The 120,394-nt window shown below is 40.5% G+C and overlaps 3 protein-coding genes across 4 annotated transcripts; 1 reads left to right on the forward strand and 2 right to left on the reverse strand.

Moving 5' to 3' along the window:
* Nucleotides 1-8,560: 8,560 nt before the first annotated feature.
* LOC116516300 (interleukin-36 receptor antagonist protein-like) lies at nucleotides 8,561-17,071 on the reverse strand. Its single transcript, XM_032228719.1, has 5 exons — nucleotides 16,827-17,071; nucleotides 16,681-16,724; nucleotides 14,405-14,566; nucleotides 11,174-11,304; nucleotides 8,561-8,960 (listed from the first exon to the last, which is right to left on the reverse strand). The coding sequence occupies exons 1-5, from the start codon at nucleotides 16,865-16,867 to the stop codon at nucleotides 8,706-8,708; spliced, it is 633 nt and encodes a 210-aa protein (XP_032084610.1). The 5' UTR covers nucleotides 16,868-17,071; the 3' UTR covers nucleotides 8,561-8,705.
* A 4,166-nt stretch (nucleotides 17,072-21,237) lies between these two features.
* On the reverse strand, nucleotides 21,238-33,150 carry LOC116516301 (interleukin-36 receptor antagonist protein-like). The gene is made up of 4 exons (XM_032228720.1): nucleotides 33,060-33,150; nucleotides 30,012-30,153; nucleotides 28,090-28,223; nucleotides 21,238-22,184 (listed from the first exon to the last, which is right to left on the reverse strand). Exons 2-4 carry the CDS (start codon nucleotides 30,070-30,072, stop codon nucleotides 21,960-21,962), a joined length of 420 nt encoding a protein of 139 aa, XP_032084611.1. The 5' UTR covers nucleotides 30,073-30,153; nucleotides 33,060-33,150; the 3' UTR covers nucleotides 21,238-21,959.
* A 4,799-nt stretch (nucleotides 33,151-37,949) lies between these two features.
* On the forward strand, nucleotides 37,950-83,025 carry OGDH (oxoglutarate dehydrogenase). Of its 2 annotated transcripts, XM_032229635.1 has the most exons (24): nucleotides 37,950-38,042; nucleotides 43,317-43,568; nucleotides 50,736-50,918; nucleotides 54,276-54,378; nucleotides 58,749-58,793; nucleotides 61,646-61,761; nucleotides 63,903-64,057; nucleotides 65,107-65,253; nucleotides 65,585-65,675; nucleotides 66,539-66,718; nucleotides 66,885-67,013; nucleotides 68,854-69,033; nucleotides 70,728-70,880; nucleotides 71,818-71,920; nucleotides 72,556-72,684; nucleotides 73,292-73,442; nucleotides 74,717-74,844; nucleotides 74,965-75,143; nucleotides 75,751-75,822; nucleotides 76,358-76,480; nucleotides 79,301-79,373; nucleotides 80,055-80,218; nucleotides 80,892-81,046; nucleotides 81,762-83,025. In XM_032229635.1, exons 2-24 carry the CDS (start codon nucleotides 43,344-43,346, stop codon nucleotides 81,880-81,882), a joined length of 3,105 nt encoding a protein of 1,034 aa, XP_032085526.1. In that variant the 5' UTR covers nucleotides 37,950-38,042; nucleotides 43,317-43,343; the 3' UTR covers nucleotides 81,883-83,025. The 2 variants fall into 2 exon arrangements, with proteins under 2 accessions (XP_032085526.1, XP_032085527.1); XM_032229636.1 differs by lacking the exon at nucleotides 58,749-58,793.
* Nucleotides 83,026-120,394: the final 37,369 nt, after the last annotated feature.

Consider the following 120,394-nt stretch of genomic DNA (forward strand, 5'->3'; position numbering starts at 1 on the left):
CTGCTCTGGCAGCACAGCTCGCGTCTATGGTGGACATAAACGCAAGATGCCTCTGTCGGGGACAGAGGCGGGGATGCTGCTTCTCGCCGCCACCGCGCTCTTGCCTCACCAACCATAAACCTCACCACACGTCATTGCAAGTGCCTTAGGAAGAGACAGTGTGGAGAGTTATGATTGAAAGAGACCTGGATAGTACTAGCTATACAGTAGAAACAGACTCTAAAATATGGTTAGCAAGCAATCATAGGACTGTTTGTAGTTATTGCATAGCCTATAGTCACCATCAGTTGAATCTGTTCTATCTTCATCCTTTTTTCTATGTTTCTTCCACATTGTCCTCCCCCCCCCTTTCTTTCTCTCTCCTTCCCTCATTCCCATTTTATCTTCACCTTGCTGATATTCAGTCAATCAATCAGCCAATGAAATCTGTACCGTAAATCATAAACCAACATAACTTTGCAATTCAGTTTTGAAATAAGAAAGGTCTTTTTTTTTAGAGAGGGCTTTAAAAATGTGTGCCGTAATAGGACTTTTAAGAAGAACATCATCAATGGAAGCTTTAAAAAATCTAATTGCTATACAGGGATTTTTTTTTTAAAAAAAAAAGGTGTGGGTGTGGGTGTGGGTGTACGAGAGAGGGTGGAGGAAGGTGATTAGAACCCAAATTTGACCACAGTACAGGTAATCCTCGAGTTACGAGCACAATTGAGCCTAAAATTTATGTTACTAAATAAAGCATTTGTTAAGTGAGTTTGCCCCATTTTATTACTTTCCTTGCCACCGTTCTTAAATAAATCATTGCATTTGTTAAGTTAGTAACATGGTTGTTAAGTGAATCTAGATTCCCCATGAACTTTCCTTGTCCAAAGGTCCCAAAAGAGGATCACATGACCCCCAGACACTGCAACCACCATAAAGTATGACGCAATGGCCGGAGTATCCCAATTTTGATCACGTGATCATAGGGATGCTTTAGTGGTTGTGTGGAAAAAATGTTCATAAGTCACTTTATTCAGTGCTGTTATAACTTTGAAGAGTCACTAAATGAACTGTCATAAGTTGAGGGCTATCTGTACTTGATATACTTACACAGTAACTAATGAATAAAGTGAACATTTTCTGTATTCATATGTACACAATATATAGCATTTGTTCAGGTATAGGGAAGCTTCCTCCTGAGGGTAGCACTCAGTGGTAGGTTTCAAATCCCGTTCCAATCGATACGGGTAAGGGTTAGGGTTAAGGTTAGGGTTAAGGTTAGGGTTAGGGTTGGGGTGGGGGTTGGGGTTGGGGATTGGGGTTGGGGTTGGGGTTGGGGTTGGGGTTGGGGTTAGGGTTAGGGTTAGGGTTAGGGTTAGGGTTAGGGTTAGGGTTAGGGTTGTGGTGTGTCTCGCAGCACGGCAGCTTTAAAACACAGGTAGGAACCTCGGGCGGATGGGCCCTCCGGAGCACCGTACTGGAACGGTATCTGATGCTCCGGGCTGGCTCAAGTATGTCCGTACCGGGACGTACTTCCTGCAACCCACCACTGGAAGTACTGTAGTAATAATTTTTTTACTGTAAAAAAAACTGAAGATTGTATTTGTGTAGGATTGAACAAATGAAGCTCATTTTTACAATGGTCAAATAATTAGGGATATATGCATGACTGGGCAATGTTTCCAAAGCAGCAAATGAACAGAACTACATTTTTCTCACCTCCTGCAGGAGTACGAAATAAACCTGCCATTTCTTCATCCCAAGTCTTCTTATGAGTCTTACTTGCCATCTCCCCAACCTTTCTACTTTTTCAGGTTTCTCTACGTTCTTCAGAAGAAGGGAATATTTTAAGTTAAAATTCCTTGCAAACAAAAGATGAAGGATATCAAACAATGTTGGTTGATTGATTTTCTCAAATGCAATGTAAAAGAGCAAATAAAGTACCCACAAATGGCAAACAAAATAAAATAAAAAACCAAAGAAACAGTTTTGTATGAGAGGACTTTTAAAAATGAGAACCCATCCTCATCCCTGAAGACGTGAGGAAAAGACCATATGGAAGACCAGCCATAGATACAGGGAAAAATCACATAAGCTCGTGTGCCAAAAACAGGGGGGGGGGCGTACCGCACCCATAATACAATGCGCAATACACACACCCGCGCACATGCACGCATGACAGTCATTCCATTGATTAGGGAACAGAACAGGGGTGGGTTCCTGCCAGTTCTAATCTCTTCTATAGAAGAGGTTCCACAAATCTACAGTGCCGTTTAGAACCGGTTCCAGCTCCCTCCCCCAGCCCGTCCGCACATCATCAAGATGAAGAGCCAGAGGAGGAATTCTGGGAGTTGAAATCCACAAGTCTTAAAGCTGTCAAGTTTGAACACCCCTGGTTTTTTTTTCCTAAAGGGTTAGGGGTGCGAGGGTCTTGTAACCTGACAGCTTTAAGACTTGCGTGCTTCAAATTCCAGAGTTTCTGAGCCAATATTTTGGTTGCTAAGCAAGAGCATTGTTAAGTGAGTTTCACCACATTTTACAAGTTGACCACGCCCACCCAGTCACATGGCTGGCAAGCCACTCCCACCCAGTCACATGGCTGGCAAGCCACTCCCACAAAGCAGGCCACACCTACAGAAGAGGTTCCAAAAAATTTTGAAACCCACCACTGGAACAGAAGGTAAATATCAGTGAACAGGATGGAGACATAGAAATTTAGAAAACTGTATAACATCCTTGTATTCCAAACCTGCTGAAAAAGACCTACTTTCCCCTCAACTTTCCACATTCCAAATCTAGGGCTACAATTTTCCCTCTTCTGAAAGGACAAAACCCAAACCAAATAAAACCATCGCCACTATCAGAATTAGGATTATTAATTATTGCTCATTATTTTTCTTTATAGTGTACTTACAACAAATATCTGTAAAAACCATCCAGACTAGAATTATTCATTAAAAGCAAATTTTTTCAGAGTACTGAATGAGGGTTTATTAAGACATTTTGAATCCTGCCATTCCAGAATATCCAAACTTCTTTGAATATTGCTTGGTGGGAAGAGACTTCAGATTTCAGCACCAGTCTAATACATTTGGAAACTCAAGCTCTTTGATTATTATTTGGGGTCATAAAGTTTTTAATTTTTCTTATGATTTCAAGAAGACAGTGTGTGTTGACTTACTATAAATCTGTTGTGAGCTGCATTTTTTAAAGTTATTCTCTTTTTCTTCAAACTTACCGGGCATGGTTTTTGTCTTCCAAGCATGACTTGGAAAATCTCTAGTCCCATTGACCGACCCAGATTGGGTGCTACAACATTATCTTGGGACCTGTACATTCACCTTCATTCATGGTTTTAGTAAGTTGCATCCCTGCTTTAATTTTTAAAAAATGACTATTCAAATTTAAGAAAGGAAAATGGAATCAGAACAAATATAAACTAGCTGTACAGATGTTTTTACAAAGTGCTAAATAGTGACAAATAGAAAAGTGAGCTAAATATAGTTAAACCAGTAAATACCAGGGCTTCTCCAAAGTAATTTTCTTAAAGGAGATCTAGGTGTTATCATCTAGTCCCAAAGTATCAAAAGATCAGTGACTCTTAGACAGAAAATAAAAAGTCCTCATCTCTATGCAACTAGGAGCAGGTCTTAGGAGGAGATAGTCTAACCCAGTAAATCAGGTGACAATACCTGTAGATATGTTCCTTCTTGGGCTGGATATTCCTTCTGTTTGATCCTCTCTGGATCTGACATAAGATTTTATATCTATCAGAGAGGGTGTTACCTGATGTGCCCATCAATGATTTGGGAATTGCCCTCATGACTACTGTAAGAGATCATCTATCAATACATCCGGCTGTCCAAAATCTACTGTCTCTGCAGTTTTGCTTAACCCCAATGCCTAATCAAGGTTAACACCCTGATCTTGTTTCAACTAATGCATGACATCACATCTGTCCTGCTCAAATTACTCATATTTTGCGGCGTTGTTGCCACACTGGAGAGCCGCTCATGTGTCCTTGGCCGAATTGAAAGGAAAACATCAGGCAGAAATCCTCGGGATGAGCGAGCTTCGAATGTACTTCGAAGACCTCTTTTATTAGAAAAGTTAGTTATAGCGTCATCAAAAGGAGCGTATCAGAAGGCATATATAATCACACATGGTACAAGTAAACTAATGAAAAGTCACAGCATTCTACAAATAAAGCAATAGAAAATCACATCATGGCAAAGGGTGGGGAGAGGGGGATTAGAAAGTTACAAGCTGCATAGCATTGGGAGGGGAAAGGAGGAATAGAAAGTTACAAGCTGCATAGGGGGGAGAAGGGGCAGAAGGGGCAGGTGTGGGAGTAGCTGGCTCACATAGTTCATGTTACATGAGGCTGCATAGTGAGTCCGTTAGGCCGGAAAGATGTTTCTGGTACAATGTTTCTCCATCCCTGTGTGTGTGTGTTTCAGGCAGGCAAACCCCGCCCTGCACACACACACAGCCGGATGGATACCAACAATATTTCCATATTTAGGAGTGATTTGAGGGGAAACGTTAAATTTCTCCTTAGCACATGAAAAAAAGGGCTTTAAACATGGGGCACTGCAAGTTCCACATGAACCGGACATGATATTACCTAAAATGAAATGGACACAAATAGGTAGAAGTCTTCCAACCCCATTCATTAATTGACTGAGTTTATTGGACTGAGATTCTCCTTAATGGTGAATATCTCCTATACAAATAGGAAATAGATGCTTCATATCTGTTCAAGCATCATCCTACAAATTCTGCCAGATGTTTTTCCAAGCTAAAGTTTCGTGATCCTCATGGGAAATGCTGCACCTACCCTGGGAAATTCTTGCTCTTCTTTCATGCTTCCATTGACAATCTAGCAATTAGATGTTGAAAGCAGCTGAGACATGCAAATCGAGGTCACAATTGGAGACACCCATTTTTCCTGGCATTGCAGCCATCGATGTCATGTGTCTTTCAGAGTGTTAGCCAACCACGCCTTCTTCCTTCTCCTCCCCAGATCCTGCTTCTCACTTTGCAGAAGAGAAAGTGGAAGGGATGCAACCTCAACCAGATAGACAAACCACACTTTTCTTTTCCCCAAAGGCTGGTTTGTTTTCTCCTTGTTTCACACAAACACATGTCTAATACTGGACGATTACAGGGATCTATTGATGCCACTTGGGAATCGGACCAGAAGATGATGAAGTGAGGAAAAATCCTAATGGCAGTAATATGGTGGAGATGAGATGGGAGGGTGAGGTATCCAATCTCACTCTACTTGATCTCTCATTGGCTTTTGATACCATCAATTATGACATCCCCCAGAATGGCTTCAGCAATCGGGGAATGGAGATCACTGTGTTGTCCTGGTTCATTTTTTCCTCTTGGGCAATTCTCAGTCAGCGTCAGGGGTGAGAGGTCAGGTGCCTGGCCTTTGCTTCTTTCTCTGCTGCTGTTTAACACCTACATGATGTTGTCCATCGTGTTCAAAGAGGACCTTGACATCTAATGGGTTGTGGGCTGTCCACGATGTCTCCTGGTAAGGACTATACGGGCATGAAATGTTCTGCCACATGTCGGGCAGACATGTGCGGGCACCATTGTTGCAGCATTTGCAGCTCTGGCTTTGCAGAGTGCTGGCTTCTCTTGTGCTGTGGTTGTTTTCTGTCCTCAGATGTCTGGCAGCCTTGGTGGATCAGGGTGCGCCATATCAATCGATCTGGTGACAGGGTTTGCCAGGAGGTGGTGTCGATATCCAAGGACTTGAAGGAGGCTTTCAATGTGTCTTTGTATCACTTCCTTTGTCCCCCATGTGATCACTTTCCTGCCCTGGAGAGGACTTCGGTATCTGGCCCTTTGTCCTGCCACCAGATCCTCAGAATTCTATGAAGGCGAGTCTTGTGGAAGTGGTTCAATTGCCTCCTGTATACAGTCCAAGTCTCACTGGCATACATCAGGGTAGTTAGCTCTACTGCTCGGTAGACTTTGAGCTTTGTAGCAAGGCTTATTCCACAGCGGTCCCACACATTGGTCAGCAGTCTTGCCAAATGCAGAGCTTGCCTTGGCGATTCTGCAGTTGGCCCCAATGTCAATTGTTACTGCAAGGGAGAGGATGCTACCGAGGTATGTGAATTGGTCCACTGCTTGCAGCTTTTGTCCCTTCACTGTGATGGTGAGCTCTTGGCGTTGGGCTTTTGGAGCTGGCTGATGCATCACTTCGGCCTTCTTTATGTTGATGAAGAGGCCGGAGTTGTCTCATGCTGCTGCCAATTTGTCCACACTGGCCTGCATTTCCTGCTCTAATCCAGCATTTAGGGCACAGGCATCAGCAAAGAGGAGGTCACGTAGTACATTGATCAGGGGGGAAAGGTCAGATCCCTGCTTCTTTCTCTGCCTCTGTTTAACACCTACATGAAACTGCAGGAGAAGGTCATCCATCACCAGGGGATGACATATCATCAGTATGTTGATGATACTCAGCTGTACATCTCTGCCTATGATGAGTTAAGCAATGCTTTGCTTTGCCTTTTCCCTGTACCTGGAGGCTGTTGAGGTATGGAGGGGGAGCATTAGTCTAAAACTGAACCTTGGCAATATGGAGTGGCTCTGAGTTGGGGGCTCTTTGGCTCTTGGAGAATTTTCATATTTATTTGTTTGTTTGTTTGTTTATGTGTTGAATTTATATTGCCACCTATTCACCCATGGCGACTCAAGGAGGCTTACAGAATATAAAACCTCATTTAAAACAATAAAACCAAGAAAAAAATGAATAATAATGTAATGTAATACAATACAATACAATCACACACACACAGACACACATCCTAGTGGCAGCAGATCACACGAGCCATTTAATGGGCTCCATCCCACTCTGGGTTCAGTGCCTTCCAGAAGAGTATTAGAGTGGGTACCATTCTAATCTCTGGGGGAATGATGTTCCAGAGAGAGGGGGCCACCATGGAGAAGGCCCTACTTTGGGTCCCACCACGTGTATCTGGTATATTTGGTCATGGATGGGATGTACCCAAGCTGACCCAGTGTATAATCCAGAATCCTCCTGGACTTGAGGCTCTTGTTTGAAGAGTAAATGGTAGTCATCTCCAGGAAGGCCTTTGCACCACTTTGTGTTGTGCTTTAGTTATGCCCATTTTTAGGCCATGTGTCCTTCTCTCCGGCACCTTAGTTACCTCCCAAACTATTATAATAGGTGCTTGGGAACATCCCTGAAGAGCATTAAAAACTTTAGTTAGTTCTGAATCCAGTGGCCCAAACAGTTTTGCAGTAGCCTAGACTTGAATATGTGCCACCTCTTCCACAGGAGCTGTACTGGTTGCCAATCTGCTTCTGAGACAAATCAAGGTGTTGGATATCACCTTTAAAGCCCTACATGGCTTGGATCCAGGCTATTTCAAGGACTGCCTTTCCTCTGTTATATCCACCGATGTAAAAAAATGTTTTGCAATGTTTTATCATTTTTATTTTTCATTCCTATAGGCTGTTTTGACTGTTCTACAATATGGACTGAAAGATCAGATGCCATTTGAATAACAAATAAATATTCAGAACAAGAATGCATTAGTCGCAGCTAAATGCCATTGTATGGTAAAAACCCACAATTTGCTTTACAGCAAAAGAAACTTAACTTCATTTCAACCAAGTGTAGATGACTGGACAAAGATAAATTTTAGTCATGTTTATATTAATTCTATCTTTGCCATGTGATCAAAATTTAGATGCTTGACAGCTTGTTCATATTTCTGACGGTTGCAGTGGGAGTCATGTGATCCCCTTTTGCAACCTTCTAATGAGCAAAGTTGACAAGGAAGCCAGATTCACTTAATAACCGTGTCACTAATTTAACAACTGCAGTGAGTTACTTAACAACTTTGGCAAGAAAGATCATAAAATTGGGCAAAAATTACTTAAGAAATGTTTCTCTTAGCCACAGAAATTTAGGGTTCAATTGTGGTTGTAAGTCAGGGACTACCTGTATATGTCATTATTGTAACTTCCTCCTTCCTTTCTTCTTCCTTTTGCTCTTCCTTTCATACACACACATGCATACACATCAGTGGTGGAATTCAGCCAGTTCGCACCTATTCGGGAGAACCGGTTGTTAACTTTCTAAGCAGTTCGGAGAACCGGTTGTTGGAAGAAATCTCCTTTTGTTTTTTTCCACTTTTCCACTTCCGCTAATCCTGTAAGGAAGGCAGGAAGGAAACAGTCTGGTGTTGTTTCTAGCCTAATCTTTATTGTCCTGCTTACAAAAGCTGCCTCTCTGGTTAACCCCTTATTACATTGTAACAGCTAAGGCGAAGTGCCCATCGACCTGAGTGATGTTGAGTTGGCCACGCCCACATGGCCATATGACCAGTGAGCCACGCCCACCCAGCTAGTCATTAGGGCAGAGAACTGGTTGTTAAATTATTTGAATCCCACCACTGATACATATACAAAAAGGTTTATTGTTGGGGTCCACTGAAAAGGGGTTTCTTAACAAATAATAAACGTAGCCACAGGATATCATTCTATTTTTATTGTTTAGCAAAGAATAATGTTGATGATAAATGAAAAAGGGGGGTATTATGTGCTTTATGAGTTGAGAAATTCCAAACATTTTGCTCCATCTGCTAAAAACATCCTCAACTGTATAAAACGGAAATTTTTACTTACTAACAAACTTAGATTTCCCATAAAACCGGAAGTAGGCATTTCCTTTAAATAATTCTAGTGTTGGCAAGTTCCACTTTTTCCTTCCTCTCACTTGTTTCAAAATAAAAAAGGGTAATATCTGTGCCTCCTTTTTGACCAAGATTGATAGGTTTGCTGGGTTCAGAAGAAGTACTTATGAACCAACCAGGGAACTGGGCAGATTCAAAAGAGCAGGTTTCTAAGCTGCCCTCCATCTTGCTGTAAAAACTGAAGTCCAAAAACTTCTGGTTTTGATTGTATAGCTCCATAAGGTTTCTCTCCTAAGAAAATATTTAAAAAATGTTAAAAGCAATATTAATAAAGGAGAATATTTGTAGCTCAGGATTGAAATTAACGTGGCACGACAAAACCGCGGTCCACTAAAGCGCGCCCAATTAAAGCGCGTACCTGACGTCATCAGCAGCGCGACAAATACGACCGCGGAGAAAAAAGGGTGCTTTAAAAAGCGCTTTTAAAGCAAGCCGATTCACATAAAGGTAAGGATTAGGTTTAGGGTTAGAGTTAGGGTTAGGTTAAGGGTTAGGGTTAGGTTTAGGGTTACGTTAAGCATTAGGGTTAGGTTTAGGGTTAGGTTAAGGGTTAGCCTTAGGTTTAGCGTTAGGTTAAGGGTTAGGTATAGGGTTAGGGTTAGGTTTAGGGTTAGGTTAAGGGTTAGGCTTAGGGTTAGGTTTAGGGTTAGGTTTGGGGGGGTTAGGTTTAGATTTACGCGTTAATTTTAAGTTTACCGCTCACAGCGTGCTGTTTTCGTCGCGCTGTGATGACGTCACGTACGCGCTTTCGTCGAGCGCGCTTTAGTCTACCGCGGTTTTGTGGTGGAACCGAAATTAAGGGCCCTTTCTGCTCTCTGAACTTGATTGTTTTCTTGCAGATGTTTCATTGCTCAAACTATGTAACATTATCACTGCAGGGTTTGAGGTCCTGGAGGAAACGCCTGAAAGCAGATCCTTTGCCTATCATGCAACTTCTTCCTCATTCCTCTTGGGATGACAAAAATCCAAGCATTTCAGCAAAGTGTTTTCTTTCTTATTTTCTACCATTTTCTAATGAAAAGCTAAACTAAAGCTTATGAGTAATTAGAAGGGTGGCCAGATCCAGCCTCACGGCAAGGGGGGAGGGACACCATGTGGTCTTCAGATTTTTCGTAGCCCATCTTGTCACAAAGAATCAGGCAAAGAGCTAAAATAAAGAACCAGAGGAAACATCATCTGAAAATCCTACTAGAGAGCAGCTACCCAAGACTATCACAGATTCTTGACCTTGCAAACAAAATAAATTGGCTGGTGAATGGCCTTTCAGAAACGAGTTCTTCACCAATGGAGATTAAATGAGAAGGAAAATGTCTTCAAGGAAAAACAGTCTAGTTGCATTTTGAAAAACAGCACCTTTGGGAGAACTAACAACTAACCTCTCAAAATGAGAAGCAGAGGGATTCAGGAACTGTTCCTAACAAATATCGCTACAATAGTAATTGAAATTGCACTTCCAAACATAAGGAACATGTAATTAGTGACCTAGTGGCCATTAAACCAGGTTTTGTGTTTCAGTGCTGGACAGCTTAATGCTGTAAGTGGATTCTGTTAAAAACAAAACTAATTGAAAGCATGGAAGGACAACATAAAGAACATAATGTGGTCACCATGTAATCAGATATCTCCCATTGTGACATTTCCAGATCTCTACTTTGCTCGGGAGACCAGCCATAATGTATAATAAGAATTTATGCTCTGTGCTTCTTCTGGGCCTTTTCAGTTTAAAGGAAGACAAATCCACATTTAAGACTTCACACTAGCCCTCAAACCTCCATGAACCATTCTATAAGCATATTTTTTTTCAAAAATTAAAAGAATTTTAATTTTGGCAAGCTTTAGAAGAGCAAAAGTTTATCCAATTTCAAAATGTAGCAATCAATGTTGTAAAAGGGGAGAACAATGTTCCTAAGAAACTCTCAGGTTTGCAATCTTTTCCATGTTTTGGAATTCAGCATGTCCACTTAGCAACTTCACTTAAGTAAAGACTCTAGCAGTTGTTTTTGTGCATGATTTAGAGGAAATTAGATTTTGTTGGTTTAAGATTAGATTTTGTTATTGTTTTTGGGAGGGGGGGGACTTAATATCCTGAGTAAGCCCAGCACATTTGATAAGAGCTGTGGTGGCGCAGTGGTTAGAATGCAGTATTTCAGACTAATTCTGCCAACTGCCAGCAGTTCGATTCTCAATGCCCTACTCAGCGTTCCATCCTTCCGAGGTCAGTAAAATGAGGACCCAGATTGTTGGAGGCAATATGCTAACTTTGTAAACCACTTAGAGAGGGCTGTAAAGCAGTATGAAATGGTATAGGTCTAAGTGCTATTGGTAGGTGCCTGGCTCATTATATTTGGAAAAACCCAAAAATGAGTTAATATAATAAGAAAATTATAAGCAATAAATGCTGCCATTGTACAGAAGAGAAAATGTCAAGTTGCATTAAAACTCACCACTAAGTGTATCTGAGGTTGACCCTCGCTAGACAATGTGCAAGACAGAGTATGCAATCCATCTGTGAGGCCCATAAAGATGGGTTGCTGTCTCGGATCTAAGGCATTATTGGGGAGCACAGCCATCCACACTTTTGGTGAAGAACGGTAGACAAAGCCAAGATTAAAATCCACTGATGTTATAGAACAATAATATAGTCCTCATCTTACAACCACAACTGACCCCAACATTTGTTAAGTGAGTTCCCCCCTGCCCCATTTTATGACCCCTCTGGGCCACAATTGTTAAGTGAATCGTTGTAGTTATTAAGTTAGTAACTTAATAACTACAAGTTAAGTGAATTTGTATGCCCCTTTGACTTTTCTTCGCAGAAAGTCACAAAAGGGGATCACAAGGCCCCAGAACACTGAAACTATCATAAATGTGAGTCAATTGCCAAGTGTCTGGATTTTAATCACATGGCCATGGGGATGCTCCAAGGTGTGAAAAATGGTCTTAAGTCACTTTTTTTAGTTCCGTTGTAACTATGCTCACTAAATAAACTGTTGTAAGTCAAGGACTACATCCAATAGGAACATATCTGAGACCTCTTTAGAAATGCAGGTGGTGGGTGAATTGAGCATATACAGCTAGTTTCATTCTCAGTATGAGTAGCCCTTGACCTACAACAATTCATTTATGACACTTCAAAGTTACAACGGCACTGAGAAAAGTGATTTATGTTTTCCCATGACCACTGCAGCATCCTCTGGTCCCATGATGAAAATTCAGAGCCTTGGTAACTGACCTTTTGTGACCTGACAATGAAAGTCAATGGGGTAGCAAGATTCACTGACTGAATAAGTGATTCGCTTAACAAATCTGGCAAGAAAGGTCATAAACAGGGGCAAAATTCACTTGACATATGTCTCACTTAGCAACATATTTTTTTGCTCCACTGCAGTCATTAAAGACAACCTGTAGTAAGATACTACAGCAGTAACTACACAAAAGATCCTAGCCACTGAAACTTCCATGACCCACAATTTTAAAATGTGTCCTCTGATCAATGATGCTTGCCATGCTTGTTACTATCTCATCATGTAGCCATCCAGAAACCCAGACAGACATTAAATGAGAAGCAGAAACTGAAACCAGGAGCTATTTTCATTTCCACTGGAATATTTCATCATAGGAGAAGGACAAGAATGCTGCTGAGCTGGCACAGGGGCAGTCTTTAAAAAGGGACTTGTGGAATCTTTGTGGAAAGATGGTGAAGCTTTTAAAAGGCAAGGTGGAGGCATAGTGAGCTTTTAAAAGGCAAGGTGGAGGCATAGCTTTTAAAAGGCAAGGTAGAGGCATAGTGAGCACTGATAATTCTACCTAGCTTGGGTAATGAAACATCTGCAGGCACTATTCCCTCTAAGGTGCGCGCCTGCGCGGCCGCGCACATGGAAAGCAATCCCCGCGCAGCAGTTTCTAACTGCCGCGCAGAGATTTCTACCAAAGCAAACGTGGGGAAGTCCTTTGCAGGCGGCTAGAACTGGCCGCCCGCAAAGGACCTTCCCAGACTTGTTTTGATGAGCCGCCAGTCCTCTTGCTTCTTCTCCTTCACCGGCAAAGCTCCCGCTGGCGCCTCTGCCCATGGCAGTGGTGCCTCTCCCTCCACGCGGAGCACCTGAGCTGGCTCCCGCGTTATCCCTCCCCCTTCCTCCTCTGCCGTGCTTTTGAGGCCGCGGGAGCTAGTAGGAAAGCGGCGGAGGTGGAGGAGAATGGCCAAGCTCAGATAGCACCAGGGACCCTGCATTTCCAGCCTGAGCTACAAATATTTTCCTTTACTGGCGGTGTAACGGTCAGCAGCAAAAGCTATGACCGCATTGGAAGACTTTTAGGAAGGAGGAAATGTTGGCTGAAGGTTCTGAATTGGACTGAGCAGTGATACGCTAATTGAGAGGAGAATGGGACAAAATTCTCCGAAGCAGAGCAGTCATGATAAGAAGATGAGTACTGGAGGGAGAGAGGAAAGTTATATTTTCCAGTGAAAGGGAAAGAGAAAGAAAGAGAAAGAGAATGTTTTAGACCTTATCTTAATTCCAAATAAGGTAGACTCTATTGAAATAGACCTGTGTACATGCGTGTTAAATCAACATTAAAGAGTTCATAAATGAGAAATTAGAGAACATTTAAGCTGCAGAATGTTCGGTAGAATTCTTTCTACAATTTAATTTTAAAGCCATGGCTTTATTCCTTTCCTTCTGATTATCAGTAAAAAGAAGCAACAGAAGGCAGGAGAATTCAGACTTGGCTTAATTAACCGTAAATAACTTGCTAGCTCTTAGATTAACAGAGTTGCAAGGGACCTTGTAGATCATCTAGTTCAACCCCCCGCCCAAGCAGGAGACCCTATACCATTTCTGACAAATGGCAGTCCAATCTCTTCTTGAAAGCCTCCCGTGATGAAGCTCTCACAACTTATGAATGCAAGCTGTTCTATTGGTTGATTGTTCTCACTGTCAGATTGATCCCTCTTGCTAAGAGATCAAAACTAAATAATCCTCCTCATCATCATCATCACATAAGTGTTTTGCACTGTTTCCCAGAAAATCCTGAGAACTAACAAAAAGCTTATAGATGTTCCATCAATCATACTGGGAGAAGATACTCTATATTGCCAAAAGTATTAGCTCACCTGCCTTTACTCGCATATGAACTTACTATAAGTGACATCCCATTCCTAATCCATAGGGTTCAATATGACGTCGGCCCACCCTTTGCAGTTATCACAGCTTCAAGTCTTCTGGGAAGGCTGTCCACAAAGTTCAGGAGTGTGTTTATGGGAATTTTTGACCATTCTTCCAGAAGCGCATTTGTGAGGTCACACCCTGATGTTGGACGGGTTTACGTGGCCTACCACTTTGTGGCTGAGTTGCTGTCATTCCCAAACATTTCCAGGTTCTTATAATACAGCTGACAGTAGACTGTGGAATATTTAGGAGCAAGGAAATTTCACGACTGAATTTGTTGCAGAGGTGTCATCCTATCACAGTTCCACGCTGGAATTCACTGAGCTCCTGAGAGCAACCCATTCTTTCACAAACGTTTGTCAAAACAGTCTGCATGCCTGGGTACTTGATTTTATACACCTGTGGCCATGGAAGTGATTGGAACACCTGATTCTGATTATGTGGATGGGTGAGCAAATACTTTTGGCAATATAGTGTAACATAAATCTATCTATCAGGGTTTGGTACCTGGTGAATTGAAATCCAGGGGGTTTGCTATCAGCATGCTGTTGACCATAAAGAGGAATTTCTGGCTAATATCCCAAATTCTGAACAAGCGGGGTTCCTTTAATCTTAGAGGTTTAAACACATAAGGTGGTTTAGAGATTTTCAGATGTGATATTTTCAGATCTGGAGAATGTTCTATGGAAAAGATATACATAAGTTTACACAGAGATTCAGTCTGCTTAAATCATGCAAGCAAAGGAAAAGTATGGTCAGTTAGTTTGGTTCAGCACTCCGTTCAGCAAATTTATCACTTGTCAACTGCCCCATTTAATTTGGGGGTTGCAGCTCAATGATGCAATGAAAGGGTCAATAGGAATGACTGATTGGAATGATCTGTTTGTCATATTTATGTGTGCATTATGTATGAATTCATTTTGTTCATTCAAACCTCCTGCAGAAATTCTACATGAGGTTTCTTCTTATTTCAAACCAAAGAAACCCACCTTCTTTTCAAGATCAATAGCCAAAGAAATGCTAGATTCCACACCACATAATATATAACTCATGTATATATTACATAGCTTAATTGGGTAGTGATATCGCAATATTTATTTTTACTTCTTGCTAACATTTGGATAGTGGTTAAGGCACCAGCCTAGAAAGCTAGAGACCATGAGTTCTAGTCCTGCCTTAGGCATGACAGTTGGCTGTGTGATTTTGGGCCAGTCACTCTATCTCAACCCAACTCATCTTACAGTATTTTGTTGCCTGGCTAATAGGAGGAGGAAGTGTGTTGAATATGTTTGCCACCTTGACTTATTTCTAAAAATAATAAAGTGGAATGCAAATAAATAAGAAGTATAGTATCGATTGTATAGTATAGATGAATAACAGGGATGAAAGAGCTTTGTCTATGTCTTTGTTGGTATCCATGTGGCACCTGAAAGATTTCTAATTCTAAATCTGATCCTGAAAGTTAAAACTGTCCCCAACTTTGCTGTTTCAATGACTCTTATTTGGGATCTATCTATCTCTCTTCCCCTGTCTCTCTCCCCCGTCTCTTTCTCTCCCTCCTTCCGCCCCCCCCCTCTCTCATACACGCACTTTCATCCTCTCCCTTTCTTCTGCTTCTTGCTTCCCACAATTTCCTGCCCTGCCCTAGGTAGGGAAACTGACAAGACCAAATTGTTCCTGAGCTCTACTGCTATTAAATTTGTTTTGTTTCAATCAAATTGACCCAGCTTGCAAAACTGGTTTTTCTAGCAGCCACAGTAGGAGGTCACTTCTCTCTTTACCTGTCCTGAAGGCAATGAGAGAAGAGAAGCAACTGTTTTACAATAATAATCTTGTTCATGCATACAGGTAAAAATTTGCTTGAGTCAAGTTTGATTCCTGGTGATTTAAGGCATATTATTGTAGTTTTCTTGGCAATGGTATAGAAGTGATCTGCAACTGCTGAGATTTCAATTGACTGATTGATCTCATCTTTATTTTACACACACACACACACACACACACACACACATTCCTAATTGTTCTTTTTCTTTCTATTTCAACATTAACAACACTGTGAGGTGAGTTGGATTGGGCTGAGAGAGAGTGACCGGTCCAAAGTCACCAGCCTAAGTCGGGACTAGAACTCACAGTCTTGCAGTTTCTAGTTTCTAATGCCTTCAGCAGTAGACCAAAATGGCACTGCTATTTCCTGGTGGTTCCCATCCAAATACTAACTGGGTGTAATCCTACTTAGCCTTTCCAGATCAGCCAAGTTCAGCTAGGTGCGTATCTATCCCTGAATTTACTGGGGGTTATTTTAGTTTGTCCTAGCAGCTAAACATGGAGACTGTAAATTCTAGTCCTGCCTTAGGCACAAAGCCAGAAGGGTGATCTTGAACCAGTCACACTCTCTCAACTCTAAGAAGAAGGCAATGGCAAACAACTTCTGAAAAACTTTGCCAATAAAACTTCAGGGACTTGTCCAATGAGATATGACTGAACAGAAGAAAAAAATGTCTGTTCCATCTTTCCTATTATTACATCTGATATATTCAGTTCTGATACTATCAGGAGGAAAAGTATGTGATCACTCTTAAGTTGTTAAAGCTCAACATCAGTACATCAACTCTCTTAATCTTATGGTGACGTATAGATTTAGATTCATAAATTTATTCTCTTTAGGTTTTAGTTTATGAATCAATATTAATTCCATAAGTATTTTATGATAAATATATTTTACATTATTAAATTGGGACTATCTTTAGAAAAAAATAAGCAGAAAAATAATAGGTAATGTTTACCCTGCTGTTTTCTCAACTGTTGGAATAATTCCTTCATTTCCTCAGGAAATGTCCCCCCCTTCCTTTTGATTGTGAGCCGCCCTGAGTCCCCCCAGGGAAAAGGGCGGCATACAAATAAACAATCTAAATCTAAATCTAAATCTAAATCCCAGCTCTTCTTATTGCTTCTAGTCTTCTGGATCTCCATTTCTACTATTTGTCCCGGTTACTCCAGGTTGGTTACTACTTCAGGTTCTTGGAGAATTTTTCCACACTTGATACTACTGTCCTAACAGAATGTGTTAAAGGGAGTTGACATCATAAAGTCTGATTGCAGAGAGATAGAGAATAGAGACACCACACAGCCCATTCTCAACACTCACCAAGTAGAAATGTCTATGGGAATTTTCAATCATCCAGGTCATGGTTATCCCAAAAGTGCTTTTTCAAAAGGCAACTGGACTTTCTTTCTTTTTCCTTGAAAACATTTCACTTCTCATCCAAGAAGCTTTCTCCGTTCTAGAGCTTTTGGGACGAGAAGGGAAACATCTTTAAAGAAAAACAAAGGAAGTCCAGTTGCCTCTTGAAAAAAGCATCTTTGGGACACCAAATGGAGAGATTTCTTCTGCTGGAAAGAGATCTGTTGGTGTTTCTAGACCCTATTTTTTTTTACATTTGTGTATCATGAATCTCTCCCCACTTCTGATAAAATCTCTGTTGCCAAGTGTCATGAAAACCTTTGGCTTCCTTCACATCAACTTTACTCTCTTTGAATCTCTTACACTCATATTTTTTTTCTATTCTCATCATTCATATTATAGTACTTCTAAATCTTCTATTATCTATTGTATTATAGATTATTCTATAATCTCCACAGATTCATTCCTATCTCATCTCGCTTTTTTCCTCATACTTAAATAACAGTTCCTTTCCTGATGAAATGTATTGTTTTACTAAATAAATATATCGTTTAACAAATGTATTTCTCTCTAAGAACCTTATTTGGTTTGATTAATCTATTAATCCATTTGATCCTTTGGTAGGAGGGTTTGTTGGGGAAGAATTTGGACGCCATATTCCCTACTTCTCAGAAACTGAAATTATCTATACCAGTATCTATCTCTCTTTTGTTCTAAAATAGGGAAGACTTTAAAGGTGGATTCAAGAATCACTGATAGGTGAAGCAACAATGTAGCATGATAGAGTTAGTATCATGCACTATGGATTGGTGGGATGGGACTCTCCAACCAAAGGCGGGGATTATTTTATGGGGGTGGGGGGGCAAGAAGACATTTGGGAATTTACCGTATTTTTCGGAGTATAAGACACACCTTCCCCCCCCAAAAAAGAGGATGAAAATATGGGTGTGTCTTATACGCTAAATGTAGCCCCACCCATCCGCTATCTCCACCACCTGGAACGCCTTCATTTCAGATCCTCCGCCTTCTGCATGCCTGGTTGAAGATCCACCACCCTCTTCCTTGCATATTCATACAACAGGACAGCTTTTATCATGGCAGACATTCAAGTGGATGGTGAACTGCCTCCGCTTCCGATCAGCCGGCAGTGACGGAGGTGGTGGTGGGGAAAGGCATGGGATGGGAGATTCCTCCATGGCCTAGGTGGCTCAGCTCAACCTTCTGGAGCCTGGTGGTGGCAGCTTCCCCATCCAGGTGGAGCCCAATCGGAAGCGGAGATAGTTCACCGTCTGCTCAAATGGCTGCCATGTTAAAGCTGTCCTGTTGTATGGATATGTAGGGAAGAGGGTGGTGGATCTTCAACCAGGGGTGCAGAAGGCGGAGGATCTGAAATGAAGGTGTTCCAGGTGGCGGAGACAGTAGCAACTGCCTTACATCTCTCGCACAGCGCCCCCTTCGCCAAACAAGTCCCGACCTCCCACTTCCCAGAGCCGCTTCAGGAATCAGGCTCCAACCGAGGCAGCAAAAGTGCAGGGCAGAGTGTTTATGTGATGACAGCATCCAGGAGGACTGAAGTGCTGCGTCTTTATCGGGGCTTGTTGCGAGAAAGTCAGGCTTTCAATGCCTATGGTTATAGGTTGGAAGACTGGGGCGTCTTGGGGGTGCAGGCTTCGGTGCCAAGTCCCTCTTCTTCCCCCACGAAAATCACCCACAACCCCAGCCCCTCCAGTTAAATATGCGTAGGGTGATAGGGTTTGTTTTAAATGGATAAAGAGCTCGTTATCAAACTCCGAGTGAAAGTGAGAATCTCCGCTGCCTGGAACCACCCGGAAATGCAGGGCACAGAGGCAGCAATAGTCTGTGGCAATCCCTGCAGCCTGGAACAACTGATTGGGGATATTCCACCTGCCAATCAGCTGCTGCTGCTGAATCAGGCTGCAGTAACGTGCTGAAGCTGACCAGGCCATTTGCTGTTTGCTGCAAGGACACAATGGATGCTGGTAGGCAGAGGAAGAAAGTTTTTTTCTTGTTTTACTCCGCCCAAAGTAAGGTGCGTCTTATACATACTCCGGTGTGTCTTATACTCCGAAAAATGTGGTAGTTATTTAGACATGGTAAATCTCTTGCACAACTTTTAATGTTGCTTCTGGATTTTTCCTGCTTCAAAGGAAGATAAAGTTCAGCAACATAAGGAGATGCACAGTTTTTATAATTTGAACAGAGACCAGAAACCCTATATCAAGATTGGCTTGTTCTAAAAAGGAACTGAAGATCAGAAACTAGCTAAGAAAGCAAATGGTAAAAAGTAGAGCAAAGATGCATTACTCAGTTCTTGAAAAGATAAAGCATCTGAGATTGCATTCTTATTTTGTTCAGAGGGAGAGAAAATATTTAACTCTTTCAAGTCTAGATGCAATCAAGGTCTCCTTTTCTTCCTCCTCTTTCCCTCTTTCTTCTTCCCCTTCTCCTTTGTTCTCCTCATTCTCCTTCTTCTATCATTTGGATGATGTATAAGAATTTCCATATCATTTCCATATTTGGGAGAGTGTAAGAGTTTATATTGCAAAAAGGGTTTAATCCATTTCCCCAAAATTTTGCCATCACCCATTCAAGATTTACATGTCTATTTTGTAATGAAAAGTGGGAAAAGTGATTTCCTGTAACATATCATGGCATCAGGTTTTGTCAAATCTGCTTAATAAATGAGTTTTCTCTACAAAGGACACAGAGAGACAGAGAAACCTGCACACAAAGAAGTTTAATAGCAAATCCAGCAATAGCACCTCAAGATCAAACTGATTAAAATCAAGCAGCAGGGTGAAGATTTAAAACAACAACAACAACAGCAATTCAGAAAAGCCTCAGGAACCTAATTATTAAAAACTCCAGAAAATTAATTCATATTCTGATCTGGTCCTCAGATGACCACAACAATAGATGGCAAAATTGGCCAAGAAAGAATTTAGCACTATGGAATTTCTTAGCCTTGGAAACAGACATGGAAAAAATGTCCAAAAGTATAATTAAGAAGACTGTACCTGTCCTGGTGTAACAATTTTTCTTTGACTGAAGAATCCTTCTCTGTGTCCACCACTGAGATTTTACACCATTTATAGCCACTCAGTGACACTGGTGGGTGTGCCTTCTAAGTGAATGGGAAATGATCTCATAAACGGTTTTGTGTTAAGCTTTTTCTTCTTTAAGGAATGATTTAGACAACACAAAACATTTGTTTTGCAAGAATTTCCTCATCTGAAAGCATTAAAGAATGCTTAGTTGTATTTTCCCCTTATCATTTTGGAGAAGAATTGTCGTTAGAAGCATTTCACGTGTGCATGCATTTAAACTAGTTGTGGACAAACTGGTCTTACAATGGTCAGATTTCACAAATTGTGTGGTTTCTGACATAGACAGCTAAGTCCATCTCTCTGTGCATGACAAAAGGGAAAATGGATCAACCACCTTTCCTGGAGACCATCTCTGCTTGTAATCTCACTTGGTTGGTAGCAAGTTTGCTTTAACCTTATTGTATGAAAAGAATTACCGTATATACTCGAGTATAGGCCGACCCGAATATAAGCCGAGGCACCTAATTTTACCACAAAAAACTGGAAAAGTTATTGACTCGAGTATAAGCCTAGGGTGGGAAATGCAGCAGCTACCGGTAAATTTCAAAAATAAAAATAGATACCAATAATGTTTTTGAATATTTATTTCAAAGAAAAACAGTAAACTAGCGGTGTATTCAATGAAATACTTCACTCACCTCATGATGCTGATGTCCCGCTGTGATGATGATGTCCCATGCAGCCGCGGGAGCGATGTCCCGCCTCCTATGACACACGGCACAGTGATTCCTATCATTGGATCACTGTACCAGAGGAGGTGGGACATCGCTATGTGGCTGCTTGCCATAACAAGGAGGAGGTGGGACATCGTTGCAGAGCGGCAGGAGGGGGAGGAAGGGGAATCGTAAGACAGCCCTGCATTACATTAGAACGTGAGGAGGGGGGATGGTGCGGTGCGCGCTGCGCGGCAAACTGACACAGAGGGAGGGGAAACTCACAGGGGCACTGGGCCATTCACGAGTGTCACCCAGCGGCATGGCCCCGCCCCTTTTTCTCCTCCATTTCGGGCAAATTTTTCACTGACTCGAGTATAAGCCGAGGCGGCTTTTTTTAGCCCAAAAAGTGGGCTGAAAAACTAGGCTTATACTCGAGTATATACAGTAGCTCATTTGGGAGCTGGAGAGACAAACTATAAAATTGAAGGATTTCTCCATTTTCTTGTTCTCCAAGAAAGAAAAATATCAGTCAGGGGCTTTACCATGATAACGGTATTCAAGGGTATAACATTCCTTATTGTCTTGCTCAAAATATTTCCTTCCTACCAAGTGCCAATTAACTGTGAGAAGAACAGCCTCCATGCAGCCTTCTGCTCCTTACACGTTTTCTACCTGAATCTAAAAGAAGATCTAAGGATAGATCCCAGCCCCTGGAGTTTCTTCAAGTGACATTATTGAAACTTGGCAACAAAATGCTGAAATGACAATAAAATGCTGGTTTTTATTTCAGGTTCCCCCCGCCCCCCGTTCTTATTGAATCAAAACTAAATGCATCCAGGTTGTGTTACAGACAAGAGATCAACTTTAGCTTCACCTCTTCCATCAGCACTGCCATGTTACATCTTCCATGCTCCTTGGAGATCAGAAATAAAACAACACTAAGAGGGCAATCCTGAATTTACTCACATTCAGATATTTCATTTTTTAATCAAATCATTATTATTGCTTATTTTATCATGACTAAAGCTTCATTCTACTACATACAAAATACGCTGGTGACAGCCCTGCGCTACTGCCTTCCTCTTTATTCAAAAATTTTATTTTGGAGGGGAAGGAATTTTTACACTATGAAATAAAATTATCCTAGTACCTCCTAGTTTACAAAGACCAACAGGCATGTTTGGGTGAATTGAGGTACTTAAGAACCAACCAGGGAATTCTGCAGATTCAAAGGAGCAAGTTGTTTTACTGAGAATGACACCATGGAAAGTAAATTCCCTCAGTTCCTTAGTGCCTTTGTAAAGATCCATGATGTTGCATTCCTGAAAAAAATACAAGGCTTGGTTTCTGTTTTAATCCATATGTTAATTGTTAAAAATATTGAAATACAGAGACATTTTTTAAAGCATGGTAAAATAAGCAAACAAAAGACAGCTACATTTCAGTTTTAAAACAGCATTGTAAAAAAAAACAAGTACATTTTTAGTGATACATCTCGCATGGTCAGCCAGATGTTTAGACTGGATTTATCATTTTTGTCCACCTATTGTGTCTTTCCTAAGGACATGGGATAGGATGGGTGTCTGCAACCTGCTGCTCCAGAGCCACATGCGGCTCTTTGGGCCCCCTGCTGTGGCTCCCTGTCGGGTGATTCCCACCACTGGCTGGCCCCATCCCTCTCCCTCCCCTCCCAGGCACTCCTTCCTGGCCTGAGAAAGTAAGGGCAACGGCAGGGGATGGAGAAGAAGAATGTTTCTGGCTTTAAATCTATATGTTGCTTTATCATTTTCTCCAGTCATGTATGTATTTTCATCCAATATTTCTTTTTGCCTTTGGGCAGGTCCACCGCATATGATAATACGAACTTGGCATCTGGTTGCATTTCCAAAATTTCGGACATGTTTTTAAAAAATATTTCCTAGCCTTGCCAATGGCAAGTGTCACCTGTAGAACATTTATACAGGTTTTCCTTGTACTTAGTTGCCATTGCCAATTTATAGTTTCTTTCCCAAGTTTTTGCCATTTATCTATGTAATTCTATAATATACCCAAAAAAATTTGCCCATGTTATCATTGTTTCTTTCACTTGTTCATTCTCCATTTTAAGGCTTAATAAATAGCTATATATTTTCTTTACTAACTTTTCATCCATACCTAATAGTATCTGATCAAGTATTATTGGCTCTTTATAGAAACCAATATCTTTACATCTTTTTCATATCTGGATTGTATTTGCAAATGATTTGGCAATTTCTGTTTAGTTTTAAGTTCCCCTTTCTCATTTAAAATATCTTTATAGAGAGGAGGAGCCAACGTCGCAACGTTACATTGTGTGGATTCGGCTGTCTGAATCCGCCGATGACACTTTTGCCCCTGGACGGTCCGGCAGGACCTAAACCATCCTAAACCATCCCGAAGAGACAGTGACTTGGAAGACAAGACCTTACTGGTCGCAGGGACATTGCAAAGTCCCTGATTGACCCAAGGGGAGTGCTTCCAACCGGCGGCAAACAGGCAGCCCCCCCCCCCCCCCGGATGACATAGTTGGAGATGGCTCCAAGAACAGAGAATGAAAGTGTTTCTACCTGGTGAGGTTTTTCTTTTTTCTTTTCTTTTAGAAGAGTAAACGTGAGTGAAAGTGGAAAGAAGGGAAGTTGGAAAAGTAACTTTGATAATTTGGTGCTCCACCCCAAACTTCAAGATGTAGGAGAAAAAGAAAGAGCGAAAAAGATGGAGGTAATAAGACAAATCTATTCAGAAACAAACCTGAGAACTAGAGTTAAGCTTACATTAATAACAACTCAAGGGCAACAAAACTACATGAGAGATAGTTTAAGCTTCAATGTGCGGAGAGAAGTCTTAAACCCTGGAAAGGTTCTGGATATAGAATTGACACAACAACTAGCAAGAGATGAAAGACTATTTTGTTACTGGAAAGATGCTGGTTAATAATGCCAATTGATGGAAAAAAGCTAGTTAATTTTTGATGATTATTAAGTAGAGATTATAGTACCTTATAGACTGTTTTAAATTACCACTGAATGTTTATCCATTAACATAAATTTCCTATGATACTAATAGAGAAATAATAACCCTAGTTAGGATAATTAACCATAGAAATGCTAATATACATTCTGGGTGATTGTCAAGTAGAAATGTTAATATTTCTTAGATTGTCTTAGATGTCTAATATTTATTTTCTTAGCATGTAATTAACTAATTTGGGATTGAGGGAAAAGTCCTATAAATCTTATTAATAAATCATTGTTTAAAGACGGTTATAAAGTTATAATATTGTGTGGGCCTGGAGAGGAGAGGTGAGATAATCAGTAAATAACCTTTAGTTAACTACAATAATAACAATGAAATGTTAATGGACAATATTTAATGATACATACAGGTGTGTTACTGGGGGGGGGGGGTGGATGCTCAGATATTAACCGAATTAATTTTAGAACATGTCATAAAGGTGTAATGGTATCGGAGATCTATTGAAATTGCAAATGAACGCCAGTAGGTGGTTGTGCCTTCTAATATAAATGATTCTAGATGAAAACATGTTTAAACAATGGTAACCAAATGAGAATTATGGTACAGGGATAGTAAAATATATAACTTTTCTTTCTTGATTTAAAATGTACAACATGATTTGAATGAAGTATATGTAAGGACTGTGGAAGAAATGCATGGAATATATTCATAACCAATCGATACGCTTTCAACAAGATGTAACAAAATATTTTTTTTTCTTATTTTTTTTCTGTTTAACTAAAACAATAAAAAAAAATTCTCAAAAAAATAAAAATAAAATCTTTATACATTACAATTTTCCCAGGTTTGCCACATTTGGATGTTTCAGTGCTTCCATTGTTGAAAGCCAGACTGGTATTTGCATGTAATTTTTTGCTTTAACTTTTTCCCATACTAGAAGTAGAGTGTTCCTTGCATAATGTCTTTGAAAGTATCTATGTATTTTATTTTTGCCATACTACAGAAAGGCATGTCATCCCAGCTGGAAATCATGTCCTCCCAGCAATAACAATCTTCTATTTCTAAGATTTATCCATTCTTTCACCCAAGTTAATGCCAAGGCCCAATCCGGCAAACCAAAGACTCCACTGTTTTTGGATTCTTGCAACAGTTTTAACCTCACTCTTTCTCCTTGCCAAACATATTTCAAGATTATTGCGTTCAGTTCATCAAAATATTATTTCTCTACTTTTATAAGAATCGTTTGAAACAAGAAAAATAGCTTCTGCAGTACATTCATTTTTATGGTTGCTATTCTTCCTACCATTGACAACTGCCGATTTTTCCAGTTCTCCAAGTCCACTTTTATTTGTTGTATTAACCATGTATAATTATCTTCTTTAATTGTTACACATCTAGCTATTAAGTAGATTCCGAAGTACTTTACTTTCTTGACTACCTGAAAGTCTGGCTTTCTTTGTCAAGTTTTTCTGTTTATCTGTAACATTTTTGACTAGTATTTTTGTTTTGTCTTCATTTATTCTCAATCCTGACATATTCCCTTATTTTTCCCATTAGCTTAGGGGCCAGTTTCCAATGGTTTTTCTAGCACAAATACCAAATGCAAATATCTGCAAATGCTTGTAGTTTGTATTTTTCTCTTTTTATTTTCAGACCTTTTATTTCTAGATCTTGTATAATGCCTCTATTTAACACTTCCAGAGTTAATATGAATAGCAATTGGGACAACAGACATTCTTGTCTTGTGCCTTTTTTTAATATTAAAATTTGCCATCAAATCCCCATGCACTATCACTGTTGCCATTTGTCTGGAGTATATTGTCTTAATCATGTTTATAAACTTCTCGCCACAGTCCATACACTCTAATTGTTGGAACATAAATTGCCAATTTACATTATCAAATGCTTTCTGTACATCTAAGATAATCAATGCCATTTCTTTTTCAGAGTGTACTCCAATATATCTAAAATAAATCTTACATTATTCTTAATTTTTCTTTTGGGTAGGAATCCATTTTGATCTGAGTGAATAAATTCATTCAATAATCTTTTTAATCTTTCTGCTATTATTGATGCAAATAATGTGCAGTCTGCGTTTAGTACTGATATAAGCCTTTAATTCTTTACCTGTGTTCAATCTGAATCTTCTTTCGGAATTAATGTTATGTCTACTTCTATCCACAAAGTTCTTCTAACAGAACTTCATTGTTCTTCAATTTAATGAGTCCTGTAAATATTTATAAACTTCTACAGGTAAGCTATCTGGTCCTGGTGTTTTATTGTTCTGTTGTCTATTTATCAACTCTGTTAATTCTATCATCGTTATTCTTTCATATTTTCAGACATTTTTGGTTATTTAGCTTTTTCTAGGTATTGCTTTATCTTCTCCATTGAATTTTTTCTTAGTCCTATAATCTCCTATAAAACTTCTGAATTATTTTCTTTTTAATTTAATTTTGGTGTTATAGGACTCCCCTTCATCTTGTAATTTACTTATCAGTTTCTTCTCTTTCTCCTTTTTCAGCTTATATGCTAAGTCATCTTCCTGGTTTATTGGCATTTTCAAAAAAGTTTTGTTTTGCTCTTTTAATTTGTTGTGCCAATTCTTCTTTTTCCATTAGATTCAGCTTATGTTTTATTATTTCAATTTGGTTTGTTTTGTTTTTTTTCCTTTTGCGGGTCTTTTTGTAGGTCTAATTCAAGTTTTCTATGTTCTTCTTTTAGTATCTTTTGCTCAGGGACGTACAGTCAGGAGGCAGGGGAGGCAGGGCCTCACCACTGTCATGACGAAAAGAAAAAAAATTAAAAGGAAAAAGGCAGAGGTAGTTGCTGCCGGAGTCACAGTGGATGACTGCTTAGTGCTTAACTGCAGGGGGAGGAGGGAGAACCACGTGCCTCCTTCAAACTATCTTTATGATCACTTGAGCAGAGTTAAGCAAGGGTTAAAAGGTGAAAAATTCCTTATGCAAAGGAGGCACGGGCTTCTCTCGCCTCTGCCTGCTCTGGGAGCAGCAGCTCTTGCCTTTTTCTTTTTACATTTTTTACATTTTCATCATGGTGGACAAGAGGAGAGTTGAAATCCTCTATGACAAAGCTGGAAAAGGTATGTGGGTCGGACGGAGGGAGGAGAGATGAATTCAAAAATATTGTAATTTAATTTGTAAGTAATTTTTTATTGTGAGTAATTTGTGTGTGTGTGTTTGTTTGTTTCTTCACTTCACTCAAACAAACTCTCTCTCTCTATTTGAGAGAGTGATTGTTTGAGAAGATAGGGAAGGGGGAGAGGCAGGGAGGGCAGCCTTGTTTGAGAAGAGAGGGGCAGCCCGCTAGCAGAAGCGGGTCTTTTACCCGCCTCTGCTGTGGGCTGGCGCTTTCTTTCTTTTGCCTGCTGTGCCCGTCTTCCCTTTCTCCTCTCCCCCCCACCGGGAGCCCTGTCCTGCTCCCCTCTCCCTTTCCTCCTCCTCCTCTCCCCTTTCTTCTCCGGCTGCCGCCTCGCCCCCCGCCTCCTCCGTCCCCACCACTGTCCCCGACAGGCATCTCGTGTTTATGTCCGCCATAGACACGAGACGCCTGTCGGACACAGTGGCGAGGACGTTGCTGCTCACCACTGCCAGGCTCTTGCGCCTCACCCCCCTGCCTCCTCCATCCCCGCTGCTGTCCCCGACAGGCATCTCGCGTTTATGTCCGCCATAGACGCGAGACGCCTGTCGGACACAGCGGCAGGGGCGTTACTTCTCGCCGCTACTGCGCTCCGCCGCCTCACCCCCCGCCTCCTCCGTCCCCGCTGCTGTCCCCGACAGGCATCTCACGTTTATGTCCGCCATAGACGTGAGACGACTGTCGGACACAGTGGCAGGGACGTTGTTTATCGCTGCTGCCGCACTCTGCTGCCTCGCCCCCCCGCCTCCTCCGTCCCCGCCGTTGTGTCCGACAGGCATCTCGCATCTATGGCGGACATAAACATGAGATGCCTGTCAGGGACAGCGGTGGGAACGTTGCTTCTCGCCGCCACCGCACTCTTGCCTCACCAACTGTAATCCTCACTGCACATCACTGCTTTTGCTGTTGTCCTTTTTTTCTGTTTTTTTCTCACTATATAGGTTATAGCTAATCCCCTAATATATGCTTTGGCAACATCCCTGCTGTGGTAGTTTTTAATGCACTATATAGCTAATGTTAATTATACTAATAGAGAATAAGTATGCAATTCTTCAGGAATTAAAATATGAAACTCACCTCTATCTCTAGCTGAGGGTCACCAGTAGTTGACTTCAGACATTTCAAGGTCTTGGTTTTATCAGTGAGTCCCATAAAGATGGGCCACTTTTCAGAATTTAAGTTGTTATTGGAGATCACAGCCATCAACTGCACTGCAGGACAATAATAATATAGATGAGTCAACAAAAATAGAGAAAAGCATCTTTATTTGGAAGTGGAGTTTTGAATGACAAGCTGTTGGAGGAAAAATGTCAATAAAACTTTTTTAAGCTATCAAATAAACCATAAAGCAAATATTAGTTTTAAGGTATTAATTAGATCCTGAGTTATTCTATGCCCACCAGAGGTGGGTTCCTACCAGTTCGCACCTATTCGCTAGAACCGGTTCGTCAAATCTACCGAACCGGTTAGAAGAGGTTCCACCAGTGGACCCGGAAAGCAGGCCACACCTACAGAAGAGGTTCCAAAAATTTTTGAAACCCACCACTGGCCCTTGGATATGATTATTCTACACTATCACGCTCATATTTCTAAAACTCAGTGCCTCTGTGAAAGGTAAGGATGACTACAGCGTTTGTGGTGCAATCAGAACATTGCGTGTGTTGAAGTTGTTTTAACGCAAACCAAAGATGCCTTTTAAAAAACAAGTTGACATCATATTCTTCTGCATGCCAGTGCTGTGTGTGGGGTAATTTAAGGTGGTTCTGACAAGTGTCGTTGGCATCTTCATATCCGGTCACATGGGTGGCAAGCCACTCCCATCCAGTCACATGGGTGGCAAGCCACTCCCACAAAGGAGGCCACACCCACAGAATAGGTTCAAACAATTTTTGAAACCCACCACTGGTGCCCACGCTGTTAAATGTTCAGATCATATGGTAGTTTGTAGTTTGCACCCATTACTACATCTACAATATTAATAACATGTAAATACTGTAACAAGATCTTTACTGATCATAAGAAGAATTGATTATTCTGCACTGGGGATCTTTTTCTTTGGATCATCCATCTGGACTATATAATTCCCCTCCCACAAGAGATGTGGGTCTCAGATTATAGTTAATATGAAGATAAAGTAATATGTTTCACCAGTTATTTGATATAATTGCTATTTCCCTAAACAGTCAACCAAGAGGTTCTGGGAGTTTTGGGTGTTTTTATTTCTTTTCTTTTCTTTTCTTTTCTTTTGCACAGTGAGATTTCCAGCAAGACTATTTAGATTAGATTTTAAAATCTCATCTAGTTTCCAATGTTGGAATACTTGCCCATATTTTAATTGCAAGATTGCTCCTTATAGTTCTGGATTCAGAATTTCTTGCAATATATATCAGAAATATTATTTTGCACTTTGTTTAGTTAGTTGACTGTTTTCATAATAAGTCTTCCATAAAACCATGGAGATAAATCGTTCTTTATATTATCTCCTGGTTTTGGAAGAAGTCACTGGAAAACAATTTGAAATATCACCCTTCTTGTCCACCGTTGTATTATCCTTTAGCCTTTAGCAATAGTGTGGTAGGCTGAGCCCAAAGGATGGGTCAAATGCATCACAAGTCATGAGTCCTGGCATACCCAAAAGACATCTAAGTCCAACCCACCTTCAATGCTTTCTTATTCTTGCTTATTTCCCTTAACCAGTAGTAGATCAGATTCTTATAGAGAGCTTAAGCTTGCAATAAATCTTTATACATTGTTTCCCCGAAAATATTTGCAAATCAAGGTTGCAAATTGCAAAGACATTGAATATAATTACAAATATGCATATTGCTATTTCCCTTGACCCATTTCGTTCAATTCTTGAGATGAGTCTAAATCTCTCCATTGTTAAGAAGCTGAAAGGTAGCAATTTATCAAGTTCCCAGTTCTAATATGTTCATCTTACAATGAAACTGGGCCATGCCAATAAGGTTTTAGATTGCAATCCTAAAGTTGCTATTCACCTTTAAATGCATGGAATAATTTTTTCAATTCTTCCTCCACGGTTCTCTTCTGCGGTTCCATCTCAATAGTTACTGAGTAACTTATTCAATTACTGCTTTCTGTCGCTGTGATCACCTTTCAGGTGATGCCTCTTTTACAATCCTAGAAGAAGCAACTGAAAGAGTTTAGCATTACATTCATGATAAGAAGAGAATGAGAGTCCACAATCATTCTAAGCAAAAAATGACAAGGGATGAAGCGCTTTGCTGCATATGGAGAGAAACCAGAGCCAAGAAGACTGGTTTTTAACAAGAGAATGAAGGCAATGGACTGCTTTATTGTTGTCCTAGGATTATTTGGATTTGTATTTCTTACTATGGCTTTGCAGAATTTTTCCTGGAAGAAGAGTAGGGGAATAAAATGCTTTATATAAAGAATGAAAGGGGAAGGGGAAGGGGAAGGGGAGGAGAGGGAAAAGAGAAAAGAGCCTGACTTTTAAAAGCTACAGGACAAAATAGCAGCTTAGTATCTAGATTTGTGGACATGCCCACAGTCAACTGAAATAGACTTGCCTTCTATAAAACTAGAAACACGAACTTCTGCCGTTTAATTTAGAGGGAAGGTCAGAGAGGGGATTCACCACCCTGTCCTGTGGAGCAAATAGCTTTTGAATAGGTTTTGATTCCTGGCAAGAGTTTCCTTGGCAAGAAGTGGTTTGCCAATGGCTTCTTCCTAAGGCTATGAGACAGAGGGACTGGTCATCCAACTTAACTTCTGTGCCTAAAGCGGGAATTGAACTCACGGTCTTCTGGTTTCTAATTCAATGCCTTGACCCCTGGCTCTCTTTTACAAGGATGCCATAGAACTGGGGGGGGGGGGGATAAAATAGGAAGAAATTTCTAAGTCTCTTTCCCTGACAGGCACCACTTTCCAATCTATCTCTCTCTCTCTAGCCCACCTTGATGCTTCTAGGATCTCATGCGGGACAGCCAAATTGGGTGAACTATATTTTGCAAAGTTTGGGAAACATTTGAAAGGCAAAATGGAAACTTGACTATCTAGGCAGTTCCTTATTTGACGATGTCTTTTGATTTTGATTTTGAAACCAATGTGGTTGCTGGAATGGATTTCTTAATAAAGGATGGTTCCCCATTGCAACATCTTCTTAGCTTCATAGCATCACCGTGCTATGACTGAAGATACAGTGACCGCATTTTATTTTATATTATATATCTCATATTTTGGCACTATGATTCTTAGATATTAAGGCTATAGTATTAGCTATTAGTAGGAAATGATTAAAGTCCATAGCCCCTCCATTTCATCCTGTTAACTATATTTGAAGATATGTTAGATGAGAGATAACCACCCTTCCTTATATTCACCCATTAAACTTCCTGGGTTTGCTCCAGCCCTTATAACCTTTATAATAGCAATAGCAATAGCAGTTAGACTTATATACCGCTTCATAGAGCTTTCAGCCCTCTCTAAGCGGTTTACAGAGTCAGCATATCGCCCCACAGTCTGGGTCCTCATTTCACCCACCTCAGAAGGATGGAAGGCTGAGTCAACCTTGAGCCGGTGAGATTAGAACTGCTGAACTGCAGATAACAGTCAACTGAAGTGGCCTGCAGTGCTGCACCCTAACCACTGCGCCATTATATCATTATATTATATTATAATATATCAATATAATATAATATCAATATAATATATCAATATAATATATCAATATAATAATATAATATCAATATAATATAATACAACACAACACATCATATCATAAAATATTATATTACTAGACTAAAAATATCTTATATGAACGCATAAACAAAGCTGTCACCTGTGCAGGTGTTTGAAAAGAACGCTCATTCTATTCTCCAGTGATGAAGGTGGGGTATTTTTGCAGCAGATTGGCATACCTCCTACCAATTTAGCTGTCTTTGAAAATAGTGCTTTGACAACAATTGCAAAATGCTTCACCCAATACATTTCTCTGTGTGTTTTTAAAATCCACACAAATGAAGAGACCTGCTTGGTTCCAGAAATATTATGAATGACCACTGTTTCTGCAGGTGAGCCTTGCAAAAGATTATGAAATTGCTAGCCCACTCTCCTATGGCTTTAAAGCAGGAGAATTCACCTGAAAGTGTAAGGTTTTAGGAAATTTTATTAGAGTTTCAGAACTCTACTAAAAAAAAATGCCACTAAAGAGTGATTTTTTTCTGGGGTCCCGCGCAAAGCCGTATATAAGCATTAGGCCACCAAGTGTTCCTTTCTTTTAAAAGATGCACTTGAAAGAAAAATTCAAGGGAAGATACTGGAAAAGTTGACTTTTTGATTCTGACTTTACAAGAGATTCAGTTGTAAACCAGGCAAATGTCCCCTCCCCACAGCTTCTAACCACCACCACCACCACCACCCCCGCAGGAAAAATAGCAGTTTTGTTTGACCTGTTAGTTTGGGGAATGTTTAAATGGAATTTTTAAAAACAAAACAATCAAGGACATTAAGATTGAGTTTACCCATTTTGTTTCTTAGTTCAATAAAAAGTGGGGGGGGGACCAAATGCCTATCAAATTTTGATGTTTGCTGTTCAGTTTCAAGGTGCATAGTTCTAATTTCCCACTCTTACTACAGGCAATGCTGGGTTAGAGATGATAGTAGGCAGTTTTGTTTGGAGAGAAATTCCAGAATAAGACCATTGCTTGCCTACATAACCAAGAAGACAAATCTACTCATGTCATATAAAAGGGGAACTTAAGTTAGCAGAATCGTTTTCAGTCCTTCTCTTGAAAATATGAAGGTCAAAAGTTATTTGAATTTCTTCTGCATTTCCTATTAAAGTAGAGATTTAGACAGGGGAAAATTAGAGGAGTCTTGATTTTCTCTCTCACAACCAAAATAATTGCATAAATGGAAGAGAGAAATCTGAACATTAAAAAAGAAAAAGGTAATAGGAAAGATAATGGGAACTATAAAATAATAATACCTGAAGAGAGCGATCTGAATATTAAAAAGAAAGAAAGATAATAAAGAAAGATAATAGGAACTAAAGAAGATAGTACCTCAGCTGATCGAATGAATCCTGTTCCACACTGTGCTTTCTTTCGATTTGGAGCTTGCAATGGTTTGGGATAAGGTTTTAACAGCTTCCTAGTAGTTAAACTTCCTTAATAAGTTAGTTTCAAGATTAGGCACAATATAAACTTAGCAGGAAGCTTTCTTACTATAAAATAAAAATTCAATGTACTTTCTGGATATTTTTACTATTTTTTCAAAATAGTTTTTATTAAATAGTTTTCCTCATTTTATATCACCGTTTCTATCTTTATAGCGCTCTGATATCAGTATATCTCTTAAGTACATACAAATTGTCTTCCTTGTTCCTCCTTTCCTGTTGTGTACATATTTATTCTTATTCTTTGCTTCTGTTCTCTAACCAGTTATACCATGTGGCCCAAATCAGATAATATTCTGTTTCTCCTCTTTCTTTTAACTCCATTATTAGCCTATCCATCTCCACACATTCTAGCACTTTTTAATCACCATTTCGACAGAGGGGGTACTATCGTTTTTCTAGTTTTGCGCATGAACAATTCTATCTGCTGTTATTATGTGTAATATGATATATTGAAATTTTTTACTGTAGTTTTTTTATTAATATACCTAATATGAATAGTTCCGGTTTTGGGTCTATTTGTTGTTTAGTCATTTCCTCCAGCCATTTTCTTATCCTTGTCTAATATTTCTTTGCAACTGGGCATGACCACCACATGTGGTAGTATGTTCCTAGCCTCTTTTTACATTTCCAGCATTCCGCTGTTCTGTTTGGGAACATTTTCTCCAATCTTGCTGGAGGCAAATGCCAGCGGTAAAACATTTTATATATTTTTTCTTTGTAAACTGCGGACATTGGCAGCTTATACTGTGTTTCCCCAAAAATAAAACAGGGTCTTTTTTTCTCCCCCCCCCCAAAAAAATAAGCACTTGGCCTTATTTTCGGGGTGGTCTTATTATTTTTGAGGTGCAGGAGGCGATGAGCGTGGTCACCTCATGAACAAATGGAGCAAGAAAATTATGGCTTCAACTAGAGTTGTTTCGAAAATTGACACTAAAATCAGAAAGAGAAAAAAATAGAAACCAAATGCAAAGTGCAAAAACAGAAAGAAAAAAGCAAAAGAAAGAAAAATATTTGGGGGGGAAAGGAATATTCAAGAACTGATTCCCACCCAATATTCCTTGCAACAAGTTCAGGCAATTATAATATTTCCCCATGCCCATAAGATTATATACACAATTCACTTTTCCCACAATATCCCCACTCTTATCAATTCACAAATCCAAAAATTACCCATTTCTGTCCCAAGTGCTGGCAGAAAGTTCATAAAGGGCTTTCAGAATTTTATAGATATATTTACTGTAACCGTGGTTGAATAAGTCAACCTTATATTCCTTTCTTTTGGTTTTGACACTCTTGATCTTTTCATCAGATTACTGTTTAAAGGCTTGAATTTCCATGCAAAACATTTTTTTTCTTTCTTCTCAAATATTTATGGCCATTAATGGAAAGAAAACACGATAAGGTCACAGAACCAAGTAGACAAGCCATCTTCTCATTCCTGACCTAAATAGACTTAGGGGTAAGCCAGGAATCATTTTGAAATAAAACCACAAAGCCTGGTGCCAAGTAAAACCTCTCTTGGTTTTTCATATTATGAAGAATATGAAGTCATTGTGATTTGTGAAGAGATTGTCCTCTGGCTCCCCCTCATGAACCAAATCTTTACAAAAGATTGATTTTATTTTCACTTTTGATTCACTCTTTTCAAGAGATTGTAGCAACTACACCAGACTATCAGATGTGGGTTGCAAAACTCAGGTTTGCAAACGCCGCAGTGAAGAGAGATAAAGAAAACTGATGCCATGAACAGGTCACCAAGATTATAAAGCCTAGGTCTGCTGGCTTTTAAAAAAATCACGGTTGCTTTGAATAAAGCAGCAATTGGCTTTGTTCTGTCGATATGTTAGTCACAAATTATAGGTTTTTAAAAATGGGTGAAAATATTTGTAGTTCAGAGCTGTGGTGTAGAGTCGTTGGTGCTCTCTTGAGCTAAATTGTTTTCTTGCAGACATTTCATTAGTCCATCTACTCAGACATTTCAGTTAGGTTATCTCATCAGATGCAATGTATAGCATCTGCTATCCTTCAACTGTCTAAAAAGGCTAACAGAGTTTCCTCTTTCTATATTGGGACACACCTATAAATTGCCAGAAGGACTAAGAGGAAGTTTATTTAGGGATTTTGACTGCACGGGGTATGTTTAATCTTTTTTCCTTCTGGTAAGAGTAGCGATTTAAAGGTGATACCATTAACTGCAAATATACGTAATACATATATTTATATAACCAATAAACCTCCGCACACAAGAGCCGCTAAATTTTCACGAGTCCTTTCTGTTTCTTGGAAACCAAGTCAAATAAATCCGCGCCCAATGCTGAGCAAAGTTCGGCTAGCGGGTGCATCTCTAGCGCCGCCGAAGACGGAAAAGTGGCTCGCTGTGCGATGTGGAACCGGGCCAGCCTAACTTTGGGGCGCGGCTACGGAGCCAACAAGAGCGGGCTAGGCTTGCCAAGGGCGTTTCCTACTCCGAAACCGGACAACCCATCTGGCAAACACTTCCTGAAGTTGCGATTGTTTTTGCCCAGGACAAGGCAAACGAGGAAACGCCAAGCCTCACGAACTGGCCGGAGGGAGCGCCGGCGCTCCGGGCTTCTCCGAAGTCCGCAGAATTTAGTTTGGCCGAGTCTGGTTGGTGGGTGGCTTCTGGGGCGTCACCTGCCCTGCGAACTGCGGAGGCAGCCCGGTTGGGCTATGATTCAGCATGCGGGATAAACCGAGATGGCTGCGTTGGGTTGAATCCGAAGGCTGAATATTACCATGTTTTACGTTTGCACGAAACAATACGCCATATTGTTTTGATCCTAGTGGGCATCAGTACGTCCCCCTGTTATTGTACACCAAATCGCCACCACCCCAAAATAATCAAAATTGGAATTACTGAAGCTCTGTAATGGGTGCGCCAAGCCACTAGGTTTCTAAATGACCGGATTAAAGATATTGTGTGAACTCGGGTTAATTCAGTTACCAGGTTAAGTAGATGCACCATCTGTTGCATCTACTGTAATCATGTGCACTCTGTTGTAATGTACAATGTATCCCATATTCCAGCCTTTCCTAGATTCCAGAATTCCCATTCATAGACTGGGGATTGCGATAGTTGGAAATCAGCTCATCCAGATTTCGGGCTCCATCATCCTCCACTATAAAACCCTGGATTCATGAGAGCACCCAGTTCCACTACTCAAATCCCCCCACTTTTGGGAGATCTATATTCTACCCCTGGTTTAAACTCCAGCCATCATTTGCCCCTGCAAGAAAAATTAAGAGATACACAATATACAAATCTCTCACTACTTTTCATGGCAATGTTTTACTAAGGAGTCTTCTGGTTGCTAGTGTTTCACCTGACCTACCTTGAAGGGACATTGTTGGGATCATAAAATGTTCCTTGAGTTGCACACAGAAGCAGAGTAAAAACCTGGCAGGAATATATTTTCAGAGGAGCTAGCTCAGTGATGCACAGCGAGACTCCCTGGATAAATCAAGATAAATATACATGGTTTTCCTCTGTAAATTGGGGAAAAGATTTGTTCTTACAAACTGCCTCTGCAGCTGTGGAATTTAGCAAACCTGGAAACTGCAAGGGCTTGTATGAGAGGGGGAGAGATTGATTTGTAGATGTAATATTTAATACTTACATTATGGAATATAATTCTGACTGTGGGAACACCCCCCCCCCAATGAAATATTTTGGGAAATATTTTAAAAGGCAGGATAGAATATTTCCCTCAAATGAGAAAAAAATCTTAAGGGAGGCAGAAACCAGCCCTACCCCAAGCAGAAATTGAGGAAGCTAGCTTTTAGAAACGCTGATTTGGTAATCCACTCAGAAAGACTGGGTGAAAACAGAAACTCAAATAAGCAACAAACAAAAGGTTAACAAAATTAGCTCAAACACTTAGGATTTGCACTTCCTCTTTTGCCTATAGAGCCAGCCATGACCCCTACATGGCCCCATAGGAATCCAGAAGGTATAAAAATCCACCCACTCTCAACTCCATTTTGTCAGCTGTCCCAGAATCACATGTGCTTGGTTCTGCTTCATCAATAAACGGATTCTTTTTCCAATCAGTCTCCACTTTATTTCCAGCGCCTTTCTCACAGCTTAGAACTGGATCTGGAATTTTTCTTCCAACCTGACAATGCAGGTTTTCATAAAATCTCTCATCCATATATTGGAGAATATTGAATAGCTTACCACATCTCTGCAAAAATAATAATAATCAGAAGTCTGGCAGCACCTTTCCCAGCTTGCCAATTTTGTTAAAAAATATCGTTGTCATAAGCAGTAGTTGACTTTACCTGATGCACAAAAGTGAGCTACAGCTCTCAAAAGCCGATAACCCATTAAATTTGACCATCACTTTTCGGGATTTCATGTTGGTGTCCCATCCAGCGTCCAAGCGGTTCTTAACAGTTACAGAGTTGGAAGGGAGCTTGGAGGTCATCTAATCCAACCCCCTGCTCACGCAGGACACCTTTACTAGGAACTCGAACTGCCACCTTTTTGATCGACATAATCAGCGTCTTAGCCACTGAGCCACATAGTGAAAATCTTCCAGTTGAGTTCAGCTCCAAATGCCTTCATGGAGACGCCCCTTAAGCTGTCTCAGCCGCAGCGCAATCGCCGGAAAAGTTTCTGCTGACTTTTCGGGCGAGCCTCCCGCGCCAAGATCTCCAGGTTGTCTCCCTTCCTAACCTCCCATCCTTGCAAGATCAGGCCAAAAGGCTTCTCCCTCCCTTTCTAACTCTAGGGCTTGCCTGCGTGCGTGATGACGTAGTGAGCGGCAGAGGCGGGGCCGGCTGTTGGCGCTGTCAAGCCGAGCGCGCGGGGGGCGGCGGAGAACACCGAAAGAGGCGCTGCCAGGTAACGGGCCGTGAGGGGGGCACTGGGGGCTGAGGCGCTAAGCGGGCTCCCCGAAAGCCACTGGCGCAGAGAAACTATCGGGGCGGCGACGGCTAACGCCGCCCTTCCCGGAGGCCAGGGCGGTCCTACAGGCCGGCGTGTCCTTGAGGCGACGTCGCTCGGGATGGAACGGTGGATGGATGGACGAGCGGGCAGTCAGTCAGACCCCGCGCGCCTTCTCGACTATCCCGCGCATGCGCCCTCGCTCTCCCCCTCTCTCTCTCGCTCTCTCCCCCCTCCCTCCCCCCACCTTTTTTTAGTTGGGAGTAATGCCGGCCGGCAGGCTGCCTGGCTGAGTTGGCTTCTTCCGCCTTTGCCCGAACCGGGCCGGACTCCTTTCCCCGGGGCCTCTCAGGTGTGGCAGTTTCTGGGCGGAGGGCTCGGTTAGCCCACCCCCCACCCCTGTCCTTTTATTTTATTTTGAATGAAAGTCACGGGAAGGAGGGGAGGAAGCGGCCACGCCAGTAATTAAACCTCTTTGAAGTTCCCACTTTGATGAAACAGCAATACTGACAGTGATTTTTGATAGAAAAGTTTTACTATACGCACTTAGTTATCCCTGTGTGGGCTGCAAAATGTGTAGCAGGGACCTTCAGCGGTGTTTTTCAAACTTGGCAACTTTTAAAGGAGGGTATACTTCAACTCCCAGAATTCCCCAGCTGGAAGTTGGAATCCCACACTTCTTAAAGTTTGGCAGGTTTGAGAAGCGCTGATCTACAGGAAAGTCTTGTTTTCTGCCTAGTAGAGATCCAAATATATGCAGTATGAATCTAGGTACTTCTATGCACATTTAAGCACAAACCATAGGCACCCATCCATGTTTGTGGTTAATCTAGTCATTGATATGAATTGTTATGGATTGTCAGTCCTGGTCTTTGGTGTAGGATGTTGTGGGGATTCAGCAAATTGTGATTTACTCAATAAATTGTGGCCGAGTGAATTAAAATGTAAATTAAACACACACATCAAAGCCTAACAGATTGGGATAGGTCTGAAATATTGTAAAATAAATAAAATATTTGGCCTTCTCGTAAAGACTGGATATCTGGCTCTCTCCCCCTTCTTCCTTATTTTTAATGTACATATTTGCCATACAAGTGGAGGGAGAAAAGTTCAAGTAACACATTGAAGCATATAAAATGAAGATATTTGGGGGGACAGTAACAATGAAATAATATAAATAGTTGTTTTAAAAGTTTTGATTGGCACCCAAAAACCAGTAAAAGTGGCACTATTTGTAACTTCCTGTGAAGAATATTCTATAATGAATAGCAACAGAATATACCCCCATACATGTTTGAGTCTCAGACTTTTAAATGTGAAGGGCAAATGTTGACCAGGTTAGTAAGAATCAGGGAATTCTTTAAACAAAATAAGTCCTTTGGAACCTAGCCAAATATTATTACTGATTATTACTGATGGATATAAGAGAACCACTTTGGTGTAATGGTAAAAGCAAATTGTGGGTGACTTTGGGCCAGCCACTTTCTTTGAGCTTTAGGAAGGAGGCTATAGTAAACCTCTTCTGAAAATCCTTGCCAAGAAAACTGCAGGCAGTCACCAGGTGTCAACATCGACTTGAAGGCACTCCACAACATCTGTAAATTGAGCCATTCCTGCTAGAACCTAACCACTGTACCATATAGTATTTGTCATTTTGTGCATAACACATTGTGCTCAACTAAAATTAAATTAGCAGAATCTGTACTTCAGCTTCCTGTGGGAATTTATCCATTGTCTTTGTCAGTTGTGTGACTCAGGCCATTGCATTAAAACTATAATATTACTTGTGATATTATATGTTATATGAAGATAGCAATTATGATTCATAAAGGTAGTTTTATAGTGTTTCATGAACTCAGTCAAAGTGTTGTAAGGGGCCCTAGAAGATAAGAAGTGTGTTAAAGACAATAAAAGGCTGAGCCAATAGCAGATATACTATTAATGTCAGTATATATTAGGCACTTAGTATTTGGTGCATGTTGCAGGAAGAAGATAAAGAGGTAAGCATTGGACATTTGGTTCAGTTACAAGAAGGAGAAATGACAGAAATAGCCAGTGTGGTTACTATACCTCATGGAAAAACAAAGTTACCTCCGTATACAGTTTTCTTTGCCAAGGTCACAGTGTTCAGTTGAGATGCCCTTCCTTGTGTAGTTATAAGGAAGGAAATCTCAACTAATGAGATTTTATCTCACTTAAAATATAGGTTACTGTATGGAAAATTGTAAGTGTCTGTTGTTCCACGTATAAGGTCCTAATTATTAAACTTGCATAGATTCTTATCAGGCTAGATGAAGTCTTGTCAATTGTATTTCTTGTTTTATATTCAGAGCTACTTTAAAATGCTGCTTCTCTTGTCCTTGTGTTGTTCGGTGATCTCTTTACAATAATGATAACAGAAGCTTGCAGTGCCCTTTTATGAGAACTTGGTTCTGGAACCACCAAACCATATGACTGAGCTGCAGATTTCTTGTGTAGTTTTCAAATAAATAGACTTAAATAAATTGTACTGAATGCTTTGTTCTGAGGTAGTTTTTCCAAGTCTCATCATTCTTCCTTTTGTGTAAATACATAATGATCTGCCATCAAGCCAGATCATTTTATTAGTAAAGTAATTCAGATTACTCAGGGATGTATACTATTCACTTTATCAGTTGAATATAATATTGAATATCACTTAGAGACAGTATGCTCTCTCTTTAACTATCCATGACATTTAAACCAGGGCAAAATGAATATTGGTGTTTGTGTATTATAATTAAGTAGATCTCTTTGAAACAGGAGGCTTAAGGAAGTATTGTTTGTGTCCTCCAAATATACTTTTTAATACTAAAATTTACTGTATAAATTGTCTTAAAAGTACCTTAGGATTCTTCATAGTATGTAATCACAGAAAGGACTGTGATTCCCACTTAGCCACAAAAATTCTGAATGGGATGGAAGTCATCAGAATGCTCCTTTTCTTTGTAAAGGGATCTTGAAAATGGTTCAGCTGAGTTAGTGAATGAGAGTTGATTCCTTGCACCCAGCTTCCTGTCACATGTGTAAGAGTATCATCAAGATGTTCAAGAGCATATTATTGTACGTTTATTAAAGACCTCTATCCCAATTGGTCTCATCTATCAATACTGTGTTTGTACATATTTCCTCCATGAAATTAGAAGGATTCATCTTCAGACAAATTATGGAGCAAAATAGTGGTATCAAGATAGAGCAGATGCAAATGTAGCAATCATGTTTTGTATTAATTGTATCCATTCAGATGAATTAGTCAATAACATTGCCTCTTGTTAAAGGGTAATGACAGGGTAAATTAATTTGACAATTTAATTTGCCAAGAAACTCTCCTTTTTCTTTTTCAAATACTGCTTTAAATAAAGGTTTCCATTTTCTAATTTCCAGAACAATCATGCTTGATTTGGGTTGCAAAACCAGTAAAATTAGGCTTCTATATGATTATTGAAAATAGGCACATGATAATCATGAGCCTGGAACAGTAGCTTACCTACTAAGAATTAAGATAATGATTTGAAAGCAACTTGTATTGTTTGGATATTGTATATCTATATTTATCAGTGGGGGCCAAGGAAATTAAATATTTAAAATAAACATAAAACTATTATCTCAAACTAAAGCATGGCAGTATTCTATAGTTTAATAATTTAAATAGAATCTTGGATTAGTTTTATATTCATGATACACTTAACAATTAAGTAGATGATTGAGAAATGAATAGATTTTAAAATAACTGATTTAGCTAAAGCAACGAGTTTCAAAGAATATTTTTATAATAAACTTCATTTAAAATTTTTAAAAGTCAAGTTAAAATCTATCATAAACTATGAACTATTTTAAGTCTAATAAATACTGTATAGTAACTAGAAACAAGTAATTTTTGATAGTTGCACATATGTTTATTAGTTGCACAGTATGTTTATTAGTAGTGACCAGAGTTTTGAATTCAGTTTCAAAATGTGTTCTTTGTAGAATGAAGGAGCACAAACATAATACCTCTTTAAAATAGTTGCAACTTTTCCCAGCTTAGTGTACAACTTCAAAACTATTCAGGTGTTTTAAAGATTTTTTAAACAGGTACTATGTTCATAGTCCCAGATGCACTGAAGCATGATTTTTTAATTGAATTCACATTACTGAAATCAGGATGTAGTGATTACTGACTTTCAGTACAAGGATGAGTGAATCTATATATATAAAAGCCAAATCCACTCACTCATCACGAAATCTCCAGAACTGTAAAGCCTACAAACTTGAAATTTGGCATGTATGTTCCTCTTGGCTTCTAGGTGCTCGCTAAGAAAGATTTTTTTGAAATGACCATCAGATCATTAGTATTTCTTATACAGTATTTTTATATGTAGATTAACACGCCCTGATGCTAAGGAGGTAGACTGAGGGAGAGAAGGGGATAGGATAAGAGAGGATTCTGTGGGGCAAGCCTGTGGGAGAGAAGGGATAGGATAGAAGAGGCTTCTGGGCAAGCCTGAGGGAGAGAAGAAGATAGGAGAGGATCAATGGGGCCAGCTTGAGGGAGAGAAGGGGATAACATAAGAGAGGTCTCTGTGGGGCCAGCCTGAGGGAGAGAAGGGGGAGAGTGTCAATTTATAGGCCCGATCACATAGTTTCATAGCAGAGCACAGATATCCAGCTAGTAATATAATATATAATACCTGATATTTCCTCTAATAATATGGCCTGTGAGCCATTAAAATATAGACAATAATAAACTTAAGTTATCCTTTAAGGAGTCCTAAGATTGTTACTGTTTTTTTGAATAACTAAACACTATTACTAATTTGAACTGTTTCATGTTGGAATTCTTCAAGCTGCCTTGTATTGTGTGACAGCCATCTCTTAGTAAGGGAAAGTTAGCATTGAAACAGTTATTATTTATTTAGCAGCATTGAAATAGTGAATGGATTCATTGAGAGTTCATGGGGGAAGCCAGGACGAGTGTGAATAGATGGTAGATAGAGAATGCTGTCTGGAAAATATTGTACATGTTCTACAAGTGAAAGCTTTTGGGATAAGGAAACAGCATGAACCAGAGGGATTCTCAATCTGATCCACCATATCTCTTATATTCTCCATGTGAATAGTGAAAGACTCTAAATATAAATCAACATAGTCTTTGTGTTGACTGCTTGATTGATTTAATAATCTATGTACTTTTGTTTAATCCCTGACTCTGTTTTTATTTTTTTTTCCCAACAGGAACCTGTCTGTTGCTGCAGGACAAAAATGTTTCACTTAAGGACTTGTGCTAGTAAGCTAAGGCCATTGACTGCCTCACAGACTATTAAGACAGTTTCTCAAAACAAACCACCACCAGCACCAAGGACGTTTCAGCAGATCAGGTGCTACAGTGCACCTGTTGCTGCTGAGCCATTTTTGAGTGGGACTAGTTCAAATTATGTGGAGGAAATGTACTATGCTTGGTTGGAAAATCCAAAAAGTGTACATAAGGTAAGGCGTAGCCTCCCTAGAATAAAGCTTTTTCTTCTGCCCTTTGGTACTCATGGTTTAAGGCTAAACATTCTCAGGTTAGTAGAGTTGGCCATAGCAGAAGCTCCACCTTGAAGATGATGCTGGAACCTTTCAATTCATTCCAGTTCTACGGAAACATGGTCAACACAGCACAGAATTGATGAGAAAGGCAACATTGGAACAAATTTGTGAAGTTTGTGATCATCTTCCTCTGAAGAATTATTCTCCTAATTTTGTCAAAGATACCAAAAAAGAGCAATTTCCCTTCATTATTATCTGAGGAATCACAAAACATCTGTGGATCTTTGCTTCTGAAGTAATAGAAATGGATTATGGATTGTAGAAAAGCATTTATACTGTTTATATTTTTATATTCTGTACTGTTGTATAATGACTCTATGCTGTTTATACTATTTTATTATTTCAAACCAAATTCAAGAACTAGTGCAAGGTACAGTTTACAAGGGCTGATATTATTTAGCTGTAGCTGGTGCTAACAGTTTTATATGCCACAACATACCAGAGGATAAAACGACCTTATGAGATGCATAGCTGGTCCTATTTTTCTATTGCTTTGTTTGAAAACTATATAATAGAGGACTCATTAGTACTGGTTACTGCTTTGAGGAAGAAATCCTTTGAATTGGGCAGCTAAATGTGGCCATGAGAAAGAATTGGGCTGGAATAGGATATGAAGTCCATAATTCTCAATTGGATTTAATTAGTGATCATTACATATTTGAACTTTGAGTTGCTGTTCGCAGCTCAAGGTAGTTGCAACACCAATAGATTCTCTAAACGTTTCTTAGAGAAAGTAGTCCCTGCCTCATGAGATAAGACAATAAAAACCTGGTGACTTGTTTGAAGGTCAGAGATTTATGGCATAGTAATCAGGTCTGCTGACCATTGTAAAACTGGCTAATTCAACATGCAATTTCCAAGGTTATGACAGAGCAAAAGGGAAATAGAGATAGAGATAGAATTCATGTTAGAGATAGTTCATGGATAAGCATTAACAATAACTTTTGGTCTGAAGCACTTAAATACTATAGACTATTTAGGAGAAATGCAAAATAACACAAACTCAGTTGGCTGATTACATTGACTGATATTGGTCTATTGAAATGTACCTGTATTTTTTCACTGATTCCATACTTCACCAACTGTCACTGAAAAATGAAGCATCATAAAACAATATTGCTACTTACTGGGCATCATAATTTGCATCACTTTTTCCCCCAGAATATACACCATTTATAAACATCCATAACGTGCTGTAGAAATTAAGGTTCCTCTATTCGGTAGGGAAATATTCTGAAAATACAGCTTGGATTCTCCCTCTATTTTTTAGAGTTTCATATTTAAATATAAAAGTTCAGGTCCAAATGTTCTCTTCTGGACTTTATTTTCTGTATAATGAGAAAAATAGAATGGTTTGCAAATAAAATCTGATATACATGTTTCTATGCTACCTAAATTATAGTTTCTAGATTACTTAAAATCATAAAATCAAACCAGGATAAAAAGAGCCACTGTACAATATTATCCACTCAACTAACTAGGTTTCTCATCAAAGAGCAGACCAACCCTTCCCCCCCCCCAATTTGGATGCTTTAAATCAGAATTGGGAAACCTATTGCCATAAGACATTACTGAATATGATTGATTCAGTCTGCTTCAAGCAGCCAATAGTGAGGAATGCTGAGATACTTTAAAAAACATATTCCGTAACTCCATTCTAAATGCTCCCTCTCACTTTTTTCCAATAATTAAACATAATTTACTCTATAATTTCATTTGAATCTTTCTCCAATACCTCTTTGCAATAAAAGACTTGTTATATTTTACCCCTTCCCATCCCCCTGTTATTCTTTTGAAAACATCTCTCTCTACTTTCTTTCTATGCTATATATAATATATTCCTTGTTCATTATATTTGGGTAATCATTTTGTTCAGTATAGTATACCTTTTATATCTATACATTCCTGTAATTATCCTTCCTATCTGGATTTTTTCTTTTAATGTTTTTAGATCATCTGCATTTTTACATTTGCATATCAGTCTCTAAAATTATTAGTGGAAAATATTGTCTCTTCCTGTCAGCCCCACTAGATAGACCAGACCAGGATTCAATTCCACAGGCAGACTAAAGCTATTTTTATTGAGATTGGCTGTAATAAAAGAAACTTGCAAGTCTGATTATTCTGTCCCACCTCATCCTTTTAGTTCAGCAAATTAAGGAGCAGTCTGTCTAAACTGCTTCAAAATGTTACCTTGTTCTGAATTTTAAAAATTCTTCAGCCCCTTTTGCTTAGGCAACAGATCCTGCATACATTCATTAAAATCACCTTCTTCCTTTTCTACGCTTCTTCCCTGCTCAACTTAATGATCTCTAGGTAAGAAGACGGAAATTTATTCCTAGGAAAGGCCTTTAACCCACGGCATAATCCCAGTCATCTGCTGCAATTGATAGAACCAAGTCTGACAAAGGGCAGTGTTTGTAATATTTTAGACTTAGATAAGCAGAGAGTTACATGTAGCTTCCCATGCTCTCTTCTTTGGCATAGGATGCTGCTTACATCATTCATGGCATATGATATTGCTTTTCAAATCTTTTACAGGCTCTCCAAATCAAATGAAATGCCATTCTATGTTCTACCCTGTTTTTTTCACTTACAGAAGTTCTCCCTACTCTCAAGATAGCTTGGCCAATTTTCATTACCATCTAAGGGATTTAATACAGGCTATTCCCCATTCTGTGTCACCTAACTCAAAACTCCATGTTTTCTTTATAACATTTGCAAATGCTTTGTTTCCTATCCTTTAAAAAATGGGTAAAATGAAAACTAGAATGGCAGAGGAATTTCAACAAATCTTAAGAGTATTGTTTGCTACTAAAGAGAAGATTTACTAGCCCAGGTTTTTCTCCCTTGGGGCAGAAGGAGGCTATTAGATTTGCTCTGATTGTTTACATGTGAATATTTGGGTTCTTAGCAAAAGATTTGCTGAGGATCCACTTAATAGTTGTTTAGCCTTGCCCTAACTCACCACGTGTCTCTTTTGAGGTAGAGGCCAGGTATTCTAATCTCAGAACAGTTGTTTGCTGAGATCAAGAGGAGGATGGTGGTTGGAGAAATAAGACCTACTTTATCATTGAAAGGAAACTGCCCGACTGTCCTCTCGATCTTTGAATTGAACTATGTAATTGCACTCTTACCTAAAGTAAAAGAAGAATATAACATCTACATGGGGAGGAATCATATAACTTGACCACTGGTTTAACTAATCACTTCTTTGCTAAGCCTGTCAACAGTAAAATGTGATCCAATGCTAATTCCTGAAATTGCTTTATAATTAGCGTTCCACAGATTGCTAGAGTTTATCATCATTGAATATTGAATAGGAGGCTGCAAAAACTAGCCTGGCCAGGGAAATGACTTAGTAGTCCTAAAGAGTTTTATAATTCAGCTGCACTTGTGGGTTTTTTGTAGGTTTAATTTGTTTCAGAAGACCAGGAAATGTCTGTAGAAGCAGTTTATTATTCTCTGTTCAGTTTCTATTCATAGTTGCACTATGCTACTATCCTCCACAGAAAGAGAATGGAGGAAAGTAGGATGGTGCTGTTGAACAAATGCAAAATATTTTTTTTTCTCTTGGATTAAGGCAGTCACAAGATTAACAGTAAAATATAGTATAGCTTTTTTAATGGCTTGAGATGTACTTTAGAATAGTGATCATGTAATAATTGTCTGAACTATGAATTATATGTTATATTGTAGGTTTTGTGTTGCTTTCATTTCCTCTGTTCCACTAATATGCACAATATTAATATGCACAAGTGTAGCATTTAGAATCAACAGTATCCCTACAATCATTTCTTTCAACAATTTAGAACTGCTTGAGCCATTGAAGAGAAATAAAGAATTTAGAATGCTCCTTTATAGGAAAAAAAAGCTATATCTGTGCTTGCAGCTTAGGCATTTTTTTTTCTTTTTAAATGTTTCATAAGTTAATTTTCCCTCATATTTTGAATACCTAATAGCAGCATCAGGTATTCAGGGATCAAAAAACTATTTTGGTTTTCTTTATTCTGTGATGCTGAATATTATGAATTTCATCATGCCATATCTTGCATCATGTTAGGTACCAACAGTTGAAGCGCTTACATGTTTGCAGTATAAGCATGGTTTATAGTAGCTGAGTATTAATAGAAAATATAATTAAGCATTTTGTGCGCTTCCTCTCCTTTGCCCTGTTTATAGCCACTAGTCTTAGTATTGTAAGAATAATTATAAGCTTTCATATTGCTGCATTTGATGTTTCCTAAAGATTTTCTTTTAAATTAAATTCTTAATGAAGTATTGATTAAATAGAGACCATAGTGGAGAGGCTATGAAGAAATAGTATTCTTTGTCCTAACCAATGTTTGGTTAGCACAATGCCCTGTCATATGTTGTCACATTTTATGATGGTCAATTGAGTAATTTATTGCAATGGGGTCAAAGTTTCATATCAGGACTTGTGAGTTCATTTGATGTTTCACTGCTTTGAATCTGGCAAAGCAATAAGCGGCAACCTTATCAAAACAAGGAGTACTGAGAACTGTTTTGTCTGGGGTTTTGAAAAGAGAATTCTTTTATGTCATGACAAAGCAAGGGCTAATTATTTATTAGTTATTTTTAATCCTGCTTTATAATTTAACTAAAATTGGCAAACATACCTAATACTATTCCTTCCTCCTATTTTCCTCACAACAGTAATGCTGGGTGGGGAATTGGGTTGAGAGCTTGACTGATCCAATGTCACCTACCAGCTTTCTTGCCTAAGGCAGGACTTGAACTCACAGTCTCCTGGTTTCTAGCCTGGAACCTTAACCACTATACCAGAAATGCATCAACTGGGTCCAAAGCTATGCAGCCCCTTGGGAATCATTTGGAAGAGAACTTTGATCCCAAGAAAAGGTGTAGCTGCTTTAAACCAATGCTTCTCAAACCCAGCTAAATTACACAAAATTGGATAGTGGTGATTTTCTTTTAGGTAAAAACAGGCAAACCTATTAATGGTTTAGCAGAGTAGATGATTCAGCACAAAATGTTGCGAAAAATAAGTATTCAGAGATCTTCTAGTTAACAGTTCACAATTTATATTCTGTGGTGTGGTAGCTGAGGAGACCCTGATGCAATTATTACCCTTTTCAAGCACCTATGTGCATGAAATAGACCTTCCACTCTTGTCTTCATAAAAACCATAACATGAAACTGTTTTCTGAACCTGAACATGTTTTTGGTAATGAAGGAAAAGTTCAGGAAGCATTCTTTTAAAAAAATTGCAGATTGTTGCCACCTTTTTTATTGTTTATGAATCACATCTGAAGCACTGCACAATCATAACCAGAGTCTGGTTTTCTCCCCAAGATTAATGTTGGTATGTCCTGATTTTGTCTTGAATACAGTAGTTGGGTGATACACAGTTTACATAAAAAAATAAAGCTGAAAATAGTGTCAGTAGGAAAAAATGGGGAATGATACCACTACAGTATGAAATTAGCAGGAATTCATGAGATATCTTTTTCTCTTTTGACATCCAATGAACCTTTTTTAATAATTGTGTATATGTTTATGGAGATCCTCAGTCATCCAGGCCAGGGTTATTCCAAAGGTGCTTTTTTCAAGAGGCAACTGGACTTTCTGTTTTTTCTTTGAAGACTTTTCGCTTTTCATCCAAGAAGCTTGGATAAGAAGTGAAACGTCTTCAAAGAAAAACCAGAAATTCCAGTTATCTCTTGAAAAAAGCATCTTTGGAATAACCCTGACCTGGTTGATTGAGGATCTCCATAAAAATCACCTTCGGGACAATAGTGCATATGATTATCAGATTCCTATATTTATTTTTTGCCCATTTTACATGGATACGACTTGTATAACAGCTAAAGGTAAAAAAGTTCAATAGAGCTTGGCAATATTTAAATTTGAGAAGCAAAGTAACTTTTTTCTTACCTAAATTTCATTTGAGAACCTAATCTTTTTTAATGGGGGAGAATATGAATAAACTATGTCTCTTAGTGTAAAGAAGTGAGATTATTAAAATAATCTGTGTATGAGTTGTTACTATTGTTTCCTAACCAACACTAACCAGGGCAAAATCCTGTATCATAGAATGGAAAATATATTTCTTATATGTACATAATTAGCAACATTTGGTAACTGCTTTGTGTTTGGTTATTTGTTGATTTCCAAGAACATAATGCTGGTCCTAAGCATAGCTTTTCCATTTAACTTTCGTTCATATATATGTCAGAAGCAAGCCAGAAATTTTTTTTTAGTAATCATGCAGGTGTTTTAAAGTTCCTATTGGAACCTATGAATCTTACTTTCCTTGCTGTGCTCAATTAGCCTTCACAGTTTGATCAGTACAACAACACTAGAGATGCATTGAACTGTTTTTGGTGTATTCTTGTAAACTCCTGCCTTTCAAATTGGACTAAACAGAGAAAGAGATGTAACTCTTCAGATTTTGATCTTTGTCTATTTCAATCTGTTTATTTTTATTTTCCAGATAGATATCCTTTTTTCTTCTACAGGTTGTCTTGGACTTAACAACCACTATTGGGACCAGAATTTCTGTTGCAAGGTGGTTGTTAAGTAATTCAGACTGATTTTATGACCTTTTTTCAAGGTTATTAATGGAATAACTCCAGTAGTTAAGTGAATCTGACGTCCCCATTGACTTTGCTTGTTGGAATCTGACTGGGATGGTTACAAATTGCAATCATGTGACAGCAGGACACTGCATCCATCATAAATACTGTACATGCCAACTGCCAAGGGCCTAAATTTTGCTCACATGACTGTGGGGATGCTGCAGTAGTTGTGAGTGGGAGGACCAGTTATAAGTCACTTTTTTCAATACTGTTGTAATGTCAATCAATCGCTAAAGGAATAGTTGTAAGTCAAAGACTATCGTTGATATGCTCTACAAATCATATATGAAATGAATTAAGGGGAGACAGTAAGACTCTGGCTTCTAACTACATTTTGGGTAGTACTACTATAGAAGTTATAGAAATTTGATTTTGTTAAAATAGATATAAGTTGTTTGGAGAAGTAATTCCCTATAAAATGGACTTTTATTTTTATTTGCTTTAGTCATGGGACATATTCTTTCGCAATGCCAATGCTGGAGCTGCTCCAGGTACTGCTTACCAAAGCCCCCCTCTATTAAATACCAGCCTATCAACCCTGGCACAGTCTCTGGTTCAAGCACAGCCAAATGTAGATAAGCTGGTGGAAGATCATCTTGCAGTCCAATCACTTATCAGGGCATATCAGGTAAGGGTGTGGGTTTTCTTTTTTTTTAATGGTTTATTTTTAAATTTTATGTGTGGTAACTAATTATTGTTTCAGATGTAAGATTTAAACTTGGTGCTTAAATAGAATGAAGCGTTTTTTGGTCAACTTGCTTTACTTTTTATTCCAATCACTGAACCAGAGGAATAACAAATGAAAGAAACCAAAACATGAGCAAGATAACTGATGCTTGGTTGTATGTCTTGTTTTACAAACAGTAGAGTAAAATTTGCACACTCCTAGAAACTGAATCACACTGTCCTGATAATAGCATCTGTACATAGAATAATCTGAATTGCTTCAGATTGTTTTGTAAAATAGAGAATAATAAGGAGGGCATTTGCATCCTTATAGAAATGCAGTATAGCAGGATTTAGTCTTAGTTCATATTTGAGTGGTTTTTTAAAAAAAATAACAATAGCACTTAGACTTATATATCACTTCACAGTGCTTTACAGCTTTCTCTAAGCGGTTTAGAGTCAGCATATTGTCCCCAACAATCTGGGTCCTCATTTTACCCACCTCAGAAGGATGTAAGGCTGAGTCAAATATGATCATTGGACTAATTCTTGGTCTTATTGACATTTCTTACTTCATTTCGGGTATTTTTTAGTATGGTTGTGCAAATAAAATTGCTAAGATCTTAGGAGATTCCTACAATATTTTAAAAAATTGAACAGGATTCCAAGATTTGAAAAGTTATTTAATTGCATATTATTGTATTCAAAGCTTTTTCAAAGCCTTTTTTCCTCCCTTGATTTAAAACTGGTTTTTGTTACTTCATTTTTCCTACTCTGTATTCTCCTTGAGATGGATCAAAAAGCATTAATTGAAAATGTGTAACAGCTTCATATTTCAGAAAATTGCCTACTTAAGAATATGATTTCTGTCATTATATTGTTCACATTTTAAAATCAAATAGCTGCTGTGGTAAATGGCTTTATTCACACATATGTGTTTTATTTTATACAGTAATACTAGTCATAAAAAGATTCATTGACTAGAAGAACGGACCTGAACTTTTGAGACTTATCACTTACAGTGCTTCAGAAAAAAAATGTCAGATGAAACAGCTTTTTCAATATGCAGTTTTATGCAGTGCCTTTATGCAGCATTTAATCTATGTAATTAACCTAATTGACTTGTTACAATGGGCAGGAGTAAAAAAAAAAAGGAACTTAATAGAGTAGCGATAATCTGACTGGGTAAATCTTCTGCCTTTGAGACCATCTGGCATAGTCTCTTAATCCCAGATGGGACGTTCCATTGCTGTCAAGAATCAGGTATATGGAGCCCTGTTCCATAAGCATCTTTTAGAAACAATTTTTCCTTATAACAAAATTAAGTTTTGCTTTGAGGTAGCACAGTTTGAAAGAAATACCTTCAGTGAAATTCTATAAAAATATATGAATAATAAGAACATTATTCTTATTTATAAAACTAAAAGAAAAATAATAATTTTGTTGTGGTTAAAATTGTTCATTGTGGATCAGGTAAGCTAGCTACCATACTTAGTCATATTTCTAGATATAACATTGATTTTTGAATCTGCATCCTGGTCCAGCCACTCAAATTGCATTGCCCAAATTGTTTTTTATGAGAATAGTTACATGAGACCTTTTATTATTACAAAGAGAGAGGTGACAGGATTTTCTTAAAGTTTAGTGTATACAAAAGATTTCTAGTTAAAATATTGTACATAAATATAGGGAAAAATACCTTAGCAGGATCAGTTCCAGAGAAATCATTATGTCTTAATAAGATATGTTCTACCCTTGCTAGACTAAGAAGTATGTACACAAATGAAGAAATTACAATACATCACCCAAGATTTTATCTATTCACATTCTTCACATTTCTATCAGTTACAAAGACAGTGTTAAAAATCCAGTCACTTGTGGCTTCATCTCTGTTGTTATTTTCCAACATTAGAATCAATAAACCCAGTAAACAGGAGAATTAGAATTAAATTGAGCTAATGTAAATTACATTCTCTGTACGACTGTCTCAGAATAAACTTGTAATCATTGGCTACAGAAATTGTTTTTCTGTTTTCCAAATGAGCGTTGTTATAATGAGCCATAAATGTACATTATTGTGGTGAGCTTTTATTAGTCTATTTCCTATGTTAAAAAAATAAATATTTTGCTGCCTAACAATAATATTCATAACATCAAGTATATTGATTAGGATTGGCATCATTTCACAAAATATGATGGTGAATAACCCTATAATTAACATTTAAATATTTGTTGCGGACAAATCAATGTGATACTCAAATAGTAGATTGAATGAAATAAGGAGCAAAGATCTCCATTTTGCAATACTGTCTAAACATCTTATTTCAACAGATCTTAAACTAAGGCTTATTCAATAAAGAATAATATTTTGGATTTATTGGACTTAATTGCATTGTATTAAAATGGAATTTATTGTATTGTTGATGATGCAATGAGAATGTTTCCCTCAAACATATTTTCCCTTGTGTTTCTTTTTAGTTTTTTTTCTGTGAAGAAGTCTATCTTGCTTTCTCTTTTTGTGTGTGCATGTCTGTATTCAGATGTCCACATCCATTTGGGCTATGTATCTATATATAGAAATTAGCCACTGGACAAAAGAAATTGATTTCCCAAGTCCTTCCTATTTCTAAGGGAATTGGTCTTCAACACTGGAAAGATAAATTTATGGCTCCAATTACTTAGTGGTCTGAAGACTTGATACTATTTGCAACTTACAAATGTGTTGCTTTTAGCAATAAACTGTATGTCAATTATTTAGTTATAATTATAATTTATGTTATAATTTCATGAAACTTTTGTATAAAATTGTATATGTACATGTACATGTATATATCCTTTTATATGTTATTTTTCTTTTTTTCTTTTTTTTCAGTTTAAATAAACGAAGGGAAATTTTAAAGTACTGTCACAAGATGTTTACTAAATACATCAAATTTTCTTACTTCAAGAAAAAAATACTTTTGTATATAAATGTAAGATAGTTTTTCATAAATTCATAATTCTGTTGAAATACAACAGCGTGGATTTGGATAAATTCAATATTCCTGCAATGGGGAGGATGATTGTTTCCTAATTTCGTGACTAATTTTGTTGTTGTTTCTAGGTCAGGGGTCACCACATTGCCAAGCTTGATCCTCTCGGCATTAGTTGTGTAAATTTTGATGATTCGACAGTAACTGATTCGCCAAACATTGGTGAGAATTATTCTGCAAGTTGAATGCAACGTTTAACTTTTATACCCCTTTCCTTTCCATCTCTCCCCCCCCCCATTCCCTCTTTTGGTTTCCACTATCCTCTTCATTTCTGGCCCATTTCATAGATTCGAGGGCATCATGTAGCCCAGCTCGATCCATTGGGCATCTTGGATGCTGATCTGGACTCTTCCGTTCCAGCTGATATTATCACTTCCGCAGACAAACTGGGTGAGGGCTCCCAAAAGCAGCTAGTGCCGCATCGCTTGGGCTCCTCTCTCACTTTCACAGCTTCTAGATAGATTGCTTCACTAAATTTGAAGGGAAAAGTCTTAAGTTTCCTTTCTAATGATCACTTTTTAAAAAAAAGGAATGTTAGCAGTGTTTATCTGTCCCTAGTCACTTACCACTGTAGCCTCAAATAATTACATCCCCAGTTCGAGACAGCTTGCAGTCTCCTCTTTACAGTCCTTGTGATTTGGAGTCCAGCTATAAGAAGGTGTGACTAGCAACTGTGAATATTCTGCCACTCCAAGAAAATGAGTGTATTAGAGTGACGGACACATAAGCATCCCTTAAACTGAAAGTATTCTAAAGGTCAACAGAGCTCTTCTTTAGAGCTCTGGTGACTTCTTGGAGCTTGGTACTGATGGCTATTATAGGAAGGAGTGGGGAAAGAGACAAGTTTCCCTCATGTCGTTCTCACTCACTTCAGGTCAATGCATGATTTAGGGCATGCTGCATAGCTAAGGAATACATAGACGCAATTTCAACTTTGACTAATGACTCCATCAGTGATCATGATAAGGAAGCTTTGGAATGCATTCCCACATCTAATCAAAATACTGAAAAGAAACAGATCCTTGGCTGGAGAGGTGCATGTGTGGTTCTCAGGTGAAGGTGCACTTGCTGAGCAATACTTGGAATTTGGTTTTCCAGTGGAGCTCACTGTGTTTGTTAATTTTGGCCACTATTTTTTCCTTCAGTATAGGGCAAGATGTGGTGGCTGAGCATTACTGATTGCTGGTGCTTTCCACAGGTTAATCAATCTGGCTCTGCAAATGCTTCTGAGTAGCATGCTTCTAACTTAGAATAGAGTAACAATAATGACAACTAACCCCTTTCAAGACTAAATTTTGATTAGAGTATTTGTGCATGTAAAATAAATGATGTGACTCATTCAGAATTGACAGTGTGTACTGATTAGATGGTGTATGTGTGTATCGGTGAAATGGAAAGCATCTGAGAAAATCAGAGTTGGTTGAAAGATGAGATACTATATAAATATTTTAAATAAATACAATTAAATAAAACAGCAATATAACTTTGGTGAATATCTAAGAACACATTGAGCGCAGTTTGCTTTACTAAATCTCCATTCTGAAGTTATTGCCCCCGGTACATTAAGCAGAACTCCAAAATCCAGAAGGTTGTACCAGGCCTTAACAGATCCCCAATGTTGGGGGAAGGGGGTATACTGTGGAATTCCTTCCACATTTCACAATGATTTAAGATTCACCTTAGGCAGGCATAACTATTTTGAGTGCACTGGAATGATGGTGGCTTCTGAATTGTATGTGTGTGCGCGTGTGTATGCGTGTATGTGTATGTAATGGGCATTTCAAGTAGTTTCATCTGTGCATTATCTTTGTCTTCTGTCAGATCTACTGAATGGTTCAAATTGTTACATTAATATTTTATTAGAATGTAGAAATTATAATTTTTCTGAATAAAAATTAAACAATATAGGAGATGATTTTTAAAAATGTAAGGATTATGTTTTATTTATTTTACCAGTGTATTATATAAATTCAACACCATATTGATCAACATTGCTTTTGTTATAACAGCTATAATAACAGAATCTTGCAAACCTGAATATAGTTCCCCCTCCATCTCTTTATCCCCATATGAACTAGGGAAGGACTTCTCTTAGTAGTTTTCTCAATTTCTTGACCAGGCTCACATCATTGTTGCCTTGAAAGCAATTCTTCATCCTGTCTTCAAAGCCATTCTCCATCTAGGTGGAGATAGCATCCAAGAATAAATTGAACAAGTCTGCTCGCTGACTGGACTGAGTCTGTCAAAGCTGTTAGGACACTCCCCTGTTGCTAGGGCTTCCCAGTTTTTGACTCAGTCTCTCAGCGAGGACAGTTGTGTCTAACCACCTCCCTTCGAGAATTCCTGGATGCACATCAAATTAATCATTTATTTGTGAGTAACTGATCCAGATGACTCCCTCTCCTAGGTAGAGTCGCTGGGATTGCCTTTGGAGGTGGCAGCTTCGGCTCAAGCTTCTGAAGGAGCTGATCTTCTTGTCAGCAAAAAACATGACAGTTGGGCTCCATTTTGAAAGACTGGAGTTCGCGTGTTTTTAGACTGTATTGCAGCCATCTTGTTTAGCCATGGCTTTGCACTTGGCTCCTGTCAAATTTGCAGGCTTTTACAATAGCAGAGTTTCCAATAGACACTTTGCTTGAATCCATATGCACACATTCAGACCAGCAAAACTGCATGAGTGGTGGATGCCATTCATAATTGGTAGTTGATAGATATATACTTTAGTTCAGGAAGATTTAGATAAGGGTTGCTCTTGTCTCTCTAACTTTCAAACAGCTGCTATTGTTTATTGAAGAGATGTGCAATGTCTTTGAAACTATTATCCTGGTCAACAGTTTTAGAATGAAGCTAAGTTTGTATTATCTACAAACAATAGACAAAATCATGTTCATATTAAGTGTTTCACCTTTGACCCCTTTTCACACTATATTTTCATTTTAATCTGAAAGAGCATTGTCTAGCCAGAAAACCCTCCAGATATATGGATTTCCATTTCCAGAATTCTCCAGGCAGTGTAGTGATTGTGCGGGATTCTAGGAATCAAATTCCAACATATATGTAGAATGCCAAACTGAGGATAAATTAGTCTGTAACTTCAGAACAAATCAGAACCTCTTAAAACAAGGTTAATGTAATTGTCCCTGCTCTTACCATATGTAATGGATTGAGAATTGAAGTGATACTTGGGAGAATGTGAGGAAGGCAGACATCTCATAGCCAAGGAAGCAGGAAGACCTAGAGGCCTCTGAAGTTTTCTGCTTCTAAATGGGGGATTTAAGACTTTGGGACCGTACCACAAAAACTAAGATTCTAAATGTGACATATAATCATTTTGATGAATCATAATTTCAGGTCTTTTCACCACTTTATAAAGATTATTCTATTCCCATGACACGTGCTTTGGGAGAGTTATTCTTAGGAAATTCCTAATTGCCCCATCTTTTAAAATCTCAATAATATTAATTTAAAAGTGGTTTCAGGACTTCAACTTTTTTGTTTGTTCTGTTAGACAATGCAGAACACATAATACTGTGAGTCATCCAGAACTTCTAAGATTCCATATACACTTATTCAAAAACCACATAATTAGCTGAATTATTTGGAACTGTAATGACATATCTCCAGCATAGTGGTGAAAAGTTAATGGCAGGATGAGATATGCATTGGACAAAAAGCAAGTTCTATGCAACACCATATCCTTTTCTTAAAAATGTAATAGGATTTTTGCCCTAATCTGCAGACCAGTTAGACACCAAGAGCAAAATAAAAGCTCATCCTAACAACTTATATATCCTATATCTGATATTAAAGTTTACAAACCTAGTCGCTGTTGAATCTTTTCATCTATTCATTTGTCCAGCAATTTTTAAATGCATATTTGCAGAATTCAAAACATTTTGTGGGGGGGAAAGAATTCTACTGTGTGTATTATCAAGACATCCAAGTGTATTATATTTGCGGGCTACATGCAATAAAATTATTGTTGAAGATCTTGTCTGACAGAATTGAATTCTCTCTTGTGCAGTAACAATTTGGAGAGTAATAATTCTGTCTATTTATAGAGTCAAAGGTATAAACTTGTTTTCAGTTGAACTGTTTCTCACTTATATAAACAAATTATAAATAAGAATAGGAAAACTAGAATTGTCCTTGCGTAGATTGTTGACTTAAGATTCAGGTACATAAACAAGATTGTAACTTTTCCTAATCTTTGTTACTTTTCAGTTCAATTCTATAGCACAGGATATGGTAGCATAAAGTGTGTGAATCCCATGCTGTCTTTTTCCTTGCCAGTGCAGTGATTTACAAAATCTTAAATCATAACAGTCTCATGTAGAAGGGGTATTAGATTCTGTCATACTTGTTCACTTGTGATTTTTGACCGGGAACTTATCCTAACGATATTTAACAACTTTAATGTTTAGGATTTTTTTCCCTATTTGCATAAGCAATGAAGTCCAAAACATGTAACTTAACTGCCATTATCTGTCAGGTGTAACTGCTGTGCTTATTTTATTCTCTTTGCGGTCAATATGGCTGGTTCTGAAAGATTCTTCAGATTTTCTCCTGGCATACCGTCATCTAACTCCCTTTTCTTTGGTGATTTTTTTTTATTGTGTATGTGCGGATGCTGTTTTTAAAAGCTTTCTTTCTCTTTTTGCAACTACTTTCTCAGTTCTTTGGAATTTAAAAAGAAACTAACTTTGACTCAGTTTCTCTGTCTTCTCCTTTCTGCACCCAACCTTTCCCTCCCTCCCCAGATCTTGCTGCATTCAAGGAGCGGCTGAGAGTGCTAACAGTAGGAGGTATGCAAATAATGAGCGTTTAACCCTTCTGGAGTTTAGGACTCTCTGAATAGTTGACTCTGGGCATGTACAGTGTAGGTAAAGTTACAACTTGCCCCATTTTACAGCAGTGTTTTTGGTCTTTTGTCTTTTCCCGTCAGAATCGCTTTCAATGTTAACAGTCGGAGACGTGTGTGTTATCAAAGCGCTTTATCAGTCACGCTCGTCAGTTATGTTCTCTCCCATTGGGTTCAATTTGGTAGCTATTTTCTCTTTATTTGTTTTCTGTTTGCTTGTTTGGAATAGTACAGAAAGCTTTGTTGTGCTTTAACACATTGGCCTCTGTTGAAATGTAATTGTTAATTGGATGTTCATCAGAACACATATTATATTGGTTGAGGTATATTCATTGACTTTTTTGTTGTTTTGTGCAGAAAGTTCTTTGTGAATAGTGGAATTTAGGATGTGAGTTGTTCACAACTGCATCTGCATTGCTAAAAGAAAAATGAAGTGCCATCTTTTCATAAGCTTGCTCTGGTTTTTTGCAGAATAGCTGAGCACTTTAATCGCAAAGGTCTAGCTGAAAATGTGTAGTTTTTAATCTAATGATTGAAAAGAACAATGTTGATTTATAATGTAAATGCAGTTCAGCAGTTTATCTGAGTGTCTTATTGCAATGGTATGTTTTGACATGCTGAAGGGTTTTGAGAAAATTCTCCATCATTTGTGCAAATTTGATGCCTACAATAAACAACTCTTCCAATCACATTTCCCAAGATATATAATTGTGTTTTACCTTAAGAATGAGAATGACTTTTGGCTTTGTTTTTCAATTCAAGGTTTTTATTTTTTATTACAAATTTTGACATATTTTATAAACAAAGTGTTGCCCTGGTCTTTTCTTTTACATCTTCTCATATATAATCCATTTTATATCATAGTTCTGTTTCCAATTTCAGCCATATTATTGTGTTTCCATATTTTTTATCTTAAACTTATTTTCTTCTTAGTACATAGACAATATCACTAACTTCCCCTTCAAGGTTAAACCAAATTATCATTTCACATTTCATCTGTTGGATTCATCTATAAGCAACATACATCCTCAAATTCAGTTTTTACATAGAGAACATTTACCTTAATTAATTAACCACAATTAGCAATGTTACTATAATCCCCTTATGTCTTAATTGAATACATACCATTAACAATATTAATACAATTCCCTTTAATCTACTAATATGTTCCTTCTTTCGCGGAGTTCATCGGAGCCCGCTATTTTCCAACCGGTCTCACCATGAGGCTTCCAGTTGTTCGACTTTTGGGTTTTTTCAGGCCAATTATCTACAATATAATTATTACAGTAGATATCTATCTCATCTTTTATTCAAGAGTCCTAAGTAGTTGAATGTAGATTTGGACCCAAAATGTCTATTGTAAAAACAAGCCATTCTCTACTTAAGGTACTAAATTAACCAGCCAAACATTGCTTTTATACAGTATAGCTATTACATTGGTCTCCTATTTTCTTTGCCATCATTCAACATCATTGATGGCCAATGATTTGTATACCTGAATGAACATTGTGCGTCAAACAATATTAAAACAAGAATGGAGTGTCTTTTCTTCGTGATAGCCCTATTTTTCTTTTTGATCTGTTTCAAAGAGTTTGTAATCTTGTTAAAATGAGAAGAATGGAATTGCCTCCTACACAATATTTCCTCAGGCATTGAGGTCCATTATGTCCTGCTGCATCTGATGCATGGTTGGTAGAAATCTAGAGGGAAAAGTCTTCTTGATATAACAATCAAGTTATGGAATTTGCTGTCCAGGAGTCATATATCACTTCCAGCAATCCAGTAGCTTTACTAGACTTCTTCTGGTTGTTAATTGTCTCCTATCAGGAATTCCGCATTTATATGATTTTGGCCTTTTATACAACTGAGGATCTTCTTTCTAGTTTCTTTTGTATTTTGTGATAATTTAGTTACTCTGTTAGATTTATTTATCTTTCATAGCTTAGCATTTAGTTGAAGGGAAGGTGAGGGATAATTTTAAAACTTGTCTATGGTAGTTGCCTGTTCTCATTAGGCTGCAATACAGAATTGGCACTTCTGAATATTTCCATTTTTGTCATCTTTCTGATCATCAATTGCAGAACAATTTTTAAGTATCAGCAGCTGATGCAAAAATATGTTAATGTTAGTCCTGTTATGGTCTAGCTACACAATACATATGTAGCCAGTGTGGGAAGGAATGTTTGGTAATAGCTCTCAATACTTTCGAGACTTCTAGAAGTCGAAGTGTTTGTGAGGCTTGCAGAAAGTTTTGTCTTCATAGAGACAATTTCAATATAAAATCCTTGTTCCTTGTAGTGAGCTATTCAGGAGAGTCCTCTGCAGAACCCTGTATCATCCTGAGGCTTTTCATACTTTTGGTTCTGGGAAATTGGTCCTTTAACTCTTCATTTCCTGCTTCATTTTTTTTTAATTTTGAATATGTGGTGGAATGTGGTGGCACTATGTGTTTGCTGTACTTGTACCCCTTATGTTCTACAAATGTATGTGTGGAGGTCTAAATTTCATGTTAATCATTTCCCTGGGTTTAATTACCAATTTTTCATGGCAAGTATATTTCTTACGTTCATATGCTGCGTGACTTTTATACTTCTTTTGTTCTCACTTTACCTGTCCAATATTTTAATTCCTGCTTATGTTTTGTTCATACAAACCTCCTTCATGCTTACTTTGTGCTGCTTTTCTTGCCCCTCCCCCGTCTCTACCAAAAACCTGGTTCCTGTGTAACGACTGTCTTGAACTGAACACCTTCCCCAAACCTCCTTTGCCTTCTGCTACCTATACAAAATCCTGCAGGGTTTTATGGCCTACATGAATCGGACCTTGACAAAGTCTTTCACTTGCCAACTACGACTTTCATTGGAGGAAATGAGTCCGCTCTTCCACTTCGGGAAATCATCCGCCGTTTGGAGGTAAGAAAGCCAGCTAAACATTTTTGGGATCATGTGGAGGTAAACCATCCAGTAAAATAACCAGGAATCGGGCAATAATAATAAGGAATAATTTTCTAGTAACTAGAAAATCAAAAGAATATGCCAGCACTGCAATCTTACACATAATATAGGAGGAAGATTGGTCTGTAGGATGGATATCATCAGACCTACCATAGAGAAGACCTGCAAAGTTTGATATATGAACAAAAGAATATTTTAGCTTATGGAAACATGTATAATCATGTCATGCATAATCTTAAACCTATGAATCTATTTTCATGAAATAAATTTTAGGCTATTTGATATCCATTATCAAATTAGGTAGCCATGTTTGTACAACATTCTGCTGCATAATTAACTATGGTTTATCAAATGATCGCAATTGCCTGAATTCCTGAACACTGAACTATAAATGGGCTGAACTAACTGGCTTTCCTATTGCTCTGAAATACAAATAGCCAAGACCCATTTTAGCCCTCATGTTGTGCAAGCCCAGTCACTATTTTAGAAATCTGTAAAATAAAAACTATAACGTGGTTTCCCCATGCCCTCAAAAACAATCAGGAAAGAACAAAGCTGTTCTAGTGAGCTCTCTATTCTAAAAAAGGGTGCATTGTGGGGAAAATGCTCACATATGAAAGTTTAAAATGGTCATTTCCAAAGGAAGCACTTTTCTTCCTTTGTTTCCTGGCAGTCACATAATTTCCTTTGACAAGAATGGGTGACTCTGCTAAAAAAAAAACCAAAGCTGTTGCTGACTAAAAAAAAAACTGAAAAAAAAAAGGAAATGGAATTGGAAAGCAAAAAAAAAAAAGAAAACCCAGTATCTCAAGGTCTTTTTAACTCCTTTAATGATTCTGCTATAATTGCCTTCTGTAGAAACAAAACTTCAGCTACCTCACTCGCAGTGCCTTTTCCCTGGCCCATTTATTCTGGGTTTTTGTTCTCCCCTTCCCGATAAGCCAGCTTCTAATTTCTATCTTTTATTAAGTAGCAGTACTTTTTGTTGAAGGGAATGTTTCTCTGTCCCCTGCTCATGTTCTTGGCGTCACGACTCTGGCTAAAAATAATTTCCAGCAAGGTTATTTAAATGCCATTTCTTGCCAAACATTTTCTGTTTCTCTGTTTGTTGTCCCTCTACTCCACCCCTCCCTGGCACAGTATTTTCCATTACCTGGAGTGTAAATTCAGTGGTTTTTAAATTCCTGACTTCAAGAAACACTTTGCACCTAGATTTATCTTTCTTTGATTTTAGCAAGTATTCAGATTATAGAGTGCACTGGACAACAGAACCGTGCTTGCTTTGAAAATGATTAAAAAGAGGTGCTTTGGAAAATATGGAAATATTACGCCTTTTTAAAGCAACTACAACTTTTTTCCAGATTCCTCATAAGCTTGAAAACAGAGCAGGCCGTTCTCATTAAAGTGCAACTTCTTTAATAAGTTAGCCCCTTAAAGCAACCAAGTTGTTTTCAGGCAATTTTTAGCTAGAAGGCTAAAGAAAAAGAAACACATTGCTCTTTTTAAAGAAATGCCACAGCCATCTCCCGCACATTTCAAACCATTTCTTTTTGCCAGTGTCTCTTGTAAACCAGACCCCTTCCAAAGCATATCAACGTTTCTGTGCAGCAGCATATTGCATACGTAAATCCAAAGCTAACAATATTTTCCCAGGAAAAATTGGCTGCTACATCTGATCTTTTCACTTAGTGGTCCCCTGATGTCCACTGTTAATTGAAGATCTTGGAAATAACTAACTGTTCATTTTATAACTAAATGTAACTTTCTGGTTTATAATTGAACAGAATTGTTCAAACAGTCTTTGGTTGCCAAATCTTGACTATTTACATTTTTAAAGAATAATATATTGTCTAACTAGTACATAATTTGTTGGATTTGATTTATGAGCACTTGGACTGAAATCCTAGTTTATCTGAAACTCCATTAACTGGCTTAGACTTTTTGTATTGACTTAATCATCCCAGTATTAGCTTGGTTTTCAGAAAGAGAAAAACTTACGAATAAGATTAAGACATAGCTCATATAAAGTAAGCTTTTAATTTGTGCTTGGAAATGGTTGGATATTCTGCTCCAACTTGCATCTTTCCTTTCTTTAACAGATGGCTTACTGTCAGCACATTGGAGTAGAATTTATGTTTATTAATGATCTTGAGCAATGTCAGTGGATAAGGCAGAAATTTGAAACGCCTGGTATCATGCAATTCTCCAGTGAGGAGAAGCGCACCCTGCTGGCCAGACTTGTGCGTTCAACCAGGTATTTCTTTTTCATTAACTTGGATAACTGACATTGGTTGGAGTTACAGGTATCAGTAGTAGAAGAATTAGATTCAGTTTTAAGCTTTCCTAGTTCATATTTCATAGACACAAGGACATAACAACTTCAGTAAATTGAGATGTAAATGTTCCACCCTAGCTATATTTATAACCCCACAAAGTGTCAGTAGTGACATTTGTGAAAGCTTGTATCTCATGGAAAACGTTCTCCATATATGTTTAGACTGCAGTTTCCATCACTAGAAGTCTTTAAGAAGATGTTGGATAGCCATTTGTCTGAAACCGTATAGGGTTTCCTGCCTAGGCAGGGGGTTGGACTAGAAGACCTCCAAGGTCCCTTCCAACTCTGCTATTGTATTGTATTGTATCACGCTTGAAACAGTGGCTAATCTTTCAATTGGCAATAAAAAATTTCTCTTACATAATGAGCAAAGATGGGAAACTGTTGGGAAACTGCCATCTAGGATGGAAAGAGGGGTCAAGCGAGAGCGTAGCTTGGAGTCATTGTACAGCCTCAAGTGCCTAAATCTTGACCTCTTCCAAGATCCATGAAGCCTATCTGGTCATTCCAGAATAAGGGAAGCAGTCTGGTAAGATTCTTGTCATGTGTAGCAAACAATAAAGTTACTGACTTTGGCTATTCATGAGAGACCATAGTTATCTGCACCTGACAGTAACAGGATTTGTTGAAGTAGTCATCTAGACCAACATGCATTCAGGAGAGCAAATGGTGATTAGTTTTTCTCCTGATAGGTGACACTTGGGGCAGGGGCAGGAGGAATGAAAGCAGAGTATCCACTAATCAATGTCTTCAAGTTACTACACATTTCATTCGGTAACGGCAGCAACACTTCCCAGCCTCACTCCTGAGATGCAATAAGATAGACTGTAAGAGCCTTATGATTTACATCCACATATTCTCCTCACAAGGACAGGAGAGACGCACATTGGCTATGGCTTTACAGAAGAGCCCGGACACTCATACAGATTACGTGACAGGTGTCTTTAAACAACATCTCTGTTTTCCAGGTTTGAGGAGTTCCTGCACAGAAAGTGGTCTTCTGAGAAACGGTTTGGTTTGGAAGGCTGTGAGGTTCTGATTCCTGCTTTAAAGACAATAATTGACAAGTCAAGTGAGAAAGGAGTGGATTATGTTATCATGGGAATGCCTCACAGGTAAAGTTGTCCTTGGAGGAAACTCTTTGAAGACAGAGAAGCTGTCAAGAGAGTGTATGCCGAATTTCAACCTGCCCTTCAGTCAAAACATTCTGAGCTATATTCTTCCTGTCATTCATTTTTATGATTTTGCTCTTTGTTTAGTCCCAAAGGCCCACTTTTTTCAAATGTTGATAGGACATAGGGTTACTATAAAGAGGTATACAAAGTAGCAATTGAAACCTTATTTAAGTGAAATTTGATTTAATGTATTAATCAATATTATTATTTCTCCTACAGCAGACAATGTATTCCATGTAGTATCTGATTAAATATGATTTTGGTTTTCTAGAGGGCGCCTGAATGTTCTTGCCAATGTTATCAGAAAGGAGTTGGAGCAAATTTTCTGCCAGTTTGATTCTAAGCTAGAAGCTGCAGATGAAGTGAGTTCAACTTTTAGTGGGGTTATATATTTTATTTGACAGGAACTTTCTTCGTATTAGTTAATAACAACTGTATAGTTGTACCTCAGTACTCATCGTTAATAGGTTCCAGGAGGTGCAATGAGTACCAAAAATGATGAGTACGAAAAAAAAAATTCCCATAAAAAATAATATAGCGAGTCACAAGGCAGCTGACACCGACAAATTCTAGCTTGTGCATTGAGTACCAAACAAATGAGTACTGGGACAAAATGTTCACATCAAAATGCATTGAGTACCAAATTTGATGAGTTTCAAAGCAGTTGAGTACCAGGGGACCACTGTATTTAGTTTTAAACACAGGGACAACATCTGTATCTGCCACTGAAACAAGTTGAGTGTGACCTCAACAATGTGCCCAAACACTTTTCCAGTTCTTCAGTTTTCCCGTTGTTTTCAAGATTGCTCTTGAATGTCAGGGATGAGGTTCCCATGGCTTTAAAAAGTGTTTTCATGTCAGCTTGAGCTTAAGGGGTGAATCCTGAAACCATCTCAGATAACTTAAAGAATCAGCTGGGTGCAAAAATATGAAAATGTGTGATTCCTGGCAGTAAATACTATGCCATTCATAGACTGAGTAACATTTCTTCTACTTTGCATCTTAATTCAGCTAGATTTAGTCTGATAAATCCTATCAATATTATACAAAGTGAATACCTCTATCAGGAATTCAAATACGACTACTGTCTTAATTCCGATTAAGTATTTGTGAACGTATTTTGGATATGTGTTCATTTTCTTCTAAATTGCAAAGTAGCCATTTTGAAGCTCTAAAAATACACAAAAAAAGAATGTATTTGCCTAATAATACTCTCTTTTCTCAGGGCTCAGGGGATGTAAAGTACCATTTGGGAATGTATCACCGAAGGATTAACCGTGTCACTGACAGGACCATCACTCTTTCACTGGTTGCAAATCCTTCTCATTTGGAGGCTGCTGATCCTGTTGTTCAGGGCAAAACAAAGGCAGAACAGTTTTACTGTGGAGACACTGAAGGAAAGAAAGTAAGCTGGGCATATATGACATACCTTCTGCTTTGTGCTTTTCTCTGCTGTTTTGTCCTTTTGTTTTTATAGTGACAATGTTGTGGATGCTTCGTTTTTCAGCCACTTTGACACCTAATTCTCCAAAATTATTTAACACATCTTTAATTTGTTCTGGTCTACAAAGGTAATGTCAATCCTTCTACATGGAGATGCTGCTTTTGCTGGCCAAGGGATTGTTTACGAGACTTTCCATTTGAGTGACCTGCCTTCCTATACAACATATGGGACAGTTCATGTGGTGGTGAACAATCAGGTAAAATAGTTCTTTTGTTATCATATCAGATTCTCTAACTTAAATTTTACCAAGAACAAGCAACAGATTAGGAACTGTGTTATTGTTTGCACTCTTAGTTGAACTTTAAAAGAGGTGTTTTGGTTAGGTTTATTTACTATGAAGTGATCAAAGAGTTGATCGAGAATAAAAACTGAAGCAAATTCAACTCAGATGTTAAACTTGCCAGATGAAGTCTGATTTCCTGATGGTTAGCCAAGAACATTTCATGCTTTCTGATTTGACACCAATGATCATGAAACTAAGGGATAGATTTGTATGTTATGCTACATTCATGATGATATTAATTATATTAATATCATGATGATATTAATGGGTGATAAAAACCTCTTGAAAGGGACGATTTGTTGTCAGTTCAATTTGAACAATTTGAGGGGATGAAACTTATGGAATAGAGATACTACTGCTGTTTGTACCAATTAACAGCCACCCTTATCTGAGACTTACATATAAATAAAGGTCTTACATCTTGTACTGCAAAATGCTATTATTCCTTTTCTTAATTTTCCTTGGTGAGACCCTCATTGTTATAATGTGCCTTTGCATAGTAGTCCTTGAGAAATTTTCCTTCAGTTCTATCTTGATAGCTCTGTTTATTCCTCTAGGTGAAAAGCCTTTTGGAACAGGACAGCAGTGCTTCTCTCTTTTAACCTATGACCTTTTGCGAAGAGTGTAGGAAAGAACAGCTTTAGGGTTCCAGGACATTCCCTACTGTTTGAATCAGAAAGAAGTTGTCTAAACAGACAACTTTATTAGGAATAATGTCTGCGAAATACAAAAAAGAAATCCAGTATTTAATACTACGTATAATTATGGCGGCAAGGATAGCCTTTGCCCAGATATGGAAAAACAAATTAATTCCAAGCGAAGAAGAAATAATAAGAAAGGTTATGGATTGTGCTGAAATGGACAAACTAACTAAAGAAATCCAGGGAAAAGAAGAATCAGAATTCTACCAGATATGGGATAAATGGTATAGGTGGATGGAGGAAAGAAACAAGAATCAATGAAGAAATATAACAATATTCAAAAAATAATAGTTATGAGTAAAATAAAAGGGTTAAGAATGGTGAAATCTGAATGAAACACAATGGAAGGGGAAATAATATAAGGTGAGCGGTATTGATTGATAATTGCTATTAGAAAGTACAGGAAGCTCCTGTTCGTATTGTATTGTGTAAATGTGTTCGTCTAAGTTTTGTGTGTGTGTATTTTACATATTTGTTAATAAAAAATTAAAAAAAAAAGTTGTCTAAACAGAAGTGCAAACGCCAAATTGCAAGTCTTAGGAGACTGCAAGTATAGAACTAGCAACAAATGAAGCAAAAGATAGAACACTGCTGGATTAGCTTTGACTCACCGAAAAGAAAAGGATCCTGGATAGTGTGAGGAAAGAAATTATTAATGTTAATTATGTAATTAAAGCTAGTTTAATTTTTTTCCTTTTTCAGAAAGAATGGGTTTTAGAATTGTCAGCAAAATTAGACTTCTCACAGTATATATTTCTTATCTCCCCTGACTCACCCTGAGTGCTGTTTTCATCTTTTGGCTATTCTTGGCAGAACCAGGATCAGAGACATTACCTTTTAAAGTCCATGCCTCATACTAAAGTCTCAGTATTTCCATATACACATATCATTCTCAGGAAAGAATATACCACAAAAGATATTCCTTGAATATTTAACTAACTTTTCCATTTATCACCTAAAAAATTGAGAGTTAGTGATGATGTATTAAGTCTTCATACAGTCTGTACTACCTTTATGGGTTTTTTTTTAAATGGCCTCTGTTGTCATCTTAGATTGGATTCACTACCGATCCTCGTATGGCCCGCTCTTCCCCATACCCAACAGATGTGGCTCGTGTGGTTAATGCACCCATTTTCCATGTCAATGCTGATGATCCAGAGGCTGTGGTATATGTGTGCAATGTGGCAGCTGAATGGAGAAGTACTTTCCACAAAGATGTTGTTGTGGATCTGGTAGGTAGTACTGATTCTTCTGACATACTGATACATTTAGTTGGGGATATATAATTGGTTATTTAAGAAATATTTTTAAATGATTTAGATGTTGAATAATAGCAGAAAGATACTGGGTACTATTTTCCTAAGAGCAGAAAAAAATATAGGTACTCCTCAACTTACAATAATTCATTTAGTGACCATTCAAAGTTACAACAGCACTGAAAAAAGTGACATGTGACCGTTTTTCATACTTACAACCGTTGCATCATTCCCATGATTGTGATCAAAATTCAGAGGATTGGAAATTGACTCATATTTATGATGGTTACAATCTCCCTGGTTCATGTGATTCCCTTTTGAGACTTTCTGACAAGCAAAATCAATGAGGAACCGTATTACTGACTTAATATATACAGTTACTCACCTAACAACTGTGGCAAGAAAGGTTGTAAAATGGGGCAAAACTCCTTTAACAAATATTTCAGTTAGCAACAGAACTTTGGGGCTCAATTATGGTCATAATTCGAGGACTACTTGTAACTGTGTGGGCTTTGGTGGACTTATTATATAGAAATGGAGCTGTCGAGAGAAAATTGAAAGTGAGTTGAGAAGAATGGAAATGTAGGACCTGAGAAATGTCTGTGGCAAAGCCAGAAGAGAGGGACTCTAGAATAAATTACCTCTAAATCAGTGGTGGGTTTTGGATCCCGGTGCAACCGGTACGGTGCAACGGGGCCGGGTGTCCACCACATGAACATGCGCAGTGCGCACACACACATGCAGCACGTACATCTGTACTTACCGCCTGCGACGCTCCAGCTGCTCAGCGGAGCGTTGTGCAGGCGCTGTACGCCCCATGCGCGGAAGACCTGAAAGCCTCAAATACCAGTAAGTAGCGTGGGCGGCTGGGCCCTCCGGAGCACGGAACGGAACGGTACCTGGTGCTCCCAGCAGACACTGGTACACCCATATCGGGGCACACCGGTCGTAACCCACCACTGATCTAAATGAATGCTAAGTGACTGATCAGTTAAAAACAAATATGCTAAACCTATTTGGTCACATAGAGAGAATTCATGAGGGTTGAACTGAAGAACAAATACACAGTGGAAGAATTAATGGGTTGAGAGGAACACTAAGAAAATTGTGACTGCAATTCATTAGATCCTCAAGAGGAAGAGATTAAGTTTAAAAAACAAGAATCTGAATCTGAAATGGTATATAGACGTGTTGAAAGCAAGGATAGTTTAGAACTGGAAGTCTGCATAAGTCAATGATATTTCTATTAGTAAATAAATAATAGCTTGCCCTACTCAGCCATATCCGTCTGTCCTTTGAGGATCATTTTCAAAGGTTTTGTGGAATGGTGGAAAGAGAAGTTTAAGTAGAATATAAAATTTTCCAAAGCTGGAACATTTTTTTCTTTTCTGATAACAGAAAAGAACAGAACAGATGTTCTGTTAATTTGATATATGCCATTGCATGTATTAATTGGCTTGTTATACATACATACACACACACACACACACACACACACACACAGAAATGTTCATTTCTGTTCATTTGCCATCACTTTACACCCATGCTTGTTCTCAATCAAGCATTACTCTCTAATTACTGAGTTGGAAAGCTTTCTTTTAATTTAGTAAGATGAATTGTTTAAGTCAAGAATAAATATATGGGATTTTTCTTCCTTTCAAACATGCTAGGTGTGCTACAGACGAAATGGGCATAATGAGATGGATGAGCCAATGTTCACTCAGCCATTGATGTACAAGCAGATCCGAAAACAGAAACCTGTGCTACAGAAGTATGCTGAGACACTGATTTCACAAGCAGTAGTAAATCAACCAGAATATGAGGTACTTTCAATTATGGCTTAACAATCTAATGTAGCCCAGCCATGCTAAGATATCTTGGTATTCCTCCTCCCATTGTGGTATCAAGCATTTTATAATTTCATAGACTTTTGGCGTTTTATAAATGTTATAATACATGACACCATACAGGAACGTTCATTACGCAGCCAAGATTAGTAAAATAACCTCTTTTTTCCCCTATGGCAATTGATAACATTTCTCTGATGTTGTGTAGCTTATTGAAACTTATTTAATTTGATATATGCCATTGTGTATATTAATTGTCTTGTTATACACACACACACACACAAAAGTTGGCTTTCTGAAAGGTATCTATGTATACATACAGTATATACAATATATACGGTATGTATGTATGTGTTTGTGTGTGTGTGTGTGTGTGTGTGTGTGTGTGTGTGTATATATATATATATATAGAGAGAGAGAGAGAGGGGGGGGGGGGAGGGAGGGGGAGAGAGAGAGAGAGAGAGAGAATACACATACACGCACAAACATGGTAAAGGTTCCCCTCACACATATGTGCTAGCCATTTCTGACTTTGGGGGCTGGTGCTCATCTCCGTTTCAAAGCCAAAGAGCCAGCGCTGTCCGAAGACATCTCTGTGGTCATGTGACCTGCATGACTAAACGCCAAAGGCGCATGGGACGCTGCTACCTTCTCACCACAAGAGTCCCTATTTTTCTACTTGTATTTTTACATACTTTCGAACTACTAGGTTGGCAGAAGCTGGGACAAGTAACAGGAGCTCATTCCGTTATGCAGTACTAGGGATTTGAACCGCCAAACTGCCAAACTTTGCTACTACCAGTTTTGATTGAGAAATGTGTTATAATTATAAGAAGGCATTTTTTAAAGAGTAAAGTGTTGATTATATTTGTCCTTGGGGACACCTCTACATTATGCTCCTTTTGTATTCCAGGAGGAAATTTCCAAGTATGACAAAATTTGTGAAGAGGCTCATGCCAGGTCCAAGGATGAAAAAATCCTTCACATCAAGCATTGGTTAGACTCTCCATGGCCTGGTAAGTTACTGTCTACTTGTTAATTGCCATGGAGAAAAAATAGTTCTTGGCCAATAGATTGCACTTGCAGTTTCTGGCACAAACATGAGTTGTCCTTGCCTAGAACTCCAAGTTCTGAAAATTCCGTATAAGGATCATAAGAAGTAGTCAGCATTATTAATAAACAAAATGTGCTTGCATTAAACTAAAAGGCACTTGATGAAGAATTTTTGTTCTTCTACCAGATGCTCTGGCAGGATGATCCAGTAGTTTAATTGGACAGAGTTTATTTGCCAAATACCTTCACAAAAGAAATTTGGCAAATAAACTCTGAGCCTAGGTGGCGCAGTGGTTAAATGCAGCACTGCAGGCTACTGCTAGATCAGCAGGTCAGCGGTTCAAATCTCACCGGCTCAGGGTTGACTCAGCCTTCCATCCTTCCGAGGTGGGTAAAATGAGGACCCGGATTGTTGGGGGCAATATGCTGACTCTCTGTAAACCGCTTAGAGAGGCCTGAAAGGCCTATGAAGCGGTATATAAGTCTACTGCTATTGCTATTGCTATTGCTATTTTTAAAGGAATTGTTCTAGCTAGAGCTTGCTCCTCCTGTGACTGTCTTCCTTGCCTCTTTTTATGTCCTCTTCTTAAATGTCCAGGTTTCTTCACCCTGGATGGCCAACCTCGGAGCATGACTTGTCCTTCTACTGGCTTGACTGAAGAAGATTTGGTCCATATAGGAAAGGTGGCCAGCTCAGTTCCTGTTGAAAATTTTACCATTCATGGGGGTAAGGTTTTCTATATTTTCCCCCCTTGAGTTTTACTTTTTAATGACTTCATTAGAAAATGGAATGTGTTATTTGCATAGAGGAGTCTTTTGCAAAGTTTCCTTGAAACCTCTCTTAGATGTTTGGAATTGAGGAAGCAATCAGTACTTTGTTTCTGTTTTGCATGTTTTAATGATGGCTAACAAGATTCCATGTATTATATATCCTAGTACATTTGGGCCTGCCTCATAGCCAATCCAAGCTGTCAGCAAATTAAGATGAAAATAGATTCTGCTTCAGAGCTTAATCTTTCAGTCTTAGCCTTTGCTCTCTTTCTACATGTTAAGTTTGTGCTTTGATTTATAGCAGCCTTACCTGAGCACCCTCCAGGCATGTGAATTTCAGCTCCTAAAATTCCACAGCCAGCATGGTTACTGTTGAGGATTTTGGAATTGTAGTACATACATCTGAAGGGTACTCAGATATGGAAGTAATCTATGATGCAATATTCTTCACTGTTTGCTACCCAAAGCAACAGACTTTCAAATCTGTAAAGGCATCTACACATTTTTGAAAATGCTATCATAAAGTTTTCAAGCAGATTAATGATTATTATTTTTCTCCAAAGGTTTAAGCAGGATTTTAAAAACACGAGGAGAGTTGGTTGCCAATAGGACTGTAGACTGGGCCTTAGCAGAATATATGGCATTTGGCTCTCTTCTTAAAGAAGGAATCCATATTCGGCTGAGTGGACAAGATGTTGAAAGAGGAACATTCAGGTAACGTGTGTTTATTGTATATGGGCAGTCTTTCTTTAACCAATCCAGGACTTTTGTGAAAATCCATAACATTTGGAAGCAAATGCAAAATGGTCAAGATAGCATTATCTTCAGCTTAGGCCATAATAATGAGCAGTCAGAGATGTAACTTTATATCTCCCTTCTAGGGCCTGTAGTGGGACATCAAATTAAGTCAATGTAAATGTTATCCTACATTGATTTAGGTATCCAGCAGATCTAAGGAGAGTGACAAATTGGTTAGGAATATATATTTGAAGAAACATAATGGGTCTAAGTGGATATCAGTATCCAAATGTACAAAATTGGGTTAATAAAAATCCAGAAGCACCATTTTTTCCTATTGCTTTAGGAATGATAAAAGGTTGCCAGTAAGGATCCAAGATATCAAGACCTACAAGGGCAAAGTATACTTTGACCTTTGACGTGAAGGTGTTTAACCAAGTAGTAATCTCAATCTTCACTGCAGACAACCTGTTTGAGACCCAGGAGTGGACTTGAAATATGTTCCTAAGAAATTGAAGTATAACTCTTTTTAGAGGATTAATGGCATTTTATATTTAACTTGAGTACACGGCATGCAGCTGGGATGATTCAGGCTCCTTTAGTATAGAAAATGATTGCAAAGTGTCTGTGGCTGACTGGGCATTTTGTACTATGTATTCTCTGTGCGTTGTGCTTGAGATTGTGGCATGGAAAACTATGCCTACATATTTTATCAATTTAGCCCGCTCAATATAATGATTACTTAGAGTCCAAATATGATGGCATTTCACAAAGACGACCACATTGTAGTTCATTCCCAGAGGAAATAATTGGCCAAAACGTAGAGCACCCGTCATAGGCCTGTCAGGGAAATTAATGCAACATTATCTGCATTTAATGCAATTGAAATATGTTTCTTGACTCTTTTTGGTGAACGATGAGAGAAGTAATTGATCATGGCAACCAATGTGTTCATATAATAATTAAACAACAATGGGGTAAGAGTACTGCCTTGTCTACTTCCTCTGTCTCACTGGTATATTATTCTTTGGAGTTTATTTAACTTTGATTATAGAGATTGCAGTATAGGTTAGTAGTCACAGCCTTCTGTCTGCAGAAGAGTTTTACAATCTGCACTACAGGTTGGGCCTAGAAATCAGATTCAAAGCTGCTTTGAAGTCTGTGACAGCTGTATAGCGTGAGGTCCGTGGTTTGGAGGAGTCTTTTCTGCCAAGGATTTAAATAAAATTTCCACTCGTATTTTTCTCTAGCCATCGGCACCATGTCTTGCATGATCAGAATGTTGACAAGCGAACCTGTATTCCCATGAATCATCTATGGCCAAATCAAGCTCCTTACACTGTCTGCAATAGTTCTCTCTCAGAATATGGAGTCCTAGGTATGTCTTTTCCCTACTAAAACTTAAAGGAGTTACATAAACTGTTGAGTTTTAAATCGATCCCTCCCTGATAATTTTCCTCCCCACCCCCAAAAAAGCTTTCCATTTCCATCAATGCAGGATTTGAGCTGGGCTTTGCTATGGCCAGTCCCAATGCTTTGGTGGTTTGGGAAGCTCAATTTGGCGACTTCCACAATACTGCTCAGTGTATCATCGACCAGTTCATCTGCTCTGGGCAGGCCAAATGGGTGAGGCAGAATGGCATTGTACTCCTTCTTCCCCATGGCATGGAGGGCATGGTAAGGAAACATTTGTGTTGTTTTTTAATAACTTTCCTTTTATCTGCCTGATAGGTGGATTTAGACTTTAATATCTATGTTTAGACACTGTTAAATTAGATCCTATATAGAGATTTGCCCAACATCTTGCATATGTTGAAGTAATTAAAAGCATTAAAGCCTGTATCAGCATAACAAAATTGAAAATGAGAAATAATATTAACTTATTAACTTTTGTTCCGATATTAGAACATATTCTAATAGCATATTGGAAAAGTGCCTAATAGTGCATATTAAAATTTGTGGGTTGGAAATTAGATTTATTTCTTTATGGCTTTGTTTATTGTTTTTTACATCTACCTGTTCAGCATTTCAGCGCCATCATACATTTGTCTGATTCCTCATTTACCTCTAGCGAGATAGAGCAAGCTAAGGGAAAAAATAACTGGCCCAAAGTCCTCCAGCTAATTCCATTATCAAGAGAGGACTTGAAGTGGTTCTCCCTGCTTCATATCCAGTTACTTTAACCATTGCTCTATAGCAACACTCTTTCTGGAAGAAATGCTCAGTCTTGCCTCTTTAGCCAAGAAAAGGCCATTCCTCAAGAAAGTTCCGTATTTGTTTGCAGGGCCCTGAGCATTCTTCTGCTCGACCAGAACGATTCTTACAAATGTGCAATGATGATCCAGATGTCTTCCCGGTGAGTTGGCTGTGAGTGCATATTGGCCACGCCTTTCTTCTGTCCACACATCCCTTAGCTACATTTCTAAGAATGCTAAGAAGAGTTTCGGGGGGTGGCGGGTGGAATAAGTCCAGTATCAGCTTGTAGTAGACTGAATTGGCTCCTCCATGTGTCCCCAAACACTCTGTAATCACCTCAATGCTTTACTTCAGGGTAGGCAACCTGAGATAGCAAGGATGCAAATTAGAGCCCCCCCCCAATCCAATGTCCAATCTCTTTAAAAAGTGTCACAGATTTCTAGTAGTTTGAGATGGGCAATGCAAGAATTGTAAAACATAATGCTTTCAAAGAAAAAAAATCCTCCTCAAAATATCTGGCCTAACCATAATTCAGCTCTTACCCCACCCTGTTTCAGCTGTCTTGCTTCCTCTCACCTTTTAAAGGGAACCCCCTTCCCTAGTCCCAGAGATGTATTTCACAGTTGATTCACAGGGTCTTTGACCACTTTGACAATTCTTCTACCTTTCTGAATTCCGTCCTTGTTTTCCTACAGAAACTAGACGACTTTGATGTGCGCCAGCTGTACGACTGCAATTGGATTGTCGTAAACTGCTCCACTCCAGCCAACTTTTTCCATGTTATGCGGAGGCAGATACTTCTTCCCTTCCGGAAACCAGTCAGTATGAAGAATGACTTCCTTAGTACAAAGAGGGACATGGGTTCTCCCTTCCCCCCTTCCTAGCTTTAATTAGACCCTGAAGTCAAGTAGAAAGTGGCACATGACAAATTGTGAAACAATTCTGAACTTATCACTAGCTAAAGAAAAACACTCTGGTGGATGGGGGAACTATAAACTAAGATTAATTTGCAAAGAGCCAGTTTTTGCTTGGTAGATTCTGACTATCCAGCTGGTTCTGTTCCTTGTCATTTTTTACAGCACCCTGTTCACCACCCAGGAATTCTCTTTGCAATAAAAGCCAGTGGGCAAATGTTTTCACTTCCTCATTGAACTTTATGCCACATACATATTCATGCCTAGAAAAGGTTGATTAGTTAGTTATAGCTGATATGCTCTACTGAATATTAATATCTTAGTTTTTAGGCAAATCATTTTAAATTGTATTTAAACAATTTAAATACATCCTGGAGCTCTTGTTTTTCCGACTGACAAAAATAACGTTTTTTTCGGAGCAGTTTAACTTAGTGGCAGATAATGAAGGAAGTATCAAATACAGGTAGTCCTTGCTTAACAACCCTAATTGGGATCAGAATTTCTGTTGTTAAGAGATGCAGTCTTTATCTGAAACATCAAGACTTCCTTGCTTAGAGGTGACAATTTTAATAGTTCCAGTTGCAGTTGTTAGGCCAAGACCTCATACTTCTCCTGTCCTGCTCTTCTCATCTTCACTTCAACTCTCCCCAGTCACCTATCTATCCCCCCATTCCTGCACCTTCTCACCTCTGCCACCCTGCATCTACCACTCCTGCTGTCTTTCCCCACTGCACTCCACTGGCCCTGCTTCTCCTGTTCCCTCTGCTGCTCCTGCCAGCCTGACTTGCATCTCCCTTTGCCACAGCTGATTTTCACAATTTTCTTCCTGCTGCTGCTGAGGTGCTGCTTCATGAAGGGCCAAACTGGGTGCATCTCGTTGAGGAAGAAGATGTGAAATCAGCTGTGGGCAGCAAGGGCAGTAGGAGTGTAGGGCAATGGCTGGTACAGGGCAGCAATGGTGGCAAAGTACAGGCAGTCAAAAGGGCAGATCTGGAGGAGGGATAAGCAAGTGGGTGGAGCTGAAGTACACCTTGTAATTGTAAATGTGGACAGACTGCCAAGGAGTTGAATTTTGATCACATGACTGCAGGGGCACTGCAACAGTCATAATGGTGAGACTTTATAGCAGTTAGACTTATATATCGCTTCATAGGGCTTTCAGCCCTCTCTAAGCAGTTTACAGAGTCAGCATATTGCCCCCAACAATCCGGGTCCTCATTTTACCCACCTCGGAAGGATGGAAGGCTGAGTCAACCTTGAGCCGGTGAGATTTGAACAGCAGTAGCCTGCAGTGCTGCATTTAACCACTGCGCCACCTCGGCTCTTGAAAGGTCACTGAATGAATAGTCGTTAAACAAGGACGATCTATACCAGTGATGGCGAACCTATGGCACGCGTGCCACAGGTGGCACGCAGAGCCATTTGTCAGGGCACCGGAGGCGCTGCCCTGTCAGCTGCGTTCACCCTTTTTAAAGCCATTTTTCGCCCTCCAGAGGCTTTATAGGAGCCTGGGGAGGGCGAAAGGAGCCCCCCCCCCCCCCCCGGAGGCCTTCCGGAGGCTTCATGAGCTTCCGTGAAGCCTCCGGAGCAGAAAAAACTGGCCCTATGGGCAAACTGGAAGTTCGGGAACGGATGTCCGGTTTGCTCGGAGGACCGTTTTGACTGCCCCGGAGTTTTCAGGGAAGCCTCCTGAAGGTCCCTGAAGCCTCCGGAGGGCGTCTGGTGGGGGGGGGGGGAGGCTGTTTTCGCCCTCCCCGGGCTCCTATAAAGCCTCTGGGGAGGGTGAAAAAAGGATGCAAAAAATGGGGGGGGGGTCGTGCCTGTAGTGCGCGCATGCGCACTGAGAGGTCACGCATTCCTTTATAGGTGCGGCACGCTCACACATGACCCTCCCCTGCGCTCCCCCCACTTATGGCACGCGAGCCAAAAAAAGTTCACCGTTGCTGGTCTATACAGTGTTAGCAGAATGGATCCAATACAGCATCTTGCTTCCAGTAGCCTTTAACCCAGTGCTTTTGGAAAGCCACAAACCCTGAGTAAAGACTATGGCCCTCCCTCGTAGCTACCCCTTTCCAGGTTCACAGCTTCTGAGGATGGGAATCCTGCAGAGCCCCCAGAGCTGCTGCTAGATGAATCCTCCATGACTGCATTTTAAAGCCATCTCAGCTTGATTCCTTTACTCACTGAATCCATGAAATCTGCTGGCATATTTTCTATTCTTACCTCCTTGAGGCTTTCTTACTTCAGAGCGTTTCTTTACTTTGTTAATCCAAATATATTACTATTCCAAAAACTAAACCACAGATCCGAATACTTTAGGATCTCTGTAGCATCCCAGCAAGTGCGCATTTTGGATTTCACTCTTACCCCCATTTGAGTCATATTCAAGAAACGATTGAAATCAAATATTTCAGAGTGTCTCTAAAGATATTGTTACCAAAGAGAGCACTTTTATTGTTTTGCATTCCTGCTAAATACCTTACTGACAAGTGTGAAAAATTACTTTATCCTGGTATCATCTGGTTGTGTGTCTGGCATTTTTCTTTGGTCAATGTTCTCCTAGAAACACTGAGTGCAGTTCTGATGAAGTTCAGAAACAGAACCTTTGAACAATTAACTTTGGATTATTGTTGTTTCATTAAATTCTAAACACTTTTGTACTTACACCTCAATACTAATTTGGGTTGTGTTCCCCTGTCCCTCCCTCTCCCTCTCTTTTTTTAGCTGATAGTCTTCACTCCAAAGTCCTTGTTGCGTCACCCTGAAGCTCGGTCCAGCTTTGATGAAATGCTGGCAGGTACAGTAGACTTGGGATCAGGGCTATGGAGGAATGTCTTATTCGGTAGAAGGGAAGATGTGACTGAACAATTAGACAAGGAAACTCTTGAAGTTCAACACAAGGCCAGAAAGACAACTCTGCCTGCCAGCCTTCCTAAAGTTCTATTAACCTTCATAGGAGCAGAGTCAGTTTTGGATGCCTGGGTCTTCTGTGCTAGGAAAAATAATCACCTTTACTAAATTATACCCAGGGAAAGAGCTCATATGTAGCAAAATAGTTGGAGCTGTGTCATTTGTCTCGGATTCAGGCCTTGAGATATTGGTTTAAGGTCATGAAGTTGTTCTTCCAGCACTTTGCTTTGACTTGGAGTTTCCTGTGAAGAAAGACATGAGCGGGGAATAGTGCTCCGTTGCTACTTGTATTTGACAAAAGCTTTGAAGTAGGAGCTGTAGTACCCCAACAATTACAATCGATCTTGATATTTTTAGAAAACTGCATGGCATCAAAGAATAGGGTGATTTCTGTCAACAAAAGCAGGTCTTTATGGAAAAGATATCTTGCTGTTAATTCTGCCCTTTTGTAACCTCATATTTGTCCCCTTCCTCTTTTTTTATAAACTATTTTATAAACTCCTTGGAGCAGATTTTACTATGTACACTGATAATATAACAAAAAGTAATAACCTCCACTGCTTTCCAGGCACCCGTTTCCAGCGTGTCATCCCAGACACTAGTCTGGCAGCACAGAATCCAGAACAAGTCAAACGGGTTCTCTTCTGCACTGGTAAACTTTATTATGAACTCATCCGAGAGCGGAAGACACGGAATATGGAAGCAGATGTGGCCATCACAAGGGTAGAGCAGGTAGGGCTTTTGTGGGAATGGCATTGTTGATTTACAAAAGTAGGACTCCTGCGTGCTTTTTGAGCTTTGAGAAATAAGTATTTTGAAGCTCGATAGAATTTTATGAACAGGAAGCTAAAGAATTCCACACTGGTACTCCAAATGAATAGGTCTTCCGCTGGCAAAAGTAAGAATTAACTATCAGGCATGTTCTAATCCTCTAGCTTTGTTTGGTGGACTACAGTTCTGAAGTAGAGTCAGGTTTTCTGCAACACTTTGCAGGTTTCTTACAGACGTCTGGTTCTGAAAAGAATCCTAAAAGGTTTCTGCAGCAAATATCTAAACAGACCTTATGAATTTTCTCTTCATTCCTCCTGGCAAGTAAGCCAAGATGGAGGTTAAAGTATGAGTGATCTGACTTTGCCTGCAGAATATTTGGATTAGGCCCAATTTATAACTAAATGAAAGTCCTTTATTGGCCTTAACAACTTCTTAAATTTCTGATATATTGCTCAGTCTCTTTTTTTTCTTTTTAACTGTGTAAGTATCTTATGGATTAAATGCTTGTTTTTCCATTTTCCCTGGAGTTTGTGAAATAGACTGACCTTTTTTTAAAATTTTCCTACTGCAATTTGTTTATGAAGGTAGAAGGCTAAAAATCATTCATAATAAACTCAAGGCCTTTTCTTTCTAGCTGTCGCCATTCCCTTTTGACCTCCTGCTGAAGGAATTCCATAAATACCCCAATGCAGACCTAGCTTGGTGTCAAGAAGAGCACAAAAACCAAGGATATTATGATTACGTGAAGCCTAGACTCCGCACGACCATTGACCGTGCAAAGCCAGTGTGGTAAGGGGCTTCTTCGGCGACTCTGATAGAGGGATAGGTTTGTACAGTTGCTCCGGCAGTATCAGTCCGATCCCAGTGAGAGCTCAGGAGTGGTCTGTTCTAGGAAAAGAGGAGAAGAAGAAACATGCTGATACATAAGGTCTCAGTAGCACAGGCTTCATTTTTGGGCTCCAACAGTCCCTCAAATCCTATACGTGCCAGTAAAATTTAACAATTTAAGCACGATTTAACATTGTTTCCCAATGGAAAACCAAATGGGTCTCTGAACACCCAGACATAGGAAGACAAAGGATCCCACAAAAAAAGATGCCAGGCTTTGAACTACCACGTCAGCAGTGATAGTCCTAAACACGATTCACAACTCACGTGGCGTCTGCCATGACTCTCTGTATAAATGAGGCCTAGCATCCTCCCCTAGGTGTGACTGCGGGGTCCTGCTTCAAATTGTAGATTTGTGACCAGCTGTAAGCTGAAGACATATACCAATCCATGGATCTTTTTTTTTATATATAAACGATGCTACGCTTCAATGGTTAGATGGCCCAGACACTGGCATTTGAACCCAGGTCTTTTTAACATGTAGGTTTTATTACGTTTTACTAATCTAGGTGAAATGTTAATATGTTGCTGTATGATATGCCATATGAGACAGAGAGAGAGGGTGGGGGAATAAAGCAGCAAATAAGCAATTGTGTGTCTGCTTTTCTCCCTGTAGGTATGCTGGCCGAGAACCTGCTGCTGCCCCAGCAACAGGCAACAAAAAGAATCACTTGACCGAACTGCAACGCTTGCTGGACACGGCCTTTAACCTCGACTCTTTCAAGGGCTTGTCTTAGATACATCTGGACCTTAGTTCTGTCCCGACACCCTGTGTTTGTGGTGTTTCTATCTATCATTTCCTTTCTGTGTCTTTTAACTATAGACTTTGTAAACTAACTTAAGGAGCCTGTTATTAACCTCTTCCTGCTGTTAAAAGAAGTGCCCCATCAAAACAATCCCTGTCTGAATATTTGTGTTAAGGTTTCTGAGGGTTGCTGCAGCTCAGATCTTCTGGAGCAGTGTGGGTTCACGCCTGCACAAACCCCTGGGGCATACCTTGCCCCACTGCTCCAGGATGAGAGCTTCTAAGGGACTAATATTGGCCTTCCAAAGGAACCTCTCTAGTGGATGGTATGGTGGTTTCTGGTTAAATGCTTGATTCTTGACTTTAATCCCAAAATTAATATGGAGCCGGCACTGCTTTGTGACAAATTATGTCACAATCCCCCATTGCACTACTCCAGGTGCATGTGATCTGGTATTGCACTTGATTTCAGTGACAATATCACCTTTCAACAATATTACACATCTCTGACACTGAAAACCTGGGCTCACGCTGTTTTACTGCTGTTGTTTAACAATTAGCATTGTCTTCACTAGATGTACCTCTTTGAGGATATTTTATGGAAATCTTGTTTCTTTTCATGGAGGAAGCAGGATAATTGGCAAGGCACGGACTCAGGTGCTTGTTTTATCAAACTAACACTTACTAATTCAAATCGCATCCTGGATGAGGGCCTGTTTGAATCTTGGCATCTAACACATCTTTTTTACATGGTCAACATAACCATAGCTATATGAACCTTCAGCTTCACCTAGCCTTTGGCTCTGGCTGTATCTAGAAAAGAACAAATCTAAAAATTCTGATAATTCATTGGGTTCTCATGTCCCTCCTAAGAAACTCTCTCTTTGCTTTGTCATTCTATACCCCAGTAAAAGTTGCTTTGTTAGAGATTCTGTTCTGTCTCTTGAGCAGAAATCTCTTAAACCTCCCCACCCCTTTATATTCATAGCACCCATTTCCCCCTGAATTTTAGGCAAAAGCGTGTAACCTTTGTTTTACACTCATTTAATTTAGAAGATACAATTCTTTCACATCTTTTACTTAGGGGTTTAACTGTGTATATGGGAGTGACAAATTTTAAAAGTCTGAAAATCCATTTTTGGCCTGTATAATTCTTTAATTTGAACAAAGTTGAATCATAACTTTTGTCATGCCATTGGCATATAGCGACAAACAATTTTTCAGCCATGGTTTCTATTATGCACAAGGTTTTCTGTGCATGTGGATACATGGGTCAATACACATACATGCACACATGTTATTTGCTGAAATATTTTTACTTAAGATACTTTAAGCATTATGGGCATAAACTGTAAGCAGGGGTTAGATAGTGTGCCCTTCTGAATGGGGAAACAACTCATGGTCTTAACATTTCTGATTCACGAAAACGAGTCCGTTTTTTGTCAAAAAAAATTGCATGCATAGCCTTATGCAGGCTTATAGAATGCTGTTGGAGGCTGGGGGGTAAAAAACGGCCCGTTTTTTGCTCATTTCTGCCCTCCCCAGCCCCCAGGGGCTCTCCGAAAGCCTCCATAAGGGTATGCAAGGTCATTTTGGAGAAGGGGGCGGGTCTTCTGGACGCAAAAAAAAATGCATGCAATGTATAAGACACACCCATATTTTCTTTTTTGAGGAAAAAAGGTGCATCTTATACTCCGAAAAATACGGTACTTTTCTATTTAAAACAAGTTTCTTAAGGTAGTGGCCTTCTAAGAGCACTGAAGAGATTCCACCTGAACCTGAAAATTTCTACTTAATTGAAGCACGCAGTGGAAATTTAGATTGGCTTTACTTGTACTAGTATTCCCTCTCATCCACCTAAAGTCCAGAGCTCAAGAAGCATCCCTGGGCAACACAGGCACGCATATCCTTTGTCGCAGGGACTACTGCTGCTGTTGTGCTCCTTTTACCCATTCAGTAACTGATGGTGGCTTTCGAGTAACTGTTGTTGTCTGCCTACAATAAAATGTACCTCACTGCTTTGGCTCAGGGCAACAGCAGAAAACATTCTGGGCTAAAGATGTTCTCCTGTATCCAGTAGTGCCCGCTCCGGACTTGACATGTAGTTTTGCTTTTTCATTATATCTGTGTTCTGTTTTGACCTCCTGAGATTCTAAATGACATGGTCCTCTGCTACATCAGCGTTCCATACCTCCATCAATCCATGCATACTCAAAGATCGTCTTGAAAAACATTTGCAAGAAATGCTTCAGATCTTCCACAAGTCTGGTATCTTGCTGCTGTTTGTTAAATCTTCCTGTCTTTTTCACGCTTCCACATACCAGCTTGAGAGAAAGATGTGACTTCTTTATGAGGAAGATTATCCTCAGGGAGTTGAGTGCTCTTTTTTCAAGCTTGCATAGATCTTTGAAAGAAAGATAGACAAGGATAAGGAATAGCAGAGAAGAGCTGTGTTCATGTCAGCTCCAGGGCACTTCTGAATCATTTTCAGACCATGCAGAGTGCAGAAAAAAAACAGGAGTTTCCTGGTTGCTGCCTTTAGTGCTATATATCCAACATGGGTTCCATCTGGCTAAATTCCGGGCATGGCCCAAAAGGGCAATTTCTGTCATGCCACCTCTGGTGTGGGCTGTCAGCCACACTGAGAGAGTGAGCTACCTAATAAAGACTATATATGTATCTCTGTTGCTTTGCTAGCCCAAACAGCAAATTCCAAGCAAGTCCTACTATTGAGACACTTAGGTTTTCAAGACTGTGGTTGTATCGCCCTAAGCGATGGTGCAGTGTGTGCTCTTTTAGCTCTGCAAAAGGAGAAAGAAAATAAAAATGCTGGTGTGCCTAACCTTTGCCAAACTTAAGAGACTGGTGAGGGAGGAGGTTTTGTCTGTTCCGGGCCAGTTCCATTCTGGATCTTCACGTTAACCTCCCAGCCTGATTTATTTATTTTGGTTTTAAAACAAAATCAAACTGAGATGTGTTTGGCTTATACAATAAAGCCTAATCTTCTGGTTTAAAGTTTGTCCAGCTGGCTTAGTTGTCTGATTTATTCAGATCGGGACAGCCTGATCTACCTTTCTGGCCATGTAGAATGAACTTGGGTAAGGGACTCTTCAGGCCATAACTTTGCAGACTCAGTGCTGCGAGCATGGAAAGGCAGTATTGTAGATTAGTGACATGTCCCAGCTGGTGTGTAAAGAGCCCTCTTGACTCCACATTCGAAATCACTCATCTCCAAACAATGTGACTGAAAGCACTCGCGGCACTCTGAAGTTGTCCTTGCACATAAGGGCTGTATCTTAATTGCTCACAGAAGCAGAGTTACCCATTCAATATGGATGTTGAGTTGCACTTCCCTTAAAGCTAGTGTGCCTCTTTTAAAGTCCAGAAGTGTCACTCAAGAGTCTGTAATCCTTAATCAGAACTACTATAAAAACTGGCCAAAACAATAAAAGCAAGTGTACAACAAATTACCCTATGAATTGTCATCAAAAGAATTGTAGTTAGCTGTATCTATAAAGCAAAGGAACTATTTAAAGGCAGCTATTTCATCAAGGGAAGACTTGTATTGCAAAAAAGGTTTAAAGGTGTCAGAGCCTTTGATGGGATGAGTTTCAAGTTTCTGCCATAGAACTGCAAATCCAATATTCTGCCTTTCTGTAATGCTCTCTAGCTATCCAGAACAGAAATTTTCTTAAGAAAGAAAACTCATAATACGCATGAATTTCATCTATAATTGTGTAAATTGGCGCTAATACATTATGACACAGTTTGATGCAAATTAAGACTACAACAATTGATGCTACCATTGATAACTTGCCCTCAGCATTGAGAAATATTTTAACAAGAGTTTATAAATATGCTAGTTTTGACAACAAAACTAGTTTAATTGGCATTTTCTCCCTTTCCAATGTCGGGAAATTTAAGGTGGTGCTTCTTGTGATCATATGCAAGTATCGGCAAACAGATCATAATCTGCAGCTTCTGGAAACCAGAAGCTTGTTTAATCTTTTGGAAAAACACACTACTGTAATCTGTTAAGATGAAAATTGCTGGAGAAAAAAATTCTGCAACTGCTTAGGTAAAAGGCTTGGATAGTTCCAGCAAGATTATTTTTGTTTGGACTGCAGCATAGGAAGAAGATGCATGCTTTATCTGTGTTTTGATACTCAGGAGACAGCACAAACGCTAACTAAAACAAAAATGTGTTTAACCAAATGTGTGGGCTTGAGCCTCCAGTAGGGTTTGCAGATTGAAAAAAATTGAAAATGTGTTCCCTTTGCAAATAGTGAATGGTTCAGTTTGTCCTTGGCGGATGCAGGGACACTGGTAAGTTGTTTATTGGTCTTCAAAGGTTTTTTGACCTTTTATTTGTATGAAGGTCTTTGGATTTGCCTTCATATGATCCCCTTAATTATCCCAATATGTTCATGTTAAGTCCAGTCCAGATTTAATACTGCATCTGCACTACTGGGTTCTCTGAGAGTGAGCTTGGAAAATCTGGACTTTTAAGTCTTGTCTCACTTGGAGATTTCCTATATGGGTCACTTTCTTAGCATCTTTTTTTTTTCCCTTCTCCATTTGAAGGCATCTCTACCAACCTGCCAAGTGAGTTTGCGAAGATTACAAATGCATTTTTAAGTCTTGTTAATCCCTAACAGAGAACAAAACAACAGTGTCAAACTGAGATGTGTGCATGCAGGATAGTTTATGAGAACAGAATTTGAGAAGTGCCATGGTTATCACACCATGAAATAGTATGTACTTTTTAAGTGATGAGACCTAAAATGACATCTCAGTAGGTTCTCTTATGTAACGGTTAGAATAAAGCACTGCATTCAGCTCCCCATGGATTTTATCAGTGTTCCTTTGTCTGGAATAACTGTTTTGAAGTGTAGATCTGGAGCAACTTACTGTTGCAGAAGGAGAATCATGGTACCCAAAAATCATATGTCTGGTAGCAACTTTTCAGACTAACAAAATAGTTTGCTATCTGCTGAAGTAAGCTACAATTCAGGAAAACCCAAACCTTTATTCTGGAAAGATGCTACCAAATTATTTCTGATTTTTCCTCTACCAGTGGCCTTCGAGGGAATGTAGGGATTGACAGCCAGCATGGTCAGCAACTAAGAATTCTGGAAGTTTGTAGATCAACATCTGGAGAACCCACAGATTAAAGAAGAATAACTTAGTGATAACTATGTAATACAATGTACCCACATTTTTGTATTTTGTATCTGGCATCAAAGCAGTATAATGGTCCTCTAACTCTGAAGAAGTCGTGTTTTATTGCAGGGAGCTGCTTGTGGACATGTTCCATTCATCTTACAATTTCCATGAGTCCAGCCTTTCCTAAAATGGTGACCTTTGGATGATTAGGTCTATATCAGAGGTTCCCAACTGGGCTGCAGCCTGCTCAGAGCCAAGCGAACCAAGCAACAGGTGAGCATGCAGCTCCTTTTGTGTGAGTGCCTGGCACTCGTATGTGTGTATGCAAAACTCAATTCTGCTGCTCACACAAATGGAGCTGCATGTGCCTGCAACTCACACAGAACCATTTCCTCCCTCCAGCTCCACTCAGTCTGCAAAGCTGAAAAGGTTGGGGACCACTGCTATATATTCCCTCCTATCAGTGGTGGGATTCAAATAATTTAACAACCGGTTCTCTGCCCTAATGACCAGTTGGATAGGCATGGCTCGGTGGTCATGTTACTGGGTAGGTGTGGCCAACTCAACATCACTCAGGTCGATGGGCGCTTCACCTTAGCTGTTACAATGTAATAAGGGTTAACCGGAGAGGCTGTTTCTGTAAGCAGGGCAATAAAGATGAGGCTAGAAGCAACACCAGGATGTTTTCTTCCTGCCTTCTTTACAAGATTAGCCCTGTAAAGTGGGAAAAAACAAAATTAGATTTCTTCCAGCAACCGGTTCTCCGAACTGCTTAGAAAGCTAACAACCAGTTCTCTCGAATGGGTGCGAACTGGCTGAATCCCACCACTGTCTCCTATCAACCTCAAGTTTTCCAAAAGCTGGAACTAATGAAAAGTCTGCCTCAAATGTTCTGAAGGCAGCTGGTTTAAGGAAAACTTGGATCCTGCCTTGCAGGAATAAATGCATTAATTTGGGTTGCAGTACAGAGTGGGTACTTAACTTTTTGAAAATGGAAGGTATTTTCTCTGTGTCAAGTTGTCAGCCCCAAAGCCTCTTTAAAGTGCTAAAGTATTTTATTGAAGCAGACCAGATCTTCGCATAATTATATGCATTCAGTTTTAATGATGCACTAGATGGCAGCAGATTCTTAGCACAGTTGAAAGACAATGTACTGTATTTTATGAGACCAAACATTTCTTTAGAGTGTACTGCAGCAAATACTTTTAGTTCTACAGGAGACTTCAACCAAAACAAATGCTCAGAGCGCAGCAAGTGTTGTACTTGTTACCTCTCATGGAAAAAATCAAAATGTTCTAGGACAGAAAAGGCTGCAGCTAACTCTGACATTTCTCTCACTAATTTGCTATGGGAGAAATTACATAACTTTTCTATTTATTATGAACAGGAGGACAATTTAACTACCAAATGCTAACTGCAGAAAAAAAATGGGATTTTTATAAATTATAGCTGCTGGCTATTAACTACCTATAAGAAACCAATTACTGTTTTTTTGATGAAGAAACTTTAAAAATGACAGATAGTACAAGGAACAAGTCTAGTCTTGAAAATATGTGTGCTCTTCTGTTTGTTCCAAAAGGTAACACAGGTAGTCTGAGTTAAGTAGATATGAAGCATTACATTCTTTTAAAGGACAATCCCAGGACTTCTAAGGCACATGGCAGGAACCCCAATTTTAGAATTGGGGTTAAATACATGAGCAAGCATTGCAGATGGTTTCTTAACCAGTGGTAGATCTGCACAAATGACTCAGTGTATTGACAATCTGATTTTAACTGATGCTTATATGTACAGCCAGAATATTTTTTTTCTTTCAGGATGACACACATTTGGAGTTCGACCAGCCTTGGCGCCTTCATATAATGCTCACAAAGTAGCAATTATACAATACAGGAAGTAGATTAAATTGAGTGGATGGAGTCTTCCCTGGCTGTAGTAGAGCACTAAATTCTTTCAGTCATCATTCTGGGCAGTAGGTAAAGGATCACGGGCAGTAGTCCAAAATCTCTGGTGAGATTGACCCAGGCGTTGTAGAACGCCCGTTTTCCAGGGACATTTGTGAGAGTTTCCTCCTTCCTCTGGTGATAGCATTAGTGGCATATCAGGAAGCTTTCAGAGGTCATAGGAAAGTTCTGGCTCTTCCCTTGATGGACTCTCTCTTTTTCTCTTGAAATAACTTTATTAGATACTCCAAATAGAAACAAAAATTAATAATTTAGATAGAAAAAAAAGGGGGGAAGTGAAGAATTAAAAAAAAGAAAAACCCAAAGTCCAGAAAGCAAAAGGAATGACTTCCATCTTTCTTTTACAACAGATATAAGTATTTGTACTAAGCTCTTAACCTATGTTTACACCATTATTAGTTTTTTTCCCCTATTACCTACTATGTTTTCCTAGTCCTCAAATCTGTATGTTACCATTTTCACTTTTTTCTGTTCACACAAAAAGCCCTTCCAGAAAGAGCTTACAATCAACATTAAAATTAGTCAATGTCTTCAATCAAAGCTGTCAATTTCACCATCTTGCTGACTTCATTGACTTCCATTCTTTCTCTGTAATGCCAGATGGGTTGCTTTCTCAAGTGAGGATTGAGAAGCAACTCAAGATCATTTAACTGGAGTTTTCCTGACTATCGCTGAAACTTCCAAAGGCATCCATGAGGCTCCAGCCAACTTTGGTGCCTAGACTCTTTCCATCTTCGTTACATCTGGGGAATGTTTTAAGGTGGCACCAGGATTGTCTTTCCCAAATTTGAACAAGAGCCTTTTATGATGGTGGTAGCACTGGTTAGAATGCAGTATTGCAAGCTAATTGTGCTGACTGCCGACTGCCAGCATTTTGGCAGTTAGATTCTCACCAGCTCAAGGTTGACTCAGCTTTCCATCCTTCTGAAGTTGGTAAAATGAGGACCTGGATTGTTGGGGACAATAAACTGATTCTGTAAACTGCTTAGAGAGAGCTGTAAATCACTGTGAAATGGTATAGGCCGTAAGTCTAAGTGCTATTGCTATTATATTATTCTGGTTCTCTGTTAACAACCTCTCCAGTACAAAAACTGAAGGTGACTCTTGTACTATCACTCCTCCAATGTTAACCAACAAAAATCAATGGTAATTAATATAATGTAACATAAGTTCAATGAAGCCAAGTGGAGACAGATTGAAAAGCTGGAGGTCAATTCAAGGAGCAACTCAAAGACAATAGAGACAATGCTGCAGAGCCAAAGAAATCCCAGAGCCAGGATGCCCTCCGAGAGAAGTCATGATCTCTGGTGATCCTTTGAGTTGCCTCTGAAGGCATTGGGAAGGCTGACACAAGCACACGTCTCAACTCTGCCAACACATCAGCGTCTTCTTTTATCACTGACCCATCTGGAACTGTCCCCTCAAGTTTATCATCCGTGAACATTGTGGGCAATGTGACAGCTGGGATATGATTCTGAGGTGCAAAAGGGCAACAGACAGTTTCCCAGGTAAGAGAAGGACAATGTGTAAGTTCCTTCCCTACTATTTCACAGCCGTTGGGATCTTCACCAGCTGCACCAAGTGGAGAAACTGGTTGGATGGGGGGGAGGGCAGCCAGAGATTCAACATCCTTAAACTGTCAGTTTGGGAACCTGGCACATCCAAGGATAAAGAAAGGTGGTGCAGTAACCCTGTGGTTGCCACGGCAACAGTTCTCCAGCCTGCCTGCCAGAAAGGAAGCAGCAGACTTGTGGTCCGAAGGACAGCACTCCTCTCTTCTCCAACACTGAAAAGAGACCAGCTTCCTCTATTGTTTCTGGGGACACAGAGTTTGCTATCAGTTACCCCAGTGACCATAATCCACCTCCTCAAGTCTCCAACTCCTCAACTCTTTCAAGCTTATGAGAGAGTTGCTGCTTTTGATCCATGGGCAGAAGTACCTGTCTGGTCTCTAGCAGGTTCCAGCTGGAAAACCATCGCGTCAACCACTCTGGAGATTTGTTACCAGCTGGTTTAAATTAAACTGGAAGAATGGCTGTGCAAAATAGTCAAGGGTGATTTACTTCAACTTAATCTACCATACCTGTTCTGACCCCCCTCCTCCGTCCAGGAACGAAAGCCGAGACAAACGTAAATGAGAATGTTTTTTAATAAGTCCACACTCTCATTAGCTGAAAGCCAAATCAACAAAGAGATAAGCACTTTGGCAGCAAATCCTACAAACCTTGGCAGCAATGCAAACAAACTTTGGCAGCAATCCAGCCCGCCAAGTTTGTTTCTCATTAGTCCCTAACGTTGGCTTCTGCAAGAAGGGTGTGGCACAAGCAGTCTCTTTTATAATCTGGAGAGGAGCTTAATGAGCATCAGCTGAGCATAATTACCTCCTGTCATTATGTAGTTGTCCGAGTAGCCCTTCGATGGCGTGCATCCCAGAACAACTCACAGGTGGTTTCTGGATCACTCTCTCTTGTCTCCTCCCCACTGATCCAAGGCTCAGGTGCCACCTGGTGGCCAACCAGTCTCTCTGCGCCCTTCTCGGAGTCGGAACCCTGTCCAGGGTCCTCCACATCCTCCAGGGCCAACTCATAAGGCCCCTCGCTGTCGGAGTCTGGTGGCAGCTCCAACGGCTCCTGCCGGGCCACAACACGTACCTAAGGTTACTAAGGAGCCCTAGTAGTGCAGTGGTTAGAAAGCAGGCTAACTCTGCATTCCCATTGCCAGGATTTCAATCCTGAGGGGCTCAAGGTTGACTCAGGCTTCCCTCCTTCCAAGGTGGGTAAAATGAGGACCCAGATTGTTGGGAGCAATATGCTGACTCTGTAAATTGCTTAGAGAGGGCTGTAAAAGCACTATGAAGCGGGTATATAAGTCTAAGTGCCATTGCTATTAATCAATCCAAGCTTTCTGCAGGAATGTCAAAAATTAGGGAGGGCAGCAAGGGTGAAAGAACTTTAATGGTCACCCTGGTGCCTTCAGCACTTGCACAACTTAATAACTCCATTTTTCAAGGAGAAAAGGTTGTATATTTTTGCTCCCACCCGCTTTGTGAAGCACAAAAATGGAGGCTGGCAAATCAGGCTTTGACATTTCTGGCCCACTATGACATGTGAAGCAAGTCGTCATATTCCCGTGCTGCTTCTCTATGTTCATTTATAAATATGTTCCTTTTTCCATAGAAAGGATCACAGTGGCTCACGGCCAAATCATCCTCAGTGTTTTCAAGAAGAGAGGGGAGGTACTTAAAAAAATCCAGCTGTACTCAAAGTTGAGCTCATCTGCTATGGTAGGCGTGGGGAAAATCTCTGTCTCAACTTTTTAGATGCAATTTTGTACCAACTTGAGTTACTTAGACAAAGCTACTTTTTGTACTTGCTCAAAAGCTTTGGGTTTTCTTTCTTTGTTGATCCCCTGAGAATGTAATGGGAAGTATTTCAGAAGAATATGACACATAGCTAACAACTGGGAGCAATTGTTTAGAAAGAGAGGCAATTTCCGTTCAGCATGGGCTTCAATGTAAAGTAGCCACATGGTAGTTCACAGGTTCATTGTGATTCCTTTTGTCCAGCGTGTTAGAGAAGGTTCTTCCTTTCAAGGTGATCTTGAGAAAAAATGATCCACCACTGCACTTATGGAAAAAACAAAGGTAAGCCAACTCCTATTCCTTTCTAAGCTTAAAGTAGGGGGTGTCCAACCTTGGGCAACTTTAAGACTTGTGAACTTCAACTCCTAGAATGGACAGCTGGTGAATTCTGGAAGTTGAAATCCACAAGTCTTAATTTTGCCAAGGTAGGGCACCCTAGCTTAGAGCACCTAACCTGATGGATCTCCCTCCAGCACCATATTGTCAAGCCCTACCTATCTTTTGAGGAAAAACTTTTCCTGACTCGGTGCATGCCAGATATGGTGGACTTTGGCTCCCATTATCCCTGGTCAGCCCAGGCAGATGGTATTCCTCACTTGCTTTTAGCACCAGCATGTTTTAGGTGTTGGACTTCACTCTGGAAGACCAAGGTGAAGTCCCTAGTAGGCCATACAGATGGTTAGGTCATCTGGAGGCAGCCTCTCTCAGTCAAACCCAACTCTCAACATTGCTTCTATGGAACTACACTGAGTAGTGAATCTTCCCTGTAGCTCCCCAGAGCTCTGAGAATATGTGTATGCTTGTGTGTCTGTGCATACACATGTACACCATGAATTTAAAAAAAAAGGACAAGGTAAGGACTCTGTGGATCTCTGTAGCTGACCTCTCCCAGCATACTTGTCCCACATGCTGGGCTACTGAAGATTGTAATCCAGCAACTTTTAGAAGGCAATAAACTCACCATTCCTGCTTGAATACCCAGATAAAATTCAGGATGAGTCTGGAAGCATCTTTTTTGATTAACAAATAATATTACAAGGGATAATCTTGTGCTTTCTATTGAAACAAATTAGTCAAAAGGGACTGGATTCTGTTTACCATAGACTACATGACTGTCCTCCTACAGTAATAGTAAGCTACTGTTCTTAGTTCAAACTGCACTAAGAGTTGGAGTATCTGCACACTATTAAATGGAGTCATAAGTATAATCTTTATTGCCAATTGTACTTAAATACAACGAAATTGGTTGTATCTAGGGAATTTAGGTTATGTGAAAAAGGACCAGCTCAGCATCCTCTTTCTGATGGTGGCAAGCAGATACCCATCAGAAGCTTCGAAGCAAAGCAGGAAGCTAAAAGTTTTCTTTTCATTTCAGAGAAGTTGGTATTTAGAAACTCCTAGAGATCCTACATGGCTATTACAATTGCAACCCACTAAGAAATTCCTCCTCCTTCTCTTCCTCCCTTTAATGTGTCTCCTTCTTTAAAGAAACCAAAGCTAGCAGCTCTCATTTCTTGCAGGCTAGTAGGCACCAGATGGCCCCAGCTGAGTTCCTGCTGTCACTGCTGGGGGCAGCTAGAGCAGCTGTCAGCATACGGGGGAAGCAGCTTTGGAAGGATACTCCTTCAGAAGGTAGCTTCAAGATGACTAAGAGCCCTTGCCTCTGCCTACACGTGGGCTAGGCTTTGATTCAGCCCCTCTGAGTAGATAATGTTTTGCTTTCTCAAGTGGAACAAGTTAACGCAGAGCTGTAGGAGGTGAGAAGAATCAGTGGCAATTAAGACCCATTGCTTGTGTAACTAATGGCCTCTCTTGCTTCCCTGAGGCATGTGAATTGCTTTCACTGTAGAAGGGATTCCTAGTAGCCAACCACAAGAGCAGCCGTGTTCACAAGTGGCATATTGTCCAGGTCCCAGGTCAACCTACTGTGAAAAGGTGGCTTTAATAAGCATGGGAAATGGAGATTTTAAATCAGCCAAGACATATTCCTATAGCACCACAGTAAAGGAACTGAGGACCCCATGTGCATCACTTAATAACAAACCAATAAAGAATATTGGACACTTGAGATACTGTAAAAATCACATTCAAGTCCACCCTCCACCATGGGCACTCAGGGGGCAATCTTGAGCCAGCACTCTCACTCCAACCTATCCCACATCAGGATAACAAGTAGAGAATGTAGAGTGAGCAGAGCAGAGCAAGCTTTGGGGCCTCAGTCCAATCCATTTACTAGCAGTGGCATCTACATCTTCTTCAGATTAATACATATAGTAGCAATGGCATCTATATTGTCTTCAAAATAACATATGTAGCAGAAAACATGTTATTTTCAGGATAACAAATAGTATCACTATCTAGGCATCTATATTTTCTTCAGAGTAACAAATTTGTTGCAGTGGCATCTTAACAAATAGTATCACTACTTAGGCATTTCTCTGCTTTCCCTATTGTCTCTTTGTATGCTTACTGGGTTTGTCTATATCCTGGGATATAGGACTGAGGGTAGGAAGGATCAAATTCAACTATTGGCTATCCAGCTGCCTCTTCCAGCTGGGATAATACATTGGGGAAACTGAGGGAGATTTGTTTTCCTCCACAATCCTCAGACAGATCTGGTCTATTTTCAAACTTAATTTGCTTTTTCTTCCTCTCCAAAGATTTAAATTGGTCTCATTTAGTTCATATTTATAGGATCATTATGCTGATAGATAGAATACTGAACCTTTCCTATAACTTATATTTATCATTCCATTAGATTGGAAAGAAAAAAGATGAAGGGAAATTCCACCCTAATAAACTACTTTTGAATTCCTGGAGGACAGGTAATAAATAAGACTATCAAACCAGTGAAAAATATCCAGGGAATGTCAGGTAGGGGCTCAAAAGTTGTTTTGTTTTTTTTTCAAAAGGCAACTGGACTTTCTTCATTTTTCCTTGAAGACATTTTGCTTTTCACTCAAGAAACTTATTCTGAAGAACTGAAAAAGCCTTTTGGATGAGAAGTGAAACAGCTTCAAGGAAAAGAAAAGTCAAATTTCTCTTGAAAAAGTATATTTGGGAAAACCATGACCTGGATGACTGAGAATCTCCATAAACATCAAGGTTTTTTGGACTGTTTCAAATATTGGCAAGTGGGTTACCCAAGTAGTTCTGAAACACTCTAATCGAGGTTATTATTTTATTTACCACATTTAAAAAATGATCTTGGAATGCAAAAGAGAGAAATCTCAGAAGAGCAGTTGTGTTTGTACAATATACCCATGCTTAACTTAATTATGGTTTACTCAGTTAATATAATTATCAGGGTTTCACCTAAGATAGCGAACCCATAATCCCATCCTGCACATGAGATTGCACAATACAGTAATCTAAAATGAGGTTGGCTAACTTTGTTAAATAAGAGAGCCAGTTCAGTAGAGTCAAGGATAAAGTGCTGGATTAGAAACTGGGAGATTGTTAGTGGTGCTTTAGGCATGGGAGCTGGCTGGGTGACTTTGAGCCAGTTACTCTCTCTCTCTCATTCCTCGGAAGAAGGCAGTGGGAAACCATTTCTAAAAACCTTGCTAAGAAAACTGCTCAGACCTGTCCCTGTAATCTGCAGGAATCAGGGTTGACTTGATGGGCTGTAGTAACAAGAAGGAGTTGTGTTCAGCCAGTAATATGTAGGTGTAATTAGAACTAAGTCCTACTGACTTCCACAGTATATATTAGCATGCACAGCTAATGTGCAAGCATAAGTGTACAAGAGTTTTAGATTCCTCTTCCAGTTGTGAATTTCACAGCAGGAAAACCTTAAGGAGATTTTAACATGGGTATTATCATCATCTGTGGCATTTCTGTCCATTTTTTTCTCACCTCACTATTTACAGTTCTCTTAAGTCTTCTTAACTGTGGGTGTAATTCAGGATTTGTATTTTATCAATTAACAAAGTTGGCTGTAATCTGTAACAATTTATATGCCAATACATTGGTTTAATCTTTAAAATTATTCTTTATATTGCCTAAAGTTCATCTGTGCATTTCTTCGGTCATTGGGACCAGAGGTTTTGTCTTCTAAGCTTTTGGACTCGTGCTGGTGCACATCCTCCAGGAACTTTCTGCTGGAATGTGTACAGAGAAGTTCCCAGAGGATGGGCTCCAACACAAGTCCGAAAGCTCAGAAGGTTAAACCTCTGGTTCAGTGGTGGGTTTCAAAATTTTTTAGAACCTCTTCTGTAGGTGTGGCCTGCTTTGTGGGAGTGGTTTGCCAGCCATGTGACTGGGTGGGAGTGGCTTGCCAGCCATGTGACTGGGTGGGTGTCGCCAATTTGTAAAATGTGGTGAAACTCACTTAACAACACTCTTGCTTAGCAGCCAAAATGTTGGCTCAGAAACTGGCATTTGAAGCACGCAAGTCTTAAAGCTGTCAAGTTACAAGACCCTTGTACCCCTAACCCTTTAGAAAAAAATAACCCAGGGTGTTTAAACTTGACAGCTTTAAGACTTGTGGACTTCAACTCCCAGAATTCCTCCTCTCGCTCTTCATCTTGATGATGTGCAGTTAGGTGAGGGGAGGGAGCTGGAACCGGTTCTAAACGGCACTGTAGATTTGTGGAACCTCTTCTATAGAAGAGGTTAGAACTGGCAGGAAGCCACCCCTGCTTTGGTCCCAATGACCGACCCAGATTAGATTCTTTAACCACTGCTTTATACCACTAAGGTTTCTTTTTATTTACACTTATTGTAACTTGAATATATTTTCATTTAGTTATTTCTAGATTTATTTTCTGGTAAGGGCTAGAAGGAGCAATACGGGAAGATTTTAGCAAGAAATGCCAAATCAAGCAGCGAGAAGGGTCAAATCTGAACAAGCAGTAGAGGTTTTTGTTTTTGCTTAGCTCTAATACTTTTTATTTTTTTTCTTTCTAACAGAGGCTCTTATGTCTAACAACTACCTAACATGTAGAAAATATGCCTATTCTTTCTCGGCTAGCCTTCAAAAACCCACTTTTGGGGAAAGCTAATCTCTATCAAATATTTGGAGGTTGTGAAAATTGAAAGTCATGGTTATTTAGTTTAAGAGACTGTATACAGTATTTGGGTGCCGCAGTTTAGAGCAGATAGGCTATATGTGTGGGTTTGATGTAAGAAATGTCCTTCTGGGTTCAGCTCCAAGTAGGGGAAAAGACACTGAAGACATGGAGGCTGCTTGGAAAGATGGTTTATTGGCGGACAGGACCACATGGCTTGAGTCCTGAACAGAAAAGGTGATCATGTGCTTCAATGTTGGTGGAGAAGAGAGAAGAAAGGACTGAGATGCTGAGTCCCTGGTTTTATGCCCTCTCTGGCCTTTGATCTTGATCTTGTATTCTGATTGGTTGTCAGACTCCCATGGGGCCATGCAGGGGCAACTCTCTAGGCTGCGTTTTGAATCCAGGTTTGAATCCAGGTTTGGTTGAGTTCTCAGATGCCATGTGGCGAGTTGGATAAAGGGCCAATATTACCATGCCTTAATCCCATCCCCTGGAGCTGAAGGGGAGAACTCTTTATTATGTAAGGTGGACTAGCTTGGCTTTCTTAATGGCTCATTGACAAAGTGGGGATGGGCAGGAAGCTTACAGGGAGCTATTCTGTCTTTTAAAACATGTTTCTTCCTTTTCACACCCAGATAAATATTCTGCCTTTTCAATATTTCCTAGGATATTTCATTTTTCTGGGAGAGGGCTGGGTGATAACTTCCTACAGGTCAAAAGCATAATTGATAGTAATCCAGTTAAAACTAGTTGTTACCATAAATATATGTGATCTCTTATCTTCATAACAAGCCTGTGAAAGTGGTGCAACACACCCTTTGTGTTTCAAGAGAGTATGCCTCATTTCCCTTAGGGACTTACAGCATCATTCAGGCACAGTTACTATTTACAAATAAATGACAATTATTTTGGCACAACAATACAAAACCCTTTAAGGACAGTGGGGAAACTATCAATATCTAAAACAGAGGTCCATGAAGCTGATCACCCAGCGATCCTTGTGTCTCTGTGTGGAATTATTGTAGCTCAATGTAATTTATTCATGTCTCTAAATGATAAACAAGCTGGCAAAGGCGACTTGAGAGGGAGAAGGCCCTGAATGTAAAATAATCCTCACCTGGCAAAAAAAGGAAGATTAGACAGCAGCGCAAGCCACTCCTCTGCTGATTTTTCTGCATTTTCTATGTACTTAAAATAACCTTCTCTTTTTAAAAGGTGAATTATCTTGGGGGGAAATCCACCCTTCCTTTTGAGCATTGTCCTGTGTGATGACACTGTAATTGTTATTTTAAAAGGGGGACACCTCCCAGCAAAGAGACAACATTTTAAGGAAGAAAAACTGCAAGTAATGGTTTGGAAAGGCTGATCTCAGATCTCAGATGTGGACAGAACTGTGTTATGGGGCAGAATTTGTGTACGTTCTTCATTTAAAAAACAACAACAGGTACATATGCCGATTGAAGGGGCCTATGCACATTTTTCTTTGCTCTCTACTTCATTTATTTTATTATATTATATTTTGTTTGTACAAACTTCACATCTTTGCAACACTTTACATTTTTTTTACATCTTTTTTTTACATCTTTTACATTACATTTTCTTGTAATCATCAGTCCCTCTGGTGTAAGCCATCTAAACATTACATTGTACCTTATTAATTTTTGTGTAAGGAACTGACATTGCCTTCTTCGTGACCCGACAAAAGCGCGAACGTCATAAGCGTGCCGACAACACCGTGGCGCTAAAACCGCGATGTCAAAAGCGCGCCGACAACAGCGCACCGACAACAGCGCGCCGACAGAAGCGCGATTTAATTTAAGGTAAGGTTTAGGGTTAGGGTTAGGGTTAGGTTTAGGGTTAGGTTTAGGGTTAGGTTTAGGGTTCCGTTACAGCGCGCTTCTGTCGGCGCGCTTTTGTCGGCGCGCTTTAGGGCTAATTAGTCGCTCATTCGTCGCACGGTTTTGTCACCGCGCTTTAGTCACCGCGGTTTAGTCAGGCGCGCTTTTGTTGTGCGCGCATTTGTGGTGGAACCACCTTCTTTGATCTCTCACTATTTTCGGGATTTGTCTCAGAATTTGTATCTCTCTTTCTTTATATGTTATTTGTTCTTTTCTCACATTCTTATATACTTCATCTCTTACCGATTTTCGAGTAAAGCGTACGTGGATTTCTTTTGGAAGCCTTTGTCTCCTAGCATAATTTGTGTGGATTCAGTACACCTCGTCTATGTTCCTTCTTGTTTCTTGTTTGTTTTTTTGTAATATGTTCGCAACATTCTCTGTAATTGTTTCCCCTAAATCCTCCTCCTTTTCTTCTTCTATATTTTGAAAGTGCAGAAAGAAGCCAGCTTTTTCTAATTCCAAAAGTACTATTTTTCCCCCAATTGTCTGTTTAGTGTAGCTTTTCATCTACTATCTCTATTCTCTTCTTCATTTTTTCTACATTTGTTTCTACTTTTTGAATTTTTTGTTCACTTTTTTATTTTACTTTGTATTTTCCCTGTTCTATCAACTATTCTAATCTTTGCTCTCTACTTCAAATTGAGGGGTCCTTGCTGCTCTCTGAACTTGGTTGTTTTCTTGCAGATGTTTCATTACTCCAACTAGGTAATGGATAATAAAACATCTTCAAAAAAACAACAAAGCTCTCATTTAATTCCTGAATTACAAATATTTTCCTTTATTGGTATTTTTAACATCATTATGTGCATTTATACACATTAATTATATTATACAGGAGCCGTGGTTAAAATGCAGTATTTTAACTGCCATGGGCTCACCAGCTCAAGGTTGACTCAGCCTTCCAACCTTCCGAGGCCGATAAAATTAGGACCCAGATTGTTGGGGGCAAGAGGCTCACTCTGTAAATCGCTTAGAGAGGAATGTAAAGCACTGTGAAGTTGTATATAAGTCTAAGTGCTATTGCTATATATTTTATATGAGGGCCAACACAATTCTTCCTCACTCAATGGGATCCAGGCAAGCCAAACAGTTGGACATGCCTGACTTAATCAGACTCTCTTGTATCAGTGCACTAATGATGTTTCCTAGTTTGGGTAATGAAATGTCCGCAAAAAAATCACCAAGGTCAGAGAGCACCAAGGACCCCTCAGTTCAACCCCAAGCTACAAGCATACTCCTTTCTTGCTACACTACTTCAAAGTGGCAGGAAACTGTGCTGATTCTTTTAAGTGATCACCTTCACAGTCATCCCTTTGGACTACATTTGCCCATTCCCTTAGGGCAGTGTTTCCCAACTTTGGCAAATTTAAATGATGTGGACTTCAACTCCCAGAATTCCATAATACAGCCTTAGGGGAAAGAAAGGGAAGTCCAACACATTGCAATGTATGGAGGTACTTTTGCTCAAAAAAAAACAACCCACAACAACCCTTGTTAGAGTAAGTCCCTGTTATCAAGCTGCCAAAGTTCCACCTTATCCAGCATCCAAAGGTGTCCACAGGGAGGAGGCAAAAAAATGTTAAAATAGTAGTCCTCAATCGTGGAATTGAACATTTTCTCTCTCTCTTTTTAATATGCATTGCATAGTCAAATTTTAATTCTGACAGGGAAGCTATCAGATAGAAGGTAGCTCGGCCCACACCAGGAAAATGCACATGGCAGACACTGGCAAACATTTCAGAAGGGACCCTCCCTCCTTGTTTTGTGACCTATAAAGGGGATGGGGAGAGAAAGTAGCATTTGTTCATCTGCACCAGGCAAGAAGCCGGGGTGGGGTGGGGTTGTGGGGTCTAGTCTTGCCTTAGGGCATGAAAGCCTAAGTGACTTTGGGCCAAATCACCAGGAGCTGTGAGTTGTAGTCTCACCTTAGGTATGAAAGCCAGCTGAGTGATTTTGGGCCAATCCCTTCCTCCCTCTCCCTCTCTCTCTTTCAGAGCTGCCTTCATAGGGTTGCTGTTGAGAGGAAAATAGAAGGAGGAAGGGATAGTAGGTATGTTCGCTGCCTTGAGTTATTTATAAAAATAATAAAGGCAGGATAAAAGTAAATCAATAAAGCTGGGCGTGCTTTTTGCAAGGTTGACAGAGAAAGAGGTAAAACCTCTCATGACTGTTCAAGGGGGCTGAAATGAAGAAATGCGGAGGACCAGCAATTACACAAATGCCAAGATTTGCATATTGTCTGAACACAAGTGGAGTTCTGTGTTGTCATCAGGCACCTATTATCATTTGAACTTCATTATATCCATGCTGTGGATGCTGCTGAAAGTTTCCCCTCTGTATTTCTTTTCACAATGGATCGTTTTAGAAACCTCTTATCATTTTTCCTTTCTATCATGAGATTGGAGTTGGTTGAATTTAGGGTTCGCTCTTTGGAATAGTACTGGGTAGGAAAGGCTGCTAATGTAGGACATTAGCACCCACCCCTCTCCTAGAATAGTGAACTATTCTAGGAAATATTAAAAAGGCGGAATATTATACCTCCCTGGATGAGAAAAGGAGAAACATGCTCTTGGAAAGCAGCCCCCACCTTTATTAATAGCCCCACAAAGACTGGGCCATCCTATCTACAAGACAAAAGGCCTTCAGCACCAGGCTGATAGGATTAGCCCACATTCAAGAGCCAGACCAGGACAAAGCCATTAAGCCACAATAGGAATTGACCAACACCCTTTCAGACAAAACCCTTTATATTACATCACCCAGCAAGATTAAATGAAGCCTGGAACGCAGACAGCCTACAAGGTTAGCCCCCTGGGAGTCTGGCAACCAATAATACACATTTCTTGCAAGGCCCTGATGAGAGAAATGTCCTTCTGGGTTCGGCTCCAAGTGGGGAAGAAGACACTGGAGACATGGAGGCTGCTAGGAAAGATGGTTTATTGTTGGACAGGACCACATGGCTTGAGTCCTGAACAGAAAAGGTGATCACATGCTTCAAGGTTGGTGGAGAAGAAGAGAAGGGCTGAGGGAGGAGCTTGCTAGGCTTTTTATAACCTGTTCAGTCCCACCTCTCTGTTTCCTGTTCCTGTGTAAAAAATGTATTCTGATTGGTTGTCAGATTCCCATGGGGCCATGCAGGGGCAACTGATTAGGTTGTGCTTTGAGTCCAAGGTTGAGTTTCCAGATGCCATGTGGTGAGTTTCTGTGGAAGGCTAATCCTTCCTTTATTATGTAAAGTAGACTAACTCAGGCTTTAATGGCTCATTGACAAAGGGGAAGGACAGGAAGCTGCAGGGAGCTACTCTGTCTTTAAAAACATGTTTCTCCCTTTTCACATGTAATATAATATATGTTATATAATATTCTGCCTTTTCAACATTTCCTAGGATATTTCATTTTTCTAGAAATGAGGGGTGTGTGTGCTAACTTCCTATAGTTGTAGGCAACTTTGGAGGAGCATTGCATATTCTGCCTGGAGCTGCACAAAACGGTTCCACCACAAAACCGCGGACGACAAAATCGCAGTCGACGAAAGCGCGTATGTGACGTCATCACAGCGTGACGAAAAAGATAGAAAAATGTAAAAATAAAGCGAAAACCTTACCCTAACCCCCCCAAACCTAACCCTAAACCTAACCCTAAACCCAACCCTAAACCTAACCCTAAACCTAACCGTTAACCTAACGAAAAAACTAACGCTAACCCTTAACCTAACGCTAAACGTAACACTAACGCTCTAAACCTAACCCTAACCCTTAACCTAACCCTTACCTTTATGTGAATTGGCTTGCTGTAATTTAATTTTTATTTCAATTTTTCGATCTTTTTCGTCGCGTTGTGATGACGTCACATACGCGATTTCATCGACCACGCTTTTGTGGAACGTGGTTTTGATGGATCACGCACAAAACAGGGTATGATATAACCCTAACAATAACATCATTACTGGGGCTGTGGTGCCATCAAGCCCCCCTTTGATGGAGTAATTAAAAGGGACCCCAAATGCAGCAAGTTAGACTTACAACAGACTGAAATCAGTGAAGTAAACACAAATCACCATCTTGAGGGAAGCACCACCCAACCTCAGAGTCTAAAATTTCCTAACTGCATCACATTCCCTTGAACCCAGAGGGACGTTAAGCCTGAGGACATACAGTATACACAGGGCAGGCAGTTACATTTGCTTTCTCCTGTTGAAAGAAATGTCCTTCTGGGTTCAGCTCCAAGTGGGGAAGAAGACACTGGAGACATGGAGGCTGCTTGGAAAGATGGTTTATTGTTGGACAGGGCCACATGGCTTGAGCCCTGTACAGAAAAGGTGATCACATGTTTCAATGTAGGTGAAGAAGAAGAAGAGAGAAGGGCTGAAGAAGGGGCTTGCTAGGCTTTTTATACCGTTTAGTCCCACCTCTCTGTTTCCTGTTCCTGTGTAAGAAATGTATTCTGACTGGTTGTCAGACTCCCATGGTGCCATGCAGGGGGCTACTCTCTAGGCTGTGATGAGTTCTCAGTTGCCTTGTGGTCAGTTGAGTAATATCCCTTCCCCCTACAGCTGCAGTGAGGAGAAGTCTTTATTATGTAAAGTGGGCTAGCCTGGCCATCTTAATGGCCCATTAGCTGGGGATGGGCAGAAAGCTATAGGCAACTATTCTGTCTTTTGAAACATGTTTCTTTTCATATCCAGAGAAATATTCTGCCTTTTCAATATTTCCTAGGATATTTCATTTTTCTGGGAGAGGGCTGGATGATAACTTCCCACACTCCTTCCTGCCACGCAATGCTCTAGGCTCTGCTGACCCAGAGATTGTCCCTGTGAAGCTGGGGCAAAGAGGCTCAGCTGTAGAGCCTCTGAAGTCACATGTGGCCCTGTAGAATATAAATTTAACATATGCATTAAAAAAAATTGCAGCCCTCAGATGCCCAACAACTAGCCTTGATTTATACTTAGCATCACTACGACCTCTTCAGCAAAGGAGAGGGGGGGGAGACCAACCAGCTGCAGGGTCACATGTGACTTCACCTAGCATTTGTGGATTTGATTAGGCTGGCCATCTGCACTAGAGATGTTTTGATCCGTTGCTGATTTAAAAAAAAAAAACCATGGAAGGATGCTGTGAGCCTTCTCCCAGAAATCACATTTTGATTTTTACCTCCCTAGAGAGTCTTGACTGTGGATTATGGGAATTGCAACTGAAGTCCCTGCGAGACTCCGGGCACACTGTCTCCGAAGAGTCCCTGGAGGCTGCCTGTGAGCATTCGCCTCTCCCATCCCACCCATGTGAGCTGGCACGATGTTCTGACTGAAGAAACCAAATCAAGGAGAATTGCTGCCGAGTCACATTTCTCTGACAACGGGGAGAGGAAGGTCAGCCAAGGTGAAAGCTGGCTGCTTCTGCATGCCCTCCCTTTGAATGCCTGAGAAGCCTGCCATGGAAGAGCACATCTGCAGAGAAGTTCATCTCTTCCTTTGCAAACTGCAGATTTCCCCACTCTCAGCCAAAGAGGAGAGGGAGAGACTCCGGGGCTGGAAAGGCACATTGTCTTTAACTTATAGCAGTTCATTTAGTGACAACAGCACTGGGAAACGTGACTTATGAGTCTGGTTTTCACATATGCACTTATGACAGTTGCGGGATCTCAGGGTCATATCATCCCCTTTTGCGATCTTTCTGTTGAAAGAAATGTCCTTCTGGGTTCGGCTCCAAGTGGGGAAAAAGACACTGGAGACATGGAGGCTGCTTGGAAAGATGGTTTATTGGTGGACAGGATCACATGGCTTGAGTCCTGAACAGAAAAGATGATCACATGCTTCAATGTTGGTGGAGAAGAAGAGAAGGAAGGACTGAGATGCTGAGTCCCTGGTTTTATCCCCCTCTAGCCTTTGATCTTGAGTTTGTTTTCTGATTGGTTGTCAGGTTCCCATGGGGCCATGCAGGGGCAACTCTCTAGGCTGCATTTTGAATCCAGGTTTGGTTGAGTTCTCAGATGCCATGTGGTGAGTTGGGTAAAGGGCCAATATTATCATGCCTTAATCCCCCATCACTCTGGAGTTGAAGGGGAGAACTCTTTATTATGTAAAGTGGACTAGCTCAGGCTTTAATGGCTCATTGGCAAAGTGGGGATGGGCAGGAAGCTGCAGGCAGCTATTCTGTCTTTTAAAACATGTTTCTTTTCGCATCCAGAGAAATATTCTGCCTTTTCAATATTTCCTAGGATATTTCATTTTTCTGGGAGAGGGCTGGGTGATAACTTCCTACATTCCAACAAGCAAAATCAATGGGGAAGCCAGATCCACTTAACAACCAGGTTACTAACTTATCAATTACAGTGATTCACTTAACAACTGAGGCAAGAAAGGTCATAAAATGGGGCAAAAATTACTTAACTAATGTCTCACTTAACAACAGAAATTTTGGGCTCCCTTCTGGTTGTAAGTCGAGGACTAACTGTACAACTGTGATATACAACTACATAAAAATACAACTATTTTTCACACCTGAGCAGTAACTGGTTTGGCCCTCCTCCCAAAGCTAGGATGGTTTCAGCTTAAGGCCGCATGTGAATCTAGCTGTGGCTTGTACATTAGCATGTTGCTCAAGAGTGGCTGATCTAAGAAGCCATGGTTAAGAGCGTGTGAACCAGGTCAGTGCGGTACGATTTATTTCTTCACAAGGCCACACAGATGCCAAATTACTTGCTTTCTCTCTTGCCACTCTCCACTTTCAGCAGTTTTCTCCACCCTGACTCACCGGATCAAGCAGCAGCAATGCCATGTTTCCTTCTCTTTCCTTGGTTCTGCTCTTAGCTCCAGTATCCAAGTCTATGAACACTATCTTGGTATTATTGATCTCTCTTGGTTTTATTGGGACTCTATGGAACAGTTCTTCAGTTGATGGTTTGTGCAAGAGAATTTTAAAGAACCCTCTGAACTGCGAAATCCTCTATGCAGTGGACCATTCCCAGTGGACCAACTGTAAACACAGTTTTCAGTCAAACTGACAGAGGGGCCCAGTGAAACCAAAAAAGCATGGAAAAGTCCATAACATTGTCATTTGCAGAGAGCTTGAATCCATGGGGGATGTAATACTTCAGCAGTTTCTATGGCTGAAATCTGCTGCCTGTATGAATTTGGAATGCCAGCCTGTAATCTGATCAGGTGATGGGTCCTCACTTTTGGAAGTCATAGGACTGTCAGGAGGTGGTTTCTACCATACAGATCTCTTTACATCTCCTCAATTATGATGGGACAACTTGCCACTTAGAAAGAGATGGAGAATCTGAAGTCTTCAAGAGGTGATTACGACTTCCCACATCCTCCTATCGCTGGTCATGCCGGTGAGGGTTGATATTCAGTTCTTCTACTGAGAGGCCACATCGCATTCTGCTTTTGTAAACCATGATTGATTGTTTTGAGAGACTGCCTGCTGCCAATTACCTCCACCAGACCGATTAGATCCCACAGATTAGGCCTCCTCCGAATTCCATCCGCCGGCCAGTGTCGACTGGCGACTACCCGGAGGAGAGCCTTCTCTGTGGCTGCTCCGACCCTCTGGAACGAACTCCCTGTGGAGATTCGAACCCTCACCACCCTCCAGGCCTTCCGCAAAGCCCTTAAAACCTGGCTGTTCCGACAGGCCTGGGGCTAAAGAACCGTTGCCCCTATCTCGAATGGTATGATTGTTGCGTGTTTTTAAATTATGTATTGTTTTGTGTTGTTGTTAATTTGTCTGTATCCCCTTTCCCTGGTTTGAGTTGTGAGCCGCCCTGAGTCCCCCTTCGGGGGAAAAGGGCGGCATACAAATGAAATAAACATTCAAACATTAAACATTTTGCACATTCAAATCTAACTCAGTGGATCTGATCCATAGCTCAGCATAATATGCAAAGTAGGTCAGTTTTTTTATTCTATGTCTTATGAGTGGTTTAAGTTTTGCAAATTGCAATACATACGTATTCTATGCCACTCATTTCATCAGCTGCAAGCTGTCTCAGATTTGGACAAGGTGTGGCTTCTTGGCAAAAACACACATTTACTGCTCCTTGTACCTAAAAGGATTAAGGAACATGGACTGAGAAATCCTAGAATCCAGACAAGCTGGATTCCCTTAGAAAAACATTGGGGATCACAACTGTTCAACGAGAAGTTAGAAAATAATATCACATCGCGAGTAATAAACTCCTCCCATGCCGCAAAATCTGACATGAGGAGTACTCACACATTATTCAAAACCCTGTTGTGATTTGTTTGAGATAGATTTAGTGTGCTAGGATGAAGGCAGTCACTGTGACATCTAAACATGTTCCATGAACACAGCCAAGATTCAGGGTTTTTTCCAGCATTGTTGTAGTGCACTATATGAACATGAGAGTATATGCAGCACAGAATTTAGGCATTCAGAGGACTGGTTTTGTTAAGAATAAGAAGTGCAAACTTGAGGAGGTAACGAAATCATTGTGAAACAGAAATATCTGAGTGCATACTTAGCTCAGAAATTGCTTTCAAGAAAAAGAACTAGAATTGTGCACAAATCTCTTCACACAGGGTTATTTTTAAGAAGCAGAAAGGAGGACTTTTCTTTAACTCTATGAAACTCTTGGGAGTTGGGATTTTTTGCTTATAAATTGCAGAAGGACGTTCCTCTTATTCTTGAGGTCCATTCTATCAACATTTTCCTAGCTGCTCATTCATACATTTTCTTAGGAATTCATATTCGCAGCACAAAAACAGTGTGGATCTAGGAGTGGTTCCTAGTCTATTGTATGTTTTTTGCAGGCAAAAGCTGAGGTTTATGAATGTTCAGGTCTTGAGTGGAAAACACGCCTTCCAGATAACTTTCAAAATAGCATACCTTTTATTTATATTTATAAAAATACATTGATATTTATCTTCTTTGAGGAGAACAAAGTAATCACTTGATTGCAAATCTTTGTGTTCACATAAAAGCTGCCAATGAACACTAAGCCAAGCCGAGGTGGCGCAGTGGTTAAATGCAGCACTGCAGGCTACTTCAGCTGACTGCAGTTCAGCAGTTCAGCTGTTCAAATCCCACCAGGCTCAAGGTTGACTCAGCCTTCCATCCTTCCGAGGCGGGTAAAATGAGGACCCGGATTGTTGTTGGGGGCAATATGCTGACTCTGTAAACCGCTTAGAGAGGGCTGAAAGCCCTATGAAGCGGTATATAAGTCTAACTGCTATTGCTACTATTGCTAAGGTTGGAGTGAATTGGAATTGTGTGGAGATCATTTGGGGTTCTTCTGAACAAGTTTGAAATGGCAGATGTCTTCTGATTCAAACATCTCTAAGAAGCAAAAGAAGTGCAATAGATGTGACCACAGGGAAGAGGGGGGGGGGGGTCCAAATTATTTTCCCAAAACACCAGAATTCAAGAAACAATGTTTGAAAAACTAATCAAGGAGAGAGAAGCAACCTGGAATTAAGGAGAGACTTCCTAACAATGTGAACAATTAACCAGTGGAACAGCTTGCCTTCGGAAGTTGTAGGTGCTTTATCAGTGGAATTCTTAAAGAAAAGACTGGACGGTTGCCTATCTGAAATGGTATAGGGTCTCTTGCTTGAGCAGAGGGGTGGACTAGAACAGGGCTGGATGCATCACAAGCCATGCCCACGCCTGGTTTAGCGAAAGGGGGGGGAATGTCATGATACATCACATAATGCTGCCATAATGATGCAAGTTTGACATCCCTGGTCTAGAAGATCTCCCAAGGTCCCTTTGAGCTGTATTCTGATTGATTGAAGCTGCCAAACAGGGGACTCCCACTAAGTAATCCCATTCACTGATTTGCAGTCAAGATTGTCTGTTGGACCAACATTTCCTTTGAGTGGGGCCTCTGCTAATGTTGCTTGGAAAACCAGTGGGCGGGCATGGTTTCAAAGGAAGAATGTGCAGCCTGCAGTTTCAATGCCATGTTGCCTTTTTGGGGTAGTGCCAAGAGACTTCACATCCCTTCCATTTTTGCCCGGGGGGAGATTCATTGGCGAAGCAATGCCTTTATTTTGGAACTGCGGCTTTACATGGCTGGGGTTTTCCACTGTATGGAAGGAAGAAGAAAAGGCCATGCTTGTTTGAAAGGGGAAAATGCTCTCTGTTCTACAACCAGTTTTTCTGGAATCCAAGAAAAAAAAATTGGTCACATATTAAGTCATCACAGTGGCTTGGAAATCCAGACGAACCAGAAAGTCTGTTCCAGATTCTCTGATTTGGAGAGGGAGGTTCATTCCTTCTCTGGGGTGGCCCCCAAACTATGAAGCTGAGCTTCAGTCTGATCTGCAAAGTTTCAGTTCAGCCATGCCCACTACTTTACAGCGGCAAGATGATTCACCTGGGGATTCTAGGCTTCACACAGGAGGGCACCACACAATTTTGTACACTGTTGGCTTCAGACTTTGAAGAATTGGGTGAAAAACTCAGAGAACTAATCTCTCAAACATGCCCAGCTGAATCTGTACCTGTGGTACATTTGATATTTCCCTCTGTGCCCACTGGGCATCATTATCGTAAGGGAAAGGCAAGGGACACACAGGAGGCAATGCTCTTGTCAACTCTGAAGCTGGCTTGACGGAGGCCATCTTGGAGGCTTCAGCATTGCCACACTAATGATGAGGGATAGGGAGTGGGGAATAGAAATAGTTGGGGTTTTGTAGCCGAAACAAAATAGTTTCCCCTGAGAACCAAGGACATTCCCACGAGTAACTGAAGAGAGGAGGAGTGAAGTTTCCAAGCAACCGGACAGCACTTTGATTGGGCCATGTGACTGATTGGTTGGGAGAGGGAGGAAAATGTTTACTTTTAATTAGGTGAAAACCGCGGAAACCTTTAGAGTTGGTTTTAACCAGTCTGTGCCAATATGATATATCCAATAAAACTGTTCTTTTGAGGAATCCACTTGCCTCGGAGTGCTGTTTGCTATGGGTATATTACTTGAAACCGTGACAGCACTTTCTGCAACAGCATCTGGAAAGGGCTTAGGAGATAGCTATATTATGGAGAAATGAGACCAGCAGGGATCTGCAACAAGACACTTATATTTTCACTTCTGCATGGGAACAGGCGCCTTGACTGATTATTGCTGTTACCTCTCTGCCCTTAGTACTAGCACTTAGGACTTATATACCGCACACAGTGCTTTACAGCTCTAAGTGGTTTATAGAGACAGCCTATTGCCCCCAACAATCTGGGTCCTCATTTTACCTTGGAAGGATGGAAGGCCGAGTCAACCCTGAGCCAGTGAGAATCGAACTGCTGAACTGCAGGCAGCGGGAGCTAGAAGTAGCCTGCAGTACTGCATTCTCACCCCCGTGCCACCGTTATCTTTAGGAAGATCTTTAGGAAAATCTCTTCTACTAAGGTCCCCCCAAAAGGAAATTAAGGTATGAATTTGCTGCTATTATTAGATTTTACTCTTTGTTACTGTTTAACTTACATTCATATTTGATGGTTACATTTGGCCAGGGGTGGGTTTCAATTTTTGTTTACTACTGGTTCTGTGGGTGTGGCCTAGTTGCGGGCATGGCCTGGCTGTCATGTGGCTGGGTGGGTGTGGCCAGCTTGTAAAATGTGGTGAAACTCACAACCGTTGCTGTGAACGGACTTACACATTAGGCCTTGTCCACCATGATCGGCCTTCCGGCTCTTGCTGCTGCAGTTGATATTCGGACTTATTTTATTTTTCAACCACCCTCCCCTTTGGACTGTATCGAACTTTCTAGAGGGGGTGATCGATATGACAGGTCGCTCGAGGAGATCTGGAAGCTGGCTTGTCGCCACTGCGACCTGACTAGATCCCCCCCCTCTTTCGCTCCATCTAATCTAGCCTTCCTCAAGGTGTGGCCTCTCCCCTGTCGGGTGCGTTTTAGAACCTGGAGAAAAGGAGAGGGGTGGAACACCCCTTTGGGACTATATACTTTCTACCTTATGTTATATCGGACTCTCTACTGGTCTTGGCAGAAGACATAAGCCTAGTACGGACTTTACGCGCCTGCACAATTTTTAATCTGGTATGCTGAGTGCATGGGATTGTATGTGATTGCGTGAATGATCCCACTTTTATTGTTATTACCGCTGTATTTTTTGTGTTTTTAATTATCATGTGGGGACTGCTTGTGTGAGCGATTATGTTTGATTCGGAGGACCTGCCAGGGAATGCGGGGGTCGCCGGGGTGGTTGGGGGGACCACGGCCACGGGAGTGGGTCGGAGCATTACGGTCGTAACAGGGAGGGGCAGATATGGCGGGGACTTTAGGGCTGGCCATTACCGGGGAAGGAGGGCTCGCTACATCACAGAGATCCCTCCTTCCGGCCCTATGAGTCCCACTCCGAGGCCAGATGGCGCGAGTAATCAGGACCCTGGTCTCAGGCTGTTGTCGCTAAATGCCAGGTCTATTGTTCACAAGGCTCCCCTCGTCCGGGACTTAATTTTAGACGAGAGGGCAGATCTGGCATGTATTACTGAAACCTGGCTGGGCACGGAGGGAGGAGTCCCCCTCGTAGAGATGTGCCCAGACGGATTTCAGGTGCTTCATCAGCCGAGAGCCCAGGGAAGGGGTGGCGGTGTGGCTATTGTTATCCGGGAGTCTTTAGCACCTCCTAGGATCCCTGCTCCGGAGATTGTCGGGTGTGAGGCCCTGCTGGTGAAGTTGGACCTCAAGGGTCAAGTGGGTCTGCTGCTAACGTACCTGCCTCCCAACAGCGTTGCAGCAGCCCTCCCCTCGCTCCTCGAGTCAGTAGCCGAGCTAGCAATTGAGTTCCCCAGGCTTATGGTCCTGGGGGACTTCAATCTGCCTTCGCTCGGTGAACACTCTGATGGGGCGCAGGAGTTCATGGCTTCCATGACGGCCATGGGCTTGACCCAGGTAATTCGGGGCCCAACCCACTCAGCGGGTCACACGCTCGACCTCGTATTCCTCTCGGATCAGTGGATTTGTGATCTTGGTCTGAGGGGTAATGAGATCATACCCCTGTCGTGGTCAGACCACTGCCTACTGAGGCTTGACTTCCGGAGGCCAAACCCCCACTGTAGGGAGGAGGAACCGACCAGGTGGTTCCGCCCCAAGCGACTTATGGACCCTTTGAGGTTCCAGACGGAGCTTGGGGTTATTCCTGATACTCTCGCCCACAGTTCGGTGGAGACTCTGGTTGCTGCCTGGCACTCGGCAGCATCGGAGTCCCTTGACCGGATTGCGCCACTACGGCCCCTCCGGGTTGGCGGATCCCGGAGGCCTCCTTGGTTTACCGAGGAGCTCCGGGAGAGGAAGCGCCGGAGGAGACGCCTAGAGCACCTATGGAGGTCCGATAAATCCGAATCGAACCGAGCACTCCTAACAACTTGCACCAAGGATTACATCAGGGCATTGAGGACAGCAAAAAGAACGTATATTGCCACCTTGGTTGCGTCCGCTGAGTCACGCTCAGCCACCCTGTTTAGAATAACCCGCTCCCTCCTAAATAGGAGGGATACGGGGGACCCCTTGCAGGGTAGGGCTGAGGATTATGTCCAGTTCTTAGCAGACAAAGTTGCTCGGTTTCGGTCGGATTTGGACTCCATCTTTTCAGATCCAGCCAAGGCACAAGGGGATAAATTGGCAGACCATCTCTGGGTTGAGTTTCAGAATGTTGCCCCTGGGGATGTGGACAAGGCCATAAGAGCTGTGAGTGCCTCCACCTGTGTACTGGACCCGTGTCCCTCCTGGCTGGTTGCCAACAGCAGTGAGGTGACACGAGGCTGGATCCAGGCGGTCGTTACCGCCTCCCTTCGGGACGGGCACTTCCCCTCCGCACTTAAAGCGGCGGTGGTGAGACCCCTCCTGAAGAAACCATCTTTGGATCCAGCCGTTCTCAACAATTACCATCCAGTCTCCAACCTCCCCTTTGTTGGGAAGGTTGTTGAGAAGGTGGTGGCCTTCCAGCTTCAACGGTCCTTGGAGGAAGCTAACTACCTTGACCCTTTCCAGTCCGGCTTCAGACCTGGTTACAGCACAGAAACCGCTTTGGTTGCATTGACCGATGATCTCTGGAGAGCCAGGGATGGAGGCCATGCATCCATCCTGGTTCTCCTTGACCTCTCGGCGGCTTTCGATACCATCGACCATGGTATCCTTCTGCGACGACTGCGGGAGGTGGGGGTGGGAGGCACTGTTTTGCAGTGGTTCTCCTCCTACCTCTCGGACAGGTCGCAGTCGGTGTTGGTCGGGGGGCAGAGATCGTCCCTGAGGCCCCTAACATGCGGGGTGCCGCAGGGTTCGGTCTTATCCCCCCTACTATTTAACATATACATGAAACCGCTGGGCGAGATCATTCGGAGGCACGGGATAAGATACCACCAATACGCGGACGATACCCAGCTGTATCTGTCCGCCCCGTGCCAACTCAATGAAGCGGTGGACGTGATGAACCGGGGTCTCGAAGCCGTTAGGGACTGGATGAGAGCTAACAAACTGGTACTCAACCCGGACAAGACCGAGTGGCTGTTGTGTTTCCCTCCCAATAATTTGGCTAGTGTTCCATCACTCAGGCTGGGGGGCCAGATTTTATACCCCTCAGACAGGGTTCGCAACTTGGGAGTCCTCCTGGACCCACAGCTGACCTTTGACCACCATCTGTCGGCTGTGACCAGGGGGGCATTTGCCCAGGTCCGCCTGGTGCGCCAGTTGCGACCCTACCTGAACCGGGAGGCTCTCACAACGGTCACTCGGGCCCTTGTGACCTCTAGGCTGGAATACTGCAACGTGCTCTACATGGGGCTGCCCTTGAAGAGCATCCGGAGACTTCAGCTAGTCCAGAATGCGGCCGCGCGAGTGATTGTGGGCGCACCGCGGTTCGCCCACATAACACCTATCCTCCGTGAGCTGCGCTGGCTACCTGTTGATCTCCGGGTGCGCTTCAAGGTGCTACTTACCACCCATAAAGCCCTCCATGGTAGTGGATCTGAGTACTTGAGAGACCGCCTCCTGCCAATTACCTCCCTACGACCTATTAGATCACACAGATTAGGCCTCCTCCGAGTTCCATCCGCCAGTCAGTGTCGACTGGCAACTACGCGGAGGAGAGCCTTTTCAGTAGTAGCTCCGACCCTTTGGAACGATCTCCCCGTGGAGATTCGCACCCTCACCACCGTCCAGACCTTCCGCACAGCCCTCAAGACCTGGCTATCCCGTCAGGCCTGGGGATAAAGATTCTAATCCGTCCCCACCCGAATGATGAATGAATGTTGTGTTCTATTTTTACTTATGTATTGTCTCATGTCTTGTCTTGTATTCCCCTTCCCATAAATTGTAAGCCGCCCTGAGTCCCCTCAGGGAAAAGGGCGGCCTATAAATAATAAACAAATACCAAAATACCAAATTAACAATGTTCTTGCTTAGCTACCAAAATGTTGGGCTCAATTGTGGTCACGTTCTTTCTTTTTCTTTCTTTCTTTCATCCCTCTTTCTTTCTCTTTCTTTCTTTGTCTCTCTCTTTTTCTCTCTCACTTCCTTCCTTCCTTTCTCTTTTCTTTCTTTCTCTCTCTCCCCCACACCCACACACGCATCCACACACACATACACATGTACCTGGGCTGGGCACATAGACGGAGCCCTTCCTGGGGAGTTATCCTGTGTGGACACGACTGGCAGCCGCGGCAAAGCACACCCTGCCATTCAGGGGCCCGTTCCCCTGGCCGGATCAACCACGGCAGTACCAATGGACAATGGGACATTCTTTCTTTCAGTGGTGGGAGAAGGAAGAAAGTGCCCTGGGAGAGCCGGCGGTGCACATGTGCAGCAGCCCCGGAACATCCGCTGGCACCTGCCCTCCTGGAGCACTTCCTTCCTTCTCCCACTGCTGAAACAAAGGATATCCTGCTGTTCTGGAACGGTGCCGTGCAAGACCAATAGGATGGGGGGATGTTCTTTCTTTCTTTCGGCAGCAGGAGAAGGAAAAAAGTGTTCCAGGAGGGCAAGCGGGGGAGGATACTGCATAAAGGCTGCCTTCCACCTGGGCCCCTGGGCCGGCTACGAGAGGCTTCGGGCTCTGAAGCAGCCTACTGACTTCCCACCTGGCCACCTGCCTGCTTTCTTTGCAAATCGGCCCGTCTGAACCGCTGGCACTACTCTGGGAACTTGGCCCATGGACTCTGGTGCTCCGGGGAAGGGGACTCAGCTGCTGCGGCATTGGTGGGTGGGTGGGTGGGTGGGTGGGTGGAGTCCCTCATGCAGGCAGTGGGCCATGCCACACCATGCCACCGCAGAGCCCGTGGCACTTTTCCTTTGGCCTGGGCGGTGGTGCTTCATCTTGCGCTACTCCGGAAACTCGGCTTGTGGAGTCCGGCGGTTCCCTAGCGATGCTCCAGGAGGGCAGCCGGACGTCTGCTGCCAGGCATGGAGGGAGAGAGGCGGGCAAGGCAGCCCTGGAGTGCCTGTTGCTGGGGAAGTGCGGTTATCGTTCGGTGGGGGCTGCATCAGCTTCTCCACTTGCGCCATATCCCGCTCCAGCTGGCCACACAACTACAATTGCGGCGACCTCATTTTTACCTGAAGCACCGCTGCCCAGGCTAAAGGGAAAGTGCCATGGGCTCTGCGGTGGCGTGGACAGGCCTGGCCTGCTCCCTGAGGGAGGCGCTGCCTCCCACCTGCCTTTGACTTCCGCATCTTGCTCCACTTCTTTACCGGCAGGAAGTCTCCTTCCTCCAGAGCGCTGAACTCCACAGGCCGAGTTGCCGGAATAGCCCCAGAGGTCAGATGGGCCGATCTGCAAAGAGAGCAGGCAGGTGGCCGGGTGGGAAGCCAGTGGGCTGCTTTGCAGCCCAAACCCCCGCGGAACCGGCACAAGAGGCATGCGGACCTAGGTGGAAGGCAGCCTTTTCTGCAGCATCCCCCTCCCCCCTTTGAATCCTGCAGCGGGGGGGGGGGGGCTCTGCCTTTGCAGAAACGGGGCAGGCACATGTGCAGCAGCCCCGGGATGTCCGCTTGCCCTCCCACAGCATCACCATCACCACTGCAGCCCCTCTCACCCCCAGGACAGCATCTGCGTTTCTACCATTAAGTAGTTTCTACCACTTAGGGAGTAGGGTGCTTGCTCCCTTCCCCGCAGCCCTCCCATGCTTCCCTGTCTTCCACGCAGCCTTCCGCTTGCCTACCTTCTCAAGCTGGCTACAGGGATGTTGGGAAGGCAGGGAAGCATGGCAGGGCCGCGGGGAAGGAGGCGGGGCAGCTAGCTAAGCCGCAACTGCCAGACAGATCAGGGGTGCAGCGCTTCAGGTAGGCAAGCTGCTCTGCAGCAGAGACTGGGCGGGGCGAGCAAGCAGTAACTACCGGTTCTGCGGCCCAGGCTTGCAAATCACTACCGCTTTGACCAAACCAGTCCGAACCGGTAGGAACCCACCTCTGCATTTGCCTTTCAGCAAAAACTCATCACAGCAAACAATGTGTTTGCTTAGAAACTAAATCTGTAATGGACAAGTTCCTTTATGGTCATGAGTCAAGGACTATCTATAGGAATCAGTAAACCTCATGCACCTCCCATTTGGTGAGATGTGAGCAATGGTATATTAGCTTGCATAGAATAGCAAGAGCAGTAAAATTCAGTTTTGGGTGACATTTGTGACATATGGATTGAAATGAACTCAACCTGATCCATAGAGTCCCTACCATTAAGCAGAGAATGCTCCATCTGACACAGATACAAGGAAGGCTTGTAATCTCACCCAAATCTTCTTTGTGTTACTAAAAAACATTATGTGAAAGCACCAAGTGATCAAATTCACAATAGGCACCTGTCAGGTCTAGCAGTCCATGGCAAATAGAAGACCGTGGCTTGGAATAATAAGTGGAAAACCCGCATGGATTAACAAATGAAAGAAAGAAAAATTGATATATTGTCTCTCTCTGTGAATCCAAGTGAAAGGGAACATCGTAACTGATCTAAATGAAGATGGGTCTGATCTTGTGAAGTTTATGACTACATGACAGGAAATGAAAGTGCAGGTTTCATTATGAATGAAAGGGCTAAAATTAATGTCAGAAAATAAGAATTTGCTTTTTCGAGGTTGTCATGGAGGTAAACGAAAGTAGGAATCTATTTGTTGGTGATAGTTGCATGTTACACTTCAGTGAACGGTAAGGATGAATTGAACAATTATGCCACACTATAAATTAAAGCAGTCAAGGGGGAAATATTTTGTTTGCTGATGTGAATGGATAGGTTAGAACAACACAAGACAGTATTTTAAAAAGTTACTGGGCTATTGGGAGACCCCCAAAATGTGCAAGGATCTGCTTAATACATTATTTCTGAACATATGATTTAAACCTACTAACAAATACACATGGTGAAGAATTGAATATCAGTCTAAAAGCATGATGGTTATGACTGTTTATGTTGAATGACTGAAATAATTAGTGAAGGACAGAAAGATGATGAATGTGGACTGATTATTTTTGTAATGTCAAGAAAAGATCTTGGGGAAAACGCAGAAGAAAAGGGAAAAATATGGAAGAAACTAGAGAGTGACCGCATGAAGACATAGTATGAATTGTATCTGAGAAAGCAGATAGACAATTTACAAACTGAACAGGGATTTAAGAAAAGAGAAGTTACTTGAAACAGAGTGAAATAAATTATGTTAGAGAGAGAGAGACAGAAATTGCAGAGTTATGCTAAGAAGAAAAATGTAAAGGACTGCTTAATGAAATGATAAAGAGAAAGAAGCTGTAGAAGATAATAATTAATTAGAATGTGAGAATATTGTACACAGTGTGTATGAGAAAAAGACCATTAGTCATAGAGAACAAGGAAGAGTTAAGACTAACAAACCCAGAAAATGCAGGAATGCAGAACCTAAGAAACTTGTGTTCCAAAATCAGAAGATAGTCAAGAATGAATGGCTTTTGGATCAATAAAAGACAAACACAAAAGTGATGGAATATGTTGAAAGCAATTTGGTCAGAAAGAAATATGGTGACACAGAAAAAAAATATGTTGAAGGAATTTGGCCAGGCACAGAAGATGCATGAAGATTGAATTGCAGAACAAACATGTATCAGACGAGTGAACAGGCTGAGAAGAAGAAAACAGTCAGTGGATGGAGTTAATGACATCCTCAATAAAGGAGAGACAAATAAGTTTAAAGAGAAAAAGACAATGAATGGTGGATTGTTTGCAAAGATAGAAAAATATGGAGATGCATACTGTAATGAAGATTGTCAGAAATCAGATTTAGAAGCTGGAAAGAAGCTTCTTCAAAATAGTCTCAGTCCTACTTGTGAAAGAGATTTTGTTATAGTCCTACGTTTTATTTTCAGGCAACTAGAATAATAATTAAAAATGTCCAGCATGCAGATTAAACAAACATATTCCATAACACGCTGAACTCTAAACTGACCTGACTGTAAGCCTGTCATGTCATGCAAAACTCATCTGGTTTGATTACTTTATGGTTTGGCACATCATGTGAACTACTGGCTGAAGTAAACCAGGGCTAAGTTAATCGGTGATAAGAGCATGGCACACAATGCCACTGTTTGTCTTCCTAAGAGTGTGATTGAAAGGACAGGACGAGGCAATCTACACACTTAATGGAAGAAAAGGGCTGCGAATGTGATTAATGGTGATATTTTTGGTGGCTTTGAGTTTGTAGGCATTTTGAGATACTCATCACAGTTGTACTGTTCCCCCACCCCTTTGGTGGTTTGAAGATAAGTCAATCATCCTAGCCTATTGCACAAAGCAGTCTCAAGAGAATTCTAAGACTGGGAATTGGTTGAATATCCAGAAGGAAAAAATAATAATCTTATTTATCCCAAGCTTTCTTTACAGCATTTCAGGAATATAGATTAGATTTAGATTTAAAGTTTATTTATATGCCACCCTTTTCCCTGGGGGGACTCAGGGCGGCTCACAACTTAAAAAGGGGGGGGGGAAGACAAACTTTTAACATATAAACAATACATAATTAAAACACAACATTCATACTATTCGGGCGGTTTGTAGTCTTAACCCCAGGCCTGATGGGATAGCCAAGTTCTGAGGGCTGTGCGGAAGGTCTGGAGGGTGGTGAGGGTACGAATTTCCACGGGGAGATCGTTCCACAGGGTCGGAGCTGCTACCGAGAAGGCTCTCCTCCGCGTAGTTGCCAGTCGACATTGACCGGCAGATGGAACTCGGAGGAGGCCTAGTCGGTGAGATCTAATAGGTCGTGTGGAGGTAATTGGCAGTAGGCGGTCTCTCAAGTACCCAGATCCACTACCATGGAGGGCTTTATGGGTGGCAAGTAGCACCTTGAAGCATACCCGGAGATCGACAGGTAGCCAGTGCAGCTCGCGGAGGATAGGTGTTATGTGGGTGAAGCGAGGTGCACCCACAATCGCTCGCGCGGCCGCATTCTGGACTAGCTGAAGTCGCCGAATACTCTTCAAGGGCAGCCCCATTAGGATCAGGGAATATTGTTCAGCAAGAGGTATAAGGCATATGACCTAAAGATCTACCAGTGGGGGTTGGCTGGGTGTGGGCTACCTACTTCCTGCCCTTTCTTAGGCAAGTAAGTCTCCTTTTCTGATAACTCTCCCTTACAAAGGCCTTTGATCTCCAACCTCCCCTCCCTGCAAGCCCAGAGAGATTAAATCCTGGATCTTGGAGATAAGTATCAATCAGTAGTCTCACCCCATTGTGTACTTGGTTTCTGTGCCCCAGGGTAAGGGAAGGTTAGCTGCATCCATTCCTCCTTCTCTTCCTATCTTTCTATACAATTGCAGATAGTCCTCAACTTACAATGACACTGATAAAGTGACTTATGACCATTTTCTCACTTATGACCATTGCAGCATCTCCATGGTCACATGATCAAAATCCAGATGTTTGGCAGTTCATTCATATTTCTGATGGTTTCAGTGTCCCGGCGTCATGGGATCCCCTTTTGCGACTACTGTCAAGCAAAGTCAATTTGGGGGGGGGAGCCAGATTTGCTGAACAATCGTGTTACTGATTTAACAACTGCAGCAATTCACTTACCAAATTTCTCACTTAACAACAGGAATGTTGGCCTCAATTGTGGTTGTAAGTTGAGGAATAGCTATATTTTCTCTAGTTATGCGCCAGCAGCTCAC

This window comes from Thamnophis elegans, chromosome 13 (genome assembly GCF_009769535.1).
Source record: "Thamnophis elegans isolate rThaEle1 chromosome 13, rThaEle1.pri, whole genome shotgun sequence".
In the NCBI taxonomy this organism is placed as follows: domain Eukaryota; kingdom Metazoa; phylum Chordata; class Lepidosauria; order Squamata; family Colubridae; genus Thamnophis; species Thamnophis elegans.

What these genes read in the sequence shown, in the direction of transcription:
- OGDH (XM_032229635.1), top strand. Translation starts at nt 43,344, where the DNA reads ATGTTTCACTTAAGGACTTGTGCTAGTAAGCTAAGGCCATTGACTGCC. An exon ending in ATCATGGGAATGCCTCACAG is followed by an intron (nt 65,254 to 65,584) that starts GTAAAGTTGTCC and finishes TTGGTTTTCTAG; the next exon opens with AGGGCGCCTGAATGTTCTTG. An exon ending in CTTTGATGAAATGCTGGCAG is followed by an intron (nt 79,374 to 80,054) that starts GTACAGTAGACT and finishes ACTGCTTTCCAG; the next exon opens with GCACCCGTTTCCAGCGTGTC.
- LOC116516301 (XM_032228720.1), bottom strand. Translation starts at nt 30,072, where the DNA reads ATGGAACCGCAGAAGAGAACCGTGGAGGAAGAATTGAAAAAATTATTC. An exon ending in ATTATTCCATGCATTTAAAG is followed by an intron (nt 28,224 to 30,011) that starts GTGAATAGCAAC and finishes ATTGTCCTGCAG; the next exon opens with TGCAGTTGATGGCTGTGATC. An exon ending in ACCCTCAGCTAGAGATAGAG is followed by an intron (nt 22,185 to 28,089) that starts GTGAGTTTCATA and finishes TATTTTTTTCAG; the next exon opens with GAATGCAACATCATGGATCT.
- LOC116516300 (XM_032228719.1), bottom strand. Translation starts at nt 16,867, where the DNA reads ATGGAGATCCAGAAGACTAGAAGCAATAAGAAGAGCTGGGA. An exon ending in ACAGTTGAGAAAACAGCAGG is followed by an intron (nt 14,567 to 16,680) that starts GTAAACATTACC and finishes AACATTCTCCAG; the next exon opens with ATCTGAAAATATCACATCTG. An exon ending in CCTGGATTTCAATTCACCAG is followed by an intron (nt 11,305 to 14,404) that starts GTACCAAACCCT and finishes CTTCACCAAAAG; the next exon opens with TGTGGATGGCTGTGCTCCCC.